At 54.2% G+C, this 139,640-nt stretch overlaps 4 protein-coding genes across 7 annotated transcripts; 1 reads left to right on the top strand and 3 right to left on the bottom strand.

Moving 5' to 3' along the window:
• Positions 1-12,306: 12,306 nt before the first annotated feature.
• Positions 12,307-44,313, bottom strand: SPOP (speckle type BTB/POZ protein). The gene is made up of 10 exons (XM_071577471.1): positions 44,063-44,313; positions 28,199-28,341; positions 26,328-26,449; positions 24,251-24,402; positions 24,035-24,162; positions 20,567-20,744; positions 18,853-18,908; positions 18,332-18,454; positions 15,259-15,401; positions 12,307-13,510 (listed from the first exon to the last, which is right to left on the bottom strand). The coding sequence occupies exons 2-10, from the start codon at positions 28,274-28,276 to the stop codon at positions 13,366-13,368; spliced, it is 1,125 nt and encodes a 374-aa protein (XP_071433572.1). The 5' UTR covers positions 28,277-28,341; positions 44,063-44,313; the 3' UTR covers positions 12,307-13,365.
• Positions 44,314-59,719: 15,406 nt separating this feature from the next.
• SLC35B1 (solute carrier family 35 member B1) lies at positions 59,720-69,405 on the bottom strand. The gene is made up of 9 exons (XM_071577256.1): positions 69,110-69,405; positions 67,749-67,852; positions 66,686-66,816; positions 64,930-64,960; positions 63,687-63,844; positions 62,437-62,563; positions 61,790-61,896; positions 60,334-60,487; positions 59,720-60,086 (listed from the first exon to the last, which is right to left on the bottom strand). The coding sequence occupies exons 1-9, from the start codon at positions 69,370-69,372 to the stop codon at positions 60,034-60,036; spliced, it is 1,128 nt and encodes a 375-aa protein (XP_071433357.1). The 5' UTR covers positions 69,373-69,405; the 3' UTR covers positions 59,720-60,033.
• A 1,172-nt stretch (positions 69,406-70,577) lies between these two features.
• Positions 70,578-83,050, bottom strand: FAM117A (family with sequence similarity 117 member A). 4 transcript variants are annotated; one of them, XM_071577116.1, is made up of 8 exons: positions 82,179-82,340; positions 77,322-77,470; positions 76,262-76,357; positions 75,052-75,165; positions 74,633-74,767; positions 73,849-74,014; positions 73,178-73,298; positions 70,578-72,455 (listed from the first exon to the last, which is right to left on the bottom strand). In XM_071577116.1, exons 1-8 carry the CDS (start codon positions 82,300-82,302, stop codon positions 72,179-72,181), a joined length of 1,182 nt encoding a protein of 393 aa, XP_071433217.1. In that variant the 5' UTR covers positions 82,303-82,340; the 3' UTR covers positions 70,578-72,178. The 4 variants fall into 4 exon arrangements, with proteins under 4 accessions (XP_071433217.1, XP_071433216.1, XP_071433218.1 ...); XM_071577115.1 differs by having other exon boundaries at positions 76,262-76,375; XM_071577117.1 differs by lacking the exon at positions 76,262-76,357.
• Positions 83,051-93,619: 10,569 nt separating this feature from the next.
• On the top strand, positions 93,620-109,720 carry KAT7 (lysine acetyltransferase 7). Its single transcript, XM_071577112.1, has 15 exons — positions 93,620-93,844; positions 95,971-96,118; positions 99,091-99,267; positions 100,061-100,300; positions 100,838-100,920; positions 101,147-101,236; positions 101,878-101,976; positions 102,146-102,256; positions 102,888-103,079; positions 103,193-103,282; positions 103,920-104,060; positions 105,154-105,247; positions 105,369-105,515; positions 106,537-106,643; positions 108,067-109,720. Exons 1-15 carry the CDS (start codon positions 93,830-93,832, stop codon positions 108,166-108,168), a joined length of 1,836 nt encoding a protein of 611 aa, XP_071433213.1. The 5' UTR covers positions 93,620-93,829; the 3' UTR covers positions 108,169-109,720.
• Positions 109,721-139,640: the final 29,920 nt, after the last annotated feature.

The raw sequence follows: 139,640 nt of genomic DNA on the forward strand, positions 1-139,640 counted from the left end.
AGGAGGAATTGCAGGCTGTGGGTACCTGGCCTGGATCTGTGGTCTTTGGGGACACCGAAGTGAGGGCTGAATTTAGGAGATGGAAAATAGGACATGAAGCCACAAGCAGGACTTGGATTTCTCAGTGCAATAATGGATTTACCTGGATCTGGGCCACGTGGGCCAAAAAAGGTCGGTGACCCCTGGCAGAGGGGGCTCCAGAGGGTGGGTCCCATGGCCTGGAGCTGGGGAAGAAGGACCTCAGGGTGGGGAGGAGGCACCTGATTCCCCCCATGGCCGTGGGGCATCCGTGGGCAGCCACCTCATCTCCCCAGGCTGAGTCCTACAGGAGTTGGGGATGAGTTTTCCCACCACTGCTGGGATGGAAACGGAGCCAGGATGGGCTGAAAGGACCTTCCCAGGGTGCCAGCCCAGCCCTGCTCACCCTGGGCACTGGGCACGGGGCGGGTTCGGGGGCTTGGCACTGGATCCCTGGGCAGAGAGAGATGCTGTGGGGCCTGTCAGGGCTGCTGACACAGAGTGTGATTCATGTGGCTCCCCTGGCACTCTGATTCATGTGTTTTCCCTCCACCTCATCCCTGCCAGCTCCGTGTGCCCAGCTCTGTGTGCCCAGCTCCGAGCCCACAGGAGCTCTGGCTGCAGGATTGGACCCCACTGGGAGGGAAATAAACTCCCACCAGGGTGACCTGGAGAGAGGGAATAAAATCTTCCTGGTGGCACCGAGACTGTTTTTACTGGGAGTGATGGGAGTCCCTGGGGGGAGGAAAACAAACTGGTGGGGTTGGGAATGATCCGTGTCCATGTCCAGCTCCACTCAGGGCCTTTCAGGAACTGGGAATTCAGTCCAGCTTTGGGGCTCTGCCAGGACTGGGCCTTTCATCCTGGTGCTCCTGCAGGAGCTCATTCTGCACCTCTGCTGGGTGTTCCCAACCTTCTCCCCTTCCCAGAAATCCAAACTTCAGCCTCCTGCCTGTGTGGCTGTTTCCAGCTGATGGGTATTCCCAACTGGTGGGTATTCCCAACTGATGGTTATTTCCAGTTGATGAATATTCTCAACTGATGGTTATTCCCAGTTGATGGATATTCCCAACTGGTGGATATTCCCAACTGGTGGATATTCCCAACTGATGGATATTCCCAGCTGATGGATATTCCCAACTGAAGAATATTCCCAACTGATGGTTTTTCCCAACTGATGGATATTTCCAGTTGATGAATATCCAACTGATGGATATTCCCAACTGATGGATACTCCCAAATGATGAATATTCCCAACTGATGGTTATTCCCAGTTCATGGTTATTCCCAACTGATGGATATTCCCAACTGATGGATATTCCCAACTGATGGATATTCCCCTCATTCTGCACCTCTGATGGATATTCCCAACCTCCTCCCCTTCCCCACACATCCAAACTTCATCCTCCCTGGCTATTCCCACCCTTCCCAACCTCTCCTTCCCCAGAAATCCAGACCTCACCCTCCCCCTTCTATGGGCACAACAAAATCCCCCCCAAAGCTGCTTCTCCCCCTCTCCCTTTCCCCCCAAACTCCCCATACCCGGAGCCAGGGGGCAGCTCCAAAACTCCCTTTGCAGCCTCCCAGAACCACAGGACAAGAATTACCCCAAGAACAGCTTTTGTTCTTCAGAATTCCCAAGTGAAATCCCTTCTCCCCAGCCCAGGGAGAGGTTTCCCAGCTGCTGGCAGAGTTTCAGAACGTGCAAGACATCAGCTGGTTCCAAAATATGAGGAGCCTTTTAGTGCAACAATCAACGAGAAGACTTTTCCTCCTGAAGTTTGAGAAGCTCTGGGAAGGTGTTGTCAGGAATAATAACAGGAGCAACCCTTGGATTGGGGAGTTGGGGGGTGGCCCCAGCGGGAGGTGCCTCCCCAAAGGTGCCCCCCAAGGGCTCTCGCTTTGGAAGGACACACAAAAAGCCCCATCAAAGCCCTTTCTGGCAGCACAAACAAACCCACCCCACGCCCAGGTTGCTCATTTGGAGAACTGTCAGGCAATCGCCGCTGGAAGAAACCCCTGGAGCCGGCGGGAGCTGGAACCGGGAGACAAAGGATGCTCCGCTGTCAAAAGTGATGTGGCAGCCGCAGTTACTAAGGAGACCAGGACGGGCCATTCTTCGGGCTTGGGAGATGAGGATTCCTGCTAAAAGAGGCATAGCCCGCGCTCGGGAAAGGAGGATTTCACTGAGCTGGAGAACAAACACGACAAGGGAGAGCAATTCCCACCCCCTTCCCCTGGGCTGGGACCTGCAGGGTTTGCACTCCCTGGGAATATTCCCTCTTTAGGGATGAAGCCAAGGCGTGTTGGAGTGGCTTGGCTTTTCCCACGGGATTATTTGCCCCGTGGGGGGTTCTCAGTGAAGCTGGTTCTGCTTCCCCAGAGGAGCAGCTCAATCCCTTCCTTGCACTCCCCCCATCAGCACTTGGACATGGATTTGGGGCCAGAGGGACTCCAGTTGATCCCAGGGAAGTTCCACGAGTTGCAAACTCACTCCCAAATGAGTGTGGGAAGTTCTGGGGCACTTCAGCAATCAGAGCCTCCTGCATTTCCCTTTTCACTCTGAGAACTTTCGGGATGCTGCTCTTTGTCTCCAAAGCCCTGGAGGCACCTGCTCATCCCCCTCTTCCTCCTCCTCTTCCTCCTCCTCCTCCTCCTCCCACTGCCCTGCCAGAGCTGAGCACCAACTGCTGCTTCCCAAACTCCAACACTTCCCTGTCCTGCACTCCAACAACCTCGAAAAGCAGCAGGGCTGGGATTGTTTCCCCTCCAATCCATGGCAGACTGTGATGCTCTCCCAGAGAGGAGACATGGAATGTCACGTGGGTTGGAGATGAGAAAGAAATTCTTTGCAGAGAGAGTGCTCAGGGATTGGAATGGGCTGCCCAGAGAGGGGGTGGATTCCCCATCCCTGGAGGTTTTTCAACTGAGCTTGGCCGTGGCACTGAGTGCCATGATCTGGTAAAGGGGCTGGAGTTGGACCAAGGGTTGGACTTGATGATCTCAGAGGTCTTTTCCAACCCAATCCATTCTGTGATTCTATGGATGTGGCACTGAGTGAGAATCCACCATGTCTTGATCCAACCCTACTGTGATCACCAGCCCAGGGCACAGAGTGCCAGAGTGATCACAGTGGGGTTGGATCAAGGGTTGGACTTGATGATCTCTGAGGTCTTTTCCAACCCAATCCATTCTATGATTCAATGGATGTGGCACTGAGTGCCATGATCTGGTGATCAAACTGGGGTTGGATCAAGGGTTGGACTTGATGGTCTCAGAGGTCTCTTCCAACCCAGTTCATTCTGTGGTTTTGTGGTTCTCTGATCCCAACAATCCTGCCCAGAGGGAGCCATAGGGAGAAGGTGGATGAGGAACCCCCCCCTTGGCACCTCTCCCAAAGCTCCCCAGCTCCCAGTCTGGTTCTTTGGGAGGGCTGGGGCTCCAGGGCTGGTTTTCCATGGGAAGCACTGGAATGCCAGAATGGCAGCCTGCCAGGCACCACGGGAGCCAGGAGGGCACTCCCCTGGGACAGCTCAGGGCTGCACAGCTGCCTTCTGGTGGGAAGGAAGGATTTCCTTGTGCCTGAGAGTGTCCCAGCCCTCCCCGGGCACCCACCTGCTGCCCACATGGCTGTTCCTCAGGGCTCCTGCCTGAGGAGGAGGAGGAGGAGGAGGGATGGGAGGCAGGAACTCCTTCCCCTCCGGTCGTGGGGAGGGTCCTCTCATGCCTTGGTAGATTGGAAATAGAGAGACAAGGAGGGATTTCTGTTAAAAATGGGAATATTCCCAGCATGGCAATGCATGTTCTCTCCATGCATGTTCTCTGCATGGGCAGCTCAGCCTCACTTGGGCTGCCCAGACTCATCCAAGAGCACCCCCAGCTCCTGTGACACCAAATCAGGGGGGGCTGGGGTGGGGTTTGAGGGGGAAGGGGTTGAATGTCCCCCCCCTCCTGCCCTGGGACAGCAGAGCTCTGGATTTGGGAGCTGCTGCCCTTGGCTGAGGCACACAGGGAGGAGGGAGGGGGGGAGGAGGAGGAGGAGGAGGAGGGCAGGGAGGAGGGAGGGGGAGGAGGAGGGCAGGGAGGAGGGAGGGAGGGGAGGAGGAGGAGGAGGAGGGCAGGGACGAGGGAGGCGGAGGAGGAGGGCAGGGAGGAGGGAGGGAGGGGAGGAAGGCAGGGAGCAGGGAGGGAGAGGAGGAAGGCAGGGAGGAGGGAGGGAGAGGAGGAAGGCAGGGAGGACAAGGAGGAGGGCGAGGAGCAGGGATGGCAAGGACGAAGGCAGGGAGGAGGGAGGGAGAGGAGGAGGGCAGGGAGGAGGGAGGGAGGGGAGGAAGGCAGGGAAGAGGGAGGGAGGGGAGGAGGAAGGCAGGGAGCAGGGAGGGAGGGGAGGAAGGCAGGGAGCAGGGAGGGAGGGGAGGAGGGCAGGGAGGAGGGAGGGTGAGGAGGAAGGCAGGGAGCAGGGAGGCTGCTGAGCTCCCACCTGCCAGGAATTCTGAGCCACAGCAGATGTCTCCCTGCTTTCCAACTGGCCCCTTTCATCCACACTCCTTGCTGGGAAATCTTCCCACAAGAGGAAAAACAGTCCCTTCTGCTGTCACCTCAAAGCATCTCACTGAGGACACACAGTCTGGAGGGTTTTATCCTGGACTGGCATCTCTCCTGCTCCCTCCCCCTCTGCCAATCCTTCTGGAACAGCCTGCCCTGGTCCCCCCCGGGCACTGGGAAGGCCGTGGGGTGATTCCCTACAGCTCCTCCTGAAGGCTCCTCAACAACCCCTGTGCTGCCTCCCAGACCCCCAGCAGGGGAAATCCCTTCATGAGCAGCAAAATATCCACTTTTCCTGCTTTAGAACAGACCAATTTCATCAGGATTTTGGGAAGAAATTCCTGTCTGGGAGGGTGGGGAGGGAAGCTGTGGCTGCCCCAGCCCTGGGAGTGTCCCAGGCCAGGTTGGAGCACCCTGGGATAGTGAAAGGTGTCCCTGCCCATGATGGGACTGGATGTACTTTAAGGTCCTTCCAGCCCAAAACAGTGTGTGATTCCCTAAGAACAACCACCCAGGAGCAGGTGGATCCAGGTGGGATGCAGCTCCCACCTCCATGGAACAGCTCAACCCACCTGGACTCACCCCCCAACTCAGAGGGGCTCCTTTATCCACGTGCACATTTTCCCTCTGCAGTTTTAAAGCAGTTTCATTGGGCTGAAGCTGCTGCAGGAACACAGAAGGACAATCATACACTGAAGGAGAGAATTCCAGCAGGTTCCTTGGCTGGAATCACCCCCTGGAATCACCCTCCTGTTCAGAGACCAGCCCAAAACAGAAGGAATTCATTCCTGTTTCAACCACGAGGGGTTCTAAGATGTTCTGCCTTGTTCAGAAACCTCCAATCCCAACACCAAACCCAGGGAGGGTGTGGAGTGAGAAGGAAATTCCCTCATGGCCCGACCAGGCACCTGGGGTTGATGGATAAACACATCCCATGGTGGAGCAGAGCCTGCTCTGGGGACTGTCCCAGTCCAGCAGGTGGGCCCAGTTTGTCCCTGTGTGGGTGTGCCCAGAGCTGGGCATTCCAAACCCTCTGGGCCATTGCCCAGCAACTGTTCCCAATGGCCCATTGGCAGCAGCTGCCCAGGGCACAGCTGAGCCCTCAGGCTGGGAGCTGGCTGGGAAAGAAGCCTGGCAGAGGAGCTGGGAGAACTGCCCTGCAGGGACTCCTTGGCACCTCCACACCCACCTGAGGGCTCAGCTCTGCTCAGGGGCCAGCAACGAGTCCAAAATCCCCCCTGAGTGCCAGAGTCAGATCCCCCAGTGTGGAACTCCCTGCCCTGGGGGAGGCACTGGGGGCTCCCACCCAAACCTCAGGGGACACAATCTGGGGGTTGGGGACCTCTGGGACCACTCACTGGATCCAGAGGAGGAGCAGACCCTGGCCAGGAGGAGCCACCACTCTGGCCCAGACTGTGCCATCATCTGCACCAACAGGTTTGTCCCTTCCTTTGCCTTTGGACTCGGGGGAACCACGTGGGGCTCAGCACAGGGGCCACCAAACCCCCCTGTGTTTGTGCCCCAGGGGGTGGGTTACACTGCTGGGGTTGGGGGTTAAACCCAATTTCTCTTTGTGCCACTGCATTGATTGTAATATTGTTATTAAATTGTAACTCTGACTTGTAATCTCTCTTGTGGTGGGTTCATTTCCTCCTTTACCTTTAAACCAGCCCAGAGACAAGATGCTGCTTTAGAACCTTCAGCAACTGCAGCTGAAGACACTGGTTTGGAGAATATTCCCCCTCCTTGCCCTCCCATCAGCCCCATCCCACTGGGATGCTGCTCCCCAGCACAGCATTCCCAGCTGGAAACCTCCAGGTGCTCCACGAGGTTTGCACCCAGCTCAGCTTGGTGGGTTTTCCTCCTCTCCCTGAGCTCTTCCTGCCTTTCTTGCCATCCCAGTGCTGGCCCTGCAGGTTTGTTTGGCTCTCAGGCTCTGGCTCTTTGCTGTGGGCACACAGAGATCTGTGTTTGCTGCCTCTGTTATGGCAAACACAAGGTCTTAATTAAGGCACTCGTTGGCTTGCTGGACTCAGACAGATGGGATCTTAATTCAATTAGAGTGTTTTAATTACCTATTATAGGAGGACTTTAAAAAAAATGGACACCAGTGAAAGGTTTGGGGACCAGCCATCAATCCCCTCCTGGCCCTGCAGGAAAAACTTGATCAGTGGTTTCTTCCCAACCCTAAAAATGGCTGGATTTTATTAGCATTTTAAGGAATTCTGCTTGATTTCCTCAAATGTGTTTTGGAAACCAGGAGCAGAAATAAATCAGCTCCTCCAGTGCTGATCTTGGAGGGAGATCTTGGAAAAAGATCCATATTTTTTTCAGTTTTGGAGATCATAACCTGCCAGTTAATGCCAGGAAAGAGGCCTGACCTGCTTTAAAAATAATCCTGCCTTGGGACACAAAGATTTGGCAGATTATTCTGCTGGTCCCTCTCAAAATTCCTCTCTAAGAAAGGCCTTACATAAAGAGATCAGAGTTGGGGGCTAAGATAAGCTCAGCTTAAATAAACCAGGTTTGAGGTCTGTCCTAAGGAACTGGTTTGGCCTGAGACAACCAGGACAAACTCATGGTGAAAGTGCTGATGGCACAAATCTCCCCAGAGACTCTTTTTGGTGGAAAAACCCTCATTTTGAGGTCTGTTTCTACCACACAGAGTTGTTTGTGTCCAGGGAAGGGAATTCTGGAACAACAACCCTGGTTGGAAGAGAGTTATTCCTGCCCCAAAGGAGGGCTCAGAAGGCAGAGCTTCCCACTGACAGTTTGGTGAGAAAAAAGGGTGTGTTTGGCATTCTCATTATTATTTTTTAATTTTATTTCTATTTTGGGAGCAAAGCCTGGAAAACAGGTGGAAGCAGCTCTTGGAATGGCTCAAAACTCTGACCACAAGATGTGACTTTGCAACATTCCAACAAAGCTTTGAAAACAAGGTACTGGCCCGGATTTTTCTTGGCAGTTCCCTTGCCATGGTCCATGCCAAGAACAGCAGGAGCAGAGGGAGTGGCACTGCAGATGTCCCCAAATATCCCATGATAACAAATTGGGAATAAAAATGAAGCCCCAGCCTCGGAATGGCTTCCAGTGGGACCTGTGGATGTCAGAAATGCTTGTGCTCCAAAGCCCTGTCCTCAATAAACCCCTGTCTGTGGGAGAGAAGGATTTCTGGCAAGACACCAAAGGAGGTTTGAAATTCTGGGCTGATTTGTGGGGTTTTGAAAACAAATGAAGAGCTCTGAAAAATAAAGTGTTATTGCCTGTATTGCCTGTGCTGGGAATCACAGAATCCCAGGATGGTTTGGGTTGGGAGGGAAAGGTCTTATCCTATCCCATCCCACCTTATTCAATCCGATCCCATCCTATCCTATCCCATCTTATCCTGCCCCATCTCATCCTATCCAATCTTATTTTATCCCACCCCATCCCATCCCATCCCATCCCATCCCATCCCACCCCACCCCATCCATCCCATCCCACCCCACACCATCCCATCCCATCCCATCCCATCCCATCCCATCCCATCCCATCCCATCCCATCCCATCCCATCCCACCCCATCCCATCCCATCCCATCCCATCCCACCCCATCCCATCCCATCCATCCCATCCCAACCCATCCCATCCCTCCCCACCCCATCCCACCCCACCCCACCCCACCCCACCCCATCCCATCCCATCCCATCCCATCCCATCCCACCCCACCCCATCCATCCCATCCCACCCCACACCATCCCATCCCATCCCATCCCATCCCATCCCATCCCATCCCACCCCATCCCATCCCATCCCATCCCATCCCACCCCATCCCATCCCATCCATCCCATCCCAACCCATCCCATCCCTCCCCACCCCACCCCACCCCACCCCATCCCATCCCTCCCCACCCCACCCCACCCCACCCCACCCCACCCCACCCCATCCCATCCCATCCCATCCCACCCCATCCCTCCTGCTGTGGCACTTCCAGGCTCAGCACCCTCGGGAGCAGCAGGACACACACAGGGACAGGCTCTTGGCCTCAGCTTTGCTTCCAGCGATTTCCCCTCCAATCCCTGCTGGTTTTCCCGGGGAGAGCCCACAGTGACATCCCTGCTCTGGGACTAAACATTCCAGAGGAATCCAGGCCCTGGTTGTGCTCCAGAGGGTGGGGGAGCTGTCCCAGCTCCAGCTCATCCTCCACCCTCTCCATTAAATCCTTGACTTTTCCTTTTTGCCATCAATGGTTTTCAATTATTCAAAGAGGAGCCCTCCATTCTATCCCTCTCCTGCCTGTGATTTTTCATAATTTGATGGAATAATTGCAATCCTCTCTCCAGCCCTTCCCAATTTACGCCGTCAATTAACACATTTCCTCAAGTGATTTTAATAATTCAGTCTTGGAGACAAAATCTAATGTATCAAGCAGGAACAAGATGCAAAACCCAAACCCAAACTCAACCCAAAACTCAGCTGGATTTTCCTGCCCAACAACTTCAAAAAGGCCAAATCCTACTGAGCCATCCCTGCCTTATTTATCATATTTATTTTCCAAAAGCTTTCCAGGCCATTGCAATTTATTTCCCTGGTTATTTATTGTGATGTTTTATTTTTTCCTGTTGTCCCCCCAGTTTCTTTTGTCCCAGTCAGGACAGGCTGCAGCTCCTTTTCTGTGCACCCCCAGCACCCCCCTCAGCAGCTTTAAATTAAATTTAAATAGAACACACACAAGGAACTGCAACTGCCAAGGCCAAATTTCCTGCAGCGTGTTTGGAATTGCAGCCAAAGAGCCAAATGGGCAGCAGGTCAGGAAACAAAATAAATAATAATAATAATAAAAAAACCCCCAACAACAAAAACCACCCTCTATAATTAAATGTCTTCGGATTAAATTAACTAAAAAAAAGTCATTAGGAATAAATGAGTTAAGTGATTCTGTGGCACAAGTCAGGAAAGGAAGAAAAACTGCTTGGCCTGAGCTGGGTGAGCAGAATTTATTTGAGCAAAAAATAAATTGCAGGAAGTTTGGAAACCTTCTGAAACGAAGTGAGGAAAGAAAGAAAAAAAAAACCAAACAAAATCTTTGGCTCCTTCAAGGAAATGTGGGGGGGGGGGGGGAAGAAAATAAAAAAGCCAAGGGAAGGTGGTATTGTGTCCTCAGCAGAGCCTGAGAGGCAGAACAAAGGCAGGGAGCGTTTCAAAGCCCAGCAGTTCTCCCCACTCCGCTGTTTGTTCTGCTCAGGAGCAGACAAGCTGTTTCCTTTCATCTGGAAAAACTCCCACAATAAGAAAAATCCCTCAGAAAAGAACCTGAGCCTGTAATAACAAAGCCCAAGGGGCAGCCAGGGAGGAAAATCTTTTGGCCAGGGAAAAAAATAAGATAAATGTTTGGATGCTGGGAGCGAGCAGGTTGGGGTTGGGAGCAGGGATGGGAGTCGGGGGGGGGGGCTCTTGGTTTCCAGCCTCCTCCCACAGCCCAGGGAAGGCTGGAACCCTCACAGGGGTCACCAAAGGGAGCAGGGCAAGGGGGTAAGGGGCAGAAGGAAGCACATGGAAGATGGCACATGGGGGTGGAAGGGCTTGGGAACATCCAGGAGGGAGCAGGAATTGGAAGCAGAGCACAAGGTGCAGGTCAGGTGTGAACCCAGAGCTGTGGTTTAGACCCAGGAAAAACGTGTCTCTGAAAGGCTGTTTGGATAAATGTTCCATCTCCTTGTGGAATTCAATCTCCAACTGTTCACCATCCTGGCCAGCTCTGCAGCACCAGCACATGGATTGGATTGGATTGGATTGGGCTGGGAGAGGGTGGGATTGCAGTGGGGTGTGGGGAGGGGGTGGCAGTGGGAGGGCTGTGGGCACAGCGCTCCTGCTCTGATGTGCTGGGAGCCAGATGGGCTCAGCTGAACCACTGACAGCCAAGAAACCAAACACAGAACAAGGGAAGCTGACAAATAAATCATTAATTCACCTGCAACAGGGAAGGGTTTGGGCTGGAAGGGATCTCAAAGCCCACTCAGTGCCACCCCTGCCAGGGGCAGGGACACCTCCCACCAGCCCAGGGTGCTCCAAGCCCTGTCCAGCCTGGCCTGGGACACTCCCAGGGCTGGGACAGCCACAGCTTCTCTGGGAAATCCATCCCAGCCCCTCCCCACCACCCCAGGGAAGGATTCCTTCCCACCATCCCACCTAGTCCTGCCCTCTGGCAGTGTGACCCTCTGGCAGAATGAGCCACCCTGTGCCACCCACACTCCTGCAAGGACCTTCTCATGGCTGTGTGGGCTGCTTGGGGTCCTGGCAGGGCAGTGGGCAGAGTCTCCCCCTAACTAAATGCTTTGCTTCCCTGGGAGGAAACACAGGCTAAACCCAGCAGGGCTGGCACCCAGGCAGCAGCTGAATGTGGGCACTGGTGAAGAGGGGGAGGGAAGGATTTACTCCTCAGGAGGTTGGTTGTGATGGGAGTCCAGAGGAAGGAATTGGTGAAGGGTGTAGAGGGAAGGGTTTACTCCTCAGGAGGGTGTAGAGGGAAGGTTTTATTCCTCAAGAGGGTGTAGAGGGAAGGGTTTATTCCTCAAGAGGGTGTAGAGGGAAGGTTTTATTCCTCAGGAGGGTGTAGAGGGAAGGTTTTATTCCTCAGGAGGGTGTAGAGGGAAGGGTTTATTCCTCAGGAGAGTGTAGAGGGAAGGGTTTATTCCTCAGGAGGGTGTAGAGGGAAGGTTTTATTCCTCAGGAGGGTGTAGAGGGAAGGTTTTATTCCTCAGGAGGGTGTAGAGGGAAGGGTTTATTCCTCAGGAGAGTGTAGAGGGAAGGGTTTATTCCTCAGGAGGGTGTAGAGGGAAGGGTTTATTCCTCAGGAGGGTGTAGAGGGAAGGGTTTATTCCTCAGGAGGGTGTAGAGGGAAGGGTTTATTCCTCAAGAGGGTGTAGAGGGAAGGTTTTGCTCCTCAGGAGGGTGTAGAGGGAAGGGTTTACTCCCCAGGAGGGTGTGGAGGGAAGGTTTTACTCCTCAGGAGGGTGTAGAGGGAAGGTTTTGCTCCTCAGGAGGGCGTAGAGGGAAGGGTTTACTCCTCAGGAGGTTGGTTGTGACAGGAGCCCACAGGAAGGGGCACAAACCCTCTCCTGAGCCACCAGTGGATATAACTAAGAGCAGGTGGATTAAACACAAATGGAATTCTCCTTCCCACAGGGGCTGGGAGACAGAGGTGTTACCAGGAGCAAAAACAGGGACAGCAGATCCTGATTTCCTAGAGAAAACCCAGCTATTCCCTGCAATCCACTCTGTGCCCAGCCTGCCCTGTTTGGGGTCAGCTGGGTTTGGCACTGCCCTGGCACTGATCCCACCTCCCTTCCCAGGAAATCTGTGGCTCAGGGCAGCATGAATGGATGGTGTCTGCTGTGCCAGAAATCCTGCCCTGCCCTTCAGTGCCATCAGACAGATGGTGCTTCTCCTGCTGTCCCTTCTCACCTCCAGCCAGGAGCAGGTGAGAGGAGGGTTCGTGGTCAGAGTCACGTGGGGCTGGTCCCAAGCAAAGCTCCCTGTGCTCTGGAATGACTTGCAATGAGAAGCCACACGTTTGTACTGCAATCCTGTGTGCAACACTCCCAATAAATAAAGCTCCTCTGGGCTCCAGGAACAGCTTGTCACTGTCAGCACACGGCAGCAGATGCAAAGGAACCTTTGGAGAGATGGTTTGGAAGCTGGGAAGGCTGGAAAAGGAGACAGGCAAAAAAAGGGGGGGAAAAAAAGGCAACAGATACCACACAGTACAAAATAGTAATTATTTATATTTTCAAAAAGAAAAAAAAAGTTACCAGCTATTTTGAAACATCTTTCCTGTAAGAAGTGACTAATAGAAAGGAACAGGACTGGCTCCTATACAGTCAGCAAGTCAGGTACAAACAGTTGTTAAGAATCATTTTGCAACTCAGGGACTCGGACGCAGCATTCATCAACAATAAAATTTATCCTTTTTTTTTTGTTATTTTTTTAAAAAAAGGGGGAGGAGGAGGAGGAAAAAAAGCAGGGGAAAAGGCCAAAAACATTTCCCACAATATTTAAAACAGAAACCGTTGTTCTCTTCAGATAAAGGGCTTTCCAGTCCTCTCAAAGCACAGCCTCTCACTGCCCCCTCACGCTCCAACCTGACATTTCATAGAAAAGGGGGGGGGGGGTTATCCTTTGATTTTTTTTTTTTTTTTGCAATTAACATACAAGTGCTACTAACAGAGAAAACTGATCTTCTTGTTGCTGGATGGCAATAGGGAGTTACACAAACGTCCAGTTTTTAGCTCAGCTGGAAGGACTTGTTTAACTTTTTATATAAATACTACTGGAGCTCCCATCAGGTATTTCCTTTCCAAAACCTCGATGGAAATCCTTTATTTTGTTGGTTTTTCTCGCTCTCCAAGGCTCTCCAAAGCCAGAATGTCCTCTTGCTCCAGGCATCCCACGTTTGTTCTGTGCTGCCAGACGCAGAGACGGTGGTTTGCCCACGCTGGGCCCGACCCACCCCGGGCCGGTGCCCGATGCCAACCCTGGGCTCAAGTGACATCAGCCAGGCCAGAGGGAACACACAGACGACGCAGCAGCGACAGGGATTCCTAAGGTTGAACAGCCCCAGAGCCCCAGGCCCACCCTCCCCCCTCTCCCAAAGTTACGTGGTGCTGTTTGAAAAAGTCTGGATGTCACGGAGCAGTCTCTTTCCCCCCAACAACAGAGTAAAAAGCTCCACAGATTGCGCTGTCTACCTGGTGGTCAAGGTTTCGGGGCAGCAGCAGCTGGTGCTGCTTCCAGAAAAACAAGGGGTGGGGTGGTGGGAGGGCTTTAGGATTGCTTCAGTCGCTTCCGGGGCGGCCCCAGGAAGGGACACTGTGCGGACGCCAAGGAGCGATAGGCCTCGGCCACCAGGTGTGGGTGTGACACCACCATGGACTTCCAGCCCGACGTCTCCATCACGTCAGAGGCGTGGCTGGAATGGGGGAGAGAGAACAAAGCTCAGGTTATCACCTGGCGAGGACAAGGAGGAGCTAAAGAGGTTTGTGCCTGTCCCAGTCCAGCAGGTGGGCCCAGTTTGTCCCTGTGGGACAGGAGGGGTTCAAAGATGTTCTGCCTTGTTCAGAAACCTCCAATCCCAACACCAAACCCAGGGAGGGTGTGGAGCGAGAAGGAAATTCCCTCATGGCCCCACCATGCATGTGGGGCTGATGGATAAACACATCCCATGGTGGAGCAGAGCCTGCTCTGGGCACTGTCCCAGTCCAGCAGGTGGGCCCAGTTTGTCCCTGTGTGGGTGTGCCCAAAGTTGGGCATTCCAAACCCTCTGGGCCATTGCCCAGCAACTGTTCCCAATGGCCCATTGGCAGCAGCTGTCCAGGGCACAGCTGAGCCCTCAGGCTGGGAGCTGGCTGGGAAAGAAGCCTGGCAGAGGAGCTGGGAGAACTGCCCTGCAGGGACTCCTTGGCACCTCCACACCCACCTGAGGGCTCAGCTCTGCTCAGGGGCCAGCAACGAGTCCAAAATCCCCCCTGACTGCCAGAGTCAGATCCCCCAGGGTGGAACTCCCTGCCCTGGGGGAGGCACTGGGGGCTCCCACCTGCACCTCAGGGGAGACAATCTTGGGCTTTGGGGACCTCTGGGACCACTCACTGGATCCAGAGGAGGAGCAGTCCCTGGCCAGGAGGAGCCCACCACTCTGGCCCAGACTGTGCCATCATCTGCACCAACAGGTTTGTCCCTTCCTTTGCCTTTGGCCTCGGAGGAACCACGTGGGGCTCAGCACAGGGGCCACCAAACCCCCCTGTGTTTGTGCCCCAGGGGGCTGGGTTAGACTGCTGGGGTTGGGGGTTAAACCCAATTTCTCTTTGTGCCATTGCATTTCTTGTAATATTGTTATTAAATTGTAACTCTGACTTGTGATCTCTTTGGTGTTGGATTCATTTCTCTGCTGGTTTCCCTTTAAACCAGCACATCTTTTGGTGCCCAACCAGGACATTGCCTGAGAAACCTGCCTGTTCTAGGATTGCTTTGGACCTGTGGCAGGTGCCATCCAAGGTTTGGCTCTGCTGGCACAATTTTAGTCTGGACAGTCCTTCAGTTTAAGGATGGAAAGCTCAGACATGATCCCAGGTGGGGACAGCAGGAACACAATGCTCATCCAGCCTGACTCCTCAGCACTGAAGTCTTCTAAATCAATAAAGCACTAAGAAAAGCTGGGTAAATAGGGCTGAAAATGTTTCCAGATATTACAGGAGTTGGCAGCCATTTCACATCTATGTTTGACTGTGAGTTGTACCAGACCCTCAGTGTAGAATTACAGACTGGTTGGGGTGGGAAGAGACCTTAAAGCCCACCCAGTGCCACCCCCTGCCATGGGCAGGGACACCTCCCACCAGCCCAGGGTGCTCCAAGCCCTGTCCAGCCTGGCCTTGGACACTCCCAGGGATGACCAGACAATTCCAGTATCAGGAACTACCTGATATTCCACTACCCAAAAGTTCTTTTGGTTTTAGGAAGATCCAAAACAGCTCACAGAGTGTCCAGGGGACAAGACCAACCTGTCCTTAGGGCAATGCCATGCCTGGGATGGCAGATAAATGAGGGAACACATTGGGAGAACTCCCAAACAACAGTCTGGGACAGTACAGGAGTTGTGAGCCCTGAAATGAACCCCGTTTGCCTCTGGATTTCAGAGAGTTAAGGGCAGAAGAGGTCACTCACTAGTTGATGAAGTCCACAGCCTGTGTTTTGAGCTGGTCAGCGCTGTGCAGGTCAGCCAGGATGAGGATCTCGGCCGCGTTCTCCACGGAGAGGTTACTGCACAGAGCGTCCTCACACATCACCTTCAGCCGCTCCAGGGCGTACTGGGAACAGGCAGGGGGTCACAGCCAGGGCTGCCCCGGGCTGGGCACTGCCAGCTCTGCCCCTCTAGCACAATAAACCAGCCCAGCTCTGCTTTGTCACCCCACAGACCAGTCCAGCTCTGCCCTGGGCAGCCCCAGCTCTGCCCCTGCACCTACAAACCAGCCCATCTCTGCCCTAGGTAGTGCCAGTTCTGCCCCTGCACCCCAGAAACCAGCCCAGCACTGCCCTGGGCAGCCCCAGCTCTGCCTCTGTACCCCACACACCAGCCCCAGCTCTGCCCCTGCACCCCACAGACCAGATCAGCTCTGCCCTGGGCAGCCCCAACTCTGTCCCTGCACCCCACAAAACCAGTTCAACTCTGCCCTGGGCAGGACTCAAAGTAGTGAGGGGCAAAAAACCCCAAACTGAGAAGATCTCCTGAAGTGCCCACCCCAGGGAGCAATGGAAATCCCAGCAGCACCCCCTTCTCCTCGTGTCAAGGTTGAGCTCATGCTCTGAAAGGAGAATTCCAGGTCACCTGGGACACTTTCTTGGAGTTACCAAGCTGGAAGTGAGTCCCAGAATGGGTTGGGTTGGAAAGGACCTTGAAGATCATCTTGGTCCATGGGCAGGGACACCTCCCACTATCCCAGGGTGCTCCAAGCCCTGTCCAACCTGGCCTGGGACACTCCCAGGGATGGGGCAGCCACAGCTTCTCTGGGCACCTGTGCCAGGGCCTGCCCACCCTCACAGGGGAGGAATTTCTTCCCAATATCCCAGTGTTAGTGGGAAGGAATTCCCCTATATCCTGTCCTTCCATCCCTTGTCCCAAGTCCCTCTCCAGCTTTTCTTGAGCTCCTTTAGGCACTGGAAGGGAGTCTAAGGTGTCCCTGGAGCCTTCTCTTCTCCAGGTTGAAATCAAGGAGAGGGCATTGGATCTCCATGGATTTCCTGTTATTCTGGAAGGGGCAGTGATATGGGAGGATGTTTTCTGAGTCACAGAATCATAGCATGGTTTGGGTTGGAAGGGAACTCAAAGCCCACCCAGTGCCACCCCCTGCCATGGGCAGGGACACCTCCCACCAGCCCAGGGTGCTCCAAGCCCTGTCCAACCTGGCCTGGGACACTCCCAGGGATGGAGCAGCCACAGCTTCCCTGGGAAATCCATCCCAGCCCCTCCTCACCCTCACAGGAAGGGATTTCTTCCCAATATCCCACCTAAACATCACAGCACACCTGTAATTCCCTGAACAAATGTCTATTCTATCTCACACTCTCAATCTGAGAGTTTCTACCACTCAGCTGAGCATTTGCCTCAACATTTTGTGGATCCACAGGGTTGAAGCTTGAGGAAGACACTGGATTTTACACCAGGACAGCTCTGCCTGAGCCCAGAGCTGGGAACAAGCTCATCTGTGTGATGTTTGCCACAGGAGCAGCATTATTACATAAATTGATTTTATATTCTGACTGTGATTTTCACCCCATTATGATTAAATTTAAATGAAGAATTTCAGATTATGGAAACATTTTTTCACCTCAGACTCAATGGTAATGATTTCAGCTGAGGCACAGGCTCAGACTCAGGACAGTTTGCTCCCACCACAACAGCTGAGGAGGCAAATCAAATTTACTTTCTAATTTGTACCAATAAATAAACCAGTTTATTGGGCCAGGCCATTAGTTTAGAGAATTGTCTGTCAGTGGCTCAAAATGCAGCAAAGCCTCTCCTTCTGTAAATGGAAGATTCTCCTCCCTGCACATCGTTTTTATTTCCATTTTTGGTACAAACAGCTCAGTTTCTAATTAAATTGTTGGGCCAAAGTGGCCATTCTGGTCTCTCAGGTCTCCACATTTCCCCTTCCTCCCTTTCTTAATTACACCTGAAGACCCACCCTACCAACCAGCACCTACCCAAGTGCTGCAGCAGCATCTCCTGGGCTCAGAAAATGAGCTTTGCTTTGGTTTTTGTCTAATTACATATTTTCCCCAAGAGACAGGAGGAACTCAGAAGAAGCTGTTTCACTCTCTTGGGTAAATATTAGATGTTTTATGTGCTTTCATGAAAGATTTTTTTATTTCTGCTTTTAAAAGACACACAGTGAGTTGAGAAGGAAAAACACTACATTAAAAGCCAAGAAACAGAGAATTAAAGCTCACTCTGCCCTTAATGTACTGCCTCTTACTTGCTCTTGTCTCGTTAAAGGTGGTTGTGAGCTCTCAATCAATACTCTTTAAATATTGAATAAACTGTGTGGCAGTGACAATCATCAGTCCAAGAATCTCCTGGCATTAATTCCCACCTTAATTCCTGTTGCCTGATAATGGAGCACCTCCCTCTGCCATCAGCCCAGGCCTGCAGTGCCAGGGCTCTGATGGCAGAGTGGTGGCACAGGGGTACAAACACCCACCCACCCACACCTGCCGGGGCACCCCAGGGGAATCCACACCTGGAACCCACGGGAGGGGCAGGCCAGGCCTTCCCTCAGCACCCCCTTCCCTCTGGCAAAGGAAAATCCACACCAGCACCTTCCCAATCACTGCTTTAGGGGCTCTTGGAGCTGCTGGTGCCAGGCACAGCAGGAGCAGACACTGCTTGGGACATTTGGGAATAACCACACTGAAAAAGATCACTGAGTCCACCTGGGAATTTTCCTCTCACCCCCACCTTAGATTATTCTGAATAGAGAGTCCTCTGGAAGCTTAAAAATGAGCAGTGGAGACAGAAATTCCTGAGTGTTGCATTTAGGATGGATTTATCTTATCCAGCTGTGCCATGTCACTTGTGTGCCCTGTGTCAGAGGCACCTTGGACAACACCCTGTCAGCCACAGCCAGCCCAGGAGCCTGCCCAGCCCCAGAGCTCACAGAGCCTCCAGCAGCACATCATTCCCACTGCTCCAGCAGCACATCATTCCCACTGCTACCAACTCCCCAAAGCCCAACATTACCTTGTCAGCAGCTGCCAGCAAGTCATCAGCCATTTTGTCAAGATTTGGTGCCTTCCCAGTATAAATAAAACACATCATTTCCTTAAAAACTTCAGGCTCCACATCATTGATTTCCACTCGATTCTGAAACAGGGAAATGAAGCTTATTAAGATCTTGCCAGAGGCCCAAGGGCTTCCTTCTACCCAAACTCCTTCAGTAAGCAGAGGCAAACTGCTTTGAATGAGTAGTGCAACAAAAGAAAAGATGTGGATGGAGTAAGAAAAATTCTAAGTTGTAGTTCACCTTCTCTACTTCTCCCTGTCCCACCCCAGACTCTTTCCCAAGAGGAACAAAGGTACAATTGCCTCCTTGATCCCTTTCTTCCTCCCTTCAGGACAGCAGAGAGTTGCATCTAATGTGAGAAAGACAGTTAAAAGGTGACAACAGCCACAGACACAAGGCAAGTTCTCTGAGCAGAGCTGACTGGAGAGCCCTTCCCAAGTGGAGAACTCCCCTTCCCTTCCTCCCCTCGGGCTCTCACCTTTTTACTCTCCTCCATCTCGTGCTCGAACATGGCGCTGAAAACCGGAGACCTCGCTGTGAGGGGAGAGAAAACAGGTTGGAAAGGAGGTTCCTCTGCTCCCAGGAGGGGCTGGGAGGGCTCCCAGCACCCCCCACAGCTGCACTGACTGCAGGGAAACACACCTGGTGCAGTGGGGCTGACACACCTTCCAGCTGGGAAGGGAGAATTCCTGTCCCTCCTCAGAGTCCCAGGTGGGAAGGTGTGTCCCCTGACCTGACAAATATTCCTTGGAAATATGTCCAGTTCTCCTTATAAATGTTTTAGGAATACATTACAGTCCACTACAGCGACAGAGAAATCCTCCTCTCCTTGTCAAAGGAGGAGACAGGCAATTAAAAACCAAGTGGGTGTTTCCTCTCCACCAGTAACAGTTCACACACCAGTCTTGTACTCCGGCTCTTTGATGAAGGAGCTGCAGGAGACTCTTTTAAAGATGAAATAACCCAAAAACCCACTTCCCATCGGGTTGTTGGCTCCTATCCTGCTAAGAACTGGTTCCTGCTCCCAGAGATAAAATCATTTTGTGTTGCCTGTTCTCTGATTTGTACACACTTCATAAAACAGAATATAAATAGTGCAGATATAGGGTAGGGAGGGACAGGATAAGGGGGAATGGCTTCCCATTGCCACAGGGAGGGTTAGATGGGATACCGGGAAGGAATTCCTCCTTGGGAGGGTGGTGAGGGGCTGGGATAGATTTCCCAGAGAAGCTGTGGCTGCCCCATCCTTGAGAGTGTCCCAGGCCAGGCTGGACAGGGCTTGGAGCACCCTGGGCTGGTGGGAGGTGTCCCTGCCCATGGCAGGGGCGGGATCCTTAAGTTTCCCTCCATTCCAAATCATTCTGGAATCCTGTGATTCCATGGAGTTGGAGGATGTTCTAGGCTGGGTTTAGAACCAGAGACCTGAGAGCCCCTTCCAGTGCCCAAAGGGGCTCCAGGAGAGCTGGAGAGGGACAAGGGATGGAGGGACAGGACACAGGGAATGGGTTCCCATTGCCAGAGGGCAGGGACAGATGGGATATTGGGAAGGAATCCTTCCCTGTGAGGGTGGGCAGGCCCTGGCACAGGTGCCCAGAGACGCTGTGGCTGCCCCAGCCCTGGGAGTGTCCCAGGCCAGGCTGGACAGGGCTTGGAGCACCCTGGGCTGGTGGGAGGTGTCCCTGCCCAGGGCACTGGATGGGCTTCCATGTCCCAACCCAAAGCCACAATCCCATAATTCTGAAGCTCTGTGGTGTTTCCTAACTGTGCTCTCTGAGGCTTTGGGAGCAGTTCCTGGTGCTGGGGTGGGACCAGCCCCCTGTGCAGGCAGAGAAGGCTCCAGAAGGTGCTGCCCAGCAGGCAGAGGGTGATGAGGAGTTGGATCCCTGACCTGCAGCCCTGGAGCAGCTGTAAAGGTTGTGTTGCTTGTGCTGCTCATCCTTAGGAGCCTTAATTAATGACAGGGCTGGAGTGCAGCCCATGGAAGGTGGGCCTTGGGTTTCCTCACACCCCGGGGTGTGTGTCTGCTGGGGAGAGGCCTCCTGTGGAGCTGATAAATTCGGGTGGCTGATAATGTGCAGCTCAGCTGAGCTCCAAGGGCTGGTGGGAGGTGTCTCTGCCCATGGCAGGGGGTGGCTGAGCTTTCAGGTCCCTTGCAGCCCAAACCATTCCACAACTGCAAGGCCAGCACCCACCTGCCAGGATGGCTTTGTGCCCCTTGAACTCCTGGCCTGCCACGCAGAGGCAGCAGTCGGTGAAACGCGAGTTCTCCCAGAGCCCTCCCAGCTCGTCGGCCAAGCGGCACTCGGGCACCTTCACCATGTTCATGGTGTTCTGGCCAGAGATGTTCACAGAGTCCTGCACCACACTCACCTGCAGGGGAGGACACAGCAAAAGCCTCAGAACACGCAGGGAACACACTCACCTCCCTGCAGGAAGGGTTCACTGCCAGGGCAGGTGGAGGGGAATGCTCAGCAAATGCCACTTCCTGGGGCACAGTCACTGCAGGGCTAGAAGTGTCCCCATTTTTAAGGCCCCTTTTTCCTCCTCTATTCATACCTCCCATATCCTCTGCCAGAGTGTCCATCCCAAGCCCTAAATCCCACCAGCAGATTTCCTTCTCAACCCCAAACAATTTAACCATAACTTCATTAGGTGGTTTCCTAACGAGGCAGAACCTTTTCCCTTTGGAACCTTTTTCCTGCTTTTCCAGCCACCACACCTGACCCAGTTTTCCCCTTCCATCCACACTGTGAAACCCTCTCCAATCAATAATGCAACAGACAACAGCACAGATGAACATGAAGTGTACACAGAGTTTTTATAACCAGCACAGCAGCCACAGGGGCAGTGTCTGACTCAAATGCCTTCCTGCTGCTCCTTCTGCACCTCAAGAGTTCAGAGCTTCTGTCACGCTATAAAATACAAATAAAACCCACCTTAATAGTAAGTTCAAAAAAAATCCAGCTTAATGTCAAGTAATTAGGAGGATTTGGGGAAGGCAGAGACATTGCTGATCACCTGCTCCAAAGCAGGGAGCAGAGTGGCTGATGAATGTCCTTCACAAAGGGCCCGTTAAGAGCCTGTTGAGCACCAAACCAATTGTTAAACCTGCAGTAAATCAGGGCCTCGGCAGCAGAGCCCAATTAGGAAAGATCAGAGTGACTAATCCTGCCCTGCTGTAATAAAGAATAAAGCAAGGAGATTGGCAGGGAAGATATGTAAGACTATTCCCTGGATTTGCTGTCAAGTCCAAGTTAAATTCCAGTTCTATTAATAACCAATGGCCAAAGAACAATGGACAGCAAAGGAAGATCCACAGTGTGGAAATGGAGAAGCAAATCATGAAGTGAGAGAAGTGACAGGAGGAAAAAGGGAAAAAAAGGGGGGAGGGAAAAAGGGGGGAGGGAAAAAGGGGGGAGGGAAAAAGGGGGGAGGGAAAAAGGGGGGAGGGAAAAAGGGGGGAGGGAAAAAGGGGGGAGGGAAAAAGGGGGGAGGGAAAAAGGGGGGAGGGAAAAAGGGGGGAGGGAAAAAGGGGGGAGGGAAAAAGGGGGGAGGGAAAAAGGGGGGAGGGAAAAAGGGGGGAGGGAAAAAGGGGGGGAGGGAAAAAGGGGGGAGGGAAAAAGGGGGGAGGGAAAAAGGGGGGAGGGAAAAAGGGGGGAGGGAAAAAGGGGGGAGGGAAAAAGGGGGGAGGGAAAAAGGGGGGAGAGAAAAAGGGGGGAGGGAAAAAGGGGGGAGGGAAAAAGGGGGGAGGGAAAAAGGGGGGAGGGAAAAAGGGGGGAGGGAAAAAGGGGGGAGGGAAAAAGGGGGGAGGGAAAAAGGGGGGAGGGAAAAAGGGGGGAGGGAAAAAGGGGGGAGGGAAAAAGGGGGGAGGGAAAAAGGGGGGAGGGAAAAAGGGGGGAGGGAAAAAGGGGGGAGGGAAAAAGGGGGGAGGGAAAAAGGGGGGAGGGAAAAAGGGGGGAGGGAAAAAGGGGGGAGGGAAAAAGGGGGGAGGGAAAAAGGGGGGAGGGAAAAAGGGGGGAGGGAAAAAGGGGGGAGGGAAAAAGGAAAAACCTGAGAGAACACATTCCAGCTCCTGAGAAACCTCCAGGGGGTTTCTGATGCCCCAAGAGGGTTTCTGGACACCTGTGAGCAGCCCCAGCCAAGAGGAGGAAGCCAGTGGCCTCCATCAGTCACCTGAAGCTGCACCATCTTCCTGCCCTGCAATGTGGACTCCAGGATGGGTGAAAACTCAGCAGAGGCATCAAAAAGGAATTCTGAGATGTAGATCCCTCCTTGGGAGTCCAATACTGGTTATAGATCGACCAAAAAAACCTTGAAAACTGTGTCTCAAATCAGCAAATTAATCCTCTTCATACATGACAAAAAGGCAGTTACTGGCATGGAATTCTGAATCCAAGAGCAAGTTTTCCTCCAGAACAATCCAAACCCCTGAGCTGAAGCTTTTGAAGGAAATAATTCAGTAAAGAGTGGAAGGACTGGAGTCAGGACAAGCTGCCAAGACTGGTGTGGGTCTCAGGTTTATCTGCATCCTGTCTCACAAGTTCCCTTTCAGACATGAATTTTTCAGCTTCACTCAACAAGTGTAAGTTTTTAAGCTCTTTAATCATGAAAGAATGAGGAACTGCCAGACCTACAGAGGTGTCACCTAAGTCTGTCCTTCTCTCCTCCCACAGTGCTCAAGGAAGAGCTCCCTCCATCCCTAATAATTTATGTTCCTGATTAAACACACGTCCTTTAGGTGTTTGTTCATTTAAACATGTGCAGGTTTATCATGGACAAACTAAACTGAAAAAAAAAACCCAAAACTCAAAGCAGAAAAAAAAATCCTTGTTGAACAACTTTATCTGAAGCTTTCCTTTAATTCCTTAAGAAAAACACAGCAAAAGAAAAGATTCCCAAGAAAAGAACAGTCCAGGAGATCCAAAGAGAGAACAACTTGTTCTACCTGTCTCCTGGCAAAAAAAAAATTACAGCTCCAGGAGGGATTTTGCAGTTAAAAAGACAATGCAAGTACAACAGAAACAGCTCTGAAGACACAAATTAAGGTTTAAATTTGCTCATTAAGGTTTTTAAACTTAAATATCTGGGTTTAGAAATAACTGGCTGCATCCTTGCCTGAAATAAGTACCAGGGAAATAACAATGTCCTAAGTAGTTGTAGGAAAATACAAACACAATGAAGAGAAACTTGTGATTGCTACGAAATTCCTTTTCCTTCTATTTTTCTTTTTGTTGGCTGTATAGACACATTTAAGAAAATAAAACCTCTTCTTTATTCAGCAGGCAAGTGCTGAACAGGCCAGACTCCACTGCAGAGCCAGTGGTGCTTATTATCCCAAGTGAGCTCCAAATTAAGGAGTACAAACAGATGGATGGCAACACTAAACCAGAAGTGAAATGATAATCAAACCTGCCTAATTCCTATCATCATCCTAGGTAAAAGACAAACACAAAGTAGGCAAAAAGAAATGGAAGTGAAGTGGGATGAATCACAGGGAGAAAAAGCCACCAGGCACACACACAAATAAAACCTGAGTGTCATATAAACAGCCAGCATTGCTCTGGCACCTCTGACTCCTTAAAAGCAATGATGAAAAATAAGGTCACATCTGCCCTTTGCTAATGGAAGTGCTGCTCTTTCAGCTGCACAGGCAGACTTACCTCACAGAAGAGAGTGAGTTTGTCATCTGGAAGAAGTCCATTGGCTTCATCCAGCAGAAAGTCTCTCCTAATGAATTTCTTGAATCCCCAGTCCTTGCCTTGCACGAATCGATACGCTCGCTGGCTCTCTGCAGGACAGAACCAGCTTCAGACCCAGCCCAGGGCTTTGATCAGCCACCAAAAGCCACCCCAGAACACACACAGAGCTCTACAAACCCATGGCTTTTGTCTCCTCTCCTTTGGCATTGAGGATGGAGAACTTGAACTTGGCTCGGACCTCGCTCTTGGGGCAGCTGACGAGCAGCAGGTACAGGGACAGGTAGTCCTTGCTCTCCTCATCCAGCCCTTTGGGGTTCACACGGAGACACCTGCGGGACACACAGCAACAGGTCAGAGGCAGCTCCAAGGGAAGGGCATGGCAGGGTTTGATAATTTCTGTGTGTAACTGCCCTGTTTAGCAACCCTGAGATCAGCTCAGGGGGTTAAAACTTGGCTGTAATAACACCAAGGTCATGGGTTCAATCCCTGTGTGGGCCACTGACCTGAGTTGGACTCGATGATCCTTGTGGGTCCCTCCCAACTCAGAACAGTCTGGGATTCTGTGAATGGGTTGGGAGGAACCTTAAAGCTCATCCAGTGCCACCCCCTGCCATGGACAGGGACAGCTCAGTTGGTTAAAACTTGGCTGTAATGATGCCAAGGTCATGGGTTCAATCCCTGTGTGGGCCATTGACTTGAGAGTTGGACTCAATGATCCTTGTGGGTCCTTCCTAACTCAGAATAGTCTGGGATTCTGTGAATGGGTTGGGAGGAACCTCCAGTGCCACCCCCTGCCATGGATAGGGACACCTCAGTTGGTTAAAACTTGGCTGTAATAACCCCAAGGTCATGGGTTCAATCCCTGTGTGGGTCATTGACTTGAGAGTTGGACTCGATGATCCTTGTGGGTCCTTTCCAGCTCAGAATGGTCTGGGATTCTGTGAAACTGGCCCCCCATGAAATAACAGAGGGGAGCTGTGCTGCAGCTGCTTCTCCACACAGATCAAAATATCCAGGCAGAAATGTGGGCAGCCAAAAATCCACAGGGAAAAGTGTGGTTGGAATTAGTGAAAAGCAACCCTGGGTGTCAACTTTCATAAAAGGAAAGTGAAAGAAATAAGAGAATGGGGGCAATGGGTTTGAGGAAGTGCAACAAATGCTGAGAGATGGCAGATAAAATCCCACAGGAAGCAACTGAAAGGAAAAAAGGGATTTCTAGAAGGCTGGTTGTTATAAAAAACATAATAGCAGGGCAAAAGGGAAAACTACTCCTGTGTGAGGAAAAGCAGTTAGTGCAGGAAGAGGCCACTCATAAGCACTTCCATGACCTGGAACTTGACACAGAATCTAACAAAGCACAAACTAGGCCAGGTGATGAACAGCTCCCACACTCAGGGAGCACAATCCTGGCAGATCCAGATGTTCCAGCCAGGGCTGAGCAGCAAAGGTTATAAAGGTGAGAGATTTAATCACAAGAGCAGGCCTAGGAAAGCACAGCTCTGCCACCCAAAGGATGGGAACACACATTGTATCACACACACACACAGGGCTGTTCCTCCCCAGTCTACACTGAGGAGGGTTGAAGAAAAATTCTAAGGCATTTAAAAGCAGCCACAGGTGTTAAAATAAGGAATGAGGTGTCTCTGGATGTGCTGGGTCCAACTGGACTCGCAGCAGACACACGTTCTGAGCAAAGTCCACTCGGAGTTACTGGAAATGACTTGAGAACTCAGGGGAGAAAAGAAAGGTCTGAAAGGAAAAGGCCAAAATGAATGTCATCTTGAAAAGAAACAGCAACTCCTGGGCAGGAGGAGTTACAGGACATTGTTAATTCCCTCATCTCTTCTCTCCACAGTCACAAAGAGCTGCCATAAAGAGAAAGGCAATTCACAGCAGAAGCTTAAACTGCAGGATTTAAAGTGCAGGAAAATTAACTTTTTTTTTGAGTGCAGGAAAAATTAACTTTTTAACAACATGGGGTATTAGGGGCTGAAACTGGGAAGAGGAAGCAGAGCTGGAATACACTGGCTGTGCACCCTCTCTGCCTCATAGGGACTTGTTAAGAAAAATGTTTTTTAGGTAAATGTTGCTTTGTGAGGTCTCTGTGCTGAAGCTACAGGGCTTTACACTGCACACCCAGGGCTGTAAGAACCCCTGGGCAGTGCAGGGACAGTTTTATGTATTTCCTCTTGCCACAGAAGCCCAAATTCCAGAGCTGCACAGACAGGGGGCACCTCTCTGCTCTGTGTCTCACCATTTCAGCTTGTCGTTGGCTCCAGATGAGAACGTCGAGCTCTTGATGACCTCACCCATCTCCTCCCGGCAGAAACTGAAGTTGTTGATGGTCCACATGTAGGAGAACTTCACCACTTTGATCTAAAGAGAGAGAGTAAAAGGAGCTTTAGCGTCATTCTCATCCACCTCACCCATCCTAAAGGCAAAACACAAAAACCTGCAAATCTGAGAGAGCAACCTGGGTGATAAAACAGCCCCTGGGCACAGGAGATGCTGGGAATGGCTGCAGTGGGCACTGCCTGCTCCAGCTGCTGCCCTGCCTCCCCCAGGGATCTGCCACCGGGCACAGGGAACAGCTGGATGTTGCCATGGTGGCAGCTGGAGTGTGTGACTGCCCTGGGTGTGTAACTGGAGTGTGTGACTGCCCTGGGTGTGTGTGACTGCCCTGGGTGTGTAACTGGAGTGTGTGACTGCCCTGGGTGTGTGACTGGAGTGTGTGACTGCCCTGGGTGTGTGACTGGAGTGTGTGACTGCCCTGGGTGTGTGACTGGAGTGTGTGACTGGAGTGTGTGACTGGAGTGTGTGACTGCCCTGGGTGTGTGACTGGAGTGTGTGACTGGAGTGTGTGACTGCCCTGGGTGTGTGACTGGAGTGTGTGACTGCCCTGGGTGTGTGACTGCCCTGGGTGTGTGACTGCCCTGGGCGTGTGACTGCCCTGGGTGTGTGACTGGAGTGTGTGACTGCCCTGGGTGTGTGACTGGAGTGTGTGACTGCCCTGGGTGTGTGACTGGAGTGTGTGACTGCCCTGGGTGTGTGACTGGAGTGTGTGACTGCCCTGGGTGTGTGACTGGAGTGTGTGACTGCCCTGGGTGTGTGACTGGAGTGTGTGACTGCCCTGGGTGTGTGACTGGAGTGTGTGACTGCCCTGGGTGTGTGACTGGAGTGTGAGACTGCCCTGGGTGTGTGACTGGAGTGTGTAACTGTCCTGGGTGTGACTGCTCTGTGTGTGTAACTGCCCCGGGTGTGTGACTGGAGTGTGAGACTGCCCTGTGTAACTGCTGTGTGTAACTGGAGTGTGTAACTGTCCTGGGTGTGACTGCTCTGTGTGTGTAACTGCCCCGGGTGTGTGACTGGAGTGTGAGACTGCCCCGTGTGTAACTGTCACTCCAAAGCAGGACACTCAGCCAGGGTGACACCTCTGAAACTCCAGACTCTGAGCTTCCTCTGAATCAATCCCTTCCCACAGGCTCCAAACTCATTCAGTCAGAACACCTGGGGACAGGTGTGCACTTACCTGGGTGTAGCACCAGCCCCACTATACAGGTGTGCACTCACTCACCTGGGTGTAGCACCAGCCCCAATACAGGCGTGCACTCACCTGGGTGTAGCACCAGCTCTCTGCCACAGGTGTGCACTCACTCACCTGGGTGTAGCACCAGCCCCAATACAGGCGTGCACTCACCTGGGTGTAGCACCAGCTCTCTGCCACAGGTGTGCACTCACTCACCTGGGTGTAGCACCAGCCCCAGCACAGGTGTGCACTCACCTGGGTGTAGCACCAGCCCCACTATACAGGTGTGCACTCACTCACCTGGGTGTAGCACCAGCCCCACTATACAGGTGTGCACTCACCTGGGTGTAGCACCAGCCCCACTATACAGGTGTGCACTCACTCACCTGGGTGTAGCACCAGCTCTCTGCCACAGGTGTGCACTCACTCACCTGGGTGTAGCACCAGCCCCACTATACAGGTGTGCACTCACTCACCTGGGTGTAGCACCAGCCCCAGCACAGGTGTGCACTCACCTGGGTGTAGCACCAGCTCTCTGCCACAGGTGTGCACTCACTCACCTGGGTGTAGCACCAGCCCCAGCACAGGTGTGCACTCACCTGGGTGTAGCACCAGCTCTCTGCCACAGGCCCACTCGACATCTCTGCCGGCGGAGGGGGACTCGGCACCCTTGACATCGCCAGTTTGAAGACTGAACAGTATCTCACAACTCAGCAGAAGAATCTGAGGATTGATCCTCACCCTGCGGGTCCACAAAAAGAGAAAAACCCCATCAAGACTAAGCACAAATTAAAACCCAGCTCGAGGAGCACTGATAAGTCTCATGGCAGGAGTTCAAGCCCCAACATCCTCCCTGCCCTGTAAGCACCTCAGGGGATGGAGTCCCACCAAATCCTTCCCTGTTTGCCGAGGAGGGGATGCAGCACCTCCACTCACCCCCCAATAGGAACAAGCTCAGGAGATAATTTCCTTTAAAGACTCCAAGGTTCCCACAGGAGATTCTCCACTTAACTCGGGATTTACTGCTTTACCCTGAGGGCACCATTTCAACTCACTCCTTATGTTCATTTTAAGGGTTTCGGAGATCAGACAAATGAAGTTCTTAATATGACAAAGCTACAGGTGCAACGTGCAACCCAAACTGAAAAGCAAAACAAACACTCCTGAGTTCAAGCAGCTCCAGAAACAGCAACAGAGGAATTCCCTATGGCTTAAACCTCCTCTGATGCCTTACTAATATTAGGGAAGGTGTTGGTGATCCTTTCTCTACTCCAGACTGAATTCCTTTGGCCAGAGGGAATTCTCATTGTTTTATATCCTAGTGAGGTTCCCAATCCCCAAGCACCAATCAAAGTGCCACCTGCAGAGAACACCCAGGGTGAGAAGCACAGGAAATGAACACAGAGACTCCAAGTCACCTGAAGGGAGGGTTTGAAACAAAACAGAATAAATAACCCAAGCTCTGCCTTCTGAGTCCTGATCCCTAAGGCAGATACAGGAACCATCTTCAAAGATGAGGCTGGAAATGTGGATTCACGACTTGGGCAGAGACAAAAGCCCCACATGGCTGAGTTCAGCCCTCTGCTAAATGTTTACTGTTTTCCAGGGGGTTTCCCTGCCCTCCCCTTCCTGCTCACACACCACGGGAATTCCATCATTGCTGCTTCTGCCCTCAGAAGGGCAGAGAAAGGGGTGAGTGGAGTCCATAAAACTGGATCACCTCATTCCAACCTCCTGCCACAGGGGTTGGGTCTATTCCCATCAGGCTGGAAAGGCATTGGAGAAACCTGGAAGGTTGGAATAGATGGACCTTAAGGTCCTTCCAAGCCAAACCATTCCATGAACATACAGAGAATCCTAGAATGGATTGGTTGGAAAAGAACTGCGAGATCATCAAGTCCAACCCTTGATCCAACCCCACTGTGATCACCAGCCCAGGGCACAGAGTGATCTCCAGTGACCCAGGGCTGATGATCACAGTAGGGTTGGATCAAGATGTGGTGGATTCTCACTCAGTGCCACATCCATTGAATCATAGAATGGATTGGGTTGGAAAAGCCCTCTGAGATCATCAAGTCCAACCCTTGATCCAACTCCAGTCCCTTTACCAGTTCATGGCACTCAGTGCCACGGCCAAGCTCAGCTGAAAATCCTCCAGGGATGGGGAATCCACCCCCTCTCTGGGCAGCCCATTCCAATCCCTGAGCACTCTCTCTGCAAAGAATTTTTTTCTGCTCTCCAACTTCAATTTCCCCTGGCAGAGCTTGAGCCCATCGTGCCCCCTTGTCCTATTGCTGCGTGCCTGGGAGAAGAGACCAACCCCCACCTGGCCAGAACTTCCCTTCAGGCAGTTCCAGACAGTGCTGAGGTCACCTCTGAGCCTCCTCTTCTCCAGGCTGAACACCCCCAGCTCCCTCAGCCTCTCCCCACAGCACTTGTGCTCCAGTCCCTTCTCCAGCCTCATTGCTCTTCTCAGCTGGGTTGGAAGAGACCTCTGAGATCACCAAGTCCAACCCTTGATCCAATCCCACTGTGATCACTCTGGCACTCTGTGCCCTGGGCTGGTGATCACAGTGGGGTTGGATCAAGATGTGGTGGATTCTCAGTGCCTCATCCATTGAATCCTAAAATGGATTGGGTTGGAAAAGCCCTCCGAGATCATCCAGTCCAACCCTTGGTCCAACTCCAGCCCCTTTACCAGATCATGGCACTCAGTGCCACGGCCAAGCTCAGTTGAAAACATGCCCATAATTCCCCCCCGGGTGCCACAAACAGAGCTGGGAGTGCCCAACCCCAGTGGCAGGGCAGGATTTAGGCCCAGGCTCCAGCTGCAGCCCAGCAAGGCTCACTCAGCCTCCTCCTCCTGGCTCTGGACACCACTTTGGAGCTCTGTGCACCTCAAGAAATCCTGGGAATCCTGGGCCACAGGCTAAAAAAAGAGAGGGTTTTGTTTCAGGCTTAATTTCCTTTTACAAAGGTCAGGTGAGCCCGTGCAAACACTGCAAAAGAGATGGTGACTATCAGAAATAAGGATTTAACCCTGCAGAGGTGCACATTGAATTCCAAGGGAATTTATTTCCTGCAGCAAAGCTCAGGGACAAACAAGTGACTCAGATCAGAAGTGCAGACAAACCAGCCCTGATGGAAACCTCAGTGCTCTCACATTAAAGTGCTTTACAAACTGCTTGTGTGTGCAGTTTGGAAAAAAAAAGTTTTAAAATGTTGGGGTTTAAAATGCTGATTTTTAAAATCATTTTAAAAAGGAAGGGACATCCATATACAACTTGTTGAGGTTTTACTGCATTAATCTTAAGATAACCATAATTCCTCTGAAGAAACTGGGATGTACAACTTTGTGCCACTCCAATGAAGCCAAAATTAGCAAACAGCTTTTAAGTGGTTATATCTGATGGCTCTTCCATGGGCAGCTCAGTCTTGTCTCCAAGGACATCATCCCTTCACTGTCCCCAGGCACATTTAGGGGACTGATAAAATCTGAATCCCAGGACAAGCAGCAGAAGCCACTTCCTTGTCCTCCTCTGCAGGCCTGGGGAGGTTTTTGTGCCCTTCCCAGTCCATGGGCAGGACAGTCCAAGCTTTTCCCTCCCCTCAGAGCTCCCCCTGCACCCCACCCAGGCTCTTACGTTGTTCATAGCTATTTTAAATCGTTATTATTTGTCCTGATGTGTTTTATAGCACGGCAGGAACTGCTGGGACACGAAATTCCTGAGAGGAGGAGTCAGAGCCAGGGAAAGGATGAAGGTTTTCACCTCCTCACCACAACCTGTCTGCAACAAGATGCTCAACTGATGCAAAGCAGAGGAAAGCACAAGGAATAAATAAATAAAACACAAGAGTGAGATGCAAAATTAGACTCTGTTGTTGGTGGTGTTAAAATTGCAGCTTCAGTGATTTTATTTTTTAAATAACCCTTTTACTGGCAGCACTGAGGTGTTCTGGTTTCTGCTAAAATCCTTCCTTCTGCAGAGGGAGAAATGATGCAAGTTTTATTTAGGAAGCATTAGAGGGATGAAGAAAAAAAGCAAAAATAACTTAAAGTAACTTTTAAATTCTGGGAAGCACCACTCTGGTCCCTCCATCTCCCCAAATGAAGGTGTGAATTCAGCCTCAAGCCACAACAACCTCCTTGCCTTCTCCCTCCCAGGGAGTTTGGGCCCAGCCCATTCCAGAGGGACTCCCTAAAGCTCTGGGTTTCCACAGAAAGGTGTTGAGCAGCAATAACCAATTTTCTAAGAGAAGATTCCCAGGAAAACTGGAAGCAATTCCACTTCCAGGGATACTGGAGCCATTAAGCATCTCTACACTTGAGCTGTTTAACACTAAAGGTAATTCTGCAGTTCAAAGACTCCAGAGGGTCCTTCTTGAAGGCAAATTTAGTGGCAACACGTCCCTTTATGGCAGGAAAACAGGGATTGAAGAGGAGAAACCAAGTCCTTGTGTTATTCAACTTATTCATCAAACCTGTGGAACACCCTGAGATGCTGAAGGTTCTTCTGGAGGGCAGAAGTTAATCCCAAATTCCCACAGCAAACTCCACAAGGCTCTTGCCATCAATCACATAAATGGGGAAGGAAATGGATAATGATGTGATGCAAAAATCGAGGTTTTAACAGCAGGATTTTAAGGTGCACCTGAACATCAGCTCCATCTTATACATGCAAAGGAGTTTTAGGAGGTTTCTGTGGTCTAAAGGCAAAGAAAAATATCTGAGCTTGACAGATAGAGGACTATTTAACATCCTCTGAGTAACTGTCACTTTTATATCCTCTCTCCTTCCCTCCCAGATGGTCTGGACAAGCAGGAGGGAATACGAGTCCTGACAAAGTGCTGATGGAATTGCTGCATATCAGCACAGCACCCATTGTGGCTCAAAAACGGCCCAAAGGGTCCCCATTTTAAAGATTTTTCTATTATTTGGAAAGCACTTTGAGGCTGGTTTGTCAGAGCTTTCTGCAGATGGTTTATGAGCCAGTTAAAAAGAGCTGCTGAACCCCAACACAGCTCTGCAGCTCGGGCAGGCAATCAAATACCTGTCATGGAGCACCATCAGGATGGGAATAAACAGGGAATATCCATCACTGCCTCTTGCCAAAATCCCCTGTGCAATCTCTGCCACCAGCAGGGCCCCCTCCCGGGGTTTATTTGCTCATGGACACTCAATATTCCCGCAGTTGTCACTTCCTGGCACCTCTGAACGGGGAGGGAACAGGAAAGCGCTGCGGGCAGAGGGTTTAGGGAAATACTCGTGAATAATTCAGAGATCTTTGTGGCCAGGAGAAGCAGGGACAGGCTTGGGTGTAAAGAAATATCAAGATACAGGAGACAGGGGCCTACTGTGAGCTCACAAACAGCACTGGGGAGCACAGAATGACAGAATGGATTGGGTTGGAAAAGACCTCCGAGATCATCAAGTCCAACCCTTGATCCAACCCCAGGGCTGGTGATCACAGTGGGGTTGGATCAAGACATGGTGGATTCTCACTCAGTGCCACATCCATAGAATCACAGAATCATAGAATGGATTGGGTTGGAAAAGACCTCCCAGATCATCGAGTCCAACCCTTGGTCCAACTCCAGTCCCTTTACCAGATCATGGCACTCAGTGCCACGGCCAAGCTCAGCTGAAAAACCTCCAGGGATGGGGAATCCACCCCCTCTCTGGGCAGCCCATTCCAATCCCTGAGCACTCTCTCTGCAAAGAATTTTTTTCTAATATCCAACCTAAACCTCCCCTGGCAGACTTAAGGCCATGCCCTCTTGTCTTACTGACAGTTGTATGGAAGAAGAGACCAACCCCCACCTGGCTACAACCTCCTGTCAGGGAGTTGTAGAGAGTGATGAGCTCTGCCCTGAGCCTCCTCTTCTCCAGGCTGAACACCCCCAGCTCCCTCAGTCTCTCCCCACAGGGCTTGTGCTCCAGTCCCCTCACCAGCATTATCACAGAATCACAGAATGGATTGGGTTGGAAAAGCCCTCCCAGATCATCAAGTCCAACCCTTGGTCCAACTCCAGCCCCTTTACCAGATCATGGCACTCAGTGCCACGGCCAAGCTCAGCTGAAAACCCTCCAGGGATGGGGAATCCACCCCCTCTCTGGGCAGCCCATTCCAATCCCTGAGCACTCTCTCTGCAAAGAATTTCTTTCTCATCTCCAACTTCAATTTCCCCTGGCAGAGCTCGTGCCTCCTTGTCCTGTTGCTGATATATAAATAACAACCACAGTATCTGATACGGTTACAGTTAGACCAGAGTAACTCTCACCCCATTCACAGCCACTTCCACATGGAGACATTTTATCCAAGGACCAGGACAGCCCTTCCTGAAGGACAGGAAATGTCCCCTTGGCACCTTGTCCTCCTCATTATCTCCTGACTCTTCACAGCTCAGCCTGCTGTTGGAATCAACAGAGAGAGCAGAGACTCGACCTGAGCGATGTGGGGAATATCAACTCAACAAATAAGCCCAGAAGACACCTCAAAATGACCAGACTTTCCTGAAGTCTCGTTTTCTACTTCTCAAGACAAACCAACTCCCTTTAAAGAAACCAACAGATCCCAGCAGAAATTTCCAAGTATATTCATACTCCAGGAAGTTTTATTCAGCAAAAGATAAGTTGGAGAAGTCTGTAGAGGAAGTAAATTTTTAATTAAGTGTTTCAAAAACTGAGTGGCTGCTCCTTGGACCAGGAAGGCATCAAAGACTACCCAAGAAGAGCACAAAGCACAGAGAGGAGCAGCGAGACAAAGATAATTGGAGCAATAAAACAAGGGCATGAGATATGGAAGCACAGGAAAAGCCCATTATCTTCCTGCTTTCTTCAAAGCCTTGGGAAGGACAATGGGAGGTGTGGATTTATAAGGAAAAGGATGAAAAAGGGGGAGAAAGGGCAAGTCAGCCCAGAGGGCAAAGTGGGATGTGGTGCTGTCTGAGAGATGGGCTGATTGCAATGGGATGGAGTTCACCAAGGCCAAGTGCAGGTCCTGCCCTTTGGCCACCCCAAGCCCTGCAGCGCTCCAGGCTGGGCACAGAGTGGCTGGAGAGCAGCCAGGCAGAGGGACCTGGGGGGACTGAGGGACAGGAAGCTCAACAGGAGCCACCAGTGTGCCCAGGTGGCCAAGAAGGCCAATGGGATCCTGGCCTGGATCCAAACTAGCATGGCCAGCAGGCCCAGGCCAGTGACCCTTCCCCTGGACTCTGCCTTGGGGAGGCCACACCTTGAGTGTTGTGTTCAGTTCTGGGCCCCTCAGTTGAGGAAAGAGATTGAGGGGCTGGAGCGGGGCCAGAGAAGAGCAACGAGGCTGGAGAAGGGACTGGATGTGGCTCTGAGTGTCCTCTGAAACACCTCCAGGGACAGAGAATCCACCATGTCTTGATCCAACCCCACTGTGATCACCAGCCCAGGGCACTCTGTGCCCTGGGCTGGTGATCACAGTGGGGTTGGATCAAGGGTTGGACTTGCTGATCTCAGAGGTCTTTTCCAACCCAATCAATTCTATGAATCAAAGGAATGGGGTTTATATTTAATGTACACACTAAACAGGGCACCAGCCACTCTTCCTGCCTGGAATTCCACGGCACGTGGAGCATTCCCAGTCCCTCCAGGCCTGCAGGAAACGCGCTCTGGGTGAAAGGCAGGTGAAAGTCGGGCCCGGGGAGCTCAGAGGTTACACCGAGGGGCCTAATCATTAACAGGGCGGTGTGGAACAGAGAGCAGAGGGAGCAAACAACCTGCACCCAGAAAAAACAGACCTCAGGTTAGACATTAACACCCAGGGGAGGTGGAAGGGACCGACCCAAAGCCAAGCCTTGGAGGGAAACCTGGATTAGAAAAGTGAAAGGCTGGAGACAAAGAACTGCGAACGATCCTACAACAAAAGTCAATCAACACTTGGAAAAAACCACCTCTAAAGGAGTGGCACGAACGGGATTCACAGACTGAGCTGCCCCCGAGTTGGAGGGAGGGATAATTTACACGGAAACTGGTTGTGAATGAAGCCTGAACAGCTCCCAAAACCTTCTGTGCCCTTAAATCCTCCCAAAAGCTCCTCCTTGACCTGCACAGGAAGTGCTGAGCTGGAAATGACACACGGGGTTCATTTGCCGAAGAGAACAGACTGGAAAATCCACAGCATCAGAGCTGAGGGATAAAAGGAATGAACTGGCACGCAGGGAAATGCCAGGGCAAAGCACCTGTGGCTTCTCGCCGGGGAGGGTGGAACAGGGATAACCTGATTGCCTTAAAATCCCGAGGAAATGAGCACTCCCCGTGCCTGTCTCTAGTTCAGAAAACTCATTACCGAGTTGAAACCTCCAGAAGTGCCTTTTTTTTATTCTTTCTGGAGATGTGAGATCATGAAAAATTAGAGGAGTTACTCAGAAAAATCATCTTGCACACAGATAATAAAATAGAGTTATCCCCAAGGCACTCTGAGGATTGGCAGCACCAGAACTCAGTAATCAAAACCCCACTTGGAGAAATATTCTGACATTAAGTGTTTCTTCTCCACTCTTGGAATGTTTTTCATTTTAATTCCCAAGTTATAAAACAGGGGGGAAAAAAAACCAAAGCAAAGCCTTGGCAACCTACAAATGCATAATTTGTAAGGACTTGTTAAGGAGGGAGAGGATTGTCAGTGGAGGAGCAGCACTGAGGGGAGAATTGCAGGTTCCACATGGATGTTGGAGGAACTCCTCATTCTTCAGCCTGATCCTTCCAAGTGTCACCAGATAAAACAGCTCAAACCAAACCAAGGAAAGAGAGAGAGGAAGTTTGTGGTAAGAGGCAGCCAAGAGTTCCCTGAATAACCTCCTGCTTTTCTAAACAACCCCCCCTGCAAAGTTCTGCTCTTCAGCTTTTATTTCTGAATTCTGCCCCTGCCAATGTTTGAACAGAAAACTGAACCCCCTTTAACCAAATCCAACAGAAAACTCCCCAAAGTGTATTGGAATTACACCAATAAATACCCAAAGTAATGGAACTCTTCAAAGCAAGCAAGACTTGACTCTTATTTTTGAGTTGCCTTTGAGTCATCACTCCAAATTTCACCATGTTTGTCTCTTCCTTAACTCTTCTACTCCACTTAATCCTTTGAGGTGCTTAAGGCTTAAACCTTCAGAACTGTTTCTCTCCACAAGTTAATCTTCCTCATAATTTTTTAATACAGATCATCAGCATGTTAACAAGAAATAAATCTCTTACTCTGGTTTTTTTTCCCAAAAAAAATTATTCTTTTCACCTCTTTTCCCTCCTGGCAATCAATTGTTGTTAATTTTACTCCTCTCAGAAGGTAAAATGTTATTTAAAGTCACCAGCTCAGGCCTTACAGAAACCACCAGCCTGGCAGAGATCTGTGTTCAATAAGAAACCTGATCTCATCCTGCAAAAGGAAGGTTTGTTATTGCCCCTGAACTCTTTTATTTCAGCTTCTCCCTCGCAGGCAAATCATAAAAAGGGTTTTACAGCCTCAGTTTCTGCTTGCAGGGTAAATGTTGCCTGTCACTTGTCAAGCAGCTCTGCTGCCATTTTAGCAATTTTTTTACAAGTCAAACATTGGCACTTCCACAGTCATATTTCAAATTAAAATAAAGCCAAGAAAACTCCTCTTTGCCAACAAACCTCCCCATGCTGGGCAGACCTGGGAGTGTTTTCCTGTTGTCACCTGGGAGCCCTCACTGAGCCTTTTGTTGTCATCTTGGAGTCCTCACTGAACCTTTTCCTGTTGTCACCTGGGAGCCCTCACTGAGCCTTCTCCTGGTGTCACCTGGGAGCCCTCACTGAGCCTTCTCCTGGTGTCACCTGGGAGCCCTCACTGAGCCTTCTCCTGGTGTCACCTGGGAGCCCTCACTGAGCCTTCTCCTGGTGTCACCTGGGAGCCCTCACTGAGCCTTCTCCTGGTGTCACCTGGGAGCCCTCACTGAGCCTTCTCCTGGTGTCACCTGGGAGCCCTCACTGAGCCTTCTCCTGGTGTCACCTGGGAGCCCTCACTGAGCCTTCTCCTGGTGTCACCTGGGAGCCCTCACTGAGCCTTCTCCTGGTGTCACCTGGGAGCCCTCACTGAGCCTTCTCCTGTTGTCACTTGGGAGCCCTCACTGAGCCTTCTCCTGTTGTCACCTGGGAGCCCTATTGAGCCTTTTCCTGTTGTCACCTGGGAGCCCTCACTGAGCCTTTTGTTGTCACCTGGGAGCCCTCACTGAGCATTTTCCTGTTGTCACTTGGGAGCCCTCACTGAGCCTTCTCCTGTTGTCACCTGGGAGCCCTCACTGAGCCTTTTGTTGTCATCTTGGAGCCCTCACTGAGCCTTTTCCTGTTGTCACTTGGGAGCCCTCACTGAGCCTTCTGGTGTCACCTTGGAGCCCTCACTGAACCTTTTCCTGTTGTCACCTGGGAGCCCTCACTGAGCCTTCTGGTGTCACCTTGGAGCCCTCACTGAGTCTTCTGGTGTCACCTTGGAGCCCTCACTGAGTCTTCTGGTGTCACCTTGGAGCCCTCACTGAGCCTTCTCCTGGTGTCACCTGGGAGCCCTCACTGACCCTTCTGTTGTCACTTGGGAGCCCTCACTGAGCCTTCTGGTGTCATCTTGGAGTCCTCACTGACCCTTTTCCTGTTGTCAACTGGGAGCTCTCACTGACCCTTTTCCTGGTGTCACCTGGGGTTGGGATTTCTAAGAGTTCACCCAAACAGAAACACAGTTCTTGTCATTATGATGAATCTGGAAAAAATTCTTTGCAGAGAGAGTGCTCAGGCTTTGGAATGGGCTGCCCAGAGAGGGGGTGGATTCCCCATCCCTGGAGGTTTCTCAGCTGAGCTTGGCCATGGCACTGAGTGCCATGATCTGGTAAAGGGACTGGAGTTGGACCAAGGGTTGGACTTGATGATCTCAGAGGGCTTTTCCAACCCAATCCATTCTATGATTCTGTGATTCTATGGATGTGGCACTGAGTGAGAATCCACCATGTCTTGATCCAACCCCACTGTGATCACCAGCCCAGGGCACTGAGTGCCCTGGGCTGGTGATCACAGTGGGGTTGGATCAAGGGTTGGACTTGCTGATCTTGGAGGTCTTTTCCAACCCAATCCATTCTCTGATTTTAGGGACAGTTCCTTGGGATCTCAGAGCTCTGCAGGGCACAACGTGGTGATTTCCAGCCCCCCTGCCCAGTGTCAGAGCATGAAGAGCCACGAGCTGACAGGAAATCCTGAGTAATTTCTCTCTCTCTCAAAAGCACCAGAGAAATTCCACTCCCTGAATTTCCTCCAGTGCCCACAAGTGTTTCTAAGAAATTCAACAAATGTGGTTTTTTTCAGCACAACTTGCTGAGGTTGAACAGTTCCATGAAAAAGGGGAGGAAATGAAGGCACTGACAAATCTCCCCCTCCTGAACCACCATCAGAGTTGTTTATACAATTATGATCTATGATTTATTGAATTTCTGTAGCAATGTGGGCAGAAGAGTAATTAAAGTCACAATTAACACCCCCCTCATACTCCTAAATGATTTCTCCATCTGATCAAGCCCCACAAACAAACTTTGACCTGTTCAGCTCTAAATCCTGCAAGTTTTTCTCAACCATTTCCTCTGCCCAGGCAATTTCTCTCAAGTTCTTGTCACAGCCCTAACAAAGATATTCACATTTATACTCATTTTTGAGATAGTTTATTGGTAAATTCAGCAACTCAGGCTTGATGGAAAGGAGTTAAAAACCCTGGACAACTAAGAGCAAATAATTTTGTGAGTCTCTAAAAGTACCACTCAAGTTTCAAACATGTTCTGTTTGAGGTGAAGGAAGATAAATTTCCATTTTTAGCACATCAGCTCAGCCTGGGCAGTTGATGCTGCTCTGATGCCACTGGCACGTGGGATGTCACACCTGACACGGGTCCAGCTGTGCCTCTGTCCAGCCAAAGGGAGCCCTGGCAGCTCCTAAGGAAAAGTTGGGATCCAATTCCTCAAACTTCCTCAGGATTCCTCAGCAAATTCAGGGTCCACTGTCCAGCTACACCCTGAAAGTCCACACATGACCCAGCACAAAGTGTTTCTGAACACGTGAACAATTTAAATGATTAAAGTCTTAAACATTGCACTGAATCTTCAGCAACAACTTCACTGAACTGACAAGATTATTAAGTAATATTTGCAAATGAACATCCTGACTGCTCTGCACAAGGGCATTCCTTCCTGCTGGAAAAGTCTCTCTATTATCAGGAGCTGGATCAATATTTAAAAGCACCAGCACTGCTGTTTATGAGCCACAGTCTGAGTGTTCCACCAGGTTAAAATGCACAAGAGAAATTCAGTGTTTGGAGCTAAAGCCATTTTTAAAGTCCACAGTCACAAAACAGAACCTGTTCAGTAAGATCTCTAATAGTGGTTAAAAAAAGCTGAGCTGAGACCTCACCATGAAAACTTGAATACCTGAAGGGAAGTTCTGGCCAGGTGGGGGTTGGTCTCTTCTCCCAGGCACTCAGCAATAGGACAAGGGGGCACGATGGGCTCAAGCTCTGCCAGGGGAAATTGAAGTTGGAGATCAGAAAGAAATTCTTTGCAGAGAGAGTGCTCAGGGATTGGAATGGGCTGCCCAGAGAGGGGGTGGATTCCCAATCCCTGGAGGTTTTTCAGCTGAGCTTGGCCGTGGCACTGAGTGCCATGATCTGGTAAAGGGACTGGAGTTGGACCAAGGGTTGGACTTGATGATCTGGGAAGGCTTTTCCAACCCAATCCATTCTAGGAGTCAATGGATGTGGCACTGAGTGAGAATCCACCACATCTTGATCCAACCCCACTGTGATCACCAGCCCAGGGCACTCTGTGCCCTGGGCTGGTGATCACAGTGGGGTTGGATCAAAGGTTGGACTTGATGATCTCAGAGGGCTTTTCCAACCCAATCCATTCTATGATTCTCTGATAATGCTGGTGAGGGGACTGGAGCACAAGCCCTGTGAGAAGAGACTGAGGGAGCTGGGGGTGTTCAGCCTGGAGAAGAGGAGGCTCAGGGCAGAGCTCATCACTCTCTACAACTCCCTGACAGGAGGTTGTAGCCAGGTGGGGGTTGGTCTCTTCTCCCATACAACTGTCAGTAAGACAAGAGGACATGGCCTTAAGCTCTGCCAGGGGAAATTGAAGTTGGAGATCAGAAAGAAATTCTTTGCAGAGAGAGTGCTCAGGCATTGGAATGGGCTGCCCAGAGAGGGGGTGGATTCCCCATCCCTGGAGGTTTTTCAGCTGAGCTTGGCCATGGCACTGAGTGCCATGATCTGGTAAAGGGAGTGGAGTTGGACCAAGGGTTGGATTTGATGATCTCAGAGGGCTTTTCCAACCCAATCCATTCTATGATTCTATGGATGTGGCACTGAGTGAGAATCCACCATGTCTTGATCCACCATGTCTTGATCCAACCCTACTGTGATCACCAGCCCAGGACACTGAGTGCCCTGGGCTGGTGATCACAGTGGGGTTGGATCAAGGGTTGGACTTGATGATCTCGGAGGTCTTTTCCAACCCAATCCATTCTATGATTTTCTCTACAAGTCACCAGGATCCTGCTGTATCCATGGCCAAAACAGCACCTTTCAGCTGTGAAGTAGGTGTTGGGATGTTTAATCCCTCCCATAAGCCTGACTTTGGAAACTCTACACATGTCTAAACATCTGGCAGCCTCGGGGCTGTGCCCACTGCCCTGGGGAGCCTGGTCAGTGCCCACCACCCTCTGGGGGCAGAGCCTTTCCCTGAGATCCCACCTGACCCTGCCCTGGCACAGCTCCAGCCCTTCCCTGGGTGCTGTCCCTGCTCACACAGAGCAGAGATGGAGCTGCCCCTTCAGGAGGAGCTGCAGACCCCAAAGGTCTCCCCTCAGTCTCCTCTTCTCCAGCTGAACAAACTCTGTGGAGGGTGAAATCCCTTCCCCATCCTGCCAGTCCAGCTGGATTTGGGATCCCTTGGGAAGGAAGGATGGGAGGAGGAAGCTCCCCAAGAGTCACACCCTGTGCCCCAGAGGGTCATCCAAACCCTCCTGGAGCTCTGGCAGCCTTGGGGCTGTGCCCACTGTCCTGGGGAGCCTGGTCAGTGCCCACCACCCTCTGGGGGTCCCTTTCCCTGAGATTCAACCCAACCCCTCAGCACAATCTGAGATCCCAGAACATGCTGAGTTGGAAGAACCCAGAAAGATCATCCAGTCCCACCCCAGGCCCTGCACAGACACCCCAACAATCCCACCCTGTCCCTCAGAGTGTTGTCCTGAAGTTCTGGCAGCCTTGGGGCTGTGCCCACTGCCCTGGGGAGCCTGGGCAGTGCCCACCACCCTCTGGGGGAAGGACCTTTCCCTGAGATCCCACCTGTCCCTGCCCTGGCACAGCTCCAGCCCTTCCCTGGGTGCTGTCCCTGCTCACAGAGAGGTCAGTGCCTCCTGATCAACTCCTTCCTTCAAAATAACCAGTAAAGATTCACTTGATACCATGAAAACAGACCCTCTGACACATTCACAGAACCAGTTTCTGACCACCAGCAGTTTCTTTACTACAAACACTTCAATCTCCCAACAGTTTCCTGCCCCATCAGGTGTTTCCAGACTTGGAGACACGTTTTATTTAAGGTGTCTCAAGCACAGGGCAGTTCCCAGCAGCAGTTTATTGACAGAGACTCAAGAAGCAACACTCAATAAAAGGGTTTGGGTTGGTTTCTGGTGGTTATTTTCAGCTTTTTTTTAAACATGTTTTTGTTGTATTTCCTCCCTGCACCGAGGAGAAAACACCAGCAGTTGGAGGTTGGGGGAATCAGCAAGATCTTACATAATCCTCCAACCGTGCAGAAAATTGAGCCAAAGCTGAGAGGAGAGAAGGAATTTGACCAAATTACAGCAGATATTTCCAAGTGTGGAAGTACAAACGCAATCAATAAAACAGCAACAGCTCCAGAGGTGTCTTTCCCAGAAATAACACCTGGGAAGGGACAGAGCTGAGGATTCCAAGTTTTTTACAGGTCCAAGGGAGGGCCCAGCAAACCCCACAGGGCAAACACTGAGCACAAGGAGCGGCAAGAGCAGAGCTGGGAAGTCCCTCTCTGGTTTGGCATCCAGAAAAATCCCACTGGGAAACAAACTCTCAGTCTGTTCCTAACCCAGAGATTAACCCTGAAACTCCCCCCACAGCTGAGAGAAGAGTCTGAGGAATTGATTGTTTTTAACATTTATCAGCTCTGATCAACCCAGAGGTGTTGCCAGGACCGGAACCTGCAGCATCAGGTTGTAACATCAACACACAGGAAATAAAGTGGGTTTTTAGCACTTCACCGTGGTCTGTCACACCAACACCTCTCCCACTTCAACCCCTCCCTGTTTGCCCAAATCCTGGAGGTTTTGGAGGAGAAAACAGCTCTGTGGCAGCAGGAACTCCACTCCAACTGTCAGATCTGGGAGCAGTTTCCCTCTGACAGGCACAGTTTTGTGTTACTGTCCCCTGCTGATGCAGGGACAGGGTGACACCCTCAGTGCACTTCTTGATCTCAATCCCACCCATCACAAAGTACCAAAAACAGGGGGGGAAAAAATCGACTTTTTCTCCAGGTCACAACAAAACAAGTGACATAATGAAACCAAATAATTCTGGGCAGCTGGTGAGAAAATGTCACTGAAAAAGAAGTCACTTGTACCCTTTATTTAAGTAATTTTGGAGGTTTCTTTATAGTCAAAGAGTTCTATTTATAAAGCATAAATAAGTTTAATTCTTCAGACTTTCACAACAAGCTACCCCAGACACAACCACCCAGAACTCCAAAGGGAAAAGGAGCAAATCACAGGAAAGTGTTTATTTTCCTTATGTCAGGACAACAACCAGAAACACCAACGTTGGGTCACAGAAAACCAACAAGTACCATCACACCCCATAGACTTCTCCCCCTCCATAAACTGCTGCCAGAACAAGCCGATCCCATTTCCAGACAGCCTGGAAAACACTCCAGGAGCACCATTTCACCTTTATAACACCATTTCACCTTTATAACACCATTTCACCTTTATAACCCCGCCAGTCGAGCCCGGCCCTGCGCTCCGCGCCCCCCTCAGTGTCACCCTCGGCCAGGAAGGGGCTCCTTTGCCCTCCCACACCGCAGGATGATGCACCATTTCCCCGCAGCCCCACGGCAGGCCCGGCCCAGGCCCAGGCCCGGTCGCAGCGCCATTCCCAGCGCTCCCTCCCTGGGGAATGTGCGAGGCCACAACCTGTCACCCCACCCCGGGGATGCTGCTCCTGCTCCGGCTCCTGCTCCTGCTCCCCCCGGCCCCGCCGCCGCTCCTCCCGCAGCCCCGCGGCCCAGCAGCCCCTCTGCCCCGGCCCGGGGGTCTCCAGCCATCCCCTCTCCCGGTTTTCCCCCAACTTTTCCCCACCGTCCCCCCTTTCCCTCAGGCCCTGCGTCCCCCCCCACCCCCCCAACTCCTTCCCCTCCGCTCTCACCTGGCGGCGCTGGGAGCGGCCCCGCCGCCGCTGCGGCGCTGCTGGGGGGGCGGGAGGGGCTGCGGGAGCGGTGCCGGGGCAGGAGGGATGGTGGGGACGGCCCGCGGACCCCGCACAGCCCCCTCAGGAGACCACCAGGGGCAGTGGATCACTATTTGGCAGCATGTCCTCCCCGGCCGGTCCCCGCCGAGCCCCAAGCGCGGATCACTATTGCGCAGGTGCCCGCAGCAGCTCAGCGCGCATGCGCGGGACGGGATGGAAGGAGGGGGGGCGGGATTTGGCGCCGCCTTGCGCTCCGCTCGCGGCTGCGCATGCGCAGTGCGCGCCAGGCGCCGCCGGCCCCGCCCACTCCCCCTCCCACAGGGCGCGAGCGCGCGCCCTCCCGTCGCGCGAGACGCCCCGCGCGGGCACGCGCGGCTCCTGCGCATGCGTTGTGAGGGGGATCACTTCGTGGCAGGCCCGGCCTCTCCTCCGTCTCCTTGAATAGATCACTTTGTGGCAGCTGCGCCCTGGCGGCCCCGCCCCTCCCTCGCTCCCAATTGGGATCACTTTGTGGCAGGTCCGGCCCCTCCTCCGTCTCCTTGAATAGATCACTTTGTGGCAGCCGTGCCCTGGCGGCCCCGCCCCTCCCGCGCTGCCAATGGGATCACTTTGTGGCAGGTCCGGCCCCTCCTCCGTCTCCTTGAATAGATCACTTTGTGGCAGCCGTGCCCTGGCGGCCCCGCCCCTCTGTGCTCTGTCATTGGCTCACTTTGTGGCAGGTGCCTTGGTTCCCCTCGCCTTCTGCCTCTCTGTGAATGGATCACTATGTGGCAGGTGCCTTGGTTCCCCCCGCCTTCTGTCTCTCTATGAATGGATCACTATGTGGCAGGTGCCTTGGTTCCCCTCGCCTTCTGCCTCTCTATGAATGGATCACTATGTGGCAGGTGCCTTGGTTCCCCTCGCCTTCTGCCTCTCTATGAATGGATCACTATGTGGCAGGTGCCTTGGTTCTCCCCACTTTCTACCTCTCTGTGAATGCATCACTTTGTGGCAAGTGCTTTGGGGCACTCCCCCCGTGCCTTCTTGAATGGTTCACTTTGTGGCAGGCCCGGCCTCTCCTCCGTCTCCCTGAATGGGTCACTTTGTGGCAGCCGTGCCCTGGCGGCCCCGCCCCTCCCTCGCTCCCAATTGGGAATCACTTTGTGGCAGGTCCCGCCTCTCCTGCGCCTCAGCTAAGAGATCACTTTGTGGCAGGTGCCTTGGGGCTCCCTCCCCATGTCTCTGTGAAGGGATCACTTTTTGGCAGGTGCCTTGGGGCTCCCCCCCCATGTCTCTGTTAATAGATCACTTTGTGGCAGGTGCCTTGGGGCGCCTGCCCTCAGTCCCTCTGTTATTGGCTCACTTTTTGGCAGGTGCCTTGGGGCTCCCCCCCCCATGTCTCTGTTAATGGCTCACTTTTTGGCAGGTGCCTTGGGGCTCCCCCCCCCCCCCCCCCATGTCTCTGTTAATGGATCACTTTGTGGCAGGTGCTTTGGGGCTCCCCCCCATGTCTCTGTTAATGGATCACTTTGTGGCAGGTGCCTTGGCCCCCCCCCCCCATGTCTCTGTTAATGGATCACTTTGTGGCAGGTGCCTTGGGGCTCCCCCCCATGTCTCTGTTAATGGATCACTTTGTGGCAGGTGCCTTGGGGCTCCCCCCCATGTCTCTGTTAATGGATCACTTTGTGGCAGGTGCCTTGGGGCTTCCCCCCCCCCTCAGTTCCTCTGTCATTGGCTCACTTTGTGGCAGGTGCCTTGGGGTGCCTCCTCCTGCACCTCCATGGATGGATCACTTTGTGGCAAGTGCCCTGGGGCACTCCCCCTGTGCCTCCATGGATGGATCACTTTGTGGCAAATGCCCTGGGGCCCTCCCCCTGTGCCTCCATGGATGGATCACTTTGTGGCAGGAGCTCCATGAGGGAGTGCCCGACCCAGGGAATGGCGTGTGTCACGTCCCTGCCTTCAAGGTTCCGTCAGGGAGTGCCTGTGTGAGGGAATGGTGGGAGCCATCAACTTTTCCCTCATGGCTCCGTGAGGGGGTGTCTACCTGAGGGGATGGTGGAAGCCACTGCCCCTTCCCTCATGGCTCTGTGAGGAAATGCCTGGCCAAGGGAATGGCTCCAAGAGGGAATGGCTCCAAGAGGGAATGCCTGTCCAAGGGAATGGCTCCAAGAGGGAATGGCTCCATGAGGGAATGGCTCTATGTGGGAATGGCTCCATGAGGGAATATCTCTATGAGGGAATGGCTCCATAAGGGAATAGCTCCATGAGGGAATATCTCTGTGAGGGAATGGCTCCATGAGGGAATGGCTCCATAAGGGAATGGCTCCATGAGGGAATGGCTCCATGAGGGAATGGCTCCATAAGGGAATAGCTCCATGAGGGAATATCTCTGTGAGGGAATGGCTCTATGAGGGAATGTCTCCATGAGGGAATGCCTGTCCAAGGAAATGGCTCCATGAGGGAAGAGCTCCATGAGGGAAGAGCTCCATGAGGGAATGGCTCCATGAGGGAATGCCTGTCCAAGGGAATGGCTCCATGAGGGAATGCCTGTCCAAGGGAATGGCTCCATGAGGGAATGGCTCCATAAGGGAATGGCTCTATGAGGGAATGGCTCTATGAGGAAATTCCTGCCCCAGTTCCAGTGAAGGATCTCTGGCCTGAGGGAATGTCACCCATTAAGCACAGTATTTATTGTCACTTTTGGAGGAAAGGATCCCACTCCAAACACACCCTGTGCCTGCCAGAGAGAGAGGGAACCAAACGCTCCAGAGGGACCTTCTGGCACCTGCAGGAGGCTGAGGAGGAAACAGGGCAGGAGAGGAGAAACAAAGGTACAAACAAAGGTACAGATTTCAATTCCACCTGAGATATTTGTGCATCACCACCACAGATGAGAGAGAGAGGCTTTGTCCTGCCTGTGGGAGGGTCCCAAGGTCTGGCTGAATAAAGCCCTGGGGCACTTTGTCACCTTTCCCAGGTGTTCTGTGTCCCTTCCAACCCAAACCACCCCCTGACCCCTCAATCTCATCTCTGTGTGGGTCTTCTCCTCTAATTTGTAAAGGCTCTCAACACTGAAGCAAAATTTGCATCATTAGTAGTCCTTAATTACTTAAACCTTTGTGGGGAAGCTCATCCTTTCTCTCCTCTCTCAGTCTGGGAGTGAATTAACCCATTTCACCCCACAGCCCCTGATACCTGAATTACCACAACACCCTCCCAGCTTCATTTAACAGAAAAATGCAGAATATTTCCATCTTCTCCCTCACTCCCTCAGCTGGAAATGCTGTTGCTCACAGCACCATGGGCTGCCACCCTCATCCACTGCCAATCCCCACCACGGCCTGGGTTATTCCCAATTTTCTGAGCCGTCCTGGGTTTTCCTGGCAAGTGTCTCATCCAAGTCGTGACCAATCCTTGGATGCTGCTCCGTTCTCTGGTCCCCCCAAGTGGTGACAGAGCAGCAGGTGATGCTGCATTGTGAGGAAGGGATGCCATAAAAGTGCCTCTCCTGAGCTGCAGGATTGGCATTCAACATTCCTGCTCTGGCCACGCATTTCTCCTGGAAACTTGTTTTTGTAGCCTCTCCATCACCCTGGGGTTTACATTCCTGCACGAGCTGTGGGGTTTTAGTGTTGTGTTTATCCTCTTAGAGCTGAAGTACCAAAGGAAATTACAGCCCTGGTTTTAGAGACAGCAACAAAGAGATTCCCCCTCCCCTCTCCATTCAAGCAGTTTCCAGGTGGAATAAACAGAAATTCTGCTTTAATTCAGCATTGCCAAGTGTCACTTAGAGGGAGGTCAACTTCTTTTGGAGTTTGTGACGTTCTCCTGATCAAAATTCTCTTGTTCCCAGGAAGCAGCAAATTAAATTGGGTACCTGTGAAAATGAGGATGGAGTTTCACCCCTCCTACGTATGTAAAAGTTATTTAGGGTCAGTTCTGTCCCTCTTGGTGGCAGATAAAAGAGAAATATTGTCATTTCCTCTGCCTGTGTTGATACAATTCTGTAATAAATAAATGACTGGACAGTTCCAGGTGCTTGAACCTTGAAATTTTGGGTGGGGATGAGCTGATGGTGCAAGTGGGAGCACTGAAGTCTCACTGCACTTGCCGAGGGGATAATTCTCAGTGACACAAGTGGCTTTTTCCCCCTGAGCAGGAGCACCAAACGCTGAGGCACCCCCGGGTTTGGAGGAGTTCTCTGGTGTCCATCCCCCTCTGATTGTCACTGGGAGCTGATTAAACTGATGGTTGTCTGTGCAAGAATTCCAACCAGCTCCTGCTCCTTAATATTCACTTCCTCTTTTGGTTTTAATTATTTTGTCCCTCCGTTTTCCCTTTCAATTTACTAAAACTCCAGAAATGTAATTAGGGAGAGGCTGAACCCGCAGAAAGCTGCCAGCATTTCTACATTATGATTAAATGTATCAGCCATCCCTTCTGAGGAGCAGCAGCCTCATAATTATGTCCCTGTTATCCAGGAAAGAATCTGCAACACGTAGGGATAGGGAGTTATTGAAAAAGCAGCACTAATTAAAGTCTCATATCGGCTCCCCGTGATGGGGGAGAGGATGAAAACAGTTATTTAATTATTTCCTGTCGTTGCCGTCTTTGTTACAAAACCAAACAAACCCGTTCTACACAAAGCCCGGCTCAATCACTGGGGAGACTTAATGAGGCTTTTATGGAGGCAACAGCAACAAAACCACCGCAAGGTGCTGATTCCCCTCCCCTGATGCCACCGAGACCTGTAGGAATCATTTTCCAAGCACCAGGAATGTTGTGGTGGAGCCACAAACTGCAATGGAATCGTCGCTGGTTTGTTTTAAATTTAAGCCATTAATGATTATTGATATTAAAGGCTTTTATGGTTTAATTGTTAAATGACCACACCGAGGGCTGATTTGGTGTGTGAGGAGGAGAAGAGCTGCTGAGATCCCGAGTTCTTCCAACCGTGTCAGGCTGAGCATCCTCTGGGGAAGGGAAACTGGAGAGCTTTGCTTTTCCAACCCTTCCCCGAGTCTAATTTGCAACAGAATGGCGAGCACTGAGCGAGGCAGCGGGTGAGTCCTACAGCCCCAGAGCTCCCTCCTCGCACAGCAAAGCCCTCAGAGCTGCGTGGGGCAGGAGGGGCACTGAAGTGTCACCCAGCTTTGAAAAGGGGAGAGGAATTAAGCAGCTTGTTTATAGTTCTAAAAACCACAGAGTTGGGCAACTGGCTGCTTCCAGTTTCAGAGCAGAAACGCAGAGGGTGTAGGAAGAATACAGGAAATAGGTGGGGTTTGGTTAGGTGGGTTTTACTTTAGGTGGGTTTTATTTTAGGTGGGTTTTACTTTAGGTGGGTTTTACTTTAGGTGGGTTTTATTTTAGGTTGGTTTTATTTCCCTGTGAGGTTGGGGAGGAGCTGGAATGGATTTCCAAGAAAAGCTGTGGCTGCCCCAGCCCTGGGAGTGTCCCAGGCCAGGCTGGACAGGGCTTGGAGCACCCTGGGCTGGTGGGAGGTGTCCCTGGCCATGGCAGGGGTGGGATCCTTAAGTTTCCCTCCATTCCAAACCATTCTGGAATCCTGTGATTCCATGGAGTTGGAGGATGTTCTAGGCTGGGTTTAGAACCAGAGACCTCAGAGCCCCTTCCAGTGCCCAAAGGGGCTCCAGGAGAACTGGAGAGGGACAAGGGATGGAGGGACAGGACACAGGGAATGGGTTCCCACTGTCAGAGGGCAGGGACAGATGGGATATTGGGAAGGAATTGCTGGCTGGGAGGGTGGGCAGGGCCTGGCACAGGTGCCCAGAGAAGCTGTGGCTGCCCCAGCCCTGGGAGTGTCCAAGGCCAGGCTGGACAGGGCTTGGAGCAGCCTGGGCTGGTGGGAGTTGTCCCTGCCCATGGCAGGGGTGGCACTGGGTGGGCTTTAATGCCAGCCCACCCTGGGATTCTGTGATTTAGGGATCCAGATTCAAAACTGTGACTGAAAACAATTCCTTTCCAACATTGGTATAAAATTTCAGGTGCCTCCATTTTTCAGGCACTGCCCTTTCTGCCCCAAACATTCCCTGAAGTGTTGCCAGTTCCAGGCTGTGCCCCTGCTCAGGAGTCTCCCAGCCTGGGCACTTAATCCCACAGTTCTTTCCTTGCTGGCACTGGGGTCCAGTGGCACCTGAGTCCCTGCAGACAGAAAGGATGAACTGGCTCTAACACACCTTCAAATTCAGTGCAGAACAACAGCAATCAGCACTTCCATGAGAAAATTCCTGCTGGTAGTCCCAGAATCCCAGGATCACTGAGGCTGGAAAAGCCCTGCCAGCCCATGGAGCCCACCCTGTGCCCAATGCCCACCTTGTCCCCCTGCCCAGAGCACTCAGTGCCACCTTGGACACCTCCCTGGGCAGCCCCTTCCAGTTCCTGACCACCCTTTCCATGCGGGAATCCCTCCTACTGGTGGGATAAACCCCTTGTTCACATCCCAACCACCCAAAGTTTACTGCTATGCACATTCCCCATCCAAATTCCCTTTCCTGACTTCAAAATGCCACAAAACAGCTCAACTCACTCATTTTTTGCTATGATTAAAACCCCCTTTTGTCTGTGAGAAAACAAACAATGCTTAACAAACATTCTGACCCGCTTTAGAGAAACTCTGACTTGGAGATTTTAATTGCAGGGAATCTGTTCATTTTGCTATTTTTACCTGTGTTGGAAAAGTATCAAAGCTAATTTTTTTAGAAGAGGAAATTATACTTTAAAATGCACAATTGGGAGGAAGTGACTCCCCAATGTCTTTGGGCTGGTGCTTTGTTTCTCCTCAGGAGCATCTCCTGCCTCCCTCCCCTGATGAGCCTATTCTTGTTTTTTGGGGCTGGTTTGCTTTAAGATGCTTTTGATCCTGGATTCATTAAAACCTGATCCTGCTGCTTCCCACCAGCCCTAATGGTCTGTGAAATTATTTTCCCTTTCTCCAAGCCAGTTGTTAACTCTGCGAGCACCTGCAGGGTGGAGGAGCTCAGAACGTGCTCAGAACTCCTCAGGTTTGGTCCCACCAGCCTTTCCCCACAAACAGGGATAAACCCTCAGTGTTTCAGCATCTCCTCGTGCAGGAGTGGGAATGGGAGCAGCAGAGTCTGAAGGTGTTTCTTGCTGATGTTTTCCACTCCTCCAGGTACGGGGAGATAATGGGACAAAAGGTTTGGAAAGTGAGGATAAGATTCACTCTGCCGTTTTTCAGCCCAGAATTCCAGACGGACTAAGATTCCTGCCAGGAAAAAGGTGCCAGGATAGAAAGGGATTGTTCCTTTTCTAGGGTTAATGGGGCCCCATCATTGGCACCTGAGAGCCCAAGGCTGCCACCTTTTCCCTGGGCACAAAGCTCGACGGCGCGGGCCACGTGCAGGTCCGGGAAAGAGCCATTTTTCAGCCCAGAATTCCAGATGGACGAAGATTCCTGCCAGAGAAAATGTGCCAGGACAGAAAGGAATTCTTACATTTTTAGGGTTCATGGGGCCCCATCATTGGTAAATGAATGCCCAGGGCTGCCACCTTTTCCCTGGGCACAAAACTCGACGGTGCGTGCCACGTGCGGGTCGGGGAAATTGCGATTTTTCCTGACCCGCATGTGGCCCGCGCCGTCCAGCTTTGCGCCCAGGGAAAAGGTGGCAGCCTTTGGCTCTCAGGTGCCAATGATGGGGCCCTATTGACCCTAGAAAAGGAGCAATCCCTTCCTCTCCTGGCACCTTTTTCCTAGGAGGAATCTTCATCTGTCTTGAATTCTGGGCTAAAATGCGGCACTTTCCCGGACCTGCACGTGGCCCGCGCCGTCGAGCTTTGCGCCCAGGGAAAAGGCGGCAGCCTTTGGCTCTCAGGTGCCAATGATGGGGCCCTATTGACCCTAGAAAAGGAGCAATCGCTTTCTGTCCTGGCCCTTTTTTCCTGGCAGGAATCTTCGTCCATCTGGAATTCTGGGCTGAAAAATGGCACTTTCCCGGACCTGCACGTGGCAGGCACTGTTGAGCTTTGCGCCCAGGGAAAAGGTGGCGTTGCCGAAGGGCGACACCTCGGGCGCCGGGGGTCCCCAAGGGGGGCTTTCCGAGGGGCTGCTCCTCGGGCGCCGGGGTCCCCAAGATGGGGCTGGCCGCGGGGCGGTGCCTCGGTCGCCGGGGGTCCCTAAGGGGGGGCTGGCCAAGGGGCGGTGCCTCGGGAGCCGGGGGTCCCTAAGGGGGGCTGGCAGAGGGGCGGCTCCTCGGGCGCCGGGGGTCCCCAAGGGGTGTTCCCGAGGGACGACATTTCGGGCACCGCGCGTGCCCAAGTGGGATTCCTGAGACAATCGACATTTTGGACACCTAGGGAGACCCGACGGGGGAGCTGCTGAGGGACGACATTTTGGACACTGGGGGATGCCCAAGGGACGACATTTTCTGCGTCGGGGGTCCCCAAGGGGGGTTGCCGAGGGACGACATTTCGGGTACAGGGAGTCCCCAAGGGGGGATACAGAGGGACATTTCGGGCACAGGAGGTTCCCAAGGGGGGTTACCGAGAGGCGACAGCTCGGGCATCAGGGGTCCCTGAAGGACCCGCACGGGGCACGCACCATCCAGCTCTTCCCCAAGGGGAAAGATGGCAGCCTTGGGATCTCAGGTGCCAATGATGGGGCCCCATTAACCCTAGAAAAGGAACAATCGCTGTCAGTCCTGGCACCTTTTTCCTGGCAGCAATCTTCGTCCGTCTGGAATTCTGGGCTGAAAAATGGCACTTTCCCGGACCTGCACGTGGCCCGCGCCGTCGAGCTTTGTGCCCAGGGAAAAGGCGGCAGCCTTTGGCTCTCAGGTGCCAATGATGGGGCCCTATTGACCCTGGAAAAGGAGCAATTGCTTTCTGTCCTGGCCCTTTTTTCCTGGCAGGAATCTTCGTCCGTCCGGAATTCTGGGCTGAAAAATGGCACTTTCCCGGACCTGCACGTGGCCCGCGCCGTCGAGCTTTGCGCCCAGGGAAAAGGCGGCGTTGCTGAAGGGCGACACCTCGGGCGCCGGGGGTCCCCAAGGGGGTCTGGACGAGAGGCGGCGTCTTGGGAGCCGGGGGTCCCCAAGGGGTGTTCCCGAGGGACGACATTTCGGGCACCGCGCGTGCCCAAGTGGGGTTCCCGAGAGAATCGACATTTTGGGCACCTAGGGGGTCCCGACAGGGGAGTTGCCGAGGGACGACATTTTGGGGACTGGGGGGTGCCCAAGGGACGACATTTTCTGCGTCGGGGGTCCCCAAGGGGGGTTGCCGAGGGACGATATTTCGGGTACAGGGAGTCCCCAAGGGGGGTTACAGAGGGACATTTCGGGCACAGGGGGTTCCCAAGGGGGGTTACCGAGAGGCGACAGCTCGGGCACCAGGGGTCCTCAAAGGACCCGCACGTGGCATGCACCATCCAGCTCTTCCCCAAGGGGAAAGATGGCAGCCTTGGGATCTCAGGTGCCAATGATGGGGCCCTATTGACTCTAGAAAAGGAGCAATCGCTTTCTGTCCTGGCACCGTTTCCCTGGCAGCAATCTTTGTCCGTCCGGAATTCTGGGCTGAAAAATGGCACTTTCCCGGACCTGCACGTGGCCCGCGCCGTCGAGCTTTGCGCCCAGGGAATAGGTGGCAGCCTTTGGCTCTCAGGTGCCAATGAGGGGGCCCAACTAACCCTAGAAAAGGCACAATCCCTTCCTCTCCTGGCACCTTTTTCCTAGGAGGAATCTTCATCTGTCTTGAATTCTGGGCTAAAATGCGGCACTTTCCCGGACCTGCATGTGGCCCGCGCCGTCGAGCTTTGCACCCAGGGAAAAGGAGGCAGACTTGGGCTCTCAGGTGCCAATGAGGGGGCCCCACTACCCCTAGAAAAGGAGCAATCGCTTTCTGTCCTGGCTCTCTTTTCCTGGCAGGAATCTTGGTCCGTCTGGAATTCTGGGCTGAAAAATGGCACTTTCCCAGACCCGCACGTGGCCCGCGCCGTCGAGCTTTGCACCCAGGGAAAAGGCGGCAGCCTTTGGCTCTCAGGTGCCAATGATGGGGCCCCATTAACCCTAGAAAAGGCACAATCCCTTTCTGTCCTGGCACCTTTTTCCTGGGCGCAAACTCGACGGTTTGTGCCACGTGCGGGTCCCGCAGATTCTGTAGCGCAGGATATGAAAGTCTGAGTGAGCATAAAGGGCTCAAACAGCTGAAAGCAAAGCCAAACTAAACTAAAAACAGGGGAGGGAGTGCAGGTAGCAAATAAAAAATTGGGATTTACTAAAGGGAGAATGTGAAAGTGCATTTGCAGTCTGGACCTTCAGGGAACAACAACAGTTAAGGAAAAGGATTTTTAAGGTATCCACAAACCAGGAATTTTTCATCCACTCAGATTTGGGATTCATACCTAAATCACAGTTTATTCTCATTCTATTTCTTGCAGCTGGGGGAGAGGAGATCTCTGTAAATCTGTGCTTTCCACACAGTGCTAAAGGTTAGTATTAACTGTCAATTTGTGTCTTATTGCACTAATTCCAACAAATGTTGTGGTTTAACTATTGCTGCTCCACGACATCCAAGTCAAGGGGCCCAATTCCAGCCTTTCCAGAGCTCCTTTTCCAAATGGACTGTGCTCCCTCTCCCTGTGAGTGGGGAAGTTTAGAGATAATTAAATGAAATGCTGCATCCTCCCTGGGTTCCCAGGATTTATGTAACTCACCCTTCCTAAAATATGTACTGACTGCAACAATAATTAACCTCATCCTGGGCAGTGCTCAGGTAACAGTGTCTTGTTGCTGAGAGATATTAATGAAGCTGCTTTAACCAGTGCCTCTGGTTTGAAGTGATAACATGATTCATGTCATAGAGACAGAGGGGGGAAAGACAATTTAGAGTTTATGAAACCAGAGAAAATAAAGGTTGTGTCAAAACTCTGCTCTTGATACACCTCAGGCCTCGTTATGCGGAGTGACCTGGGCAAGGTGTCCCTGCCCATGGAGTGGGATGAGCTGGAAGGTCCCTCCCAACCCAAACCATTCCATGATTTTATTTCCTTGCCACGTTCACCATCAAATTAAGCAATGACAGCCCATCAGGGTCACTGAGATGTCTCAAAACCTTGGGAGGAAGTGGCACCGCAACTCTGAGAGCAGCCTGAAGAGCTGTCCTGAGAGCTGGGAAGCAGCTGGCATTGCTCTGAGAAGGGATTTTGGGAAGTTTAGCCCATGGATGTCAAGGAATTTCACCTCCAGAGGATACAAACTGCACTGTCTGCTTTGGCCACCCCCACAGAAACAACAATCCTGCTGTAGGAGAGGGCTGAGAGTTTGGTGGCCTTCTAATATTCCATTGCAGGGGGGAAAGAGGCCTCTGGAGCAGAGCTTTGTGCTGCCCATGGGGAGAGGCTGATACAGGTGGGCCTTGGGTGGCCTCTGCTCCTGTTCCAGGGTTATAAAAAGGGGAAATCACAACTTTTGATTGTCACACCTGCAGGAAAGCAAAGCTCTTGAGTATCAAGACCATCATGGAAATCTTCCCTTGCTGCCCTCAGAACTGTGTATCCTCAGGACTGGCAATTCCTTGACTCCAAAGGAGCAATGACAATTCCTTGTCCATCTGTACCATCCTCTGACCAGAAAATTCTCTCCTACAGGGTTATCTCCACCTCAACAAAACATCCACATTTAACACCATCTCCTCACTCTCTGCTCTCTAAACATTTGGGGGTTTTTTTAACCATCTGCTGGTGGAGCTCACAAACCAAGGCAGATGAAAGGCAAAGGGGGGGCAGCTGCCAACTTTCACCCCTGTGGATGCCACGTCTGGGCTCTGAAACCCCAACTTCCCCCTCCCCAGTGATCCATCAGCACGTTCCTCCTGCAGGGCCAGCACAGCCACAGTGGGATCTGTTTGTTCTGGCCATGCCTGACTCCTCTCCCCTCCCCAGCAGCACCAGGAGCTGACAGGGCTTCCTGGGAGAATTCTGGCAGTGTTTTGCAGCCTGTGCTGGCTGTGACAGGGGCTCAGCTGTCTGAGTGCCCAGACCTGCCTGCACAGCAGGAACAGGGGGATTGTCCCAGAGCTCCAACCCCTCAGCTCCAGGTGGGCTCTGCTGCTGGGCACGAGGGACTGAACAGGATGGAGCAAGACCTTCATTCCCACCTTGGTTTTGCAGCACACACAGACTCTGGTTTTAGTTTAGGTGGGGTTTACTTTAGGCGGGGTTTACTTTAGGTGGGGTTTAGTTTAGGTGGGTTTTAGTATAGGTGGGGTTTACTTTAGGTGGGGTTTACTTTAGGTGGGTTTGACTTTAGGTGGGGTTTGACTTTAGGTGGGTTTTACTTTAGGTGGGTTTTGCTTTAGGTGGGTTTTACTTCCCTGGGAGGTTGGGGAGGAGCTGGAATGGAATTCCCAGAGAAGCTGTGGCTGCCCCATCCCTGGGAGTGTCCAAGGCCAGGCTGGACAGGGCTTGGAGCACCCTGGGCTGGTGGGAGGTGTCCCTGCCCATGGCAGGGGTGGGATCCGTAAGTTTCCCTCCATCCCAAACCATTCTGGAATCCTGTGATTCCATGGAGTTGGAGGATGCTCTGGGCCAGAACAGACTCCAGACGCAGAGTTGTACCGGTAATTAAACAGGAATCGCTGTTTTGTTGTTGTGCTCCCCCTGTCCTTTGGAAATGGTTGTAATGAGAGTTCCCCCTGCTGGTAAATGCCCAGGCCTGGGAGGGTTCGGGGCTGGGACTGAGGAGCCAACACAGAGCAGGAGAAATGGAAACGGGATCTCTTCAGAGCTCAGCCTGACCTTCGTGTTTTGCACTTGCAGAGCTTTGTCCAAGGCACTTCATGAATTCCTTTCCTACCAGCTGAATTCCCTCTCTCTGCTCAGACAAAGCCTGGCCACAGCTGCTGAGGAAGGAGCAAAGCACAGCCATTCCCTTCAGGAATTCCAGGCTCAGAGCATGGCACGGGCAGTGCTCAAAGCCCCCCTCACCTGGGCAATGCTTTACACTCCCCAAAACTTCCCATTTGGGGAAATGTTATCACAAAACCAGTGCTCACTTCCAGCTGGGGCAAAGGGCCAGAGGGAGCTCCCAAGGGCTCTGATTCACCTGAGCCTGCACCTTTCTGTAAACTGGAGAATATCCAAGGAAGTCAGAGCAGAACTGAAGCCCAGAGGATCTGGGCAGTGGGTTTCAATCCCTTGGATCCCCTGAACTGCTCCCAGGTGCACTTGCTACCACATGGAACACTCACTTAGAATCATGGAATGGTTTGGGTTGGAAGGACCTCAAAGCTCATCCAATCCCACCCCCTGCCATGGGCAGGGACACCTCCCACCAGGGACACCTCCCACCAGCCCAGGGTGCTCCAAGGGCTGGGCTGGGCTGTTTGGGGCCTCCTTGGTCACTTCCTCCTTGGAATAAGCAGGATAGAACTTGGCAGCAGGAGTGCAAGGTCCCTTTGCACAGGATTTCTGCAGGAGCTGAACCACAGGGAGTCCTGTCCACACTTTGTCCATTACTCATCTCCTGAGGACAGAAAGTGTTTCCTGACACTTCACCCAAACCCAAGCTCTGCCTCCGAAGGCACTTGAGCTGTTTACAAACTGAAACAAAGCCAAAAAACTATTAAACACAATTATCCCTCTGCAAAAGTGCCTTGGAGAGGAGCCACGTTCCTAAAAGATAAAAATAACAGAGGTTGGAAACTTTCTTGGCTCCTCACCCAGTTCCCTTGGAGCTTTGCTGTCTTCATGTCAGGAGTCAGCTGGGCCCAAGCAGGACAGGCCCCAGAAGGCTCCTCAGGCCGGGGGGTGTCACTGTCACAGCAGCCCTGGCACGAAGGGACCTGTTTGTTGTGTGCAGAGCTGTTCAACTGTCCAGGAGAGGCAGAGCTGATGTGAGAACAGCTCCTTGACTGCCCCTGCAGCCCCCTCAGGGATCCCACAGCACCTGAGGGTGGGAGGACAGACAGAAAACCCACCCAGGAGAGCCAGGGAGTCACCCAGGCAGCTGCAGGAGCTGCCTCTGGCTCTGGGAGTCCTTATTGATGGAGACAGAGCAGCAGAGAGGGAAGAACCAGCTGGAGCAGCACCAGGAAAAGGCTTTGGAGCTAAAGTGGGTCGAGGGAGCTGCAGCAATCAGGAGAAAATCTTCCTTTTCCTTCTCCTTGCAGGCTCATCTCCAGATCTGTGCTGGGAATACAGACCAGCTCAAGGTATTGGGGAAGAATTCCCTGGCTCAGGAAAAGCCTGGGAAGCTCCAACTGCATTCCTTCTGCTGCTGTGGGGGACAGGCCTGGAGCAAGAGCTCCCCTGGAGCTGTGTCAGCCCTTTTCCAGGGTTAAGGAAAGAGTTACCAAAGTCTTTGGGGTTTGGTTGGTTTTAAGACACTCAGAGCTACACCCAGACCTGGGGAGGAAGAGTTTGGGAAGAGCAGGCCCTGAACACAGGACAAGTGTATTCCTACACTGGATTATTAATTTAACAGAAGGGAAAACAAGTTCTGCAAAACAAATGGAACCAAGAGCTCCCCTTGGATGCTTTTCCTGCTTCTGGTTGCTGGGTTGGAGAATTAGTTAAATTTCAGTCAGTGCTGAGAGACAGAGGAGCAGAGAGAAAACCCAACCCAGCTTTCTGATCAAATCCCACCAAAGATAATTAATTCTTGTCTCTGCCACAGAGTTCACAAACAACTTGTGTGGTTTCTTTGCTCCCTTTACAGAACAGAAGTAATTAATTACCTTGGAGACTCTGGGCAGCAGGAACTGCCCTCAGCAGGTGCCAGCACAAGGTGGTCACCAGGCAGCACTCAGGGAGTTAATCCCAGGAACTTTTCCTTCTGGATTCTCTACTCTGAGAATGTGTTTGTTTGCTAATTAGCACTTGACCTTTAAGACAAACCCAAGCCAGCAAAGAGGTGACAAACCCTTTCCCAGCCTTGGGTTTAATTCTGCAGGAGTTTGAGCAGAGCTCCTGGAGACTGAGATGGAGTAAAACCACACCTGAGGCCAAAGGAGTTGTAGGGAACACAGGAGGGGTGGAGAGAGCAGGGATGGGGACAGGGAGAGACTTCCAAGAGCTGCTGAGGAAGGAGATCAAGGTCCTATCTGGAGGGACAAGAGGCCAAACCCCCAAACAGATGGAGAGCAAGAGGCAGCTGCAGCTCAGCTTTCATGTGCAAAGTTTGCTCCTTGGAGAGTCCTGCTCTGAAGCATCACTACAGAACAGCTCCCCCCCTCCAGGAGCTGGGACCGTGTTAATTAACCAGGGCACAATTAACCAGGGCCCTGTAATTAACTGCTGTCCCTCTGGGCAGGTCTGGCAGCAGAAGGGGGAAGGTTGGGGGGGGCAGAGAATGAATTGGGGCCCCCACTGGTTAAAGAGGATCCCAAAGAGGATCCCTGTGAGGCACCAGGAGCTGTGGGAGGGCTGGGATGGGGCATTTTGGGATCTCCACCTGCACGTCCCCAGGGAAGAACATCCCACCAGCTGCTCCAAATCCCTCATGGAAAATCACACAGTCAGAGGGGCTTGTCTCCAGCTTTAATCCAGGATCACTCCAGGCCACACCACGGGACCAACATAATTCTGAGCCAACCCCCTCCCTGGACAGCAGTGCTGGGTCCCCCCAAAATCAACTGGAATGAAAGTTCTGGCAACGTGACCACTGTGTTTTTTTCTTTAATAAAGATATGAAGGATTTGCTTTCCTGTTAAGGCAAGAATGTCATCCTGCTGCTCAGCTCTAGTGAGGCAGCTTTGATTACAGAAAAAAAAAACAACAAAAAAAAGCTTAATTACACTTCAAACTAAAGCATTACATTTGTAAGACAATTCAGAATTAAAAAACTAAACCAAACCAAAAGAATTCCACACGGGCTCGCTCTGATCACCAATCCTGAGTCCAGTTTCATAACAGATTTTGAGGTACAAGACAATAAATTAAAAGTTCATTCCAGCTGCAGATCAACCAACCGACCTCAATGTGACGTTTTCTTCGCTCCCTTCCCGAATTTGGCATCGAGTCCGAGGCCTGCACAGACAGAGCACGAGGCAAAGCATCACAAAGTGCTCTGTGTTCCCCCAACAAGCACAAACCAAGGAACTGGGGGGAAAAAAAGCAGTTTAACAGCCTCAAATTAAGGGTGTCTTGGATTGATTTACCCACTATGGGGGGAAACACCACATGGCTCTGCTGGAGGTCACGATTTGCAACACAAGGAGGTGATTTTTTTGACCAGCTGGGAGAAGGATCTCAGGGATTTGCTTCCCAGACTTACCCAGGAACACCAGGATGGTGCCCACCCACTGCATGGAAGTGATGGGGTTGGCAAACAGAACGACGGACGCTAAAATGGTGAAGAACTTGCGGGTTGTGGTGATGATGGAGCAGGTCAGGGGCCCAAAGTACACCACAGTCATGAAGATAAAACTCTGTGGAGAACAAAGACATGATGCTTGTCACCAGCACTGGGAGAAGGACAGCATGGATTGTGTGTCCAGTGAGAATCCAGCTGGAGGATCTCAGTCAAACCCTGGTTATTTGCAGGCACTCAGCAATAGGACAAGGGGGCACGATGGGCTCGAGCTCTGCCAGGGGAAATTGAAGTTGGAGATGAGGAAGAAATTCTTTGCAGAGAGAGTGCTCAGGGATTGGAATGGGCTGCCCAGAGAGGGGGTGGATTCCCCATCCCTGGAGGTTTTTCAGCTGAGCTTGGCCGTGGCACTGAGTGCCATGATCTGGTAAAGGGACTGGAGTTGGACCAAGGGTTGGACTTGATGATCTCAGAGGGCTTTTCCAACCCAATCCATTCTGTGATTCTGTGGATGTGGCACTGAGTGAGAATCCACCATGTCTTGATCCAACTCTACTGTGATCACGGAGTGCCCTGGGCTGGTGATCACAGTGGGGTGGGATCAAGGATTGGACTTGATGATCTCAGAGGCCTTTTTCAACCCAATCCATTCCGTGATTCTCTGATAATGCTGGTGAGGGGACTGGAGCACAAGCCCTGTGAGGAGAGACTGAGGGAGCTGGGGGTGTTTAGCCTGGAGAAGAGGAGGCTCAGGGCAGAGCTCATCACTCTCTACAACTCCCTGACAGGAGGTTGTAGCCAGGTGGGGGTTGGAGTCTTCTCCCAGGAAACTGTCAGTAAGACAAGAGGGCATGGCCTTAAGTCTGCCAGGGGAGGTTTAGGTTGGATATTTGAAAGAAATTCTTTGCAGAGAGAGTGCTCAGGGATTGGAATGGGCTGCCCAGAGAGGGGGTGGATTCCCCATCCCTGGAGGTTTTTCAGCTGAGCTTGGCCGTGGCACTGAGTGCCATGATCTGGTAAAGGGACTGGAGTTGGACCAAGGGCTGGACTTGATGATCTCAGAGGCCTTTTCCAACCCAATCCATTCTATCATTCTGTGATTCTGTGGATGTGGCACTGAGTGAGAATACACCACGTCTTGATCCAACCCCACTGTCATCACCAGCCCAGGGCACTCTGTGCCCTGGGCTGGTGATGACAGTGGGGTTGGATCAAGGGTTGGACTTGATGATCTCACAGCTCTTTTCCAACCCAACCCATTCTATGATTCCATATGAAATTCAACTGGTTTTATAGGATGGTTTGGGTTGACCATGATCCAGTCCCACCCTCCTGCCACCCCCAGAGCAGCACAGGGTGATGCAGCCCCACTCCAAGCCCCCATGCCAGGACCCTGGAGAGCAGGGCAGGAAGGACTCACCTGCCCCAGGGCACTGGTGAGGCCAAAGAGGAGGATGTTGTAGATGATGTGGGGGTAACGCTCCGTGAAACTCAGGAACTCCCAGAGCTCCCCCGTGAACAGGATCCCTGGAAAACACACCCAGATGGGAAACCCTGAGCTGGGAGCCACCCCCTGGGTGGTGGAATTCCACTTTACACCCAGATCCCCACAGGAGTATGGACAGCAGGGAGTAAATTCCACAGTGGCAAACAACAGGAGGAAAAGCAGTTGCCTTCCTGGTAAATTAATGAACGAGCAATCAGTGCCTGTGGATCAAATTCCAACAGAGCAGTCCCCAGCAATTCATTAGAGCAGTTACTGTCTAATTATCAATGCTTTGGATTGGGAGGGACCTTAAACCCCTCCAGTGCCATGGGCAGGGACACCTCCCACCAGCCCAGGCTGTCCCAAGCCCTTCCCAGCCTGGCTGGGCTCTGCTTTCTGCTCCTGCCTGGACTCTGGTGGGCACTGCAGGAGCCACTGTGAGCAACCCCCTTTCCATACACACACCAAAACCCCAAACCAAACCATGAATTGTCTTCCAGAAAGTGCTGCAGGCCCTTTTTCAGAGCTCCAGGCAATGCCTGTGCCCCAGGGTGGCACAGGGCTGTGCCCTGAGTCCTTACCAGCCCCCAGGAACAGGGTGGACCAGAGGTTGACGTTGAGCATCATGTGGTTGGAGCCTGTCTGGTAGTGATTCCTCATGTGGTCCTGGGACACTCCTGTGAGCCCATCCAGGGTCAGAGACAGCAGCTGGGGGAGCACAGAACCTTCAGGGGCTGTGGGGACACCCTGGCCTGCCCCTTCTCACCCCTCACTGCCTCTCCAGCAGGAATTATTGCAAAGGAATGCAGAGCACTCAACACCTGAGCTGGGAGAGACTCCCCTCACACCCCCTGCCCCCCTGGCACGGCCCCCCTGTGGCTCCAGGGCACCCCTGGGGGCTGGGTTAGTGCAGGTGGGGTGTAACTCACACCTGAGGTGTTGGATTTACTGCAGGTGGGATGTAAATCACACCTGAGGTGTTGGATTTAGTGCAGATGGGATGTAAATCACACCTGAGGGACTGGATTTAGTACAGGTGGGGTGTAACTCACACCTGAGGTGTTGGATTTAGTGCAGGTGGGATGTAAATCACACCTGAGGGACTGGATTTAGTACAGGTGGGGTGTAACTCACATCTGAGGTGTTGGGATTTAGTTCAGTGGTACAGGTGGGGTGTAACTCACACCTGAGGGACTGCATTTAGTACAGGTGGGGTGTAACTCACACCTGAGGCACTGGGTTAACTCCCACAGGTACAGGTGAGCTGTAACTCACACCTGAAGTGTTGGATTTGGTACAGGTGGGGTGTAAATCACACCTGAGGTGTTGGATTTAGTACAGGTGGGATGTAAATCACACCTGAGGGACTGGATTTAGTACAGGTGGGGTGTAACTCACATCTGAGGTGTTGGGATTTAGTTCAGTGGTACAGGTGGGGTGTAACTCACACCTGAGGGACTGCATTTAGTACAGGTGGGGTGTAACTCACACCTGAGGCACTGGGTTAACTCCCACAGGTACAGGTGAGCTGTAACTCACACCTGAGGTGCTGGATTTAGTACAGGTGAGCTGTAACTCACACCTGAGGTGTTGGGATTTAGTTCAGTGGTACAGGTGGGGTGTAACTCACACCTGAGGGACTGGATTAACTCCCACAGGTACAGGTGAGCTGTAACTCACACCTGAGGTGTTGGGATTCAGTTCAGTGGTACAGGTGAGCTGTAACTCACACCTGAGGCACTGAGTTAACTCCCACAAGCACAGGTGAGCTGCACACCTGAGGTGCCCAGGCCAGGCCCCTCCCTGCCCCCTGTGCCCCCCTGGCACTCACCAGCAGCAGTTCCCCGTAGCCAAAGGTGTGGTCGTCGCCCCCAGCCCCCTTTTTGGGCTTGTACAGGAACAGGGCCACCCCTGCCACGATGAGCAGCACACACAGGTACTTGGCTGGGGGGTACTTCTTCCTCAGCAGGGTCACTCCCAGGAGCATCACTGCACAGGAGGGACATCAGACACTGCTCCCAGAGCCCCCCAAAAATCACCCCTGAAACTCCAACTGCACAGGAGGGACATCAGACACTGCTCCCAAAGCCCCCCAGGGGGTTAAACACCCCCAAAAATCACCCCTAGAACTGCAACTACACAGGAGGGACATCAGACACTGCTCCCAAAGCCCCCCAGGGGGTTAAACACCCCCAAAAATCACCCCTGAAACTGCAACTACACAGGAGGGACATCAGACACTGCTCCCAAAGCCCCTCAGGGGGTTAAACCCTCCCAAAAATCACCCCTAAAACTGTAACTGCAGAGAAGGGATGTCAGAAACTTCTCCCAGAGCTCCTCAGGGGGTTAAAACCCCCCAAAAAGTCACCCCTGAAACTGCAACTGCACAGGAGGGACATCAGACACTGCTCCCAGAGCCCCCCAAAAATCACCCCTGAAACTGCAACTACACAGGAGGGACATCAGAAACTGCTCCCAGAGCCCCCAAAAATCATCCCTGAAACTGCAACTGCACAGGAGGGACATCAGACACTGCTCCCAGAGCCCCCCAAAAATCATCCCTGAAACTCCAACTGCACAGGAGGGACATCAGACACTGCTCCCAAAGCCCCCCAGGGGGTTAAACCTCCCCAAAAATCACCCCTAAAACTCCAACTGCAGAGAAGGGATGTCAGAAACTTCTCCCAGAGCCCCTCAGGGGGTTAAAACCCCCCAAAAAGTCACCCCTGAAACTGCAACTACACAGGAGGGACATCAGAAACTGCTCCCAAAGCCCCCCAGGGGGTTAAACCTCCCCAAAAATCACCCCTAAAACTGTAACTGCAGAGAAGGGATGTCACAACCCACTCTCAAAACTCCTTGTGGGGTTTAAACCCAAAAAAAGTCAATCCTAAAACTGTAACTAAAGAGAAGGGACAACACAAACTGCTCCCAAAGCCCCTCCTGGGGTTAAACTGAGCCCAGCAGAGCAGCACAAGGAGAAGACTCAGAGTGGGGAGATGGTTCTGCCAGGGCAGGTCCTGCTGGAGGCAGCAGAAATCCCACAAACACCCAGGAAATGGGAATTGGCTCACCTGGAATGGGCTTACAGGACTTGCCCAGGACCTGGAAAGGAAAGACAAGTATTGAGTGATGAACTCCCTGTGATGGGAGAGATCATGGATATGGGATGAGCATGGGAAGGGCCTGGCACAGAACACACCAGGATCCTTCCAAAGTAAGACACAAACCCCACCCCAATCAGGGCAATTAATTATCACTTCCTTCCCATTCTTCCTCTTCCTCTTGGAGCAAATCCAAGGATTCTGGGCCTTCTGAACAGCTCTGGCTCAAGGTCTGTGGAGGAAGGTGCTGCACAGACCTTATCCCAACACACCCTCTTCACACCAGGGGTGTCTCAGCTGCTAAAAACCCTCATCCCACTGAAATCCAAACCCATCAGCAACATTCTGGGACTTGGTAAAACAGATCTACATAAAAGCTCTATCCTAAAACTCCCAAAGTGCTGAAACCTGCATTAAAATCCATATATTGAGAGAACATTAGTGTGGATAAATCAGGGAGCAGGTGCTTTAATTAATAGCAAAGTATAGAAAAGCAATCACAGTAGGGGATTGTTATGAATTTATGATACTAATTAATGATCATCTCTAATGGGCACATCCAACCCACACCTGCCTTGGGAATTGTGTCTCAAGACCCTCCTATTCCCTCCCCATCCCATCCCTTCTCCCAGGGGTTTGGGGCCTCCTGCTTTGCCTAGAATGTGTTTTATTGTTCCCTTCCAGGGGCTTCTGTCCTAAAACCCACAGCCCTGCCCAGACCTTGGCCTGGAACCTCAGAGAGAGCACAGACCCCGAGGGAGGAGCTCAGCACCACCCACCTGTGGGGTGGCAGTGCCCACCTGGGTGTGGGTGAGGGGTGGCAGTGCCCACTTGTGGGAGGTGGCAGTGCCCACCTGTGTGGGGGTGGCAGTGCCCACCTGTGTGTGTGTGGCAGTGCCCACCTGTGTGGGGGTGGCAGTGCCCACCTGTGTGTGTGTGGCAGTGCCCACCTGGGGGGGTGGCAGTGTCCACCTGTGTGTGGGTGGCAGTGCCCACCTGTATGGGGGTGGCAGTACCCACCTGTGTGTGGGGGTGGCAGTGCCCACCTGTGTGGGGGTGGCAGTGCCCACCTGTGTGGGGGTGGCAGTGCCCACCTGTGTGGGCGGCAGTGCCCACCTGTGTGTGGGTGGCAGTGCCCACCTGTGTGTGTGTGGCAGTGCCCACCTGTGTAGGGGCGACAGTGCCCACCTGTGGGGGTGGCAGTGCCCACCTGGGTGAGGGTGGGGGATGGCAGTGCCCACCTGTGTGTGTGGTGGCAGTGCCCACCTGTATGGGGGTGGCAGTACCCACCTGTGTGGGTGGGGGGTGGCAGTGCCCACCTGTGTGTGGGTGGCAGTGCCCACCTGTGTGTGTGTGTGTGGCAGTGCCCACCTGTGTGTGTGGTGGCAGTGCCCACCTGTGTGTAGGTGACAGTGCCCACCTGTGTGTGTGTGGCAGTGCCCACCTGTGTGTGTGTGGCAGTGCCCACCTGTATGGGGGTGGCAGTACCCACCTGTGTGGGGGTGGCAGTGCCCACCTGTGTGGGGGTGGCAGTGCCCACCTGTGTGGGGGTGGCAGTGCCCACCTGTGTAGGGGCGACAGTGCCCACCTGTGGGGGTGGCAGTGCCCACCTGTGTGTGTGTGTGGCAGTGCCCACCTGTGTGTAGGTGGCAGTGCCCACCTGTGTGGGTGGCAGTGCCCACCTGTGTGTGTGTGGCAGTGCCCACCTGTGTGTGGCAGTGCCCACCTGTGTGGGGTAGCTGACGAACTGCAGGGCTGAGTTGCTGGAGACCATGGCACCCAGGTAGGACAGGGAGCAGGCGCCGTAGAGCCAGCGCTGGGTGCGATCCACGCGCGGGGCATCCACCAGCTGGATCACTGCAGGGAGCAGGGAGGGGATCAGGGACATCCCGGGACACAGGGTGGGATCAGGGACCCCCCCAGGACACAGGGATGGGATCAGGGACACAGGGATGGGATCAGGGAGCCCCCCAGGACACAGGGTGGGATCAGGGACATCCCCGGGACACAGGGTGGGATCAGGGACCCCCCCAGGACACAGGGATGGGATCAGGGACCCCCCCCAGGACACAGCGATGGGATCAGGGACACAGGGATGGGATCAGGGACATCCCCAGGACACAGGGATGGGATCAGGGACCCCCCCCCGGACACAGCGATGGGATCAGGGACCCCCCCCAGGACACAGCGATGGGATCAGGGACACAGGGATGGGATCAGGGACCCCCCGGGACACAGGGATGGGATCAGGGACATCCCCAGGACACAGGGATGGGATCAGGGACCCCCCCCCCCGGACACAGTGATGGGATCAGGGACCCCCCCCAGGACACAGCGATGGGATCAGGGACACAGGGATGGGATCAGGGACCCCTCGGGACACAGGGATGGGATCAGGGACCCTCCCGGCACACAGAGATGGCTCAGGGATACCCCCAGGACACAGGGATGGGCTCAGGAATACAGGGACAACCCCTGGGACACAGGGATGGGCTCAGGGCCACAGGGTTGGGATCAGGGACCCCCTGGGACACAGGAATGGGATCAGGGAACCCCCGGCACACAGAGAGGGCTCAGGGATACCCCCAGGACACAGAGACAGGCTCAGGGACACAGGGATGGGATCAGGGACACAGGGATGGGATCAGGGACCCCCCCCAGGACACAGGGCCGGGCTCAGGGACACAGTGACCACCCCCGGGACCGGAGTCGCCGCCGGGGGGTCCCCGCGGTGGGCAGGGCCGGGCCGGGCCAGGCAGGGCAGGGCCGGGCAGGGCGGGGGCACTCACGGAGCTTGGCGAAGGCAGCGTTGAGCACACACTGGATGAACACGAGCGTGAGCGCGAACCGAAACTGCTCCTGCTGCGGCCCCTGCCCGTACCGGCCGCGCGTGCTGCGGGGACACGGAGTGAGAGGGGGACAGACAGAGGGACAGCGGGACAGGGGGACAGACAGTGCTGGGAGGGAGCGACAGCGGGACAGAGAGCGGGACAGACAGCGGGACAGAGAGCGGGACAGACAGAGGGACAGAGAGCAGGAGAGACAGAGAGTGGGACAGACAGAGGGACAGCGGGACAGAGAGCGGGAGAGTCAGAGGGACAGAGAGCAGGACGGACAGAGGGACAGAGAGCGGGAGACAGAGAGTGGGACAGACAGAGGGACAGCGGGACAGACAGCGGGACAGAGAGCGCTGGGACGGACAGCGGGACAGAGAGCGCTGGGACGGACAGCGGGACAGACTGAGGGATAGCGAGCGCTGGGACAGACAGGGAGACGGACAGGGGGACACAGCGCGGGGACAGAGAGCGGGACAACAGGACAGACAGTCGGACAGACAGCGGGACAGAGCGGGGAAACAGAGCGGGGACAAAGTGTGGGGACAGCGGGACAGACAGCGGGACAGACAGGACAGAGCGGGCACAGCGGCGGGCCCGGGACCCGCAGCGAGAGAGTCGGTCCCGGGTGTCCCTCCCATGTCTCCGCTGCCACCCCCGATCCGGGTGTCCCCCCGTGTCCCCCTCGTGTCATTCCCCGTGTCCCCCCCCGTCCCCTCCGCCACCCCCGTTCCGGCTGTCCCCTCTGTGGCACTCCTGTCCCTCCCCGTGTCCCTCCCATGTCCCCGCTGCCACCCCCGTTCCGGGTGTCGCCTCGTGTCCCCCCCGTGTCCCTCCCTATGTCACCCCCCGTGTCCCCCCCATGTCCCCCCCTATGTCACCCCCCGTGTCATTCCCCGTGTCCCCCCCGTGTCCCCCCCATGTCCCTCCCTATGTCACCCCCCGTGTCATTCCCCGTGTCCCTTCCCGTGTCTCCCCCATGTCCTCTCCGCCACCCCCGTTCCGGCAGCCCCCTCTGTGGCACTCCTGTCCCTCCCCGTGTCCCTCCCCGTGTCACCCCCGTGTCCCCCCCATGTCCCCTCCGCCACCCCCGTTCCGGGTGTTGCCTCGTGTCCCCCCCGTGTCCCTCCCCGTGTCACCCCCCGTGTCCCCCCCATGTCCCCTCCGCCACCCCCGTTCCGGGTGTCGCCTCGTGTCCCCCCCGTGTCCCTCCCCGTGTCACCCCCCGTGTCCCCCCCATGTCCCCTCCGCCACCCCCGTTCCGGGTGTCCCCCCTCCCTCCCTCCCTCCCCCGGCCCGTGCCCGGTGCCGCGCACATGCTCTCCTGCAGGATGCCGTAGTAGAAGTAGCAGGCGAACACGCCGACGCAGCAGAGGGGCAGCCGGAGGCGCTCGGGCAGTGCCGCGGGTGCCGCTCCCATCGCGGGCTCCGCCGGCGGCTCCAGCACCACATCCCGCGGCGCCACCGCCGGCCTCATCCGCGCCGCGGGGCCCTCACGCCGCGCGGCCGCCCCCGCGCCGCCGGCCCCGCCGCGGGCCCCGCTCGGGGCGCGGGACGCCGCGAAACGCATCGGGAACATGCGGGAGTTCTGCGGAGAGACCTCCCGAGCCCTCCCCGGGGTCGCGCCCGACGCGGATGCGCCGCGGGGGCACCGGCGGGGCGGGGCTCGGGGCAGGCTCTGCGCGGGACAGCCCCGCGCCGGGGGGTTGGTGGGGGCCTCGGAGGCGCGCGGCGCGCGAGGGGACGCCGCACGATGTGGAGAACGGTGATTGGCTGAGGCGCGCGGGGGGCGGGACTGGGGCCCGAGGGACGGGCGCTGATTGGTGGGAATCCTGAGGGAAGCTCCGCCCACCGCGGCCCTGGCATGGAGGCGGCCACGGACGGGGATGGGGATCGGGGACGGGGATCGGGGACGGGGATGGGGACGGGGATGGGGATCGGGGATGGGGATCGGGGACGGGGATGGGGATCGGGGATGGGGATCGGGGATGGGGATCGGGGATGGGGATCGGGGATGGGGACTGGGATCGGGGACGGGGATCGGGGACGGGGATCGGGGACGGGGATCGGGGATGGGGACTGGGATCGGGGACGGGGATCGGGGACGGGGATCGGGGACGGGGATCGGGGACGGGGATCGGGGATTGGGATCGGGGACGGGGATCGGGGATCGGGACCGGGCCGGGGATCGGGGACGGGGACTGGGACTGGGATCGGGGACGGGGATCGGGGACGGGACACGGACTCGGCCCCGGCCCCGGGGAGACCCAAACCCCTCCGGAGGGAGCCGGGCCTGGGCTCGGGGCGGTCCCGCCTTCCCGCGGTGCCTCCGGCACGTCCCAGGTGAGCCCCGAGACCCTCCCGGTGCCCCCACACGGGGTTTATCTTTCAGAAATAAACCAAACCCCGTTTAGATCAGAGCCTGAGCTGTAAGAAATAAATCAGTAAACCTGTGTGGACAGAGGCCTGAAGCTGTAACACTGTTTAGTTAAAAGGAAATGCAGAGCTCAGAGCGGCCCCTCGGAGCATTCAGAGTCACCCCAAATATCCTGCCCGACTCTGGGGAGGAGTTTCAGTTGGAACTCAGGATACAAACCTGGAAACACAAAAGTCTGGTGGAACATCTTTGGTGGGGTCACCCCCGTGTTCCCAGCGCTGAATAAAAGGAAGGATTTTGTTCTGTTGGATTGGATTGTTTCTTAATTCACCCCCAGTGCCCTCCCAGTGCCCCCCAGCCCAAGGGCCTGTCCCTGCTCCCAAACCCCATCCATTAAATCCCAGAAAAGTCCTTTGGATGCCTCAATCATTTATTTTTCCTTTCCACTGGTGTTCCCAGTATTTGCCACAAAACAACCCCCCCGAGGCAGGAGCTCCAGCGAAGGTTCCTCTTCTCAGCTTCGCAGGACATAAAATAAACCTCAAATTGCTGCAAAAATAAGTGTCTTTGGAAGAAAATAGAGATTTTTCTACATCAGGCACAGGAAAACCAGCGACTCCAACCCCTCCCAGAGCACCGGGAATGGGACACGACTCCCAACTCCTGCTGGGAAGAGGCTTCACAATCCCTGCCCCCTGGGAGGGATTCCAAGGGTGGAGCTGCTGGATGTGGCTCCTGCACAGGCACAGAGTCCGGCCCTGGGGAAGGACCAGGGTCCTGGAGCCCTCTGGATAAGGCCACGGATCCCAGATCCCCCCTGGATAAAGACAATGATCCCAGATCCCCCTGGATGGGGCTGAGCATCCCAGATCCCCCCGGATGGGGCTGAGCATCCCAGATCCCCCCTGGATGGGGCTGAGCATCCCAGATCCCCCCGGATGGGGCTGAGCATCCCAAATCCCCCCTAGATGAGGTCAAGGATCCCAGATCTCCCTGGATGGGGCTGAGCATCCCAGATCCCCCCCGGATGGGGCTGAGCATCCCAGATCCCCCCCGGATGGGGCTGAGCATCCCAGATCCCCCCCGGATGGGGCTGAGCATCCCAAATCCCCCCTGGATGAGGTCAAGGATCCCAGATGTCCCTGGATGGGGCTGAGCATCCCAGATCCCCCCTGGATGGGGCTGAGCATCCCAGATCCCCCTGGATAAGGCCAAGGATCCCAGATCCCCCTGGATAAGGCCAAGGATCCCAGATCCCCCCTGGATAAAGACAACGATCCCAGATCCCCCTGGATGGGGCTGAGGGTCCCAGATCCCCCTGGATGGGGCTGAGCGTCCCAGATCCCCCCTGGATGGGGCTGAGCGTCCCAGATCCCCCCTGGATGGGGCTGAGCATCCCAGATCCCCCTGGATAAGGCCAAGGATCCCAGATCCCCCCTGGATGGGAGTGAGGGTCCCAGATCCCTCTCCACCCCCAGCCCCATCCGGGCTCTGGGCTCGGGCAGTTTCTTTGGGAAGGGGCAGGATCTCTGTGTGCTCCCACCTGCCACTTCCATGTCCTCTTCCTGCAGCCCAGCCCCCTGGAAGAGCAGGGAAAGCAGCTCATGGCTCTGAGCCCACACAAATTCCTGGAGATCCATGGAAGCTCCAGGTTTGGAGGGAGGATGAGGAGGCAGGACAGGGATCTGCTGCTGTGCAGACACATCCAGGGACAGGGACAGGAGGAATTGGGAAGCCCCAGCTGAGCCCTCCCAGCTCCCTCTCATTCCCAGAGCTCCAGGGCAGGGATGGATTTTCCTCTGCCCTTCCCCAGCCCAACAATCCCACAGGAAACAAACCCCACCCCAGCAAAGTGCTTTGGATGGGGAGGCTCCGAGGAACGACCCCCCCTGCAGCAAGGGCTCCATGGCACGTTGTCCTTCCCAGAGTCCACAATCCCGGCGGGAATTCCGCCGCAATTCCCATTCCCGGGGGCTGCCCCGTCCCTGAGGGGCCATTCCCAAAGGCCTCACGCCACGAGGGAGCTCTGGAACACGGCGTGGGAACTCTCCTCGGGCTGGCCGTGCTTCCAGGGCTCGCAATTCCGGGCGGGAGTCTCGGGCAGGCGCTCCAGGAAGGCGCCGGGAGCGGCCGGGAAGCTCCGGAGCAGGAATCCCACGCCAGGGAATTCCATGGCAGGGAAGAGCGGCCGCGCCAGGCGCACGGGGCAGAAGGCGGAGCCCGACGGGGAGAAGTGCACTTTGTTCTTGTCCGGGCACTGGAAAGGCTCCGGTGGGATGGGAGGGCTGCGGGGAGCAGAGGGGCGGGATCAGGGATGGGCATTCCCGAGGGAACGCCCCGAGGTGGGCACAGAGAGGCTGCCCCTGGGGGCAGGAACTGAGGGCAAGGGAGCCCCGAGATGGATGGGAGAGCCCACTTTGTGGGAGAGCCCACTGGTTCAAGGGAGATCCCAGTGACTTATAGGAGATCCCCCTGGTTTATAGGAGATCCCAGTGATTTATGGGAGAACCCAGTGATTTATGGGAGACCCCAGTGATTTATGGGAGATCCCAGTGATTTATGGGAGATTCCACTTGTTTATACGAGATCCTGCTGATTTATAGGAGATCCTGCTGATTTATAGGAGATCCTGCTGATTTATAGGAGATCCCATTGATCTGTAGGAAGTCCCACTGATTTATGGGAGACCCCACTTGTTTATGGGAGATCCCACTGATCTATGGGAGATCCCACTGATCTGTAGGAAGTCCCTCCTATTTAGGAGAGAACTCCACCCCCTCAGGATGCCCAGAAGCTCCAGATCCCGCGAAGTGCAGGCAATCCCAGGATCCCCTCGAGGCTGAGGGTCACCCACCCGACCCTCACCTTGTTGGCTGGGAGGCTCTTCCCACATCCCAACCCTCCCAGCAGTGGCAGGAGCCTCAGCTGCCCCTCCAGCCCAGCATCCCATGGGCTGATCCATCCCAGGGTGATTCCCAGGTCCTTTCCCAGCCCCACCCACACTCACGGGGCCTCCTCGAAGGCTCGGACTCGCTCGCAGCCCTCGGGGGGCTCCCGCTTGAACACGAAGCTGTGGTTGGGCCGAGGAGAAGCAGCAAAGGCTGGGACTGGAGAAGGGCTGCTCCTGTCTGGAGGGGAAAAGGAAGGTTTGGAGAAGTTTTTATAGGAATCCAGCAGTGGAATCCAACATGGAGTGGGTTCTTTTAGACCCCAGGGCTGCAGGGTGTGGAATGTTCAGCTGGAGAAGGGGCTGAGGGGAGGCTTGGGCTGAGCTCTGCTCCCTGTCAGCAGGGACAGGCCCCAGGGAAGGGCAGGAGCTGTGCCAGGGGAGGAACAGGCTGGATTTTGGGAAAGGTTCTTCCCCCAGAGGGTGGTGGGCACTGACCAGGCTCCCCAGGGCAGTGGGCACAGCCCCAAGGCTGCCAGAGCTCCAGGAGTGTTTGGATGATCCTCTCAGGGGCAGGGTGGGATTGTTGGGCTGTCTGCACTGGATGATCCCTGTGTGTACTCCCAGCTCAGGATATCCCAGGACACATCCTGGAAACCCCCCCAGGAAGGAGGGGAATCACTGGAGCTGGAACTCCACTGCCCTCCAGCCAAATTTTTGGGGCTCTCTCCCATCTCAGCTGCACTTCCAGCCCATCCCACAGGAGCCCTCCCAGCCCTTCCCGTGCTCACCTTTCTCCCTGGGCTCTGGCTGTGCCTCCGAGGGCCTCCCTGGGCTCTGCAGGGATGGGGACAGGCTGCTCCAGAGGGTACTGCCCGGCTCCAGGGCCAGGGATGCATCCATGGAGTCCGGCTGGGCGGGCGCCGGCGCCCTGTGCCCGTCAGGAACATCCAGGACCTGGGGGGGGGAGCAAAGGGTTAAACTGGAGGAGCAGGAACCCCCCAGTACCAGCTGTGACCTGCAGAGCTGGGAGCTGATCCAGGGGCAGGCAGAGCCTCCTCTCAGGGATCCAGGTCCTTCCATGTCCTGCCAGGCACTGATTCCCAAGCCACCCTGGATCCCCTCTCCCACATCCAGCCCCTCCCTGGATGCCAGTCCAAGTGTCCTGGAGCTGGCAATGAGGTGTCACCCATCCCAGGACAGCCCCTGACTGGGTGTCCCTGTGGCACCAGTGAGTTTTTGGGAGGGAAGGGAGCAGCCACTCCACCCTGTCTGGACAGTTCCACACCAGGAACAGAGGGAAGAGTGGTGGGGCCCTGGAACAGCTTCCCAGGGAAGGAGCTCCAGGGGTGTTTGGACAACACTCTTGAGAGACTAGATGGGATTTGAGATGGTCTTATTCAGAGCTGGACTTGATGATCCTTGTGGATCCCTTCCAGCTTAGGAGAGTCCATGACAAAACTGGACATGGAGACTGTCCCCATGGCCAAGAAACAGAGCCAGGCAGAGCCTTTGGAGAAAGGGACTTCCAAGAGCACCCAGAAAGTTCCAGGCAACCCTGTGAGCTTCACTCACCCTCAGCAGCTCCTCATCTCCCTGTTCCCTCACAAACACCTCCTCCAGCTCCTGGTTCAGGCCCTCCAGGCTCCTGTGCAAGCAGGGGCTGAGCCTCAGGGCGGGAGATGGACAAGGGAAGGCTGAAGGAGAGTCCTGTGAGAATCCAGAATGCTGGAGTTATTCCATCTGCACCAGCTCAGCAGCCACAGCCTGATCCCAACAGCTCTCCAGGGCTCAGCAAAGCCCCCAGGAAGCTGCTGGGGCAACACTGACAGGAGAATCCCCAGAATTCCCTGAGTGCACACCACAGCCTGGGAACAGGGTGGGAGAGGAGGAGGAATTCTCCCTCCTGAGGCACAGGAGGCCTGGGCAGAGCAGAGCCCAGCAGGCCTGGGCCCTCTGCCCCTCCCTGGGACAGGCAGCAGGGGTGAGGGTACCTGCAGTGATCCAAGGAGCGTGTGGTCCCCTGGGAACGGGCAGCTCTTCTCCTTCTCCTTCCCACTGCGGCCGCTGAGCTTCGTGCGCTGGAGCTGCTGCTTCAGCCTGGCAATCTGGGACACACGGGGCAGCTGCAGGGCCAGAGGCCAGTCCCACCCAAAACCCTCCTCCTCCTCCTCCTCCAACCCACATGGCTTCAATCCCAACAGCAGCTGCTCCCAGGATGGACCCAGAGGCCTCATCCCCCTGTGCTGCTGCAGCATGGCCAGAGCCATTCCCTGCTGGATCCGCGTTATCCTCCCATAAAAGTGAGGATATCCAGGCCCTGCTGGACCCACACAGGTCACGGCACCAACAGGCCACACAGCCTGAGGAGTTTTCACTCTGCTGCTCCAGGAAGCTGCAAGATCCACCTGCAGCCCAATCCCAGGGATGAGGGCTCATTCCCAAAGGCTGAGAGCTCATTCCCAAATCCATGGCAGGGACAAGGACCAGGGCTGAGGGCTCACTCCCAAAGACTGAGAGCGCATTCCCAAATCCATGGCAGGGCTGAGGACCTGGGCTGAGGGCCCATCCTCAAAGGTACCCCAGTGGCAGAAATGAGGACCAGGGCTAAGAGCTCATTCCCAAAGGTATCCCAGTGCCAGGGATGAGGACCAGGACTGAGGGCTCATTCCCAAAGGTATCCCAGTGCCAGGGATGAGGACCAGGACTAAGGGCTCATTCCCAAAGGTATCCCAGTGCCAGGGATGAGGACCAGGACTAAGGGCTCATTCCCAAAGGTATCCCAGTGCCAGGGATGAGGACCAGGACTAAGGGCTCATTCCCAAAGGTATCCCGGGGGCAGGGATGAGGACCAGGGCTAAGGGCTCATTCCCAAAGGTATCCCGGGGGCAGGGATGAGGACCAGGGCTGAGGGCTCATTCCCAAAGGCTGAGGGCTCATTCCCAAAGGTATCCCAGTGGCAGGGATGAGGACCAGGACTAAGGGCTCATTCCCAGAGTATCCCAGTGGCAGGGATGAGGACCAGTGCTGAGGGCTCATTCCCAAAGGTATCCCAGTAGCAGGGATGAGGACCAGGGCTAAGGGCTCATTCCCAAAGGTATCCCGGGGGCAGGGATGAGGACCAGTGCTGAGGGCTCACCCCCAAGGCCTCTCCTCCCCTCCTGCCCCAGGGTGTCCCCCCTGGCCCCCCATCCCGGGCGGTACCTCCCGGCGATGGTCGGCGCTGCCCCAGGACGCCGCGCGGCGCTGGGCGCTGGCACTGCCCGGTGCCACCTCTGCCTCGGGCCACCATGGCGGGGTCTGCGGCGAGAAACACGGCTGAGGACAACCACGGGGCACGGTCAGAGGGGCTGCAGCACCTGCACCAACCACGGCCACAGGGCAGCCCCCCCCAGCCACCCAGGGCTCGGGAATGGTGGAATTGTGGAATGGTTTGGGATGGGAGGGACCTCAAAGCCCATCCAGTGCCACCCCTGCCATGGGCAGGGACACCTCCCACCAGCCCAGGGTGCTCCAAGCCCTGTCCAACCTGGCCTGGGACACTCCCAGGGATGGGGCAGCCACAGCTTCTCTGGGAAATCCATCCATTGGCCAAAGCCAACCCCAGGAGCTGCAGGGCCTGGGAAACCTCCCTGAGCTCCCCAGAGAGCAGTCTGGGAGTCCTGGGGGACTGTCCCTCCCTCTGTCCCTGGGTGGCCTTGTCCCCCTGTCCCTCTGTCCCCTATCCCTGGGTGGTCCTGTCCCCCTGTCACCATACCTGGGTGGCCTTGTCCCTCTGTCCCCTGTCCTTGGCTGGCCTTGTCCCCCTCTCCCCTGTCCCTCTGTCCCCTGTCCCTGGGTGGCCTTGTCCCCCTGCTCCCTATACCTGTGTGGCCTTGTCCCTCTGTTCCCTGTCCTTGGGTGGTCCTGTCCCTCTGAGTCCTGTCCCTGGGTGGCCCTGTCCCCCTGTCACCATACCTGGGTGGCCTTGTCTCTCTGTCCCCTGTCCCTGGGTGGCCCTGTCCCCCTGCTCCCATACCTGTGTGGCCTTGTCCCCCTCTCCCTTGTCCCTCGGTGGTCCCATCCTCCTGTTCCCATACCTGGCTGGCCCTGTCCCCCTCTCCCCTGTCCCTCTGTCCCCTGTCCCTGGGTGGCCCTGTCTCCCTGCCCCCTATACCTGTGTGGCCTTGTCCCTCTGTCCCCTGTCCTTGGGTGGTCCTGTCCCTCTGTCCCCTGTCCCTGGGTGACCCTGTCCCCGGGTGACCCTGTCCCCCTGTCCCCATACCTGGGTGGCCTTGTCCCTGGTGCCAGCAGGGCTGGCTCTGTCGCTGTCCCGAGGCCACTGGCCCAGCAGGTACGAGCCCACGATGGTGTCCAGGGAGCAGGTCCGGCGCTCCCGGAGCTTCTCCGTGGTGGCACAGGGGACACTGGACACTGCAGGGACACAGGGACACACAGAGGGGCTCCCAGGACCAGCACCAGCAGGATTGTGGCCATGGAATAACAACACAGGCAATGGGCACAGGTGGTGACACTGAGATTTTGGGAAATACAGTCCCGGTGCTCCCAACGTGCCCAGTGAATTCCCACTCCCACTTCCCTGTCAAGGGTCTGGAATGTGCTGCTCCCAGCCAGGTGTGGAAAACAAGGAATGGGAGCCCCACCTGAGCAGGGTGGGCTGGGGGGGGAGTGAGGGATGTGTGTTCCCACTGATCCCAGATTCCACACTGCTCCTATTGATCCCTGATCATTCCCACTGATCCCACACTGCTCCTATTGATCCCTGATCATTCCCACTGATCCCACACTGCTCCTATTGATCCCTGATCATTCCCACTGATCCCACACTGCTCCTATTGATCCCTGATCATTCCCACTGATCCCAGAGGACCCAGACAGGAGCAAAATCCCAAGGGAAAGGGATCCCACAGCACTTGGTTCCCATGAACCAGCCCCAAGGGCATCAGCACCGGCCTGGGTGCACAAGGGATGGAATTCCAGGCTTTGTCATCCCTGCCCTGTTTACAGGAGAACAGCTGGAAGGGGCTTCCCAAAGGACAGAACATCTGTGGGGATCCCTGAGGGAATTCAGCAGTTCCAGGGGTTTCCTTGGGCTGTCTGGGATGCAGCAGCTCCATCCAGTCCAGCCCAGGGAGGAACTGGAGCTGAACTCTTCACCTTCCCCTTAATTCCTTCAAAGTTTGTTGTTGAAATGCTGAAACCATCTGAGGAATTTCAGCATCATCAAAGCCCTGGGAGGAAGTTCCCTCAGTGCACCCTTGGTGGGATGTCCAAGCCAGCCCATCCTCCCCATGGATTCAGGGAATGAGCCATTCCTGGGATCTCTGCAGCCACAGAGGGGTTAAATCCAAGGAAAATTAAACTTTCCTGCCCTTTAACTGCACACAGGGACACAACCCCCTCCCATTCCAAGGGATCTTTGTGGCCTCTTCAGTTCAGCATCTGCCTGAAGGGCCCAGGATGGAACTCCCAGCAAGGAAAACACAATTCCAGCTCCTCATTCCATCTCACCAGTGCCTTTTCCAACTGGGAAGCAGCACAGCAAAGCCAACAGGCTCCAGAGTGTCAGGAGCCATCCCAGCCCTGCAATTCCCACTCCTGAACCCTTCCAGCCTCCCAGGAGCCATCCCAGCCCTGCAATTCCTGCTCCTGAGCTCTTCCAGCCTCCCACGAGCCATCCCAGCCCTGCAATTCCCACTCCTGAGCCCTTCCAGCCTCCCAGGAGACATCCCAGCCCTGCAATTCCCACTCCTGAACCCTTCCAGCCTCCCAGGAGCCATCCCAGCCCTGCAATTCCTGCTCCTGAGCCCTTCCAGCCTCCCAGGAGCCACGCCAGCACTGGAATTCCCACTCCTATGTCCTTTCAGCCTCCCAGGAGCCATCCCAGCCCTGTAATTCCCACTCCTGAGCCCTTCCAACTTCCAAAGAGCCATCCCAGCCCTGCAATTCCTGCTCCTGAGCCCTTCCAACCTTCCAGGAGCCATCCCAGTTCTGGAATTCCCACTCCTGAGCCCTTCCAGCCTCCCAGGAGCCATCCCAGCCCTGCAATTCCCACTCCTGCAATTCATCCCAGAAAATGTTCAGAGCTTCCCTGTGGTCCCTGAGAGTCACAAACAGGAATCCATCCGGGATAAATGACCCCAGAGCTTCCTCTGGAGCAAAGGAACAGCTCAGAGTGCTCAGCCCCAGCCCTGCCCCTGCAAATCCCCTTTGAAATGTCATCCCCAGCACTTTAAAGCAGGGAAAAACTTGTTTCACCCACGGAATGTCAACACAAGTCAAGATTAGTTCTAGATGTGTCCTTTGTTTCCCCTTTCCCACACCCCTCTCCAGAGGGGAACAAACTGGGAGCAGCAGCTTTGCAGGGAAGGGATGATCTCTATCAGCTGAGCCTGTGAATGGGCTCCAGTTCCTGCCAGCAACTGGTTCCACATCAAACAAACCCACCTGCAGCTGCCTCCAGACCTGAGCTCAGCTGCTCTGCACAGCCTGCCTGGATCCCATTGGATTCTTCCTGACCATTCCCAGGTTTTCCAGCACCATCTCCCTGTGCCTGACCCTTTCACCCACCGGCTCAGCCACAGCAAACCCTAAAGGCACAACCACTTCCTAGGCCTGAATCCCCAAATTTGGGGATGCAAAGCTTGCCCAGGGCACTGCAGCTTTCCCAGGACAAAATCCCAGCTCCAGGGTGTCCCCTCCTTGGAGAGATCCCTTCCCCACCACATCCTGGGTGTCCCTTTGCTCATTTGCCTAAAAACCTCCTGAAATCTCCGGGTGCTGAAGGGCAGAGAACTCGGAGCAAACACCACAAGCACCTGATAAGCTGCAATTTAAATCCTGGGTTTTGAGTCTCACACTGAAAACAGAGGCAGGAAAACTTCTTGGTGTCTTGCTCGAGGAAATCAGGTCTGAGATGAGGGCTGGGAGTGCACCCAAGGGTGGGTCAGGAGTGGGAGGATCCCTGGGAGGTTCAAGTCATGGAAACTGCAACCAGCACATGCTTTGTGTGGGCTTTGGAGGAAACAGCTGAGCCCACAAAGGCAGAGTCTCACAGGGCTCATCCTGAACTCCTAAACCTCATCCCATCCCAGGGAACTCACAGAGCTCATCCCAGAGAACTCCTAAACCTCATCCCACCCCAGGGAACTCACAGAGCTCATCCAGAACTCCTAAACCTTATCCCACCCCAGGGAACTCACAGAGCTCATCCCAGAGAACTCCTAAACCTCATCCCATCCCAGAGAACTCACAGAGCTCATCCAGAACTCCTAAACCTTATCCCACCCCAGGGAACTCACAGAGCTCATCCAGAACTCCTAAACCTTATCCCACCCCAGGGAACTCACAGAGCCCAGCCAGGAGAATTCCCAAAGCTCATCCCACCCCAGGGAACTCACAGAGCTCATCCCAGAGAACTCCTAAACCTCATCCCATCCCAGGGAACTCACAGAGCTCACCCCAGAAAACTCCTAAACCTCATCCCATCCCAGGGAACTCACAGAGAGCTCATCCAGGAGAACTCCCAAAGCTCATCCCACCCCAGGGAACTCACAAAATTCATCCCAGAGGACTCCCAAAGCTCATCCCATCCCAGGGAACTCCCAGAGTTCACCCCACAGAACTCCCCACTTCATGTTGCAGCACCAGCAGCACCTCCACCCCGGCCAAAGCCTCTGCCCTGCACCTGAGGAGGATCAAACACCCCCAAAAGCCACAGCACTGAAGAGAGAAGGATTTAAACCCACCCCTGGATTTCCAAACAGCACGGCCAGGCCTTTTCAAAGGCCCTTGGAGCTCGTTCCCAGCACTCCCAGCCCTCACTTTCCCTTTAACAGAAGCCCTTTGAGAGGCTCAACAGCTGCTCCTCAGCTCAATGGGATCCTCTATTCTCGGAGCAGCTGCAGGATCAGCCTGGGATCCCCCCTTTCCCCAATCCCACCGGGATCCCCAGCCCTGGAGGGGCTCAGGCAGCACAGCCAGGTGAGGAAATCCAGGGATTTCCATGCTGGGCTCCCACGAGGAGGAGGGAGAGGTGGTGAATCAGCAGACCCAGGGTTTGGTTCAGTCGCTGCTGCAGCTCCCACACACTCCAATGGAAACTCCAGCACTTCCAGAGCTGCCATGGAACCACTGGGATGATGGAGAGGAAAAATCCAAGCTCGCCGAGGCTGCACAGGAAGGCACAGAGCCAGGAGGGAATGAAGCCCAGCCACTCTGCCCTGGGAAAACTGCACGGGAGCTTTGGAACTCTGGAGCAGGGACAGCCCAGGGATGACAGCCCGGCTCTCATTCCTTGGAGATTTCCTTGATTTGCTTTGTACAGAGAAGTAATTGCCCAATTAGCAGCAGCTTCACCTCGATTTCGGCTGGCACTCAGAAGGATTATTTCATTAACTTGTGCAAATTGAGCAAAAAAGCTTCTCTGATCGATCGCAACCCCAGGGACAGCTCGGGAAGGGCCATTAATCCTCCCTGGGGAACTCCCAGCGCTGCCTCTGCAGAGCAGATTCAACACTCTCTACACCAGCAAAGAGCAGATGCCACTTGGATGGGCTTGGGAAACGTTTCTCCCTGTCCCACAAGTCTGTCTGATCTTACTTTTAACCCCCAAAGCCTTTCCCTGCTATTTTAATACTTCGTGAGATAACGAACAGCCAAGCAATAACCCAACATCCAAACGCAGCCCCAGGACTGCCAAAAGTAACACACACACACAGAGAAAAGCCAAAGGCTATTCTTAGGTCGCTAAAAGTTGTATTTAAACATTCCTGAAGTGGCCACGAAGATCTCAGAAGTGCAATTAGGGAAGAATTATCATCAGTGCAACCCGAATTCCTGCATCTTTAGCGAGCCAGATCAGCTGGAAAACACACAGCGCAAGGCTCTGGGGTTCTTTCTTTTTGTGAAACCACCTCGAAATGGGCAGCGGGGGAGACCACAAGCAGCGGGGGCTCGGTGACCCCGCTCGGGGGTGCCAGCTCAGAGCCCTCCATTCGGGCGGCCCGAGTGTCCCTTCGCTCCCTGTCCCCGCTTCTCCCGAGTCCCCCCACGCACCATCACCGGGGAGAAGCCTCGGGGGCACACGGTTCGCTGAGCACAGCCCCGGGCCCCCCGTTACCTGCCCGGGCCGCATCTCCGCGGCGTTGCTGCAGCTGGAAGGGGACGGTGGCGCGGAGCGGCTGCAGCCCCGCGGGGGCAGAGGGGGCAGCGGGCCCGGCGAGCGCAGCACCCACCCCCACCATGGCCCGCCCGCCCTCCGCTCTGAGCCCCCCGCGCCGCCCGCGCCTCTTATGAGCGCTCGGGGGCGGGGCCGGCGAGGTGAGCGCAGCGCTGATTGGCTGCCCGCAGCCTGCGCCCCGCCCACAACGCGGCAAGCCAATGAGAGCGCTCTGCGCGCTCCTCCCCGCACACGCTGCGGCGGCGGCCAATCAGGAGCGCGGTGAGCACAAGGAGGAACGGTCGAGCCAATCAGAGAGTAAGGAGCAGGTGAAGCCCCGCCCATTATCCCGCCCCCAGCGGCGGAACAGCCAATCAGAGCAGGGCACGGTCTGGCAGCGCCCACGCCGTGGCGGGTCACGTGGGCAGGGCCGGTTTCTCTTTCACCTTGGCCGGGGAGGGGACACGATCCCGATCTCGATCCCGATCCCGATCCCGATCCCGATCCCAGTCCTAATCCTGCCCCAGCCCCGGGAGCACCGGGCACGGCCGTCCCGGGCCCTTCATCCCCGGGGTGAACGAGACGAAGGAGAACCGCAAAATGAGGCAAAAAAAGCATAAAATCAGTGAAAAAAATCCATCTCACGGCCCCTGAGCCACCCCCATCCCGCTGTCTGAGAGGGGTTGGAGCTTTGGTTCCAGTTTTCAGGGATTTTCCCCTTTCTCCAAGCCCGGCTCGAGCACAGGCCACAGCAGGGTTGGTATTTGTCTCAAAACCAGAAAAACCTGCTGTGGAAAATTCTAACCCAAGTTCCAGAGCTGAGAGAACCTCCAGTGTCGGGCACCCACCCCCTGGGCCATCTGAGACCTCCCTGCAGCCCCTCCCAGGCTGAATAAAGAGATAAAAAACACAGAAATAGTTTTCTAAGCCCACGGAGGTGAAGTGGGTTAAAAACCCAGGAATGAGGCAGAAAGGGGCAAAACAGCCTGAGGGAGAGCAAAGGCAAAGCTTTGGGAATAGGAAATGGGGAATGCTCAGGAATTGGGCTGCCAAGGATTTGGGGGAAGTGAAGCTGAAGCTCTAATTACTAAGGAGAGCTCTTGCCCAGTGCTGTGTTTGGGGTTCCTCCATCTGTCCCTGCAGTTTCACACCTGGAAGGTGGAAAAGGTGCTTCCACCTGCCCCAACTCACCATCCTCTGACCTTCTGACCCTTGAGCACCATTTCTGATCCCATCTTCATTTAAACCTTGTAATTATGATTCCACACTGTTTGGTTTCCTGAAAAGACATCACAACACAGGCATTGCTCCTTGTTCCAGTCCCCTGAAATGTATTTTCAGTCTAATTAGTCCTCAAATAATCATAGAATTCCACAATGGGTTGGGGTGGAAGGGACCTTAAAGCCCATCCAGTGCCACCCCCTGCCATGGGCAGGGACACCTTTCACTGTCCCAGGGTGCTCCAACCTGGCCTGGGACACTCCCAGGGATGGGGCAGCCACAGCTTCTCTGGGAAATCCATTCCAGCCTCTTCCCACCCTCCCAGCCAGGAATTCCTTCCCAGTATCCCATCCAACCCTGCCCTCTGGCAGTGGGAAGCCATTCCCTGTGTCCTGTCCCTCCAGGCCTTGCCAGAGAAGTCTGAACCTCTGAGCAAACCCCTCCTGCAGCAGCTCCAGACAGACACCTTTGGGCAAGGAAGGGAAGGGCCCCCCATCTGCCCCAGTGCAGAGGGTGGGGCTGATCTGTCTCTCCGTGGGGAGCTGTGGCACAGCCAGATAAGGGGAGGGGGAGGCAGGAGGGGGCACAGCAGTGCCAGCGCCGTGCCAGGCTCGGTGTGTCTGTGGGTATCGCGGCACAGCAGCACTGCCCGGCCCTTCCTGCACCCCCTGGGGCTGGGAACGTGTGCTGGGGTCAGGGACAGCGGGAGAACAGGCAGGGACAGCGGGAGAACAGGGAGAGTGGGAACGGCCAGGCAGGGAGAGCGGGAACGGCCAGGCAGGGGCAGCGGGAATGGCCAGGCAGGGAGAGTGGGAACGGCCAGGCAGGGACAGCGGGAACGGCCAGGCAGGGACAGCGGGAACGGCCAGGCAGGGACAGCGGGAACGGCCAGGCAGGGACAGCGGGAACGGCCAGGCAGGGGCAGCGGGAACGGCCAGGCAGGGGCAGCGGGAACGGCCAGGCAGGGGCAGCGGGAACGGCCAGGCAGGGAGAGCGGGAACGGCCAGGCAGGGACAGAGGGAAAACAGGGAGAGCGGGAACGGCCAGGCAGGGACAGAGGGAACGGCCAGGCAGGGACAGCGGGAACGGCCAGGCAGGGACAGCGGGAACGGCCAGGCAGGGACAGCGGGAACGGCCAGGCAGGGACAGAGGGAACGGCCAGGCAGGGACAGAGGGAACGGCCAGGCAGGGACAGAGGGAACGGCCAGGCAGGGACAGAGGGAACGGCCAGGCAGGGACAGCGGGAAAACAGGGAGAGTGGGAGAAACCAGGCAGGGACAGCGGGAACGGCCAGGCAGGGACAGCGGGAACGGCCAGGCAGGGACAGCGGGAACGGCCAGGCAGGGACAGCGGGAACGGCCAGGCAGGGACAGCGGGAACGGCCAGGCAGGGACAGCGGGAACGGCCAGGCAGGGACAGCGGGAACGGCCAGGCAGGGACAGCGGGAAACGCCAGGCAGGGACACATCCTGCCTCCAGGGCACCAGGGAGGGTGGTGATGGGAGTTGCAGTTGCTGATGGGAGCAAAGGGGAGGCAGAACCTGCAGTGCTGGAGCGGAGGGAGAAACAGAATGGCACCAAAGTGACCATCCAACCCCAAAGTGACCCTCTGAACTGACCATCCACCCCACAAACTGACCATCCCTGCACCACACCAATCAGCCACCCCCCAAACTGACCCTCCACCCCCAAAACTGATCAGCCATCCCCTAAACTAACCCACTAATCATCCACCCCCAAACTGATCCCTCAAACTGATTATCCACCTCCCAAATGGATCATCCATTCCCCAAACTAACCCCACAAACTGATCAGCCACCCCCCAAACTAACCATCCACCCCCCAAACTAACCATCCATCCCTCAAAAGGAGCAGCCACCACCCCAAGTGACCCACCCAAACTGATCCCCCTCACCAAACTGATCATCCCCCCACCCAAACTGATCCCCCCCCACTCAAACTGATCCCCCCACCCAACCCACCCAGCCCAATCTCTTCCAGGAAGGAGCACTGTAGATCTCTGATAAGGACTGCAGATCTCTGATAAGGTGAAAGCACAATGGTCTGTTCCCAGGGCTGCCCTTAGGGTGGGAACATTCCAGAACAGCAGCAGTGAAGGGGCATTTCTGAGAGTTACCAAAAAAAAGACAAGTATTTCTCCATCCACTCCATTTTACAACCTAAAATTAAGTTTTAAATTCAACAAGGGCCTCAAGTGTCTGTTCTAACAGTTCTCCCTATCCCAGCTCCCTCTGCAGAGGTAAATCCATCCCTGGCTCATCCCTGACCTTGCTGCCCCTCTGTGTACAGATATTTCCCCAAGGAAAGACACCACTCCTGAAAATATTTCCTTCCCAAGGTCCACAGTAGCTCTGAGCAAAGGAAAAGGTAATTAAATGCAAGGGAAGGAAACGGAGAGGGAACTACCCCAGCACAGGTGTGCAAAAGAGCATAAAATGAAGTGAAAAATGGCCCAAAGTGCCAAATTGAGAAGTTTTGACCATATTATTTTCCCACTGCTGAACTGGTAGCTCAGTTTTTCTGGAGACTTCCAACCTCCACATTCAAATGCACCTTTCAGTTTCACTGTGACAGTGTCTTATTTTAGGGCCCAGAGATCAGAACCCAATACCCCCAGCTGGAACAAATGAAAAATATTCCCTCCTCTGGGCTGTTTTGTTCAGCACAAAGAAGGTCACCCAGCTGGGCTCTTCCCACCACAGCTCACCCTGCAGATAAGGAAGGAAGAAGGGGGAAAAACATAAAGTGTCTCAGCACAACTAAGCCCCACTCTGACTCCAGGCCAAGTTTGGCTGTCACCAAACACCTCCCTCAAGGTTTAAACCCCCACATTTTGGTTGAATGAGGAGGCAGGAAAGCACCAGCTGCTGCCTATCAGAGGGGCTGCAGCCCTTGGAGCTCAGCTGAGCTGCACATTATCAGCCACCCGAATTTATCAGCTCCACAGGAGGCCTTTCCCCAGCAGACACACACCCCGGGGTGTGAGGAAACCCAAGGCCCACCTTCCATGGGCTGCACTCCAGCCCTGTCATTAATTAAGGCTCCTAATGATGAGCAGCACAAGCAACACAACCTTTACAGCTGCTCCAGGGCTGCAGGTCAAGGATCCAACTCCTCATCACCCTCTGCCTGCTGGGCAGCACCTTCTGGAGCCTTCTCTGCCTGCACAGGGGGCTGGTCCCACCCCAGCACCAGGAACTGCTCCCAAAGCCTCAGAGAGCACAGTCAGGAAACACCACAGAGCTTCAGAATTATGGGATTGTGGCTTTGGGTTGGGACATGGAAGCCCATCCAGTGCCCTGGGCAGGGACACCTCCCACCAGCCCAGGGTGCTCCAAGCCCTGTCCAGCCTGGCCTGGGACACTGCCAGGGCTGGGGCAGCCACAGCTTCTCTGGGCACCTGTGCCAGGGCCTGCCCACCCTCCCAGCCAGGAATTCCTTCCCAATATCCCATCTGTCCCTGCCCTCTGGCAGTGGGAAGCCATTCCCTGTGTCCTGTTCCTCCATCCCTTGTCCCTCTCCAGCTCTCCTGGAGCCCCTTTGGGCACTGGAAGGGGCTCTGAGGTCTCTGGTTCTAAACCCAGCCTAGAACATCCTCCAACTCCATGGAATCACAGGATTCCAGAATGATTTGGGATGGAGGGAAACTTAAGGATCCCACCCCTGCCATGGGCAGGGACACCTCCCACCAGCCCAGGGTGCTCCAAGCCCTGTCCAGCCTGGCCTTGGACACTCCCAGGGCTGGGGCAGCCACAGCTTCTCTGGGCACCTGTGCCAGGGCCTGCCCACCCTCACAGCCAGGAATTCCTTCCCAACATCCAACCTAAACCTGCTCTCAGTCTGAAACCTCCAGTTCCTCCCAGTTTGCAGCCACGAGGTGAGGGCATTTCCCTGCTCTGAGCCCACCCCACAAGTGCCCCCCAGCCCTGCTGAGCCCGTGGGGTGTCACTGCAGGCAGGGACAGGCAAACAGAGCCCAGGTCAGGCTGAGCAGCTGCCACTGCAGCTCTGCCCTCCTGCTCCAGTCCCAGGGGGGATTATATTTCTGGCTGTTGGCTGTGGGGAGGAGGGAGACAGAGCTGAGATTTAAAGTCCTGATCAGCTGAGCATGAACGTGGAAGATCAAAGGGTCACTCAGCACACAAGTTAAGCTTTCCCTCATTGTCCTTGAGCAGAATTCCTCTCCCTCCAGAGTGGGGAGGAAAATGCCTGCCTGTCTGACTCCCACTCCAGCCCCAGGAGCCACGGCTGCCTTTTGCTGCTTCTGCCCTCGAATGTTTGCAGATGAAAAGCTCTAAAGAGCAGCAAGATAAATAAAACTGCAGTTTATTAAAAGAGACTCACAGATTATTCACCAGACCAGCCAAGCTATTTCACAGTCTGGTCATGCTTGCAGTGAAAACAGTGGGAGTTTTGGGAGCAGAGCACAAGCCCTGCTAAGAGTAAGGAGACATTATGAAATGGAGCAGTTCCTGAGCCATGGAAAGGCAGGAAAAGCCTCTCCTCAGAGGGTGAATCACCCACACAGCACCAAACACTTCAAAGAAATGCCCCTGCCCAGCCCTGCCAACCCCAGAGCAGGGCATGGAAATGGATACAGGGAAGGGGAGTCAGTCAGTTATCCCCAGAGCAAACCCCAAACCCTCCAGCTCCAAACAAAGGTGGTCTGTACCTGGAGCTGCATCTTCCTGATCCTCCCACTGCTGGAGGGATTATCCTCCTTGGGATGTTTTCCTCACACACTCAGAGGTGCTGATGGCACGGGGGGCACCCCCTGCCCTGTGCCAGGCCCTGCAGGAGCTGCAGTCTGAGTGTTCCAAGGGATCTGTGCTGGTGGATCCCACTTGGGTCTCTCCTGTACCTAAAGAGATGGATTCAGGAATTAGCCACCACCAGAGGCTTAGGAAGATTTCCCAGAGCAACATGGGTGGAAAATTAGATGCATCAGGTGGGAAAATTAGATGTAAAACGTGCAATAAAGGAGTAACACCCTGGAGAATGGAAGTTTTTAGGAGAGGCAAACCCCCTGGTTTCCCAGTTTGCAGCAATTACAGCTCCAGTTTATGCTCCAGCTCCTGCCTGGCACCTCCCACAGATCTGTCTCCCTCTTCTCCAGCTGAGCTACAAGGGAAAAAGTATAAAAAACACGCCATAGAAACAAGAATTTTACATAAAGGGCTGTATTTGGCACTAAAAAATATCATCCTCTTATAGATCCAAGGCAATCCCAAGACAAATATCCCCCAGAAGTGCTGCTGAGCTTCTCCAGAACATGGAATTTCAGACCTGGGAAGCACAGGTAAACCAAAGTGCTGGTAACAACTGGCACAGTGTAATTAGGAAAAAATGCAGAGCTGAAGAAAATCACCTACTTGGCTCACCCTGGAGCTCACTGAGCCAGGACTTCATATGGGAAGGAGCTTTTTTTTTTCTTTTTTTTGCCATGAATAATTAGAAAAGCAGGAGTTTCAAAGGAAATCAGCAGTTCCAGCTGGCACAGGAGCCCAGAACAGCCATTTTGCAGCAGTTCTGACAGGACACGAGTCCCAGAAAGCACCAGCACTGCTCACCCCAGGCTTTAATTAGCTGACAGTTTGCTCCAGCCAAGACAATGTTTTTCCCTAATTAGAGGCATAAAGAACAGGGTTTTTTCCCCCTAATTAGAGGTATAAAGCACAGTGATCATATCACACAATAAATACCAAGTGGTGTAACAGCCACAGCCCCCATTTTGTGCTGTCCTCCCACTCCCCACTGCCCCTTTGGTGGCTTTTTGGCTCCCTCAGCATTGATGCTCTGAGCTCTCCACCCTCCAGGGAACCAGAGCCAAGAGATCCTCCCAAACTGGTGGATATTCCATGGTGGAACATGTCAGACCATCCCAGCACTCACTCAGGGACCAAACTGGTTGGAATCTGCTCCCAAAATGGTGTTTCTCAGCCCTGGTTCTCATTTCCACCCCATCCCACGACAAGTCTCTCACTCCTTATCTGAAGGCTCCTTATTTTCCTGTCCTTGCTGATCCTCCAGATCACTCCACCCTTTGCTCTGGGGTGACACTTGTTGCTCTGCTCCCTTCCTCTTATTTTCCCTTTGGATCCCAAGAGGCACATCCTTTAATTACCCCCCACCACCACTGCAGGAACAGTGATTAGGGATCACTCTTTAATTACTGGAGCAAGCACAGATAAATTCTGCCCTGCTACACTCACATCCAACCTGGTTTTAACATCCTGAAGGTTCTTATTAGGACCAAGACATTCCTGTCAGCTGGAAACTGAGCCCCAGAGTTGGCTGGGGAAGAGCTGCCCACAGGATGGGCCCTGAGGTGCCAACCAGGGTCAGGTTTCACCTTCACTTCCCACATCAGGGTCCTCCCTGGTGACAAATGTTTTTCCCACACCTGTGAGGATCCTGAGTTTGTGTCCATGAGCAGAGTTTTCCTTTAGGAGCAGCCCTGATGGATTAGGGAGCCCTCACTGCAGTGCCAGGCTCTGCCTAGACTGGAAGGAATGTATTAAAGGAGCAGAGCACAAATCCAAAGAGAAGCCAAAAAAACAACAACCCATTTTGGCAGGGACAGGACGAGGGGGGCACAAAAATATCCAGCCCATCAATAAACTTTAGTCCTGCCAGGGCAAAATGGACTTTTATTGGAGCTGTTTAATAATTAGATTATGCTGTGAGACCCAGGGGAGGGAGGGGCCCAGGAAGTGGGGCTGTAAAATCAGCTGGAACCAAGTGAAAAAGTTCTGCTTTCAGCAAAACCCAGCCTGGATCTCTCTTTTTTTATTTTTTTTTCCATCACATTTTTTTTAAAAAAAGGCCAGGCTGGATTGGCCTTGCTCCTGATGCCAGGAAACACAGGCTGGGCCAGAGCCCCAGGGAAGAGTCCATGGATCCTGTTCCAGTGCATGGAACACCCCAGGCCATCCACCCACAGAGCTGCAGGGATGGATTTCTGGGGCTATTTATGCTCAAATCACTGACTGTAAAAAAATCAGGCTGTAAAAAATAAACCCACCCCCTCCCTCTCCAAAGTGGAGCCCTCCTGATGTGCTGCAGCTCATTCACACTTTTCTTTTTAATGCAAAAGAAGAAAATACAAAGTCAATCTGCAAACAAAACCCCAACCCTGTTTTAGCAGCTCAAGTGTGTGAATTAAATAATTGTTGGGTTTGTTCCTGCAGAGTTTGATACAGAAGTAAAGACTCAAAATTTGGGTCCAGCCTGTTGCTAGTCCAGTTCCCACAGAATTCCTACCTATTAAATCCTGGGTTTTGCAGCTCCTCCCACTTGGATCCAAGTGCATTGCCCTGTTTGCACCTCCCTCCCTGTGCCTGGCCCAGAGCTGAGCTGGGACAGAACAGTTTGGGGTGACCCCTTGGGGTGCTCTGGATCTGAATTCCCCTCCCTGACCCAACCCACAGACACCAAAAGGATCAGGAATTCCTCAGCCTTTCCATGCTGGGCCAACAGGTCCCTGGTGCTGCTCAGTCAGCCAAATATCAGAAATATTAGTCAGGGCCCAGAGCAGAGGGAACCTCCTCTACTCACCTTCTGAAAATGTGCAAGGAACAGCAGCAGCCCCCCTGGATCTTCCCATCTGGATCTTCCCAGCCCTCCTGGATCTTCCCATCTGGATCTTTCCAGCCCCCCTGGATCTTCATATCTGGATCCTTCCAGCTCCTATGGATCTTCCCATCTGGATCTTTCCAGCAACTCTGGATCTTCCCAGCTCCTGTGGATCTTCACATCTGGATCTTTCCAGCAGCTCTGGATCTTTCCATCTGGATCTTCCCATCTGGATCTCTCCAGCTCTCCAGCATTATCCCAGTCTCTGGATAACTCTCCCCCCCAGAGCTGGGCTGGGCTGGCACCTAAAAGCAAGAGGGATTTATCAGTGTGGCACTTGAGGTGTTTTTGTGGCTGCAGTTTCATTCCACAGTTCCTTTAAACACTCTGAGTTAAAGTCAGTGCAGGAACAGATCACAGCAAAGGACACACAGAGAATTACAGGGAATGATTTGAAGAAACCTCAGGTACTTTACAAACATTTATTCTGCTTCCTAACAATTCCTATAACTTGTATCATCACTAATGAAGTGATGGCAGCTCACTCAGGGCCAAGTCTCCAGAGCAAGAGGGAACCAAGGCAGGAGATATGAGGTTTAAATCTAATTTTTTAAACCTAAAACTTTAATTTCAACAAACTCAAGTTGCATCTCACTTGTTTTGAGAAAAGTCTGCCTGTATTTTTATTGCCTGTATCTTCTAAGATTCAGCAAGAGATAATTAATATTTAATCATGTAATGGTTGGAAAAGAGGTTGGAGATGACCCAGTTCCATCCCCCAGGCCCAAAACCTGGAGAGATTTCAGATTCCCTGAGATCTTCAGGGCCAAGGGATCTCTGCTGACACCAGTGGCCAACTGCCACCTCCAGATATTCCATAAATGAGGATTTTAAACCCAAAAATCATATGAAATTTCACCATCAAGGGCTTGACAAACTTGGGGCAGTCCTGGGCAGGGCCAGGAGTTGGGAATTGCTGATCCTGGTGGGTCCCTTTTCAGCACAGGATGTTTGGTGAGTCTGTGATTCTAAACCTTCTGGTTTAGCATCAGAAAAGTCCAGCTTAGAAAATTCTGAGCCTTAAAGTCTGGCTTAAAACCTTATTAAGAGGAGTTGAACCCCAGTGGGCTCCTGGTGAGCAGCAGCTACACCAGCCCTGAAGAAACTGCTCCATCTCCTTCTGAGCTCATCCCAAATTTCATTTCCTTCATCCACTGACATCTAGTGGTGGTGGCACCGTGGCAGAACCTCCAGCACCTGCAGCTGCTCCACTTCCACTCATAGAACCATAAAATCATAGAATGGATTGGGTTGGAAAAGACCTCTGAGATCAGCAAGTCCAACCCTTGATCCAACCCTACTGTGATCACCAGCCCAGGGCACTCAGTGCCCTGGGCTGGTGATCACAGTGGGGTTGGATCAAGACATGGTGGATTCTCACTCAGTGCCACATCCACAGAATCACAGAATGGATTGGGTTGGAAAAGCCCTCCCAGATCATCAAGTCCAACCCTTGGTCCAACTCCAGTCCCTTTACCAGATCATGGCACTCAGTGCCACGGCCAAGCTCAGCTGAAAAACCTCCAGGGATGGGGAATCCACTCCCTCTCTGGGCAGCCCATTCCAATGCCTGAGCACTCTCTCTGCAAAGAATTTCTTTCTAATATCCAACCTAAACCTCCCCTGGCAGACTTAAGGCCATGCCCTCTTGTCTTACTGACAGTTGTATGGAAGAAGAGACCAACCCCCACCTGGCTACAACCTCCTGTCAGGGAGTTGTAGAGAGTGATGAGCTCTGCCCTGAGCCTCCTCTTCTCCAGGCTGAACACCCCCAGCTCCCTCAGTCTCTCCTCACAGGGCTTGTGCTCCAGTCCCCTCACCAGCATTATCACAGAATCATAGAATGGATTGGGTTGGAAAAGACCTCCCAGATCATCAAGTCCAACCCTTGGTCCAACCCCACTGTGATCACCAAACCATTCCAGGATTCCTCCACAGTTTTTGCCAACTCGGTCCCCATTGAGGGCAACTCGCCCCTCAGCTCCGACTCCAGTAGGGCAGAGACCTCTGGGAGAGAAGACCCAGCCCCGAAAACCCGACCCAGCCCCGAAAACCCCTCCCAGCGCCAACATTCCGCGAGCAGGAAGATCAATCAACCCTAATTAACGACACGGGCCTCCCCCGGTGCGCGCCCGCAGCGCAGGCCCTGACCAGGCCTCTGTGGCTGAAGCGGCAGCAGGAGGGGCCCCGGGAGCCTCGGGAGCCCCGGTCTCGCCCTCGCCCGGCCCCGCAGCCCCGGCACTCACCGCCCTGCTCCGTCCCATCGCTCCGCGGCCCCGGCGGCGTCTCAGCACGGCTCGGCTCGGCCCGGCCCGGCCTGCCCGCACCCAACATGGCGCCGCTCGCCACACGCCCGGCCCGCGCCCCGCCGCCTCTCGCCCTCACCAAACATGGCCGCCGCCGCCGCGCGCCCCACCAAAAGCGCTAGGCCCGGATCAAAGATGGCCGCGCGCGGCTTCAATGGGAGCGGCAGCACGGCGATGCCTGCCCGGTTGCAAGATGGCGCGCGGTCACGTGACGGGGGGTGTGGGCCGTGTCCCGGCGGAAGCGTGAGGGGACCGAGCGCGGAACGGCGGCGGGAGCGGGGCTGGCGCAGGACGAGCAGACGTGCCGCAGGGCGGGAGACACGGCTGTCACCACGGAGCCCGCCAGCGCTAACACGGCGGCGGTGGCGGCCACCGCCGCCTCCCGGGCCGCGGGTGCCGGGGACCAGGCAACCTCGCAGCCCCCGCCCAGGATGCAACGCAGGAAGGTAAGCGCGGCCGGGAAACCGAGAAGGCGGGCGGCGGGAGGGGAGCAGCGAGCCCCGGCCGCAGTTCTGTGCCTCTGACCAGCCCCTGCGCTGCTTCTCCCGGGCATAAAACCGGGGGGAAAACAGCGGCCTGGAGCCGCCAGCGCCCGCCCCCTGCCCCCCCTCATTGGCTCCCACACGCGCCCGCCGCGCGCTGATTGGCCGCCGTGCCTGTCAATCACCTTCCCCCAACGGCCACCGTTACCCCTCCCCGCGCGCTCCGTGGGGTCCGCCCCTTGGCGTTTCTGATTGGTCAGACTGTTGCAGAGCTCTTCGCCTATTGGCTGTCTCACCGTGCCGGGCTGGCCGCTGACTGGCCCTTGCCGCTGTCCATCTCCACCCCCAACGGTCACTCTCCGCGCATGCGTCATTCCCACCTCCCCTCTTGCTACGCCACACTCCGGTGATGTTGCCTTGGGACCAAGCCTGGCGCTGATTGGCTGGCCCTGCCGTCAATCACGCGCCGCGGGGCGCGCCTTTTTGCTCCTCGAGCTGCCATTGGCGGGCACTCCGCCTCGCTCCTCCCACACGCGCTGCCATTGGCTGGTGCGGGCGCGGCTCCGCTGGGTGCAAAACAAAGCGGCCACACTCCCGCCACCGCCCCCCCCTCCCCTCACGGAGCCGCCATTGCCGGCCCCTCACGGCCCTGCCCACCCCCTGCGACACCGCGGTGTCCCCTCACGGCCCTGCCCACCCCCAGCGACACCGCCGTGTCCCCTCACGGCCCTCCCTTCCGAAGGGACCCCAACGACCCCCCGGGTGTCCACTCACGGCCCTGCCCTTCCGAAGGGACCCCAACGCCCCCCCGGGTGTCCCCTCACGGCCCTGCCCACCCAGGGGACCCCCAACGACCCCCCGGGTGTCCACTCACGGCCCTGCCTTTCTGAAGGGACCCCCAACGACCCCCCCGGGTGTCCCCTCACGGCCCTGCCCACCCAGGGGACCCCCAACGACCCCCCGGGTGTCCACTCACGGCCCTGCCCTTCTGAAGGGACCCCCAACGACCCCCCCGGGTGCCCCCTCACGGCCCTACCCACCCCCAGCGACACCACGGGTGTCCCCTCACGGCCCTGCCCACTCGGGGGGCTCTCCTGCCATTCCAACCCCCAGCAATACCCCGGGTGCCCCCTCACGGCCCTGCCCACCCCCAGCAACACTCCAGGTGTCCCCTCACAGCCTGCCCTTCCAAAGGGACTCCAACGACACCACAGGGTGTCCCCTCACGGCCCTGCCCACCCGGGGGACCCCCAATGACCCCCCGGATGTCCCCCCAGCATGTTGTGGTTTTAATCCCACCTGCTCACCCCCTGAGACCTCCGAGATCATCAAGTCCAACCCTTGGTCCAACTCCAGTCCCTTTACCAGATCATGGCACTCAGTGCCACGGCCAAGCTCAGCTGAAAAACCTCCAGGGATGGGGAATCCACCCCCTCTCTGGGCAGCCCATTCCAATCCCTGAGCACTCTCTCTGCAAAGAATTTCTTTCTCATCTCCAACTTCAATTTCCCCTGGCAAAGCTTGAGCCCATCGTGCCCCCTTGTCCTATTGCTGAGTGCCTGGGAGAAGAGACCAACCCCCACCTGGCCACAACTTCCCTTCAGGGAGTTCCAGACAGTGCTGAGGTCACCTCTGAGCCTCCTCTTCTCCAGGCTGAACACCCCCAGCTCCCTCAGCCTCTCCCCTCAGCACTTGTGCTCCAGTCCCTTCTCCAGCCTCGTTGCTCTTCTCTTCTCAGTTGGGTTGGAAGAGACCTCTGAGATCACCAAGTCCAACCCTTGATCCAACCCCTGGATCACGGAGTGCCCTGGGCTGGTGATCACAGTGGGGTTGGATCAAGACATGTTGGATTCTCTGTCCCTGGAGGTGTTTCAGAGGACACTCAGAGCCACATCCAGTCCCTTCTCCAGCCTCGTTGCTCTTCTCTGAACCCACTCCAGCCCCTCAATATCTTCCCTTTGAGGAAATCCCTTTTCCTCTGAGCTTTGAGGTCCCTCCAACCCAACCATGGTGTGATTCTGTGAGACGTTTTTGAGCAGTCCCAGCAGAGCTCCCTCCTCCCTGCTGACCTGTGCCCTGTGCCCTGGCAGAGGAACGCGGGCAGCAGCTCCGATGGCACCGAGGACTCGGATTTCTCCACGGACCCCGAGCACACGGACAGCTCGGAGAGCGACGGCACCTCGCGGCGCTCGGCCCGTGTCACGCGCTCCTCGGCCCGGCTCAGCCAGAGCTCCCAAGGTAAGAGTCAGAATCCCAGACTGGTCTGGGCTGGAAGGACCCACAAGGATCATAGAGTCCAACTCTCAACTCAATGGCCCACACAGGGATTGAACTCAGGACCTTGGCATCATTACAAACAAGTTTGAACCAACTGGGGTGTCCCTGTCCATGGCAGGGGGTGGCACTGGAGGTTCCTCCCAACCCATTCACAGAATCCCAGACTATTCTGAGTTAGGAAGGACCCACAAGGATCATTGAGTCCAACTCTCAACTCAATGGCCCACACAGGGATTGAACTCAGGACCTTGGCATCATTACAAACAAGTTTGAACCAACTGGGGTGTCCCTGTCCATGGCAGGGGGTGGCACTGGATGAGCTTTAAGGTTCCTCCCAACCCATTCACAGAATCCCAGACTGTTCTGGGCTGGAAGGACCCACAAGGATCATAGAGTCCAACTCTCAACTCAATGGCCCACACAGGGATTGAACCCATGACCTTGGCATCATTACAGCCAAGTTCTAACCAACTGGGGTGTCCCTGTCCGTGGCAGGGGGTGGCACTGGAGGTTCCTCCCAACCCATTCACAGAATCCCAGACTGTTCTGAGCTGGAAAGGACCCACAAGGATCATCAAGTCCAACTCTCAACTCAATGGCCCACACAGGGATTGAACCCATGACCTTGGGGTTATTACAACCAAGTTTTAACCAGCTGAGGTGAGGGCTCTTCCCCAACATGGAAAGGCTCTGAAACTGCCAAAAGAATCCCAGCATCTTAAGGGGAAAAAAAACCCCAACCTCGATGTACTCATATTCCTGATGTTTAGAGCCAAAATGTGTGGAATTTAAGTAGAAATGGAAATATGGGGGTGGTTTTGTTGACTGTTTTTAGCACAGCAAAAAGCACCTTTATGTGCACAGATGGGGCTGTAAAATCCACAGGTTGCACTGGTGGTGGAAATGAGAACATGAGTGTCCTCTGTCCAAAACTAAAGGTGACAAATGAAGGAAAGGAGGAATCAAACACCATAATTCCACTGCCTCGTTTTTCTGAGGACTCTGAAAATCTCCTTACCAGTTAATTTGGTACTGGAAGGAATTTAGAGGTGAAAGTTGGTTTGGTTTCCTTTATTTGTTTGTTTGGGGGGGTTCTGTGCTACAAGGGGCCGTTTATTTTTGTGATTTGGTGATCCTGCTGTGCAGTAAATGCAACCAACATATTGCCAGTTTTTTTGTGTGCTCCTCCTTTGGCACCCAGATCATAAAAGGAAACATGGAACGTGTTCACCTCCTCTTTTTTTTAGTGTTAGTGTGGGCAGGGTTTGGCTCTTGATTTGTGTGTTGCCATCTGGCATTAAGGGGAGGAAATGACAGGAGATAAAAGCTTATTTTTATTGCTCCATGTAGATACTTGGATTAAAAAGAAAGGTGGTTTGTGATAAATTTTATTGCAGATAAGAAACACATGTGTGTGATTAGATCTTAAAAACAAGTGGGAAGGTGTGTGTGGAATCCCTGTGATATTCTAAAGTTATGACAGAATTATTTTAATGCAAAATTATTGTTTTATTTATACTCCTTGCCCATTGTCAGGGTTGGAACTGGATGAGCTTAAAGGTCCCTTCAAACCCAAACCATTCTGGGATTCTTATGAGCAGTGCAGGATCACAAATAGAGATGCAAACCCCAAATCAGCTACAAATACAGATGAAATCCAAATCCCAAATCAACTACAAATCCAAATCCTAAATAAATTACAGATCCCAACTCTGGGAGCAATCCTGCCCTTCCCAAGGTTTATCTAATCCAAATCAGCTACAAATACAGAACAAATCCAAATCCCAAATCAGCTACAAATCCAGATCAAATCCAAGTCTCAAATCAGCTACAAATTCAAATTAAATCCAAATTCCAAATCAGCTACAAATACAAATCCTAAAGAAAATACAGATCCCAACTCTGGAAGGAATCCTGCCCTTCCCAAGGGTTGTCTAACCCATGTCAGCTACAAATCCAGATCAAATGCAAATCCCAAATCAGCTACAAATCCAAATCAAATCCAAATCCTAAATCAGCTGCAAATCCAAATCCTAAATAAATTACAGATCCCAACTCTGGAAGCAATCCTGCCCTTCCCAAGGGTTGTCTAATCCAAATCAGCTACAAACACAGATCAAATCCTAATCCCAAATCAGCTACAGATCCAGATCAAATCCAAATCTCAAATCAGCTACAAATTCAAATTAAATCCAAATCCTAAATAAATTACAGATCCAAACTCTGGAAGCATTCCTGCCCTTCCCAAGGGTTGTCTAACCCATGTCAGCTACAAATCCAGATCAAATCCGTCTCAAATCAGCTACAAATTCAAATTAAATCCAAATCCCAAATCAGCTGCAAATCCAAATCCTAAAGAAAATACAGATTCCAACTCTGGAAGCAATCCTGCCCTTCCCAAGGGTTGTCTAACCTTTATCAGCTACAAACACAGATCAAAGCCCAAATCAGCTACAAGTAGAGATCAAATCCAAATTCCAAATCAGCTGCAAATCCAAATCCTAAATGAATTACAGATCCCAACTCTGGAAGCAATCCTGCCCTTCCCAAGGGTTATCTAAACACTGATAGCTCTTCTCTAAACTAACGGATCTTTAACTCTCCAAACGGGATCTGCTTGGTAATTACTTAATTAAGTCCTTAAGTGGGGAGGAGGCTGTTGCAGCTCCAGCCTGCTCAGCTGAGGAACCCTGGAGGTTCTGTGGGTCAGGCTGGGCCGGCGCATGGCGGGCGCTCGGTGCCGGTTCCCGCGGCCTAACCGCTGTTCCCGTGGCGTTCCCGCGGTGCCTAACCGCCATTCCCGTGGCCTAACCGGGGTTCCCGCGGCGTAACCGCCCTTCCCGCGGCCTAGCCGGGGTTCCCGCGGTGCCTAACCGGGGTTCCCGCGGCACACCCAGCGTTCCCGCCGCCTAACCGGCATTCCCGCGGCACAGATTCCAGCCCGGTGCGCAGCACGGCGCCCTTCGGCGCGGACGAGCCCGTGTACTCCACGCGCAGGGTGACCCGCAGCCAGCAGCAACCCGCGCCCGTCACGCCCAAGAAGTACCCGCTGCGCCAGACGCGCTCCTCGGGCTCCGAGACCGAGCACGTGGTGGACTTCTCGGACAGAGGTGGGTGCTGGGGGAGGCCTGGGGGGGAAACCCTGATCCCGGAGTGTGCCAAGGGCGGAGGGGCAGAGCGGCTCTGTGTGTTTTTAAAGGCTTTTCCCACTTGATTTATAACATCCATATCCTCATCCATGCCCTATCCTCATCCATATCCTCGTCCGTGGCCTGCCCTAATCCTTGCCCTGTCCTCATCTGTGCTCTCATCCATGTCCTCTCCTCATCCATGCCCTCATCCACATCCTCATCCATACCCTCATCCATGCCCTCTCCCCGTCCTTGCCCTCTCCCCGTCCTTGCCCTCTCCCCGTCCTTGCCCTCTCCCCGTCCGTGCCCTCTCCCCGTCCGTGCCCTCTCCCCGTCCGTGCCCTCTCCCCGTCCGTGCCCTCATCCATGCCCTCATCCATACCCTGATCCATGCCCTCTCCTCATCCTTGCCCTGACCTCGTACGTGCCCTCTCCCCATCCGTGCCCTCTCCCCATCCGTGCCCTCTCCCCATCCGTGCCCTCTCCCCATCCGTGCCCTCTCCCCATCCGTGCCCTCTCCCCATCCGTGCCCTCTCCCCATCCGTGCCCTCATCCACATCCTCATCCACACCTTCATCCATGCACTGTCCTCATCCCTGTCCTCATCCATGCCCTGTCCTCATCCATGCCCTCTCCTCATACGTGCCCTATCCTCATCCCTATCATCATCCATGTCCTACCCTCATCCGTGCCATGCCCTCATCCATGCCCTCCCCTCATCCATTCCCTCATCCATACCCTAATCCACACCCTCATCCCTACCCTTCTCCAGACACCAAGAACGCAGCGGATCACGATGAGTCCCCTCCTCGCACGCCCACCGGGAATGCGCCTTCCTCGGAGTCTGACATCGACATCTCCAGCCCCAACGTGTCCCACGACGAGAGCATTGCCAAGGACATGTCCATGAAGGACTCGGGCAGTGACCTGTCCCACCGCCCCAAGCGCCGCCGCTTCCACGAGAGCTACAACTTCAACATGAAGTGCCCCACTCCTGGCTGTAACTCCTTAGGTAATTCCAGCCCTGGGATCTGTCTCTGTTGGGTCCTGCATTCCTGCTCTGATACTCCAAGTCCCACTTGGGTTGAGTTGTAAAAAACATGCGGTTAATTAGGAGCAGAAATATTAAGGAGAGGTGGGTGTGGGGAAGGGATGTGAAGCCTCAATGCAGCTGTGTCTGCAGGGATATTCCTGGAGGTGTTTTCTGGCTAGGAGTGATGGGGAATGACAGGATAAGGACCAAAATAGGAGGATGAGCACAGGTGTGGGAGGAAAATGCAGAGTCTTGCAGACAGGGAGCTGATTTTTTGCCAGAAACAGGATTTCAGACCCAAATTACTGCTCTGCCATACCTGGCTGCCTGCAGAGAGTGCAGCTTTTGGGGCAGCATGAGAAAGATTTTCCTTCCTTGTGCCATGGACCAGGAAGTTTGCTGCTTCTATCCCACTGGAAGTGACCTGAGCCTGCTCAAGTGAGGGATCTGGGAGACCTTTTAAACCTCTTTGTGGTCATTTCTTACAAGTTGGGTTGTTTTTCTGACCCTTTGCAGGACACCTGACTGGGAAACACGAGCGGCACTTCTCCATCTCGGGCTGCCCCCTCTACCACAACCTCTCAGCTGACGAGTGCAAGGTGAGTGTTTTACCTTCTGGTTTGTTTCCCTTTTATTTTTTAAGGACAAAATGCCAAGATTTGTAATTTCTGAACAGAGCTGACCCGTGTCAGCTGATGTCTTTAGCTGTGAGACAGCACCATTTGTGTGTCCGACGTGTGAGTTACAGCTCAGAATGATCAGCTGGAGGAGAGGAGGAGTGAAAGGGAGTTGCTGCAGCACTGACAGGGGAATTTTGGGTTCCAGGTGCGGGCCCAGAGCCGGGACAAGCAGATTGAGGAGCGGATGTTGGCCCATCGGCAGGATGACAACAACAGACATGCCACCAGGCACCAGGTGACACTGGGGGAACCTCAGCTCCTGCTTCCCAAAATCAGTGGCTTTCACCTTCCCCACATCCCAGCTGAGCTCCTGTGCCAGTCCTGACACTGCCCAGTTGTCACCTCCAGTTTGGCCATTCTTTGTGTCCCTTTAATGGGCCTGGAGCAGTCAGGGAGAGCAGAGCTGGGGTTGGCCTGTAATGCCACAAGAGGCTGGAGTGTTCTCAGGAGGATCTTTTCCATGTGCTTTGATGTGCAGGACAAAAGAATTCCTGCAGAACTCCAAACTGCAATTTGACTCTGACTAAACAGAAAAGAACCAAACCAGGGGAATCACATTTTTCAGTTGATGAGTGTTGGATTTGAGTCAAGATGACTCCAGGAGTCAGCTTGGAGCTCTTCCCATGATTAAGCATTCCATGAGGAGTGCTCCCTGTCTTGTGGGGCTGAGGTGCACTGGCAAAGGCTGTGGTAGGAAGAAAAAATTCCTGCTTTACATACCTGTGTTGTACCTGCAGTGCCCTGTTATTAGCAGGGGATTTGGTTCAGAGACAACAAACCTCATGAAAGGAGGGCCAGGACAGAGTTCCTTTGGGGTGGGAAGGGGAACGTTTGGAGCAGATGGAGCAGTGAAAGATCCCACCTCTGGTTTTCCAGGCCCCCACGGAGAGGCAGCTGCGATACAAAGAGAAAGTGGCTGAGCTCAGGAAGAAGAGGAACTCAGGACTGAGCAAGGAGCAAAAGGAAAAATACATGGTAAAAGCACTAACTTGAAATATTCTTCCATTCCCTCCGGTCTGGAATGAAACCCCTGAGCAAGAGTTTGGCATTCCCAATCATCCTGCAGCATTCCCAGCCAAAATAGCTGCAAGATCCAACAGCTTAGTAGCAGCATGGCAGCCAAAGTGTTGTTTGATTGTTCCAGGAGCACAGACAAACCTATGGCAACACCAGGGAACCTCTCCTGGAAAACCTGACCAGCGAGTACGACCTGGAGCTGTTCCGGAGGGCGCAGGCACGAGCGTCTGAGGACCTGGTGAGGCTTAAACTGTGGGGCCCTCACAGCAGATCATAATCACACACCTCACATTTGGGAGTAATACGAAGGTTTCTGGGGTTTGGGGTACCTGTGGAGATAAATCAGAGTGTTTCAGAGCAGCTGCAGCCCAGCCAAATCAGCACAGCTATACCTGGGATAACATTTAGGTGCCAGGCAGCCCAGGGGTTTGCTGGAAGCACAGCTGGACCTCAGCACTGCAGGCAGGAAAGCTGCAGTGCCATTTTAATCAGTGTTTTGCAGTGGCAGAGTGGGCACCTTCACCTGCTGAAAGGGTGGCTGAGGAGTGGGGACAACAGAAGCCACCTTGGCTTGGTGACTGAAATGTTGCTGAAGCTCCTGAGGTGCTTCCCAAAGCCACATCCCATCTCCAGAGAGGAACCAAAGGATCCTTTGATGCTTTCCTGTGACTGACAGTGGCATCTGAGATACCTGAGGCAGAGCATTGGGCTGTGTCCTCTCCCTGCAGATCAGGGTTTACATCCATGACAAGGATTTACCGTCCACGACGACACAGCCAGCGATTAATTCAGAAAACTTGAATTAAATGATTTCCTCGAAAAAATTTCCTCCTGCACCTGCTTTTAATTTATTTTTTTTCCCCTTCCAGGAGAAGCTGAGGCTCCAGGGGCAGATCACTGAGGGCAGCAACATGATTAAAACCATTGCTTTTGGTCGCTACGAGCTGGACACGTGGTACCACTCGCCCTACCCCGAGGAGTACGCGCGGCTCGGGCGCCTCTACATGTGCGAGTTCTGCCTCAAGTACATGAAGAGCCAGACAATCCTCCGCAGGCACATGGTGGGAGCTTCCTCTGAGCAGCTTGGAAGTGGGAGGGGGAGAAGGCTGGGGGTTTTTCTTGGTTGCTGTGCTTAAAACAGGAGTGACACCCTCCTTTTGTTTTCCTGGCACAGGCAAAATGTGTTTGGAAACATCCGCCGGGGGATGAAATTTACCGCAAGGGCTCCATCTCCGTGTTCGAGGTGGATGGGAAGAAGAACAAGGTAATCAACAGGGGCCATCAGGCCAGGCTGGGCTGTGCAGTCAGCCTTTTATATATGCCAGGCACTGCTTTTCCTGCAGACAGACAGGATAGAATCACAGAATCATAGAATCGATTGGGTTGGAAAAGACCTCCAAGATCATCAAGTCCAACCCTTGGTCCAACTCCAGTCCCTTTACCAGATCATGGCACTCAGTGCCACGGAAAATCTGCGTTTAAAAATCTCTAGGGATGGTGAATCCACCCCCTCTCTGGGCAGCCCATTCCAATGCCTAAGCACTCTCTCTGCAAAGAATTTCTTTCTCATCTCCAACTTCAATTTCCCCTGGCAGAGCTTGAGCCCATCGTGCCCCCTTGTCCTATTGCTGAGTGCCTGGGAGAAGAGACCAACCCCCACCTGGCCACAACTTCCCTTCAGGGAGTTCCAGACAGTGCTGAGGTCACCTCTGAGCCTCCTCTTCTCCAAGCTAAACAGGAAGCCAGGCTTACCAAGTTCCATCACAAATGGAATTATTTCCTGGCCCAGCTGCTCTGTTTGAAAGACCCCCCATCTTCAGAACATCTTTGCCATTTCCCAGGCACAGTTTTGTTTTCCCTTGGCATATTCCAGTGTAATAAACCTGTTCTTTTGCCTCCAGATCTACTGTCAAAACCTGTGTCTCCTGGCAAAACTTTTCCTGGACCACAAAACTCTCTATTATGATGTTGAACCCTTCCTCTTCTATGTCATGACAGAAGCTGACAACACTGGCTGTCACCTGATAGGATATTTCTCCAAGGTGAGTGGAAAATACACACATGTTCATTGCTCACCTCACTTTAATGAGGTTCAGGACAACACTGAACCTCCCCCCTGAGTTTTTGCAGTCTCAGGATTTGTTGCTGGGTGGAGCAGACAAAGTTTCAAACCTGAGCTGCACAAATGGTGCTGTTTGGTGCAGGGATTGCAGCTGCTTTGCAGGGATTGCACCAGGTTCTCTCATTCCTTGCAAAAACCAAGTCAGCTCAGAGGAATTCCTGTTGCCAGGAAGCAGAGTGGTGCCTTCAAAGGTCAGGGTGAAGTGTAAAGAAATGTAGAGAAAAATACATTAAAATAAATAATAGTCAGCATGATTTTTTTTTAAATAAAGCATTTGAAGGAATAAAATTTCTTAGTTATGTCTCTGCTTTTCCACCTCAGCAGGTGCCACAAATAAGCTTAGAGTAGGAGCCAGTTTTCTCCATTGTTTGCCTAAAAAACAGTCACTGATGTGCAGCAGACAATAAACAAACATTCTGAAACATCTTTCCTGGCTGTTCTTATGGCAGTGCAAATCCAGGGATTGTTTTCTGGACGTGGTGATTCCATGCAATGCACTTGCTTAGATATCTCAGTCAGTGAAACTCCACAGGCAGGAGAATGCTCTGCCAAGTAAAGTGCAGGAAACTATTGCTTAAATCACCTGGGTCAGAACTGAATAAATAGCTAAAAATAAATGTTCTAAAGCAAAACCTGCCTGATCTGAGGATCCCATCCCTGGGAGTGTCCAAGGCCAGGTTGAAACAACCTGTTCTAGTGGGAGGTGTCCCTGCCCATGGCAGGGGGTGGGGCTGGATGAGCTTTAAGGTTCCTTCCAACACAAACCATTCCATAATTCCATGACTCTGTAGCTCCATGACCAGCCATCTCAGGCTTAAAATTGTGTACCAACCCCCCAGTTCAGTGGCTGGTAAAGTTGGGCACCTTCCCCAGGCTGGTGGCAAAAGGATGATCAGGTTACTTGTTGTGCTGTTGCTTCTTTCCCCTTGTACTGGATCAGTTGCTTGTTGGGATTGTGATATCCCCATTGTTTGCACACATCTAGACCTGTCCATCTCTGCTCCTGGTTTTAGGAGAAGAATTCTTTCCTCAACTACAACGTTTCCTGCATCCTGACAATGCCCCAGTACATGAGACAAGGCTATGGCAAAATGCTCATCGACTTCAGTGAGTAGAGAGAGAAAGCCCCCTCCAGTGTGGCCCCTTCACCAGCAAATCCCACAGCTCTGCTGTGGCTGGTTCTGCACCTCTCTTTGAGTAGTTTAAACATTTTTTTTAATCTTTAAAGGCTATTTGCTTTCTAAAGTAGAAGAAAAAGTTGGCTCTCCAGAACGTCCTCTGTCGGACTTGGGACTCATCAGCTACCGCAGCTACTGGAAGGAAGTTCTGCTTCGTTACCTGCATAACTTCCAGGGGAAGGAGATCTCCATCAAAGGTATTGCTGAAGCTAAATAAGCCTGTGGTGAATTCCATCCCACTCACCTCCCTCAAACACGAGGCAGGATGTGCTTGACTCACCCAACAGGGCATTTGTGGAGCAGCATATTCCTGTAGGTGGGAATGGCTCCTCCCCAGTCCTTCCCCCCCCCAGTCCTTCCCCCCCCCCAGTCCTTCCCCCCCCCCAGTCCTTCCCCCCCCCCAGTCCTTCCCCCCCCCAGTCCTTCCCCCCCCCAGTCCTTCCCCCCCCAGTCCTTCCCCCCCCCAGTCCTTCCCCCCCCCAGTCCTTCCCCCCCCCAGTCCTTCCCCCCCCCAGTCCTTCCCCCCCCCAGTCCTTCCCCCCCCCAGTCCTTCCCCCCCCCCAGTCCTTCCCCCCCCCCAGTCCTTCCCCCCCCCCAGTCCTTCCCCCCCCCCAGTCCTTCCCCCCCCCCAGTCCTTCCCCCCCCCCAGTCCTTCCCCCCCCCAGTCCTCCTCCCCCCCAGTCCTCCTCCCCCCCAGTCCTCCTCCCCCCCAGTCCTCCTCCCCCCCAGTCCTCCTCCCCCCCAGTCCTCCTCCCCCCCTTAAAGCTGGGCCAGTTTGCAGCTTTTTTGGCTCCTTGTTTTTAAAAAAATACATTTGTAAAAAGATTCAGCAAACATTTTATCCACCTGTAGATTAGAATGTTAATTTTAAGAAGAAAAATGACCCCAGGAGCCAATATTAAGAATATTTGGACCTCTTTTAGTAGCATTTCTCTGTTGGTGGCACCCAGGAGTCTGTGGCTTTTCACAGGGGTATCAAGGTAGTCCTGAAAAAGCAGAACTGTATCTTCTGTCAGAGGATTGCACTTTATTAACATGAATCCTAAAATTTACACCACTGAATCACTGCACTACTGGCTGTACCTCCTCAGTATGTGCCAGGAACTTGCTGTCTCCTTCCAAAAGGAGCTCCAGAAAACTCCTGGTTGAAAACCAGCAGTTTGGGGCTGTTGTGGAGCAGTTGGTTCCTGTTGTGCCAAAACTGGTGGTGCTTTGCAGAGATCAGCCAGGAGACTGCAGTGAACCCTGTGGACATTGTGAGCACCCTGCAGGCACTTCAGATGCTCAAGTACTGGAAGGGAAAACACCTGGTCCTGAAAAGACAGGTAAGATTGGTGAGGGTCACTCCTCTGTTTTTATGGAGCTGTTGGATAGGAGCTTGCTGGAACCAGGGTTTCCTTTGCACTGTGCTGGGTTTTCCAGCCTTCCCATCCCACTGGGGGAGAGCTGAGATTTCTCCAGGTAAAACAGGACTTGGGTGTCCAACCTGATCCTTCAGCAGTGCAGAAATAAACTCTGTTGACCTGCCCTTGATGTGTGGGATAACATTGCTCATTGCAGGTGGCTTTTTATGGGAGCAATGGATCAACATTCCCATCATGGTCCTCACCATGCCAGCCTTTCATTGGGCAAAGAGATGACATGGAATATCCTGAGCTGGGAGGGACCCACAGGGATCATCCAGTGCAGCCCCTGGCCCTGCACAGACACCCCAAAATCCCACCCTGTCCCTCAGAGTGTTGTCCTGGAGCTCTGGCAGCCTTGGGGCTGTGCCCACTGCCCTGGGCAGCCTGGTCAGTGCCCACCACCCTCTGGGGGTCCCTTTCCCTGAGATTCAACCCAACCCCTCAGCACAATCTGAGATCGCAGAACATGCCGAGTTGGAAGAACCCAGAAAGGTCATCCAGTCCATCTCCTGACCCTGTCCAGGACCATCCCCAGGAGTCACCCCCTGTGCCCCAGAGGATCATCCAAACCCTCCTGGAGCTCTGGCAGCCTCAGGGCTGTGCCCACTGCCCTGGGGAGCCTGGGCAGTGCCCACCACGCTCTGGGGAAGAGCCTTGTCCTGAGATCCAACCTGACCCTGCCCTGGCACAGCTCCAACCCTTCCCTGGGTGCTGTCCCTGCTCACACAGAGCAGAGATGGAGCTGCCCCTTCAGGAGGAGCTGCAGACCCCAAAAGGTCTCCCCTCAGTCTCCTCTTCTCCAGCTGAACAAACCCTGTGGAGGGTGAAATCCCTTCCCCATCCTGCCAGTCCAGCTGGATTTGGGCTCCCTTGGGCAGGAAGGATGGGAGGAGGAAGCTCCCCAAGAGTCACTCCCTGTGCCCCAGAGGATCATCCAAACCCTCCTGGAGCTCTGGCAGCCTTGGGGCTGTGCCCACTGCCCTGGGGAGCCTGGGCAGTGCCCACCACCCTCTGGGGGAAGAACCTTTCCCAAAATCCAGCCTGACCCTGCCCTGACATACAAGTGCATGGAATGAATGGAATCCTGCATGAGTCCTGTTTGTACCCTGACTTGCAGTGTATAAGGGGGTTACTAAGTGGCTCACTAGGGGATGTTTGCCACTCCCTGGCACTTCATTTTGGAGCCTGACCAGTGGGACTGAACTTCTAGAAAGCTCTGTGGAGATGTTCCTGTGTCACACTGAGCCATCAGATCTGTGGCTTTGGATCCATGACACTGTAGAGTGGATAATTCTCCTTTGGGCTCATGTGCTTTAACCTGCCCTTGTGCTCTCCCCCTCAGGACCTGATTGATGAATGGATAGCCAAAGAGGCCAAGAGATCCAACAGCAACAAGATCATGGATCCCAGCTGTCTGAAATGGACCCCTCCCAAGGGAACCTAAGTGTCCATGTCCCCTGGAGCCAGTGCCCCCCAGCAGTAGAAATTCCCCAGGGATCTCTGTTGTCTCCGTTGCTGTTGTGGTTGGCTGGTGCAGTGCCCCCAGAACACAGAGCAGCCCCCCCTTGGGACTGGCCTGGCCTGGATCTTTGTGCTCCCACAGTTCTGAGGAACTTGATGTCTCGGCCTCAATGAGGTTGCAAGGATTGGATTGGATCTGTATTGGACCCCCAGGAAGCTGCAGCTGGCCCAGGGAGTCCTGATACTGGTACTGTGCCTGTCCAGCCACTGGTCCCACCCTCCTGCTCTGCTCCAGTGAGGTTGTGTTGTGTCCCATAATCCAGTTGTTTCTTCCTTCAGTTTCCTTGAGTTCTCAGCACTGGAGTGACTTCTGTGGCTGTTGGACAAGGCCTGGCAGGGCTTGTTTGGGGCAGGTCTGGTTTGCAGTCACACTGACCAGCATTTTAACTGGTGCTGTGCCATTCCAGGTCTGCAGTGGTTTTAGTGGGAGAATGTGCCACCTCTCTCCAGTTTTCCACAGGATCCAGCAGTTCTTTTCAGAGTTAATGATGTACAGACACAACTTGCATCTCCTGTACTTTAGTGAGTCACTGAGTCAAGGCTGAGGGTGTGGGAACACCCTGGTCTGAGTGTTCCTGCAGCTCCCACAGTCCCACATCTGCTGGAGAGACCCTTTACTGTAATTCCTGATTTTCCTGCTTTATCCCTTGGAGTTACTGAATCCCTTTACACAGAAACAACCTCTTGAGTGTATTTCACTGGAGATGTTTTTCCCAGAGTTTTGTGGGTCTCTGTCCTGGAGAGGTGGGTTTTATTCCCCTCTAGACTGAAGAACTCAAAACTGTGGGCAGATCTTTGCTGGCCTTGTCCAAACAGCCACAGAAGCTCCACGAGTTGCTGGGTTGCCCACGCTGTGCTCCTGTGGGATGGATCATCCTTGTTTCTCTTTGTAAAACAAGCAGAAAAAAAAAAAGCTTTGACTTCCTCTCTCCCACCAGCACCACCAGATAGAAGAAACTACCCTGCCATGGCTTCCCAGTATAACCACTGTCCTTGTGCCACCTGGATGGCTCTGAAAGAGGGGACAGCCTCGGGGTGGGGGCTGGGACCATCCCAGTGCTGATTTCATGGACCCTTCCGGTGCTTCCTCACGGAATGGGGTGTGGAATGAAGCACTCACAGTGTCCTGGGAGGTGGGAGCCAATCCCTGTGAACCACTGACCCATCCTGGCATGGAAAAGTTCTCTCTTGCTCCTCTGATGGTTGTCTGCCTTTCTCCTGGAAAAAAAAAATGAAAAGAAAAGCAGATGAGCAGTCCCTGTGTGGACCTTGTGGGCATTACTGAATTTGCTGTCCGTGTCCTCTGCTCCTGAATTCTCACCAACTGCAGGTACTCATGGAATACCCACAGCAGTAGATCTCTTGTGGAGCAGGGAAGAGGGCACTGTCCTGCAGAAGCTGTTCCCTGTTCCCATCACGTGGTAGAATGTGCTGTTCCTGTATCTATTCCCAATAAAGCATGTTCTCTGCTCCGGGTCAGGCCTGGCTTTGGTGATTTGCCCACTCAGATGCAGCTGCACTGAGGGGGAGCTGCTGCTCTGTGTCCCAAGGGGCTGATTCTGAACCCATCCTTGTGCCTGGTGCTTCAGGGATTGTGGCTGGAGCTGCCTCTTTCCAAAATATCCTGAATTTTTCATCGCTCTGTGCACAGGAGGAAACCATGAGCCATATGGATGTTGCCAGATCCTGGGAACTGAAGGATGTGGGATGGGATCCATCAGCCTGAAGGTCACTGAAGAAGGAAGGAATTCTCCTAAATGATAAGATTTTCAGCCTTGCCTTCCACGCTTCCATGGCCAGACATTCCTGCTGCTTGTTCTGTGGGAGGAATTGGGGCAGTGAAGCCTCTGAGCCTCACAAATCAGTGTTTGAAGTTCAGCACATCTCAGACCTTCTGAGTCTTTGATAGAATCTGCTCTAAAGTGGTTAATGACACATTCCTGTCCCAGCTCCCTCCAGAGATTCTGCTTTTCTGTGGAACTCTGGGGGAGTTCAGGAGCAGGGAATGTGTTTGGGATCTGCAGGGAGGCCGAGGGTGACCATGGCCTGGGACTCCACATGTCAGTTTAGAAAGAAAGAACAAATTAACTGAGCTGAAATACCTTGGAAATGATGTGGATGAAAACCAAGGTCTTATCAAGGCTCTTCCTAATCCTTTATTTTCCTCAACAGCTTTCCAGCATCTGATTTGGGAGCTTTGCTCCTGTTTATCGAGGCAGTTTTGTCCAACACCACTTGCCCTTTTTACCTTCTTTTTTTGTTTGTTGGTTTGGCTTTTTTTAATGTTTGTGTTTCCTGCAAGTCCAGAGAGATGCAGAGTGATTTTATTTTATGACTGGATGACAGAGAGAGGTTTTATCCCCCGCCCTGCTCTGCTGTGGGACAACCAGCCCCTCCCTGAGCTCCTGTTTCCCCCCAGCCCTTCCTGTGTCCCCTCCTGCTGTTGGGACTGTCCCTGTGTCTGTCCAGGCAGGGTCCCACAGCCCTCCAGGGCTGCAAACACTGATGAAGTCACCAAATGAGTCCCACATTTGACCACAAACAGCTCTGGGTGACCAAAGCTGAGGCAGTTTTGCTGCAAAGCTGCAAATCTGAGAGAAGGTGGGAGCCCACCTTGAAGTGATGCTGCCAAATGGTGCTTTCAGGGAGTTATCCCGGATTCCTGCCTTCTGGAAGGACCTGGTACTGCTGCAGAGAGGCCAGAGGAGGCCACCAAGGTGATCAGAGGGATATGAGGAAAGGCTGAGAGAATTTGGGATTGTTCAGCCTGGAGAAGGGAAGAAGCTTTGGGGTGACCTTATTGTGGCTTTGCAGGACCTGAAGGAGCTACAAGAAACATGGAGAGGATTCCCAATGGCCTGGATGGCCAAGACAAGGGGGAATGGAATCACAGACTCATGGAATTGTTAGGGTTGGAAAAGCCCTTTAAGATCATCAAGTCCAGCCATCAAACTCCACTAACCCACCCCAGGCACAGATTTTTTTGAGCACTTCCAAGGATTTTCATTCCAGCTGTTCCAAAGCTTTACTCCCCTTTCCATGAAGAAATTCCCCCTCAATCCAACCTAAACCTCCCCTGGCACAACTTGAGGCTGGTAAACAAGAGGTTTTCCCCACAGTGAGACAAACTTGCTGCTTTTCCTTCCCCTGTGAAGGTCTCCCTGCACCTCCAGGAGCTGCTCAGTGGCTGCAGCTCCTTCTCCCAGCTGGGCACTGACCCTTCTGGCTCCTCCTTTTCACTGGAATTGTTTGGGGCAGGATGTGGTTGTGTTGTGGCCACGCTGAGGCTCTGCAGGGAAGGAATAGGTGGTTGATATCCCTATAAAAAAAAACAAAACCAAGGAAAGAGGCAGCAGGGAAGCAGGAAGGAAGGAAGGGAAGCTAAAAATGTCCAATTACTTCAGCTGTTTCTATTGTGATGTCTTGGTGATTCTGAGCTTAGTTTAAACCCCTCTAAGACAGTCCATGTGCCAGTAACTCCTCCCTCCTGATGCTCCAAAACCATGGAAAGAGCTGGAACACCAACCTCTCTCCCTGGCTCCCAGCTGAGGGGGAAAGCAGCTCTATTTTTGGGAGCATCCCCTGTAATTAGCTCTGCTCTGCCTCCCCTGCCCTGGGCCCACCCAGCAAACACCCAGCCCTGGGTCTGGCTCCCAGCAGAGGTGGAGCAAAACAGGGAGGCAAGGAAAGGAAAAGAAAACATCCCCAGGAAACCAGTGGATCTCAGAGACTGCTCTGAGTTCTCTGCAATAGATTTCATAGAATGGATTGGGTTGGAAAGACCTCTGAGATCATCAAGTCCAACCCTTGATCCAACCCCACTGTGATCACCAGCCCAGGGCACTCTGTGCCCTGGGCTGGTGATCACAGTGGGGTTGGATCAAGACATGGTGGATTCTCACTCGGTGCCACATCCACAGAATCACAGAATGGATTGGGTTGGAAAAGCCCTCTGAGATCATCCAGTCCAACCCTTGGTCCAGCTCCAGTCCCTTTACCAGATCATGGCACTCAGTGCCACGGCCAAGCTCAGCTGAAAAACCTCCAGGGATGGGGAATCCACTCCCTCTCTGGACACCCCATTCCAATCCCTGAGCACTCTCTCTGCAAAGAATTTCTTTCTCATCTCCAACTTCAATTTCCCCTGGCAGAGCTTGAGCCCATCGTGCCCCCTTGTCCTATTGCTGAGTGCCTGGGAGAAGAGACCAACCCCCACCTGGCCAGAACTTCCCTTCAGGGAGTTCCAGACAGTGCTGAGGTCACCTCTGAGCCTCCTCTTCTCCAGGCTAAACACCCCCAGCTCCCTCAGCCTCTCCCCACAGCACTTGTGCTCCAGTCCCTTTCCAACTCCAAGAGCTGCTAAACTGGCCTTGGCACCTCCTCCAGGGTCACAATGAACTCAGGAGCTGAACAGGGGGCAAATACTCCTGAAATTGGGGCTACTTTGTACAAATGTCATAGAAATGTGTCATAGAAATATCAGTGTGTCATCCAGGGACACCTCCCACCAGCCCAGGGTGCTCCAAGCCCTGTCCAACCTGGCCTTGGACACTCCCAGGGCTGGGGCAGCCACAGTTTCTCTGGCACTCCTCACCCTCCAAGTACCATGTGCTGTTTCCACATTCCCTTTACACACTCCTGGCACATCCTTTCCCTGCTCTGACCCTGCCTGGGCAGGGCAGTGTCAACAGGGATCTCCATCCTGCTTTTCCCACCTCTGGAGATGCAGCTGGACCCCCCTGGAGCAGCTGGGAAGCATCAGGATGTCAGCAAAGCTTGTTTTTTGGCAGCTTGGGGTGTCCCTCACGAGCCAACACTCTTTGCCTCCCTTCCCACTGGGGAGTTTTCCCTGCTGACCAATCCCTCTCCTTCCAGGAAGATAAATCTGCTGCTTGAGCCATCCTGTTTATTCCTTAGTGCTGGAATTAGACACAGGCAGCCCAAAGTTTCAAAGGAATCTCCCTCTGACAGATTTGTCCTTGTGTGAGAAAAACAGCAGATCAGATGGGGAACAACAACAAAATCCAGGGAGTTTAATCTTGGCCAAGACTCTCCCTCTTCTCTTGGGTTGTTTTTAACCTCTTGGAGCTGCTGCTTTAGGGAAAGGCTCTGCTGGAATTCCACAGACACCCAGGGATGTGGCTTGGGGGTAAATGTGACAAGAAATCTGTACCTGACTGATTTCTGCTGGTTATTTTGTCAGTGGTGCTTTGGCAGGGAGGGTAAAATCAGTGTCTTTCCCAGAAAAAAAGGCCAAATTCAGGTCAAAACTTGACCCTTTGTCCACTTTCCAAGGACAAAGCTCAGACACACAAGGACAGTTTGGGTTGTCCTGGATCACATGGAGTCAGTTCCACCTGGGCCAGGTGAAGGTGAATTAAATCTATTAAATGCCTTTAAATGCTGTTTCAATAATATAATAAATCTATTTAATCTATTAAATCCCTGGAAATCAAAATAAGTCTGTCAGAAACCTGTGTGTTTGTCCCCCTTTGGGGGATCTTTGATCAGCCCATTCTGGTCTCCACCTCTCATCAGGTGTTACACACAGGCCCCAAATACTTCAGGTCCTAAAAACTCCTTTATTCTTTTCTCATTTTTTGGCTTCCTTTCCTTTGGCTGCCTCAGCCCCAGGGAGATGAGGAGCTCTGTAATTCCAAACAAGAGGCAGGAAGGTTCTTTTCCCCAAATTTTGCAGTTTAATATCCCCTGTTGAACTCACAAACCACTTAATCCCTCTCAGCTTTTCTCTTAAAAACCAAACTCTGGCTCGATGGGGACTGAGAGAAATCAATTTTACAGACCAGTTTGATTCAGATCCTATTTAGGAATCCCCAAATCCCTTTCCCAATGTGTGGGTTGGAATATCCCACTGCCAGCCCAGAAGTCCCACCTCGTGTTGGGGCATCAAGAGAGTTTTAAAACCTCCTGAATTGGGTGTTTTTTCCCCGAGTTAAGTCTGATACTTCACCCCACTCGGCCTTTGCACACAGGATGAATCCAGGCGACCGCAGAACTCCCTGGAAAGCCCCGCTGGAACGTCAGAGAGGGAAGAGCTCCGGGATTAATTCCAGCAGGGTCTGGAATGCCGCGAGGGCAGCAGAGGGAGCTGCTTCCCAGGGCAAAGGCGCTGCCGGGAGCTCAGCGCAGCTTCGAGCTCTGCCTCTATCCATATTTTCTGGGCAAAAAGAGGTGTTTGAGTTCGGGGATATTCGGTTTGTGGGAAGGGCATGATGTGAGTGACCATTTCTGTGCTGCCGGGGGGTGTTTTTAAGCACCCTCAGCTGTGGAGGGTGTCAGTGTAGGAGCAGAATTTGGGAATTCTGGAATGATATCCCACCTGGCTGCCTCGTGTCCCGGTTCAGCTGGGACAGAGTTAATTCCTCCCCAGCAGCTGCTGCGTTTGGGATTTGGGATGAGAATGGTGTTGGCAACACACCGATTTTGGGGGATCTTTTTCCTCTCTTTTTGGTGCTTCCTGCTCTGCCAGAGTCACAGAACAAACTGGGAGGGAGCAGAGCTGGGACAGCTGCCCCAGACTGGGCAATGCCCCACCAGTGCCCTGACTGGGCAAAGGGAGATTCCCACCGGTGCCCCAAACTGGGCAAAGGGACATTCCACACCAGTGCCCCAAACTGGGCAGAGGAATATTCCATTCCACACCAGTGCCCTCACTGGGCAAAGGGATATTCCCACCAGTGCCCCAAACTGGGCAAAGGGATATTCCCACCAGTGCCCTAAACTGGGCAAAGGGATATTCCATTCCACACCAGTGCCCCAAACTGGGCAAAGGGTCATTCCATACCAGTGCCCAAACTGGGCAAAGTGATATTCCATTCCACACCAGTGCCCTCACTGGGCAAAGGGATATTCCCACCAGTGCCCTAAACTGGGCAAAGGGATATTCCATTCCACACCAGTGCCCAAACTGGGCAAAGGGATAGTCCATTCCACACCAGTGCCCAAACTGGGCAAAGGGATATTCCCACCGGTGCCCCAAACTGGGCAAAGGGATATTCCACACCAGTGCCCAAACTGGGCAAAGGGATATTCCATTCCACCAGTGCCCCAAACTGGGCAAAGGGATATTCCATTCCACACCAGTGCCCAAACTGGGCAAAGGGATATTCCATTCCACCAGTGCCCCAAACTGGGCAAAGGGATATTCCATTCCACACCAGTGCCCAAACTGGGCAAAGGGATATTCCCACCAGTGCCCTAAACTGGGCAAAGGGATATTCCATTCCACACCAGTGCCCAAACTGGGCAAAGGGATAGTCCATTCCACACCAGTGCCCAAACTGGGCAAAGGGATATTCCCACCGGTGCCCCAAACTGGGCAAAGGGATATTCCACACCAGTGCCCAAACTGGGCAAAGGGATATTCCATTCCACCAGTGCCCCAAACTGGGCAAAGGAATATTCCATTCCACACCAGTGCCCAAACTGGGCAAAGGGATATTCCATTCCACACCAGTGCCCCAAACTGGGCAAAGGGTCATTCCATACCAGTGGCCAAACTGGGCAAAGTGATATTCCATTCCACACCAGTGCCCCAAACTGGGCAAAGGGACATTTCACACCAGTGCTCCAAACTGGGCAAAGGGATATTTCATTCCAGACCAGAGTCCAAACTGGGCAGAGGGACATTCCCCTCCCTCGGGTGCCCGGGGGCAGCTCAGGGCAGATTCCCAGTCCCACATCCCATATCCCAGCGCAGTCCAGGCGGGTTGTGGCCCGTAGGTGGCACTGGGATTCCACCACCGGAGTCCTGGGCAGGACTAACCCCGGGTAACCCCAGCCCTGCACCCTCCCAGCCCCGGTGCCCCCCGTGCCCGGTGGGTGATGCCACCGGGAGGCTGCAAATGTAATTAATTGGCTTTAATTTTGTGCCGTGCACCCGATGGGGGAGTGTCTGGACAAGGTGCAGAGTCCCAGCCGGCAGCAGGGGGGTGATGCATCCCAAAAAGGGCACTGGGGGCACGAGCAGTTCAGGTCAAGCTCCTCTGGTTTGGAAGTTTGCGCTGAAATGTGTGTGAAACAACGCTCAGGATTTCCCTTTTGGGAAAGGAGTGTGGAATCCTGGAATGGTTTGGGTTGGGACAACTTCACTAGCCCAGGTTGGCCAGGGAGCCTCAGAGGGAATGTGGGATCTGTCCCAGCTCCCAAGGGACACTCAGAGGGAATGTGGGATCTGTCCCAGCTCCAAAGGGACACTCAGAGGGAGTGTGGGATCTGTCCCAGCTCCAAAGGGACACTCAGAGGGAGTGTGGGATCTGTCCCAGCTGCCAAGGGACCCTCAGAGGGAGTGTGGGATCTGTCCCAGCTGCCAAGGGACCCTCAGAGGGAATGTGGGATCTGTCCCAGCTCCCAGGGGATCCTCAGAGTGAATGTGGGATCTGTCCCAGCTCCCAAGGGACCCTCAGAGGGAATGTGGGATCTGTCCCAGCTCCCAAGGGACACTCAGAGTGAATGTGGGATGTGTCCCAGCTCCAAAGGGACACTCAGAGGGAATGTGGGATGTGTCCCAGCTCCAAAGGGACACTCAGAGGGAATGTGGGATCTGTCCCAGCTCCCAAGGGACCCTCAGAGTGAATATGGGATCTGTCCCAGCTCCCAAGGGACCCTCAGAGGGAATGTGGGATCTGTCCCAGCTCCCAAAGTCATGGCTTTCCTTTTTAATTCCCATTATATTATCATCTTATCCCCCTAATTAACTCACAGTTCACTGTTACCCTCCACAAACATTCTGTGGGATGTGAAGTGCCTGTGACTGGTGTTGGGAGGTGGGAAAAGGATTTTCCAGAGGAGTTTTCCCTCCCTGAAGGAATAATGGCTCTCCCAACGGGAGCAGCTCCTGCTGAGGTGCTGCTGTTGTTGCAGGGCTGGCTCTGACTGTGGGCAGCAAAATTCCAACCCTTCCAGCCGGAAGGTGACCAGTGCTGGGACAGCAGCGAACTGGGCTGGGGAACTGGAGGGACTGGTTTGTGACAAAAGGCTGCATCAGGTGGGGAGGGGCTCGGGCACATTCCTGGGAGATGCCCAAGGAGGGAGAAAGAGATTTTAGGGACACAGAGGGGTAAAAAGCTGGAGCTGAGGGGATGAAAGAGGGGGGGGAAATGCAGGAGGACTGACTCCAAAATTCCATGAGCCCTGGGAGAAATCCCATCCCAGGGTCACCTGAGGAGAGTCCTCTGCTGTCCCAGGAGAGAGGAACTGCACAGGACTCCAACTCTCCTCCTTCCCTGCCTTTCCTGGGAATATTTCCTGGGAATATTTCTCTGGGGGACAGAGTGGGATCTGTTTGGAGTTACAATCCCAAAGTGCTGCTGTTGGAAAATCAGCCCCTCCAGGACTTTGGGAGTCTGGGCAGCTCCAGAGGAGGACACGGAGGTGGCACTGACTGGCTTTGTCCCTCCCAGGTCACCTGTGCCCCCCTTGGCAGTGCCATTCCCTCTGTTCCATGCAGGAATTAGGGGTGTGCTGGTTGTCAGTGTCCAAAAAACACGTGGATGTGGCACTTGGGGACATGGGACAGTGGTGGCCTTGGCAGTGCTGGAGTCTCTGATCTCCCAGGGCTTTTCCAGCTTGATGATCCTGGGACTGGAGGGAAGAAGAGTCCATGGAAGAGCTGAGGGTTGTGTGAGATCTCCCTCCTGGCTCACCATCAAATCATTCCTTTTCCTTCCACAGTGGGGTTTATTCTTATTTTTCTTCTTCTTTTTTTTAATTCTTCTGCTTTTCCCATCCTGGGAATGACTTCCTCCCATTATCCCATCCCTGTTCCCAGCAGGAACCCCACGCTGGAAAACACCTGCCTGAAAACACTCCTGGGAGAAAAGGGCTGGAGAAAAAGGGGGGATTTTATTCTGGAAGGGAAAAGGGAGGGAAGACAAGGGGGGAATTTATTCTGGAAGGGAAAAGGGCTGGAAAACAAGGGGGGAAATTAATCTGGAATGGAAAATGGCTGGAAAACAAGGGGGGATTTTATTCTGGAAGGGGAAAGGGATGGAAAACAAGGGGAAAATCTTCTTCTGGAAGTTGCCACTGGGAAAAGGGTTGGAGAAAAAGGGGGGAATTCTGGAAGTCACCACTGGGAAAAGGGCTGGATAAAAAGGGGGGAATTCTGGAAGTCACCACTGGGAAAAGGGCTGGATAATAAGGGGGGAATTTAATCCAGAAGGGAAAAGGGATGGAAAACAAGGGGGAAATCTTCTTCTGGAAGTCACCACTGGGAAAAGGGCTGGAGAAAAAGGGGAGATTTTATACTGGAAGTCACCACTGGGAAAAGGGCTGGATAAAAGGGGGAGATTTTATTCTGGAAGGGAAAAGGGCTGGAAAACAAGGGGGGGTTTATTCTGGAAGGGAAAAGGGCTGGATAAAAAGGGGAGAATTTAATCCAGAAGGGAAAAGGGATGGAAAACAAGGGGGAAATCTTCTTCTGGAAGTCACCACTGGGAAAAGGGCTGGATAAAAAGGGGAGATTTTATACTGGAAGTCACCACTGGGAAAAGGGCTGGATAAAAGGGGGAGATTTTATTCTGGAAGGGAAAAGGGCTGGAAAACAAGGGGGGGTTTATTCTGGAAGGGAAAAGGGCTGGATAAAAAGGGGAGAATTTAATCCAGAAGGGAAAAGGGATGGAAAACAAGGGGGAAATCTTCTTCTGGAAGTCACCACTGGGAAAAGGGCTGGATAAAAAGGGGAGATTTTATACTGGAAGTCACCACTGGGAAAAGGGCTGGATAAAAGGGGGAGATTTTATTCTGGAAGGGAAAAGGGCTGGAAAACAAGGGGGGGTTTATTCTGGAAGGGAAAAGGGCTGGATAAAAAGGGGAGAATTTAATCCAGAAGGGAAAAGGGATGGAAAACAAGGGGGGATTTTATTCTGGAAGGGAAAAGGGATGAAAAACAAGGGGAAAATCTTCTTCTGGAAGTCACCACTGGGAAAAGGGCTGGAGAAAAAGGGGAAAATCTTCTTCTGGAAGTCACCACTGCGGCAAATCCCCTTCTTACTGCCCTTCAGTGACCTGCATCCAGCACAGCTGCAAAACAAGCTCTCCAGATGTTTCCAGTCACTTTGCACCATTAGAACCAGTCCCACTCCCCTGGTTTGGACTGGTCCTGCTTCCCCTCAGTCAGAGGGAGAGCGAGGGTGGCACTGGGAATATTATCCCCTCCTGGCTTTGCACATCTGAGTTCCTGATGTGGGCACAGCTGCACGAGGTGCCCATCTGGGGGAAGAGTCCCAAGGTGTCCCCAAACAATTCCTATTTCTTTGAAAAACAGCCTGTGCAGCAGTGGGAGAAATTGCTGAGGGGAGATTTAATCCGTGGAATGGATAATGGGTGATGGGGAAGCTCTGGGTGATGTCCAGGTGTTAGAAGGACAAATGAAAAGTTTGGGGCCTGACGTGGTTCGGTGCTCTTGGACCTGGGAGAGGAATTGAGTGTTGACACCAAGAATATGGAATTTATAAACCACAAAGACACAGAAACCAGAGATGAAGAAGAAACAATCACAGACAATTCCTGACGGTCACGCTGTGTGGGAAAAAGAGAATAAAAAGACAGAAAATAAAAGAAAATAATAAAAAGACTGAAAATAAAAGAAAATAATAAAAAGACTGAAAATAAAATAGATAAATAATAAAAAGACTGAAAATAAAATAGATAATAAAAAGACTGATTAGCAGGAGAAGCAAGAAATCAATAACCAACAGGAGAGGGAATACTGATTAATGCAGAGAACTAAATAAGGCAATTAACATTAATTCCTTTGTTTGCTAAGAAGCATAAATAGTTAAAGGCTTTGATAACTGAAGTACGTGTTTTGTGGAGCCACCCCCATGTACCTCAACGCTGCATAAAGTGATAAACTTTCCAACCTGCCAGACTGGGTTGCAGGGTTGGTTTCCCTCTTCGGCTGCCAGGGCTGGATGGAGGAGCTGCAGCATCCGGTTCGTGCCGTGCCAACCCCGACTCTTCCCTCGCTCCGCCACCTCCTCCCTCCCCCGCGCCCAGGGAAGTGCCAGAACGCCCCAGGCGCGGCACTGCGGAGCCGGGATGGCTCTGCTGGGAGGGAGAACGGGATGGGAGCAGCCCATGGAACCAGGGATGGCTCTGCTGGGAGGGAAACCGGGATGGGAGCAGCCCATGGAACCAGGGATGGCTCTGTTGGGAGGGAAAATGGGATGGGAGCAGCCCATGGAACCAGGGATGGCTCTGCTGGGAGGGAAACCGGGATGGGAGCAGCCCATGGAACCAGGGATGGCTCTGTTGGGAGGGAAAATGGGATGGGAGCAGCCCATGGAACCAGGAATGGCTCTGCTGGGAGGGAAAATGGGATGGGAGCAGCCTATGGAACCAGGGATGGCTCTGTTGGGAGGGAAACCGGGATGGGAGCAGCCCATGGAACCAGGGATGGCTCTGCTGGGAGGGAAACCGGGATGGGAGCAGCCCATGGAACCAGGGATGGCTCTGCTGGGAGGGAGAACGGGATGGGAGCATCCCATGGAACCAGGGATGGCTCTGCTGGGAGAAGGAACGGGATGGGAGCAGCCCATGGAACCAGGGATGGTTCTGCTGGGAGAAGGAACGGGATGGGAGCAGCCCATGGAACCAGGGATGGTTCTGCTGGGAGAAGGAACGGGATGGGAGCAGCCCATGGAACCAGAGATGGCTCTGCTGGGAGGGAAACCGGGGTGGGAGCAGCCCATGGAACCAGGGATGGCTCTGTTGGGAGGGAGATGCACTGGGAGCATCTCATGGATCCAGGGACTGGTTTTGTTGGGAGGGAGAACGGGATGGGAGCAGCCCATCGAACCAGGGGAGGGAGAATGAGCTGGGAGCAGCCCATGGAACCAGGGATGGCTTTACTGGGAGAAGGAATGGGATGGGAGCATCCCATGGAACCAGGAATGGCTCTGCTGGGAGGGAGAGGCACTGGGAGCAGCCCATGGAACCAGGAATGGCTCTGCTGGGAGGGAAAATGGGATGGGAGCAGCCCATGGAACCAGGGATGGCTCTGCTGGGAGGGAAAATGGGATGGGAGCAGCCCATGGAACCAGGGATGGCTCTGCTGGGAGGAAGAACGGGATGGGAGCAGCCCATGGAACCAGGGATGGCTCTGTTGGGATCAGCCCATGGAACTGGGCAGACAGACAGACACACAGACCATGTGCAGGCACCAGATGGACAGACAGAGCCCATCAGGAGACCCAGGGCAGGGGGAGGATGTGCCAGGGGGGAAGCTCTGCCTGGCCTGCCCTGTCCCTGCTGGGCACCCACCCATGGCTGCTCTCCTGGAGTGCCCAGCGTGGCAGGATCCAGCTGGAATGTCCATGGGCTGGACACAGGCTGGGATGTGGGATGGGGATGCTCTCCCAGCTGGATGTGCCACCTCAGGCATGTCACTTCTCCTTGGGCTTTGCTTCCCTGCAGCTCCAGGACTGACCAGCTCCAGGCTGGACCAGCCCTCCCAAATCCCAGGGAGCACAGGGATTCCCCAGCCTGGCCTTGGTGCTGGTGGGACAACCTCCAAAAATGTTGTTGTGGAGGAGGCTTTGCCTTGGGCATGGCTGGATCCAGCCATTCCACAGGAAATCTGGGACAGCCCCTCTCATGGAAGCAGTGGAGGGATGGGAGATGACAAGGAGTTTTCACCCCCAGGTTCAGGAAAATGTGGAGCCCAAGGGATCACTGCCAGCCCCGGGTTAACAGGAAAATTTGGGATAAACTTAAATTATGGACCAGGCTGGGAGAGCTGGGGGGGGTCACCTGGAGAAGAGAAGGTTCCAGGGAGACCTGAGAGCCCCTTCCAGAGCCTAAAGGGGCTCCAGGAGAGCTGGAGAGGGATCTGGGACAAGGAATGGAGGGACAGGACAAGGGGAATGGGTTTAAACTGAAAGAGAGTGGATATTGGGAAGGAATTCCTCCCTGTGAGGGTGGGGAGGGCCTGGGATGGATTTCCCAGAGAAGCTGTGGCTGCCCCATCCCTGGGAGTGTCCCAGGCCAGGTTGGACAGGGCTTGGAGCACCCTGGGCTGGTGGGAGGTGTCCCTGCCCACGGGAGGGGTGGGATCCTTAAGTTTCCCTCCACCCCAAACCATTCTGGAATCCTGTGATTCCATGGAGTTGGAGGATGTTCTAGGCTGGGTTTAGAGCCAGAGATCTCAGAGCCCCTTCCAGTGCCCAAAGGGGCTCCAGGAGAGCTGGAGAGGGACAAGGGATGGAGGAACATGACACAGGGAATGGGTTTACATGGACACAGGGCAGGGACAGATGGGATATTGGGAAGGAATTCCTGGCTGGGAGGGTGGGCAGGGCCTGGCACAGGTGCCCAGAGAAGCTGTGGCTGCCCCAGCCCTGGGAATGTCCCAGGCCAGGTTGGACAGGGCTTGGAGCACCCTGGGCTGGTGGGAGGTGTCCCTGCCCACTGGGTGGGCTTTAAGGTCTTCCCAACACAAACCATTCCATGATGTGTCAGGAAAAGGCTCCTCTGCACAGACACCCAGGGCTGGCCCCATCACTTCTTGGTTTCCAGCAGCTCCCACAAGCCTTGCCCTGCTCTGTGGGTTTCTCCATCCATGGGAGTTCTCCCTGTGGATCCTGCTCGTGCAGGAAGTGCTGCTGATGATTCAGGAGGTGACACAGTTCCCTCTGAGTCACTCCAGGAGGGGGAGATGAGGCCACTGGAGGTGCTCTCGGCCAGACCTGATCCAAACCTGATGGCTCAGGTCATTAATTGCTGTCATGGCTCAGGATTCTCATCTGAAGCTGATAAGAGGAATTGCTGTGTGGCTCCTGGGCTCCATCCCAAAGGTGGAATAATTTCACTGGGAGAAGGAAGGGCTGGGAATTTGCAGCCAGTGCAGACAAAGGGCCTCAGGACGGGTTTTTCTTGGCCATCCACTGGAAAACACATTTGTTTCCTCCCTGGAAACATCACCTGTGAAAAGGAGATGAGGCAAAGTGCTGAGAAAAACATTTTGGAGGTTGGACCATCTCAGGGGACAATCAGGAAGCAGGAGAACATCTGAATTACAGCAGAGTGGTAGAAAACAGGATTTATATGCCCTGCACCAGCTCATGCTCCTCAGAACCAGAACCAGGAGTGTCTGTGCTGCCTTTGCACCTCCAGACCAAAGGTCCAGGGCAAACGTGGTCCTGGTGTCACCTGTGTTGTGTCTACAGGTCATTCACTGTGACACCAAACCCCAATTCCCCTTCAGCTCAGAGCAATCTCTTTTGCCTCCACCAGCAGGGCTGGATCTGGGATCCCTCTGGGAAATCCCTTGGGTGTGTTGCTTTGATGGTGACTCTGCCCTCCTTGGTCCATCCCTCTGCCCTGAAGAGCCTGAACTCCTCCATCCTGCAGGTTTTTGGAGGGCTCAGGGGCTCAGCAAAGCCCTTCCCTGTGGAGCAGCCAGTTGGGGATTGAGCTTTTCCTTCACCTCCTGTGCTCACACACAGAGAGGGAAATGTTTTCCCTCACTTTTGGTTCTCTCTTGAGCTCAGGTGGGGACAGACCCCGAGCAGAGGCCTCCAGATGGCTCAGATTCATCCCATGGGTTGCTCTGATGTGCCCCAGAAACTGAGAGAAGTTTCACCCACCAATTCCATCAGTGAGGGAGTGAGTCGGGTTCCCCCATCCCGAGGAGGACAGAAGAGGACAGGAGGGGACAGGGGCTCTCTGGCTGGCACAGACATCCCAGAGGGCTCTGTCAGGGGTTGCTGCTCTCCCTGAGTGCCTCAGGGTTCCACCTTTCCCCTCAGCTCAGGAAAGATCTTGAGGGGCTGGAGCGGGGCCAGAGAAGAGCAACGAGGCTGGAGAAGGGACAGGATGTGGCTCTGAGTCTCCTCTTAAACACCTCCAGGGACAGAGAATCCAACATGTCTTGATCCAACCCCACTGTGATCACCAGCCCAGGGGACTCAGTGCCAGAGTGATCCCAGTGGGGTTGGATCAAGGGTTGGACTTGGTGATCTCAGAGGTCTCTTCCAACCCAACTGAGAAGAGCAACGAGGCTGGAGAAGGGACTGAAGCACAAGTGCTGTGGGGAGAGGCTGAGGGAGCTGGGGGTGTTCAGCCTGGAGAAGAGGAGGCTCAGAGGTGACCTCAGCACTGTCTGGAACTGCCTGAAGGGAAGTTCTGGCCAGGTGGGGGTTGGTCTCTTCTCCCAGGCACTCAGCAATAGGACAAGGGGGCACGATGGGCTCAAGCTCTGCCAGGGGAAATTGAAGTTGGAGAGCAGGAAAAAATTCTTTGCAGAGAGAGTGCTCAGGCATTGGAATGGGCTGCCCAGAGAGGGGGTGGATTCCCCATTCCTGGAGGTTTTTCAACTGAGCTTGGCTGTGGCACTGAGTGCCATGATCTGGTAAAGGGACTGGAGTTGGACCAAGGGTTGGACTTGATGATCTTGGAAGGCTTTTCCAACCCAATCCATTCTAGGAGTCAATGGATGTGGCACTGAGTGAGAATCCACCACATCTTGATCCAACCCCACTGTGATCACCAGCCCAGGGCACTCTGGGCTGGTGATCACAGTGGGGTTGGATCAAGGGTTGGACTTGATCTCAGAGGTCTTTCCAACCCAATCCATTCTATGATTTTAAGATTCTTTGGGATTTTGGGTCTCCAGGCAGCTCCTGGTGTGCCCAAACCATCCAAACCTGGTGCCTCAGCCACTTCTCCCCGGCAGGGCCAAGCGCTCTGAACTCCAACCACCCTTTCCCTCTGTAATTACGGCTTATTTTTAGGTGTCCCTTCCTTTGGCTATTCCGGGCGCGTCCCCCGCAGCCCGGACCGGAGGAGGCGCTCGGGGCCGGCCCCGCCGCGGTCGGGAAGCGGCACAGCGAGGCTGCTAAACCGGGCTCCGAGGCGTAGGAGCCGCTGGGCAGCGCTGGCAGCGAGCCCTGACCCAGCACAGACCACAACCCGCCCAGTTTGGGGCTGCCACAGCCCCGCTGGCTCCGGAGGGGGCGGGGGGACAGCGGGTGGGGGCGCGGGGCTGTGCCAGGCGTGGAAAAAGGAGCCGAGGGTGGGTTTGGGGGGACGGGTGGGCACCCCATGTGGGTCTCATCCCTGGTTGGCACTAAAAAATGGGATTTGATGCCTGAGTGTGGTGTGGGGACCAGCAGGGAAACTGGTGGTGTCCCAGTCCCCAGAGCTGCTCTGGGTATGAGGGTTTTATTTCTTTAAATCTTCTCCTTTAAATCTTTCTTTTTTTGTTTCCTGCCAGTCCCTTCATTTTTGCTTTTCACACGACCTGGTCTGGGTTGGGTTTGTCACTGTGTCACTGTGACAGGAACACAATTCCCAGCCAGGTCAGGAGAGGTCCTTTCCCCTCACTCCATCCCCTCCAGGCCCCGGGAGGGCTCTCAGGTCTTTCCCATATCCCTGAGGACACTCTTTCCACCACAACGAGCCAGGTTTCTGCTCCCTGCTCCTGGCCAAACCTTCCTCCTCTCTCACTGCCCCTCCGGGCTCAGAAAAGCTTCTCAGCCCCTGCAAAGGTTTCCTCTGAGAGACTCCCTGACTTCCAGGACCCCCCTCCCTGCTGAGCTCAACTCTGGGGGGAATCAATGCCAGACTTTTTGCCAAGACACTCCAACTCTGGCCATGCCAGTGTGGATTCCCTGCTTCCCGAGGGAACAGCCCCTGCACAGCCAGGGGGAGGAGGAAGGGAAGAAAGAGGTGTTGAGCCGCTTTTGCATTGCCCCGAGCGGCAGTTCAGGCTGAACCAGCCCCTTCCCCTGAGCGCTGGGAGCGCCCCGGATCGTTCTTGGATCCCACGGGACGCTGCGGAGCCTGGAGCAGCCCAGGGACACTGCGGAGCCTGGAGCAGCCCAGGGACACTGCGGAGCCTGGAGCAGCCCAAAGCTCTGCTCCAGCGTGACCTCGGGCTGCATCTCCATCCTGCTCCCATCCCGCTCCCATCTCGCTCCCGTCCCGCTCCCATCTCGCTCCCGTCCCGCTCCCGTCCCGCTCCCATCCCACTCCCATCCCGGTCGCCTTCTGGAGCTCCCGGAGCGCTCCCGCTGCAGATGGTTCCAGTTAGAGCCCAAGACACATTAAAGCCAGCGAGGGTTTATATTTAGCTGCGCTGCTTGAAGAGGAAAGCCTTTTATCCTCCTGCCTGGTCATCCATCAAGCCCTTGGGAGGGCGGGGTGGCGGCTCCAAATAGATCCCAAGGACTCGCAGCCGCTGCGAAACCGCATTTCCTCCTGGGAGGGCTCTGCTCGCCGCGGCCGCCCCTCTGGTCGCCAGGGCTGGGCACGGGATCGGGCAGGGGCACCCAGCAGGGCAGGGGCAGCACCAGCACCACGGGGGATGGCTTGGCATGGTGGACCTGGAGCTGCCCCGGAGCTCTGATCCTCCTGATCCTGCTCTTCTCGCTGCTGCAGGAATGGGAAGCACAGCTGGGCATTTCCAGTTGGGTTTAACCAACACATCCTGCTCGGGGCTGAGCTGGGCACGACTCCAGTGACTCCTGGGGTGCAAAGTGGGGTCCTGGAGGGGGCACCAGCTGCCCATGGTGTCCCCTGCAGCTGATGGAAGCTGATGGTTCTCAGCAGGGTGAGGATCCTGCCACCCTACAGGGTCACTGGGATGAAAATTTAGGTGGCAGCCAAAGGAAGGTGCTGGTGGTAAGGAAGGTTTTATAGTGAGATATAAATAGGAGGTAGGATGGGAGGTCTCAAGGCCCCCTGGGGGGATCTCCTGCTGGATTCAAACCCATCTTGCTGCCTCTTTCCTGATTTCTAAGTCTTTTATGGAGCAGAACAGAAAGAGGAGTAGGGCTCAAAAGGGGCAGGATGAGGATGTGAACTGCCAGAGGGCAGGAGAGATGGAATACTGGGAGAAATCCTTCCCTGGGAGGGTGGGCAGGCCCTGGCACAGGTGCCCAGAGCAGCTGTGGCTGCCCCAGCCCTGGGAGTGCCCAAGGGCAGGTTGGAGCACCCTGGGCTGGTGGGAGGTGCCCCTGGCAGAGAATGGAAATGGAAGGGCTTTCAGGTCCCTTCCCACCCAAAGCATTCCATGATTCCATGATCCTGGGCTGCAGAGACCCCCAGAGCCCCAGCTGTGTGTTGGTCTCTGCCCTTCCCCCCTGGCACAACCCCTCAGATGTGTTTGTGGCATTTTTAAGTCTCCAGAAACCTGGATCTGGAACTCCACAGCCTGGAATTCCACCTGGGAATGCCGTGCCATGGCAGTTCACAGCACTAAAGCTTTACCCATGGCTGAGAGGAACCCAGGGGAGGAGGAACCTGCTGGAAAAGGCTCTTGGCTGGAGGCTCCTTTTCCTCACACCAGGATGGATTTCCATGGATTTCCTTCAGGGTTGTGTTGGTGTCACTGGGAGGGGAGTTGGGCCCTGTCTCTGTTCCACATTCCTGCTGAGAGCACAAGGATGTTGGATCATCACAATTCCCGTGGCTTTCCCAAGGGCTCCTCATCACTGGTGGGGTTTTAATGGCCCCGAAGTGTCCTGGTTGATTCCAGTGCTGGATCCCACCAGCACCAGCACAGAGCTCTGCCCCACCAGTGGCAAAGGGGGGATTTGGGGGCTCCAAGGTTGATGATTCCCAAAGTCAGGGGGTAAATCCCAGCTCTGGAGCATCAGGACCCACCTGGAATTTCACTGCTGATCCCATGGAGGTTCCCTGCCCTGGGAGGGGCTCTGTGTGTGCACAAGCAAAACCAGTTTGGAACTGGAACCAGTCTGAGATCAAACCATTTCCTTTGCTCTCTTTCCAAGAATGAACTTTATTTTTCCAGTTGATCTGAAACAGGGAATATTGAGACATGGGTTGGTGGGGTTTTTTTCTTCTCTTCCTTATGTCTGGATGCATTCCCAGAAAAACACAGAAAATGAAGCATTTATTTTTCTTCCCAGTGAGAAAGTTTCTTCTTCTCTGGGAAGAGGTGCAAGGGTCGGACTGGAAGCACCACCAGCCTGGTTTTGTGAGGAGCAGACCCAGACAGGGGATGCAGAGTCTGGCCACACATCCTGGAGAAAAGGCCTGCAGGGAAAGGTTGGGAACACGCCAGAAAAATCTGCTCTTGTGACTGGAGAGTGTTTTCCTTCTCCACAGATCTCCAGACTTGGAGCCCTCTGGATTTCAAGTGTTTTGGGGAAAAGAAAAGGGATGACTTTCCCACTGGAGGAAACAGGGAGATGCACAGGAAGGACTTTGTTGGTTTAGCTCTCACTGGATCAGAGTTCCAGTCCTCGTTTCCAGAGGGGACCCAGAGCCAAGCCATGGATGCTGAGGAGGAGACACCCTTGGAAAGGTTTTACCCGAGTCCTGGTCAGCTTTGGGGGTGGCTGAACCACTGTGGCCTCCAAACCCTTCCAGGGGAGAAAAATGAAGGCTCTGCAGCCTTGAATCCTGTTATATCTCTTTGCTTTCCCAGGATGGAGCTGGTGCTGCTTCCTGGGGAAGGGAATGGGCTCATGGGACAAGGGAGATGCTGGAACAAGGAATTGGGGTGAGGTGGGACAAGGGAGATGCTGGAACAATGAGCTGGGAGGAGGTGGGACAAGGGAGACACTGGAATGGGATGAGGTGGGACAAGGGAGACACTGGAATAAGGAATGGGATGAGCTGGGACAAGGGAGATACTGGAACAAGGATTTGGAGTGAGGTGGGATAAGGGAGACACTGGAACAAGGAACTGGGGTGAGGTGGGACAAGGGAGACACTGGAACAAGGAATTGGGGTGAGGTGGGACAAGGGAGACACTGGAACAAGGAACTGGGGTGAGGTGGGACAAGGGAGATGCTGGAATGGGATGAGGTGGGACAAGGGCGATACTGGAACAGGGAGTTGGGATGAGGTGGGACAAGGGAGATACAGGAATGGGATGAGGTGGGACAAGGGAGATGCTGGGACAAGAAGGAGATGTGATGAGGTGGGACAAGGGAGACACTGGAATGGGATGAAGTGGGACAAGGGAGATACTGGAACAAGAAGCTGGGATGAGGTGGGGCAAGGGAAACACTGAAACAAGGAATAGGGTGAGGTGGGACAAGGGAGATACTGGAACAAGGAACTGGGGTGAGGTGGGACAAGGGAGACACTGGAACAAGGAACTGGGGTGAGGTGGGACAAGGGAGATACTGGAATGGGATGAGGTGGGACAAGGGAGATGCTGGGACAAGGAGGAAATGGGATGAGGTGGTCCTGGGCAGGAATGCTGGTGCTGGCAGAGGAGCCTGGATGGTGTGTTGGTGTCTGTGCTCTGTAGGGATGGTCCCTCTGGATCCAGCCCCACAACAGCCAAGCCCAGATGCTTTCCTCTCTTCTCCAGGCTCTGGTTGCAGCAGGAGCTGCTCCTGCCTGGAGTTCAGCCCAGGCCACTCAGGAGCTGCCCCGTGTGCTGGGGAGGGTGTTTAATGAGGGCAATGTCCAAATGAGGAGCTGCAGGAGGTGCAGGAGATGCTCATAAATGCTGCCCTGCCTGTCAGAAATGCTGCTCTGATGCTTTTACTGCACTGATTTATGAGCTGGGCCGTGCCAGGGTGAGCTGTGCCAGGCAGGGGTGACAGGCACAGGTGTCTGTGCTCACCTGCAGCGCCAGGTGTGGGCTCTGCCTTCCAGCTGCTGCTCTCCTGCCCTCCAGAGGATCTCCAGCCCCTTGGGAAGTTCAAGCACAAGGCAGTGGGTGTGGGAGACACACACAGAGCTGCATCAAAGCCTTGAGGTTGAAGGGATTTCTCCCAGGTATGAAAATAGCTCTGATATTTTGGACAAATCTGAGCTGGCTTTAAATTGGGAAGTGAATAAAGTGAGGGAGGCCCTGGCACAGGTGCCCAGAGAAGCTGTGGCTGCCCCAGCCCTGGGAGTGTCCCAGGTCAGGCTGGACAGGGCTTGGAGCACCCTGGGCTGGTGGGAGGTGTCCCTGCCCATGGCAGGAGTGGGATCCTTAAGTGTCCTTCCATCCCAAACCATTCTGGAATCCTGTGATTCCATGGAGTTGGAGGATGTTCTAGGCTCAGAGCCCCTTCCAGTGCCCAAAGGGGCTCCAGGAGAGCTGGAGAGGCGCAAGGGATGGAGGGACAGGACACAGGGAATGGCTTCCCACTGCCAGAGGACAGGGACAGATGGGATATTGGGAAGGAATTCCTGGCTGGGAGGGTGGGCAGGCCCTGGCACAGGTGCCCAGAGAAGCTGTGGCTGCCCCAGCCCTGGGAGTGTCCAAGGCCAGGCTGGACAGGGCTTGGAGCACCCTGGGCTGGTGGGAGGTGTCCCTGCCCATGGCAGGGGTGGCACTGGGTGGGCTTTGAGGTCCTTCCCATCCAAAGCACTCTGATATTCTGTGAAGGTGTTTAATGCAGGGATTTGACCTGATCACAGGCTCTGTCCAAAGCCACATCCATTCTCCAGTCCTATTGGAAAATCACCTGGTGGATGAGAAAACTCAGGAAAAGAAAGTGGGTTTGGTACTGGGAGCAGAACTGGGATTGAACTCTCCCTGAAGGCAGCAGGAGGTTCTCCAGCCCCAAAACCACAGAAAACCTTTCAGGCTGGAGAAGACCCTCCTCCCAACACCTCCCTGAGCAGCCTCTTCCAATCCCTGCTCTCCTTTGGTGGCACAGACATGAGCTGACACCAAACACTTGGTTTCCCACCAACACCAGCTCCAAAACTCGATTAACTCCCAGACCACCAACTGTGGCTGATTGAATGGCAGTTGTGGGTGACACAACCTGCCCAGAGGAGAAAAGGAGGCTCAGGGGACACCCTGTTGCTCTCTACAAACACTTGAAAGGGGGTGGGTAGGGTGGGAGTTGGTCTCTTCCCCCAGAGAACAAGTCCCAGAGCTCCAACCAACCCAGAGATGTCCAATTTTTTTGAGACTGGACGTGGCACTGAGTGCCATGATCTGGTGATCCCAGTGGGGTTGGATCAAGGGTTGGACTTGATGATCTCAGAGGTCTTTTCCAACCCAACCGAGAAGAGCAACGAGGCTGGAGAAGGGACTGGAGCACAAGTGCTGTGGGGAGAGGCTGAGGGAGCTGGGGGTGTTCAGCCTGGAGAAGAGGAGGCTCAGAGGTGACCTCAGCACTGTCTGGAACTGCCTGAAGGGAAGTTCTGGCCAGGTGGGGGTTGGTCTCTTCTCCCAGGCACTCAGCAATAGGACAAGGGGGCACGATGGGCTCAAGCTCTGCCAGGGGAAATTGAAGTTGGAGATGAGAAAGAAATTCTTTGCAGAGAGAGTGCTCAGGCATTGGAATGGGCTGCCCAGAGAGGGGGTGGATTCCCCATCCCTGGAGGGTTTTCAGCTGAGCTTGGCCGTGGCACTGAGTGCCATGATCTGGTAAAGGGACTGGAGTTGGACCAAGGGTTGGACTGGATGATCTTGGAAGGCTTTTCCAACCCAATCCATTCTAGGAGTCAATGGATGTGGCACTGAGTGAGAATCCACCACATCTTGATCCAACCCCACTCTGTGCCCTGGGCTGGTGATCACAGTGGGGTTGGATCAAGGGTTGGACTTGATGATCTCAGAGGTCTCTTCCAACCCAGCTGATTCTGTGACTCTATGAATTTGCCACATCCTTTGGTGACACCCTCGGACTTAATTCCCTCCTTCCCCAACAATTTGTAGCCATTAATTATCCAAACTCCCACTTGCTGTGCCAGAAATTCCCTCCCACGGGCAGCGAGGGGGGTTCATCCCCTGGGATTCCCTTCCAGCACAATTCCTGCCTGGAGAGGATCCCACCAGTGGCCGCTGGGCTTCGTGTCCCTGAGTCATTCCCATCCCATTCCCACCTCCTTTGGCCACTCCACGTTTTCTTTGGCAACGCCGTGACTCACCCTCGGGGTGGCGACAGCGGGGACACCGCGCCGAGATTTCAGGGCCAAACACCTCCTTATCCCTCTTCAACATCACAAGGATCAGGGGATCTTTCAGCATTCCCTGGCCCGGGAAAGGCTGGGAAGCTCCGGGAATGCACAGGGAGCCTTGGAAGCAGCACCAGGATAGGGCAGAGCAGGCTGAGCCTTCCCAAAGCTGAGCAAGAGCAGTTACAACACCTGAAACTGGGCTGAACTATCCCGGTTTCAGGTTTCGCATCCCTGGAGCAACAGCACCGGGGAGGGAAGGTCGGGGCATGACTTCCAGAGGCTTTGGAGCCTCCCAGGGTTTGGAGTTTGGGGCTGGGAATCACCCTCTGGATTTCAAAGCAGCGTCGAGGAGATCGGGATTAGGCAGCACAAAGAGGGGATCTCTCAGACGAAGCAGCCAGTGAGGATTCTGTGAGTTTGGAAAGCAGGAAAAGAGGGAATTAATGCCATAGAAACCCCCAGGATTTGCCATTTAGCCTGGCTGGGCTGAAGACTCTGATTCAACCTGGGATCAGAAATCATTTGTGTTTCTTAAGCAACTTAATTTACTTACATCCACTTTTAGGGCTTCTTAGATGGGCATTTTCATCCACATGGAAACATTTTCCTGATTTCAGCCATTCAACCAATATTTTAACTTCTTCATCTTAATTCCATTGTCTGATGTAATTTTATTACTTTAATCAAATTTGCCAGTTTAATAATATCTTTATAACAATGTCCAATATTTGTATAAATTCATAATGCTCATCTCATGTTACCTTCTGATGTTCTGAGAAACTTCCAAAGAAAATACTTTTGTTATCCAAAATCTGCATTTTTCCCCCAAATCAGGACCACATTTCTCTCAGGTTTGGGATGCACTTTGGAGGGGAATGGGTTGAGATCCTTTCCCAAGCTTTGGCAATGGGGGCTGCTCTGTGGGATCTCAGGTCAGGGCACTCCTTCCAGTGCCTCAATCCAGAATTCTTCCTCCCAGCCTGAGATCCTGCCCCATTCCTGTGCTGGCAGAGTCCCCTGGGAGCTGTTCCTGGGGACAGAGCCAAGAGGTCCTGATCCTGAGGAGGCAGGTGGGGCAGGCCTGTAGCTTTGCTCTTCTTGGTGCCATGGGATGTCTTGCAGTGGCTCCTGCCCTTCTTCCCATGGCCAGGTCCTGTCCTCCTTCCTCACCTCCTCTCCATCTCCCATTTTCCATCTCCATCTCCTGTCATTCCCCCTCTCCCACCCTCCTGCTCCCTCTCCCACCCTCCATCTCCAATTTTCCATCTCCCTCTCCCACCCTCCATCTCCATCTCCCGTTTTCTGTCTTCGTCTCCCACCTTCCATCTCCATCTCCTGCCCTTCTCCCTCTTCTACCCTCCTTCTCAATCTCCCATTTTCCACCTCCATCTCCCACCCTCCTTCTCCATCTCCTGCCCTTCTCCCTCTCCTGTCCTTCTCCCTCTCCCACCCACCATCTCCATCTCCCATTTTCCAACTCCATCTCCCACCCTCCTTCCCCATCTCCCATTCTCCTTCCCCATCTCCCACCCTCCTCTTCCCTCTCCCATCCTCCATCTCCCATTTTCCATCTCCATCTCCCATTTTCCATCTCCATCTCCCATTCTCCTTCCCCATCTCCCACCCTCCATCTCCCACCCTCCTCTTCCCTCTCCCATCCTCCATCTCCCATTTTCCATTCCATCTCCCATTCTCCTTCCCCATCTCCCACCCTCCTCTTCCCTCTCCCATCCTCCATCTCCCATTTTCCATCTTCATCTCCCACCCTCCTCCATCTCCTGCCCTTCTCCCTCTCCCACCCTCCATCTCCCTCTCCCATCTTCCATCTCCTTCTCCTGCCCTTCTCCCTCTCCCACCCTCCATCTCCCTCTCCCATTTTCCATCTCCCTCCCTCCCTTTCTCCCCCTCCCTCAGCTCCCTTTGATCCCTCCCCGCTCACACCAAGCCCGGCAGGGGCTCAGCCCGCGGTAATTCCGCCCCTCGCTCTCCAGGCACTCTCAACCCCTTTGAAGTGCCTTTAACACCCCCACCCCCACCCCCCCGGGTCCAGCCCCCCACCCAGGGGCCCCGTGGGGAGGTGTCACCGAATGGGGCACAAGGAAATGAGGTGAATGAAGGTTTAACTAAACCTGAGAACCCCCCGAAACCACCCGGCAATATTTGGTTCCCTCTTGCAGCCCCCAGAGGGGGGTCTGGGCTCTCCTGGGGGGATCCAGACGGTCAGGGGGAGGTTCCTCATCAACTGCAGGGAATTTGGGACATTCCCGTGCTGTGCCCAGGGTGTCCTGGCAGCCCCTGGTGCTGGTTCCACTGCCAAGGCTGGGCTGGGCAATCCTTTGACTTTGGAAGGTCTGGCTGAGCCCGAAGCTGATTGGAATTTGTTTTTACAAAGCCAAGCACTGACATATCAATTAATTAATGTTTCCCACGGGCTGCTCTGTCCATAAGACCCCCAGAGACACTTCAATATTCACCCCCTGATTGAATCCCAGTATATTTTCAAGCCAAAGCCCTCAGTCCCTCGGATATGGACATTCCCTAATCCAGATTTTACACCCTGGGGCCATCTCATGTTCTTTGTGTCCTATTTCCTCATGCAATGGGTTTCCTTCCTTAAAAGTGATGCTGCAGCTGCAGAGTTGGGCTGTTTTTCAGATTCCTGGTGCTGTGCTTGCCCCTTTGCAGTCTGAGGACTCCAAGAGTTGGGCAAACTCCTGGTGAGTGACCCAAACCCGACTGGAGCTGGGAAGTGGCTTCCAGGTGGGAAGAGGCAAAGTGAGAGTTTCCTGCTCACTGGAGGGATGTGAAAGATGACAACGTGAGAAGTAAGGGGGTACCTAATGCAATTATCATGTATAAACTAATAAAAGTGAGTGGAAGAAGCTGAGAGGGTGGAGCAGGGAAGGGCTGCTCCTCATTGGTGTGTTTCTCCCTTCCTGAACCCACTGCTGATCCCTCAAAAGTGTCTCCAGCACTCAGGGAGCCCTTTTTTCAATGCTGGTCATTTTTACAGCTCCTCTTGCCAAGTGTCTCCTGCCCCCAGACCCCTCAGCACTCCCTTTTTGGGTGGAGATTGTTGTTTTTCCTTGTTTTAATTTCTGGACAATGGCAGCCCCTTCCCTGTCTCTCTCCCAGCCCACCCTCCATCCCCAGTGCCCTCACAGCCCACCCTCCATCCCCAGTGCCCTCCCAGCCCATCCCCAGTGCCCTCCCAGCCCACCCTCCATCCCCAGTGCCCCTCCCAGCCCACCCTCCATCCCCAGTGCCCCTCTCCCAGCCCACCCTCCATCCCCAGTGCCCTCCCAGCCCATCCCCAGTGCCCTCCCAGCCCACCCTCCATCCCCAGTGCCCTCACAGCCCATCCCCAGTGCCCTCCCAGCCCACCCTCCATCCCCAGTGCCCTCCCAGCCCATCCCCAGTGCCCTCCCAGCCCACCCTCCATCCCCAGTGCCCCTCCCAACCCACCCTCCATCCCCAGTGCCCCTCTCCCAGCCCACCCTCCATCCCCAGTGCCCTCACAGCCCACCCTCCATCCCCAGTGCCCTCCCAGCCCATCCCCAGTGCCCTCACAGCCCACCCTCCATCCCCAGTGCCCTCACAGCCCACCCTCCATTCCCAGTGCCCTCACAGCCCATCCCCAGTGCCCTCCCAGCCCACCCTCCATCCCCACTGCTCATCACAGCCCACCCTCCATCCCCAGTGTCCCTCTCCCAGCCCACCCTGCATCCCCAGTGCCCTCCCAGCCCACCCTGCATCCCCAGTGCCCCTCCCAGCCCACCCTGCATCCCCAGTGCCCCTCTCCCAGCCCACCCTCCATCCCCGGTGCCCTCCCAGCCCACTCTCCATCCCCAGTGCCCCTCTCCCAGCCCACCCTCCATCCCCGGTGCCCTCCCCGCGCTGCTCTCGCAGCTCCATCAGCCTTGGCAGGCTCGGGCTGCCCGCGGGGCTTGGGGGTGTGGGGAGCCCGCCCCGCCCCGCTTGTTTATTTGGTTCCCGGTTTGTGGTTTCCCAAAGGTGCCTGCAGGTCTGCGGGAGGATCCGCCGCGGGAGGAGCCTCGCCCTGTCCCAGGCTCCGGCTCTGCTTCCCTGTGTGTTTGGTGGGGGGGAGAGAGGAGAGCAAACCCTGCGTGGGGGCACCTCCATCTCCTCGTCCTTTCTCTGCAGGGCACAGACAGCAAAGAGCTCCAGAAATCCCCACATTGGCTCTCTTAACTTTCATAGAATCCTAGAATGGATTGGGTTGGAAAAGACCTCCGAGATCATCAAGTCCAACCCTTGATCCAACTCCAGTCCCTTTACCAGATCATGGCACTCAGTGCCACGGCCAAGCTCAGCTGAAAACCCTCCAGGGATGGGGAATCCACCCCCTCTCTGGGCAGCCCATTCCAATCCCTGAGCACTCTCTCTGCAAAGAATTTCTTTCTCATCTCCAACTTCCATTTCCCCTGGCAGAGCTTGAGCCCATCGTGCCCCCTTGTCCTATTGCTGAGTGCCTCTGTTGGGAATTGTGAAGTCCCTCCTGTAGGTTGGAAGGGCAGGAGATCTCCAGGGCTGGACTCCACAACAATGGAAGGCTCAGCTTGGGCATCATCAGGGTTGGACTTGATGGTTGTGGGTTGGAAGGGACCTCAAAGCCCACCCAGTGCCACCCCTGCCATGGGCAGGGACACCTCCCACCAGCCCAGGCTGCTCCAAGCCCTGTCCAACCTGGCCTGGGACACTCCCAGGGCTGGGGCAGCCACAGCTTCTCTGGGCACCTGTGCCAGGGCCTGCCCACCCTCCCAGCCAGGATTTCCTTCCACAGATCTAACCTAAATTCCCCCTCTGTGTTTGCCACCCAGGAATCTCCACTCTCCACCCACGGTTTCACCTGAGCCCGACCTCTGAGCACCAGCTGGGCATTCCCTTTGCTGTGAGTCCCTCAAACCAGGAACAAAGTCCAACATTCTGCCCCCTGATCCCTTCCTACCCCACACCCACCCCCAGCTGGAATGGGCTGGGGAGCCCTGACCAGCAGCCCCTGCTCCTGCCCCCAGTGCCTCCTCCACTCCCTGCAGGACACGTTCACTCCTCGTCCCAGTGGCAACATCAGGGTTGTCTCAGAGTCCCTTGAAGTTGTTTTTCTGGTCATTTCCTCAGCTCTGCCCACTCCCAGAGCAGGGCTGGGCTCTGCCCTTCAACCCACAGCTCTGGCAGTGTCTGGGGAGGCAGGAGCAGAGCTGGGCTGGGAGCACAAGCAGGGGGTGAAGTCCCTTCTGCCCCATGAAGTCCCCTCTGCTCCATGAAGTCCCCTCTGCTCCATGAAGTCCCCTCTGCTCCATGAAGTCCCCTTTGGTCCATGAAGTCCCCTCTGAACCACCAGAGCTCTTCCCAAGGACCGAGGGGAGCGAAATGACAGATCTGTCTCAGGAAAGCTGCAATTTCCTGCTCCCACTGCCACATTCCCTGGCACTGAACGAGCCCTGTGCCTGCTGTGGCTGAGGAAAGCACAACCCCAGGGAGCCTGGAGCTTTCTAGGACTGAGGGGAAGGCGTCTGGTGGGATGGGGCTGGTCAGGAGCTGAGCCAAGCGTGACCCAAAGAAGTGGAGCTTAATCCAGGCAGAGCTCTCCGAGTTCCTGTGGGTGCTTCGTGCTCACCCTGGGCCTGATTCACTTCCCTGTGGTGCCTGAGCTCATCTTTGAAGTCCTGTGTCTCTGTTTCATCCCAGATCCTCGGGAGAGCTGGTGGGAGTTTATGTTTGGAGCCCAAGAAACCCATCTCCAAATCCTGCCTCCCTTAAATTTCATGACAAATCACCCCCCTGACAGTGCTGGGTCCAGAATCCTGTCCTGTTATTTAGTTCTTTATTGTGCTGCCAACTCTCACGGGCTGGTGGTATTTGCCTTTTCCTTCTGGAGCCACGTTCTGGAGTGCTGGGATGGCTTGGGAAGCTCCACAGCCTTTTAAAGCTGAGAAAAGTGTTACTAAACCCTCATTATGGTGGAGCAAACCTGGAGGAAAACATCAACCCAAGAGGCTCAAAAGCCACAAAGCAAATGGAGAGAATGAAAGGGATATTTTGATCAATCTTTAAAGCTCTTCCATGGCTTGGGAGCTCGTTTTGTGTTGGGTAGTTCTGCTTTTGCAGTCTCCTGTTTTAATTAGAGGAGTCTCTGAGAGCCCAAGGGCTCCTTCCTGAGCTTGAAGTTCCCAGAGGAACTTTGGGACTCACTTCCCAAAGAATTCCCCCTTCCCCTCCTACCTCATGATCAGCAGCTCAGAGAAAATATCAGTTTTTTTTCCAGCATCTCCAACTATTGATCCTCATTCCAAAATGCTCCTGGCTTGGATTGAAAGGAAGGAGAACACCTTTAATTGCTGTTCTGTCCATTAATTGGGATCCAGGAGTGTCCAGGACTGCTCTTCCTTGGAGAAATAAGGAGATGTTGCTAATTCCCAGCTTGTCATGGTGATTCTGCTCAGGGAAAGAGGAGCAGAGGTGGAAACAGGAGCCCTGAATTCCTGTGCAGGGCTCTGGGCTCTGCCTCAAGTGTTGCATCTTATTATTGCTTATTAATAAATTAATCAGTTCTCATCTGATCACCATAAATCAGGGAAGAAAATGGATTGAAGAGTTGTGCCAAAAGTTTGGAGCAAGAAAGGCCTGGAGTGGTCAGAGGGAAATGGCTGGAAAGGTGATAAATTGGAAAATCCAAAGTATTCCAGGCACCTCCTGCTGATCTTGGCCTTGGGATCAGCACCAGGATGGGTCTGAGAGCTCCACCTGAGGCAGCTTTTTGTAGGGAAGGGGTTGGAAAGTGGGTTTGGATTGTGGAAATGGTTCTTCTCTAATCCACAGATTTTAATTCCAAAACTTCTGGGATATCAGCAGAGTTTTCCATCAGGAAGGGGAGGAAATTTCCAAGGGAAATTTGAGAGCTGTGCAGGAATATTTGTAAAATTTATGTATGTGGAGCAAGATCTGCTCTGTCTCCTGCCCAGCATGGAAGAGTCTTGTTACTCCAAGAAATCTCTCAACTCTTTGGAGAGAAAAAGGCTTGAGACTCTCACCATGATCCCTAAATCCACATTCCTGGAGGGATAACATTGTAGGGATGCTGCATCTTCCTGCCCACACCACAGGAGGTGGGTTTGGGGTTGTTTTTTTGAATCCTGGATTTCAGTGTTCAATATTAGATTAAAACCCAAATTTTCTGCCCCCAATTCCTGAATTTGTGCCTTCAAAATGAGGTTCACCAGAGGGAACAGATTCCTTAGAGCTGAGCAGAGAATCATAGAATGGATTGGGTTGGAAAAGACCTCTGAGATCAGCAAGTCCAACCCTTGGTCCAACCCCACTGTGATCCAACCACTCCGTGCCCTGGGCTGGTGATCACAGTAGGGTTGGATCAAGACATGGTGGATTCTCACTCAGTGCCACATCAATAGAATCACAGAATGGATTGGGTTGGAAAAGACCTCTGAGATCATCAAGTCCAACCCTTGGTCCAACTCCAGTCCCTTTACCAGATCATGGCACTCAGTGCCACGGCCA

Source organism: Pithys albifrons, chromosome 25 (genome assembly GCF_047495875.1).
Source record: "Pithys albifrons albifrons isolate INPA30051 chromosome 25, PitAlb_v1, whole genome shotgun sequence".
In the NCBI taxonomy this organism is placed as follows: domain Eukaryota; kingdom Metazoa; phylum Chordata; class Aves; order Passeriformes; family Thamnophilidae; genus Pithys; species Pithys albifrons.

Excerpts from the sequence above, each read along its gene's own strand:
- FAM117A (XM_071577113.1), bottom strand. The coding sequence starts at position 82,835 with ATGCTTTTTTTGCCTCATTTTGCGGTTCTCCTTCGTCTCGTTCACCCC. Across the intron at positions 75,166-82,178 it reads CGGAGATGCGGCCCGGGCAG|ATTGCCAGGCTGAAGCAGCA; the intron begins GTAACGGGGGGC and ends CGTGTGTCCCAG. Across the intron at positions 72,456-73,177 it reads CGAGCCTTCGAGGAGGCCCC|CCCTCCCATCCCACCGGAGC; the intron begins GTGAGTGTGGGT and ends TGCTCCCCGCAG.
- KAT7 (XM_071577112.1), top strand. Across the intron at positions 101,977-102,145 it reads AGCAAAAGGAAAAATACATG|GAGCACAGACAAACCTATGG; the intron begins GTAAAAGCACTA and ends TGATTGTTCCAG. Across the intron at positions 104,061-105,153 it reads TGATAGGATATTTCTCCAAG|GAGAAGAATTCTTTCCTCAA; the intron begins GTGAGTGGAAAA and ends TCCTGGTTTTAG.
- SLC35B1 (XM_071577256.1), bottom strand. The coding sequence starts at position 69,372 with ATGTTCCCGATGCGTTTCGCGGCGTCCCGCGCCCCGAGCGGGGCCCGC. Across the intron at positions 62,564-63,686 it reads GCTACGGGGAACTGCTGCTG|CTGCTGTCTCTGACCCTGGA; the intron begins GTGAGTGCCAGG and ends GTGCTCCCCCAG. Across the intron at positions 61,897-62,436 it reads CACCCTGTTCCTGGGGGCTG|GGATCCTGTTCACGGGGGAG; the intron begins GTAAGGACTCAG and ends TGTGTTTTCCAG.
- SPOP (XM_071577471.1), bottom strand. The coding sequence starts at position 28,276 with ATGTCAAGGGTGCCGAGTCCCCCTCCGCCGGCAGAGATGTCGAGTGGG. Across the intron at positions 24,163-24,250 it reads AGAGGAGACAAAAGCCATGG|AGAGCCAGCGAGCGTATCGA; the intron begins GTTTGTAGAGCT and ends TCTGTCCTGCAG. Across the intron at positions 20,745-24,034 it reads AACTCACTCTCTTCTGTGAG|GTGAGTGTGGTGCAGGACTC; the intron begins GTAAGTCTGCCT and ends CCTCCCCTGCAG.